The 116593-nt window shown below is 38.0% G+C and overlaps 2 protein-coding genes across 4 annotated transcripts; both read left to right on the top strand.

Annotated features, from left to right (window-relative positions):
• The first annotated feature begins 7926 nt into the window (after nucleotides 1-7926).
• Nucleotides 7927-68079, top strand: LOC146390158 (uncharacterized). 3 transcript variants are annotated; one of them, XM_084923196.1, is made up of 31 exons: nucleotides 7927-8034; nucleotides 9682-9841; nucleotides 10908-11030; nucleotides 11378-11719; nucleotides 11848-12141; nucleotides 12235-12372; nucleotides 12502-12626; nucleotides 15083-15178; nucleotides 15729-15782; nucleotides 16147-16242; nucleotides 19361-19453; nucleotides 20386-20460; nucleotides 21133-21228; nucleotides 25331-25414; nucleotides 29516-29599; nucleotides 33701-33784; nucleotides 39386-39478; nucleotides 40792-40866; nucleotides 42239-42337; nucleotides 47226-47300; nucleotides 47596-47652; nucleotides 51944-52018; nucleotides 53218-53310; nucleotides 54218-54310; nucleotides 58993-59067; nucleotides 59402-59491; nucleotides 60564-60638; nucleotides 61179-61259; nucleotides 61555-61653; nucleotides 65652-65702; nucleotides 65866-68079. In XM_084923196.1, exons 2-31 carry the CDS (start codon nucleotides 9751-9753, stop codon nucleotides 66025-66027), a joined length of 3168 nt encoding a protein of 1055 aa, XP_084779322.1. In that variant the 5' UTR covers nucleotides 7927-8034; nucleotides 9682-9750; the 3' UTR covers nucleotides 66028-68079. The 3 variants fall into 3 exon arrangements, with proteins under 3 accessions (XP_084779322.1, XP_084779324.1, XP_084779323.1); XM_084923197.1 differs by lacking the exon at nucleotides 7927-8034 and having other exon boundaries at nucleotides 9693-9841; nucleotides 10937-11030; XM_084923198.1 differs by lacking the exons at nucleotides 25331-25414; nucleotides 29516-29599.
• A 20567-nt stretch (nucleotides 68080-88646) lies between these two features.
• Nucleotides 88647-95460, top strand: LOC146390159 (uncharacterized). Its single transcript, XM_084920821.1, has 14 exons — nucleotides 88647-88719; nucleotides 89118-89459; nucleotides 89645-89938; nucleotides 90036-90161; nucleotides 90390-90487; nucleotides 90777-90857; nucleotides 91380-91475; nucleotides 91975-92355; nucleotides 92972-93070; nucleotides 93718-93810; nucleotides 94369-94467; nucleotides 94803-94904; nucleotides 95124-95228; nucleotides 95323-95460. The coding sequence occupies exons 1-14, from the start codon at nucleotides 88653-88655 to the stop codon at nucleotides 95458-95460; spliced, it is 2121 nt and encodes a 706-aa protein (XP_084776947.1). The 5' UTR covers nucleotides 88647-88652.
• The last annotated feature ends 21133 nt before the right edge of the window (nucleotides 95461-116593 follow it).

Genomic DNA, 116593 nt, shown 5'->3' on the forward strand with positions numbered 1-116593 from the left:
GTCACATTGTGTCCTGCGTCCTGATCGCTGCAGACGATCTCCTCCGTGACGTCTCTCCTGTACAGTACAGAATCGCTGCATCGATCGCTAGCAGTGTGACTCTGAAGTGCAGTACTGTATGTCCACGATGTCCACGAAACATTTTGCACCGTCAAAAAATACAATTGGCTACTTGATTTCACCTATCGCTGGTTATTTTTAGAACAACACCCGCGATAAACGAGGGACAGCTGAGAAATATAACATTTGAATCCATTTTCTCTTTTGCTCTGAGGCGCAGGGAAAAAATATCGACAAGTCAATGAACATCATTTACAGATATATTGGGTAAATGCCCGAGACATCTATAGAAATGTAAATCGCCGCTTGATTCATTCATTTGCTTAACTTGTTTTGGACCGTAAACAAGGAGCAAATAGGACACCGGAAACAAAGCTCCCCACAGGAGTTTCCGCACCGCAAGTAGCATATGCTAACGTGCACATAGTCAATTAAATAAAACCTGATGAAGGTCAAAGGTCATCACTTGTATGTTGAACTACAAACTTGTCATCTGGAATTCTTTCACAGTTTTTTGCAGATAGTGTGTTATTTACCATAAAGTGATTCAGAGTTATTCATACCAGAGTAACCAGAGAGGATCATATATTTTTAAATATATAACTTTCTACAGGACTGAATATCATATATTTATATAGCCTTTGGGGAGTATCCGAGTATTTATAACATTACACAAAGCAAAGGTCTCCATCACAGTGTTCATGAAATGCTGGGTTTATCCATCTCCTGGAGTGGGCCTACGGAGGAGTGCTGAAGATTTCCCTGTGATGGAGCTGCTGGTCAAGATCATGAGTCCTGCTTGATCAATGCGATGAGCTTCAGTGTTCCTGGTGTTTCTTAAATGATGCCTTTTTGAGTGGGTCAACAGAACTTCTGGCACAGGACAGCTGTGATGAAAGAAAGGCAAGAAGTTTCTCCAAACCTCTGGACCCAGGAAACCCAGCTTGGTCCTGATGGTCTCCCTCACTAGTTTCTCTCCAGGGTGAATGTAGCTGTTGATATAATATGGACTCTATTATTAAATGAAAAGAACAAATTAGACTACACTACTGAGACGTTCTGCTGATGTTTTTAAAGTCTCCATGTTACCAGGATGTAGAGGGCTCTGAAGATTTAAACAGTTTTAGATCCATTACACTCTCAGTCTTATGTTAAAATCTCAAAGGACAGCATTATATTTTTGATATTAACAGTAACTCTGGGCTTCTGTAGAGTGTACAGATGATCTCATCGCTGTCTAAAAATGTATAACAAAACCTAAGAAGTGCTGAATGCTTCAATAACACAGACTATTAGAGTAACAGGTGTGTAGCATCACTAACTAGCTAGCAACAAGCCTCCAACACAGAGCGTATGCTAGCGGCTAATCTAGCAAACGAATTAACAACACAGCGATTTTAGAACTATAAGATGATAAACTGTGTGTCTTTTTTTATAACAGTGACATGGTTGTATTTACCTTAATTAAACGAGTCGTCAGTCGTGGTAAACCAGCAAAAAAACTCGAGCAGGCCGGCTACGTAAAAAGTGTAGGGGGGCGTGTTTGCGGTCACGTCCAGCGGGTGTGTGGGCGGGAGCGTTACACAGTCGCTCCACCTCAAGTCACTACTCCAAATTTGCAAGATGGCAGCCTCCATCTGAGACTGAGACCTGACATTTTTTCATGTGATTCTGAGACCTGACATTTTTTCGTGTGAGACTGAGACCTGACATTTTTTCATGTGAGTCTGAGACCTGACAACTTTTTTCCTGAGACCTGACGATGTCCTAAAATGTACACCGTACTCCACATTGCAATGTGTTTATTAAGCCCACTTCAAATCAAGCTCACTGGGGGTGTTGCAGGTTATTGTTAACATTTCCATAACACAGCGTTCCATTTTCAGCCATATAACTCTCATAATATGTCGTCCCTATGCTTACTTGTATTTATCTATTTAAAAGGAAATCCTTCAGCCATTTGAAAATCCGACCTGTACTGGCCATTTTTTTCAACTTAACTAATAAGCCATGTCTCCACATCAAGTCATGCTTTTTCAATATCAAAAAATACTACTACTACACCTTCTTTATTTACCTGTGCTTTTCTAATTTAGTTTTCTAAACATAAAGATCCTCTGCTAAACCCACTTTGATACTGTGATATAGAGCCTTTACTTTCTATGTAATACATCAATCTATCATTGATCATTCTTTCCATTATTTTGCATTTGTTAGAAGTCAATGCTATTGGTCTATCGTCCCCTGGTTTTGTTTCATCTTTCCCTGGTTTGCATATCAGGATTATCACTGCTTCCTCGGATGCCTCACTATGGTGATTTATCATTATATAGCAGATCTGGTCTTTTCCTGAAGTTGATATCTTGGATTTCTTAAGTGCTCTGTTCAATTACTTTTTTGTAAATGATATACTGTATTTAGTAAATCATTAGTGTCTTCCTCTTAATAATTCTTAATTCTCAGCCAGTGTCCGTTCTTTTCCTCTTTTCCTTTCTTCATCAATATTGTCTGAACTGTGAATTTTAGCAAATAATTTTGTCATCACATCAGCCTTATCTTCATTTCTAATTGCTGTTATTTCTCCATCACCCAGGATTGCATCCCCATATTCTCTTTTAATCCCATTCATTTTCCTTATCACTGACCATACCTGATTTCTTTTAGTCTGTCCTCCCAATGAATTACAAATATTCCTCCACAAATGTGTCTTTGCATTTTTTATCATTCTTCTCAAATTACCCTGTGACCTTTTATACTCAATAGGATTCTGAGTGCTATGATTTCGTTTCAACATTTTGAAAGCTTCATTTCAAGACTTAATGTCTTCATCACATTTCTTTCTCCACCACAATAAGATCTTCTTCTTGGTCTTACCTCCTTTCTTCTTTATTAATTGATTAGTTGCTTCCAAAATGGCACAACACAGATAAATGTAAATCATCAGCATCAACACGTAAATCAGCTCTTTGTAACTGCTGTTCACTTATGGGCCTAAATGATTCCCAGTCAGTGCTACTGAAATTCCACCTCTCTACTGCTCCTATTTCATACTCTTCCACATCAAATTTATTTCTGTCATTATAGGATAGTGATCACTGCCTATTGTGTTACTTTCTGTCAAGAGATGTATTCTAAAGACACTTCTTCAGCTGAGAGTCAGAGAGTGGAGACACACACGCTGCAGTTTTTACTTGCAAGGGCGGTCACAGAGCGCTCACACCCGAGAGTGGGGGCTCAGGGACTCGCGCTCTGCCACTGCTCTGGTCTTTATTTATATACAAAGGTAATACAATAGTGAATACACTTGTAGGAATGTTGTGCGTATGTGTGTGTGTGTGTGTATGTGTGTGTGTGTGTGTGTGTGTGTGAGTGTGTGTGAGCAGGAAAGCGACTCCTCTTCCTGGTACGAGTGAAACCGCTCTTATTATCGCTGTGGGAAGAAACTGATAAAAGACAACAGAACAAGTCTTGTAGTGAACAACAGTCTAAGTCATCATGCAGTATTCTATCATATGTAAACTTATATCATTAAAAGTTTATACTGACTACTAAGTACAATTCTCCATTGACACTTTCCATCTACTAATGTCTGCTAGTGACTCTGAAACCAAAGTGAGATCAGTTACTGATTCTGTACCCGCTCTTACATTCACTCTATTTCCACTTCTATCATTGAAACATACGTAATTTTTGTTTTCCACAAGTTCCTCAGTTACATTTCCATTCTAATTACCCCATACTGTGCTGTGAGCATTAAAGTCTCCACAACATACCACTGTATCCAACTTTAACGGTGTGTTCACACCGAACGCGATAGAGGCGGCCAGAGCGTCAGGTTTACATGTAAAGTTAATGGAAAGGCGCGATGACCCGCGATTGCGGCTCCCGCGAAAATTCGGAAGCAGATTTGCGTCGCGAAAACGCCAAAACGCGTTTGACTCGCGAAAAAAACCACGCGTGTGAGTTTTTGTGTTGCATTTTGTGCATACGCGCGTTACGCGTCTACCGCTCGAGTTGGAAAAATCTGAACTCCAGCGTCAAATCGCGCCGCGACAACCAATCAGGAGCCTGGTGACGTGGCTGTGACCTAGGTCAAAGGGGCAGATCCAGCCAAAGCCCTTCATACTTCAATGGAAGGAAGGCTAATCAGCGCTGTAGCAAACAACCCGGAGCCGTAAGACACCAGCTGCTTTCTGTACCGAGACAGGAATATAAAGGACCGAGCTTGGAGGAAGATATGTGAAGAGATCGGGCAACCTGGTAAGTTCATTCATTTCTCTTTTGAAAGTTTTCGCTGACCCGGGGAAGCCGCACAAAAGCTAGCAAGCCACCGCTATTTTCCCACTGAGTACAAATACCGTTCTGCTTTTATGCATGTTGTCATATAGGAATATATTTTGTTTATTAATAAACAGCACACAGTGGTCCCGCTCATCCGTCACTGCTTCGCTTTTTCGTTGATTTTCTTTTTCTTTTCTTTTTGTTTGCACCGTACAGCATTGCATTCTGCAGCCTGATTGACAAATCTGCTCCGTGTCGTGTCTCCTGCGCTTGCCAAATTTATCATGTTTGGTTTTGATAACCATCACGTCCAATAGAAAAAACAGCACAAAAACACCCATAACTATGACCCTCATTCGGAAACAGACACCTGCACCGCGAGGGAAAAAGGCGCACGAAAGTGGCAGGCAGATGAAGACAAACCGCGGCATAATAATACTTTTACGTTTTGCAAGAGAATCAATTTTGAGAATCAATTGTGAGAACTGTGACTAATGTTCATGTGTGTGGGGAAAACGGTGTATAAAGTGCGTGACCAGGGGCTAGTTATTCTGAGAACCCCTGCTGCAATAAATGAGGGACCACTGTATATACTTTCTCTGATTATATTCAACATGTTAACATTTAATACTGTCTTGATAGAACCAACTGATTCTGCAGCAGAGCATCCCCTGTTGCTTCTCCTGGCTCCCTGAGCTCCTGCTGCTGCACCCACAGGTATGTACAGCAAGCACTGATACCTTTTTAGTCGGTGGGATTGCCTTGTGATCACCTTTACTAAATATCTACAACCAATCTGATTATATCCTGTTTTTGGTTTTTTTTCAATGTTGAGATTAAAATCTAGCAGCAGCCTTCTCATTTCTTTGTGTTTTGTGCTGTTTTACAGGCCCACAGAGGAGGACGGCTCCGAGGCAGATGAGGGACGGGTCCCAGGACGGTCCATCAGCGGTGGAGCTGGCCATCCTGGTGTCCCTGAAGAGGCCACACCAGTCTCCAATGGAGCATTTCCTCCTCAGCCTTGTTCCTGCTCTAGAGAGCAGCTGGGTCCTTTTTATTCCTGTCTGTCTGTAAATACTTATATTTTATATATTTATGTTTAATGTTTTTCTGTTTGAGAATTTTAATATTATTTCAAATAAATTTTTATAATGACTAATGTCTCAGTTCTACTACACAGCAAATGTTGGCACACGACTTGACACATGTAGAATTTATTTCATATTATACTAATGACAAAATATACTAATACAGTGGGATGCAAAAGCTTGGGCAACCTTGTTAATATACATTATTTTCCTGTATAAATTGTTGGTTGTTACAATAAAAAATGTCAGTTAAATACATCATACAGGAGACACACACAGTGATATTTGAGAAGTGAAAAGAAGTTTACTGGATTTACAAAAAGTGTGCAATAATTGTTTAAACAAAATCAAGCAGGTGCATAAATTTGGGCACCACAAAAAAAGAAATGAAATAAATATTTAGTGTACATCAATGTGTGTGTCTCCTATATGATATATGGGGTGCCTTTGTCTGGACGTGCTTCCCATCCAGAGCTCCACAGCAGAGAGGAAAGTTCCAGCGCTCCTGGAATCCCTCTGTGATGGACCGCCAGTCTCCAGGTGAAGGCACAGCCATGAAGTCGTCCACTAGACAGTCCCAGATGGCCGTCGCTACCTGGGGGGTGATCTGGCTCACCGTGGACACACCGACTCTGTAACTGAACGCTTGGTCGTGAAGGAGTCCCCGGTGACAAGGGACCTGGACAAAATTGTTCAAAATTAGTATTATGTGTACTGCAGTTACAAAATACATTATTCAAATTCCAAAATACTTTTGTGATGTCAGATTTAAATCACAAAATCTTAAATCTTACAAATCTGATATGATATTTTACATCTTTATGCTTTGAAAATATTGACGTTACACAGCACACTTTTAAGAGTCATAGTTTCTAAGTTTTAAGACTTTTTGTCAGTTTTCCACCAACAACTCATAAAGTTGACCTTGAAGACCTTGAAGTGAATTTAAGCCAGATTTAAATGGATTGTTATACCATGATCTACATGGTATAACACATAGCTCTACAGCAGGGGTGTCCAAACTCCGGCCCGCGGTCCATTTTTTATTGGCCCGCAAGTAATTTTATAAATAGAATAGAATATGGCCGAACTTCAACTTTTGCTTGAGTGTATTGCACTTCTTAGTTTTAACACCAGGGGGAGCTGCTGTTGATCAAGGCAGTTGCTCCACCAAAAAGGACAGTCACAGAAGAAATTTACCCCAAGTTACTAAACATGGCAGAACCAAAGAAGCGAAAGGTAGAAAGTGAATGCAGAAAATTTAAGACATGGTGGGAGAGTGAATATTTCTTCAAAGAATTCAAGGGGACGTGTGTCTGTTTGATCTGCACTGAAACTGTGGCAGTTATGAAAGAGTATAATGTACGACGTCATTATGAAACCAAACATCAGACCTATGCATCCTACACTGGTGCTGAGCGAGAGCAGAAATTAAAGCAAAGGGTAGCTCTCCTGCAGGGTCAGCAACAGTATTTTTTTCGTGCTCAAATTGTCCAGGAAAAGGCTCCAATAGCCAGCTATGAGGTCGCCCAACTCATCGCAAGACATGGCAAGCCTTTTTCAGATGGAGACCTCATAAAACACTGCCTCATTAAAGTCACCGAAATAATGTGCCCGGAAAAAGTGCAGGACTTCAACAACGTCAGCGTGTCCAGAAAGCAGGTTTGCTCCTTGATCAAGTGACATTTGTCCGGATTTTTGCCACGAGTGGCGATCAGCACCGCAGCTGGATGGCCCGATTTACATACCCAGCGCAGCTGATACTCACCAGAATAATTTACTAAAATTATGCACTCCTGTTATTAAGTGCAGTTCAGTCTGTTAATGTTGATAATCGTTTCAAACGAACGTTAATAGGTGTGTTGCTAAGCCTAATAACTTAAATAACAAACTTGAAATGTACCCGTCCCATTTTCCCCTTTATTGTTTTTTCTCTGTGCTGTAAATCTTCTGTCTAAGAAGAAATCTGAGGCTGCAGTTCTGAGAATGAGCTACCAAAGCTTTTTCTGAATAAATCAATAAAGATCCATTTATGGAAAGCTGTGATGAAGGCAGTTTTGTCTTTAATTATATTCAACAATATAACATATTTGACCACTTTTAAGTGATTTTTCTAACTTTAATACACTAAAGTTAAGGTTATATACCTAATTTCTAGTAAGTGGCCCAGCCCCTCCTATATTTTTATGTATGTGGCCCTCAGTGAAAAAAGTTTGGACACTCCTGCTCTACAGCCTACAGAGTTTTATCAGAATACAAAACCTTTTAGAGCTGTTTACAGACAAAATGAAATGCAAATGCTACCAAAAACATGAGCTCCTTGTTGACAGTAATAAGAAACTGCTGAGCCATTTTGCACATGATCTGAACTGATCTGAAGCAGTATGCAATCAAGGTCAACCGTCTCTGTGTTCATCATGCTCAGTGTTTATCTGATAGACCAAGGAATGTGCAGCAATGAACGTTAGAAACTGATCCAACCGGAATGTCTGGTTTGCAGTGACTTATTAATCATTGTCTCAGTCTTCGTTTCCTGCTCGGCTCCAGCGACTTGTTTCACTTTGACAGTTTGGATCACTGTGTCGAAGTCTGGGGTCTATCTGTGGTAAGTCTTCTTTTGTTTGTTTGTTTTGTTTTGGGGTTGTTTTTGAGTCAGAGAACAAACAAAAAAGAAGCTTATAACAAAACACTACTATTTGTGGTAAAAAAAAAGAAAGGAATATGTTCTACATGTTACTGAATAAACTCTGAATAAAGTCAGACTGCTGTTTCTATGTCAAACTGTAAGAAACATACTAGATCAGCGGTCCCCAACCTTTTTTGTACCACGGACCGGTTTATGCCGGACAATATTTTCACGGACCGGCCTTTAAGGTGTCGCGGATAAATACAACAAAATAAAACTAGTACCGGTACCGAAAAAAAGAAGATTTATTCATAACACACGTGAAAAGACCCAGGAAAACCGAGTTAACGATAAACAAAATAATGCTAAAAACCGATAAAAACCCTGAAAACCATACATTTCACACCCGAGCCTCAACTCTTGCGGCCCGGTACCAAACGACTCACGGTCCGTGGCCCAGAGGTTGGGGACCGCTGTACTAGATGACAAATGTCTGTCAGTTGTTAAAAGCTCCCACAAAGCTCCAAATGTAGTAGCAAAGTGTGAGAAAAGCTGTGTTTATGTTTATAAAGAACTGTTCTTGGAGTCAGAGACCTGCACTTAAAGCAGGACTTTGTCTCATCGAGGTGACTTAAAAGAAACTCTGAGCTTTCAGTTTTAGTTATGTGCTTAAGTTACACTGGTATGGAGCAGGTTCATTTGAAAATAAAAGGTCATAGTCTAAGCCAGGGGTAGACAACCTTTCTGATGAACAAATATAATTGTATAAAGTTGTTCTATATAGTGTGTAACTGTTAATACAGAGTGTTATTAAATTGATTGCTAATGCAATCGGCACATTGACTTCTTTTTTTTATCATCAACAATTTTTATTTATTTAATTTTAAACTTCAATAACAGAACTTAAAGATAAATACATAAATAAATAATTTAAAAAACAAACAAACAAAAACAAAACAACAACAATGAAAAAACACCCCCCTCCCCCCCCAAAAAAAAACAAACAAGAAAAAAACCAAAAACAAAAACAAAGGGAAGTTATCCTATTCTTTCTTCACACACCAATCCCCACACCACCACTCTGTCATTACTCCTCTGGTCTTCAAGTTACATAAAGCCAGCTTGTAAAGGGGGACCAAATACAATCATATTGATGCAATTTGTCTAATAAACCATAAGTCACTTTTTCGTAAGACGCCAACTTAGCCATTGTCATTAGCCACTCTTCATAGGGAGGGGGTTTCTTTTTCCGTCAATGTCTTAGCAGGACCCGTTTGGCCGTAGTAAGATGGCACATTGACTTCTGAGGAAATTTTAGATGGCACTCATCATCAGAAAGGTTGCCGACCCCTGTTGTAGATGCAAGCTGCTATTCATATTTTAGGTCACCATATGTAACTAAAGAGGACTGTTTAGAAAAGCTTTGAGTAATGAACTGTTTTTCAATAAAAGCTTCAGAAAGTTTCATTTGGTCATTGCTAACCCTGAGTCTCTTATCAGTGTGCATTCAGTCCTCTACTGCCACCTTCAGTAAGATAGCTGAGACAACACCTACCATGTGAATGCATCCCTCTTTTTGAACACTGCAAAGACAGATATGGTTTCATCTTGATTATTTTATAACAGGCTCAAAGTTCAGCATTTGACACAGCGTATACCTGATCTAACCAGAATCAACAATGGATGTGAGCACATATGAGGAATTTGGAGTTAATAAGCCAAAGTAAGGCCAGCAGGTTAATGATTTTCAAACTTCACCCTTGTAGTCTCGTACAACTTTCCACAGGTAAGTCTCTTTCAAATTGTCTATTTATAAGTTCTACATGCTTTTCTGGTGTCTCGTTATGAAGTCTGATTATAGTATAATTTATTTCACTGACATAAATAAATCTGTGTAAATGTAATTAAACATTTTACAAATGAATGACAAAGGTTTAAAATATTTGATGTGAAAGCAGAAAAGAAAGTTTTGAAAGTGAAAGTATACTGTAGAGGTCTGTGCAGAGTCATTCTTCCAAGTATTTTTTCTTCTGTTTTTACAATGTTCTACTTTGTATAAAGAAAACTAAAGGCATTAAAACACTGTAAATATTATATATTTGAGTGATTTACAACAGCTGTTTACAGTCAGGCAGCTAGAAAGTCACTTTTCAGTCTGATCTCACACCAAACTGTACTTTATTAGTTGTGATTCCAACTTTTCATAAACAGACAATTTATGGATTTTATGGTGAGACCAGCTGTTGTTCCTGTGCAGACAATTATGAGATGGAAAACAATAAACGATACATTTTAAAATACTTTAATTATGGGATGTCTTTGGAAATAAAGGAGAACATGTGCAAACATCAGATATGGTTATCCAATTCTGAACTTGTAATCTATAAACACAGATTTTGATCAGATCACTTTGTATTTATTTGTTGTTTATGGCATATTGCACTATTTTTATTCTTTTTCCTGCTGATGTAACAAACCAATTTCCCTTGTGGATCAATGCAGTACCTATCTATGAAACCTTATTATCTGATAGCTAAGCTTTCTTTGAGGCCCATTACACAATCAAAACAATCAGCAGCAGAGTTCACCTCAAAGATAACTGACCAAAAGTTCTCTAGGCTGCAATTTAGCAATAATGTAAAGTAATGTGTTCACTTTTATCAATAACAAAATGTCTGGTGCTTTAAATCTGGAGTTAATGGACAGCAATAGTGCTAAGTGCATGATGATGACCTAATGACAGTACTTAACATATTAAAACATGTAACATGTAAAATTTGTGTTCAATCGTGAATAAGTTGATTTTAGATATGAAATTGACAAATTCTTATTATTACAATAACCTCTTGCAGCCACACATGTATCACTGATGTATTTTCAGAGGAGGATGCTTCCACAAATAGATGGACTTTCCTTTTCTCCAGTCAAAGTCTTCAGTATTTTGATTTTCCATCTTCTAATACACTTAAATAGAGGTAAGTTTGATGTTGCTTGCATAATATTTTTTTATTACAGTGCATATAAACAAAATAGTAAATATGTTACATTTGGTACAAACTGTAGTTTATAATTTGATTTTTGTAATTTGTTGCCTGCCAGCAAGTGTTTATTTAATTCTTTAGTGAAACATCTTTTTTTTAAACATTTTTATCTTCATCAAAATTTTTAAAAACTGAAAGAAAAATAATGCTCTATGCTGAGTGTCATCTTTAACTATATATATGCATTCAAACTGGCTGCAGAAATTAATAGACACGTCTTTCTTTCTTTCTTTCTTTCTTTCTTTCTTTCTTTCTGTCTTTGTTCTTTCTCCTGTCTACAGCGGAGTCTCAGGTGGTTGGTCCACATCAGCCAGTAGTTGCATTAGTTGATGATGATGTTATTTTACCATGTCACGTGGAGCCTGCAGAGGATGTGACAGCTGAGATATTGGAGTGGACAAGATCTGACTTGAACCCAAGATTTGTCCATGTGTGGCGATCCGGTCAGGATCTGGTGAATGCAAGAAATCCTTCATACAGGGGAAGATCATCACTGTTCATCAATGAACTGAAGCATGGAAACATTTCACTGAAACTCTCCAGAGTAAAACTCTCTGATGGAGGAACATATGAATGCAGCATTCCTTTAATGGAGAAAAAATCTTTTGTTAAGCTTGTGGTTGGTAAGTAGACTTTAGAAAAGAGAACACGCCAAATGCGTCAGAATTATAACATTTAAATAATTTAATAACTGTGAATTACTGTCCATAATGAGATTTTTTTCACCCACTAACATCTTTTTTTTGCTCAGCATCCGATGCTGCCACCTCTCCTGTCATCAGTTTATCAGGGATTGACAAAACCAGAGGAGGAGTGGTGTTACAGTGTGAGTGTGCAGGCTGGTATCCAGAGCCTGAGCTGCTGTGGTTGGACGGTGAGGGAAACCTCCTCTCTGCTGGACCTACAGAGACCCTCAGAGGTCCTGATGACCTCTATACTGTCAGCAGCAGAGTGACTGTGGAGAAGAGACACAGCAACAACATCACCTGCAGAGTCCAACAGAGGAACACCAACCAGAGCAGAGAGACACACATACATGTTCCAGGTTCAAATTATATTTTTACATTTATGATAGAATAACTTTTTGAAGATCTGAAGTCCAAATTTATTCAAACTTCGTTCTTTTGTACGATTTCAGAGGATTTCTTTGAGATTTTGAGAACTGAGCCCAGTTCTTCCTCTGTCATCATCGGTTTGGCTGTTAGTTTGGCTCTTTGCATCCTCCTATTAATTTTTTCAGTTGTTGTTCTTGTACGTAGAAAGAGGAAACACATGAGTAAGTCACTGATTAATTATTCTTTACCGCTACTATGAATCAATGTTTTCATTGAGACTCTGATGAGAGGTTTAATATTTTAATCCAAGTTTGGGCATTTCCTTCTTATTTAATTTTAATTTCAAAAAGAGAACAACAGAAGGCCAAAGGATCAGACTGACACAGTAGATGCTGAAGTTCCTCTGAGGAAGAGAGAGGGAGCGCATCTCAATACCAGCAGCTCTTCTATCAACACTAAGAAGCAGACTTCATGCGTGAGTAGATAAACATGAATAAGTTAAATATCAAGATATTCATTGTTTTCAGAAATGAAATGAAATACTAATACTAATCAGGATTTCACAATTAAAGTACCTGAAATAATAATCAACAGAAAAAAGAAGAAAAAAAAAAACCTGCACAGAGTTACCACACAGACAATAACTGCATTTTGGACATTTACTAAGGTTGAGTAGAAATAATCCTCTTTTGATTTTAAAGAGATTATGAAATACAGTTCTTTTGAATTCTTTTGGCAGCAGAAAAAGACTGGACACAGAGTGGTCAAAGCTCAAAAAATAATCTTTATTTTACATTTCCAGAAATGGATGCCTGAACACACTAAGACAAAAGCTCAGGTCTGAAACCTTTAGAAGCCAGCATGGTTATATGTATATTTCCGCTGCACGTCACATACACTAAGTTTCGATGAAAACACTGCTTAGTTTCACTTTCTGTCTGCACCTCATGTGCTCTGCAAAAGCATGCAGTTTCCTGTCAGTACTCTTGGCTCAGACTCTACTCAGAGATGACCCTTTTAGACTATATTTAAAACAAGTAACAATAAGCACTAAATAAGCACTAACAGTATATTTATTTTATGACAAGATGAAGCAGAAATAATGTGTTTCACATTATCATTATTAGATTACTATTTCAGTAATGTCACCACAGTCTCTGTTTTGGTAAAAATGTTGCTATACTGTTTAAATGATTTTATATAATCAAACCTTTCCTGATGAAAACACACATCACCAACAAAGACAATAGGTGTGCTCATAAATAAAAGAAACATATTGATTTAAAAATACAAACCCAGCATGAAAAAAGGGGTTTTACCGCATATTTGTGTTTTTATGTCATATAAGCAGATTTATTGATTGTGGCTTTAACCAGTGTTCTCTCATGCTGTAGAAGTTACATTATTTATTACCTGGAGTGAGTAATCAATTACACTATGTGTTACATTACTTTTGTGTTACTAGATAACAAAACCAGAAATCCACCTTTACATAATTACCATTTAACAATATAATCCTTAAGAGTACAATCCCACAGACTGACACAAATCTCCATCCTAATGACGAGCAGACAAAAAAAAGAACATTTAAAAAACCTCCATTTTCTGTTGGCTCCATTGTAGAGGGTTTAGACTTACAGCAGCTGGACCTTTAAGAGGACATGAAAGCTGCGCACATTAAGGCTAATTTACACAATGAGCCCTCAAACACTGACACAGATGTGTGTGAATGTGTGTGCGAAAGCGCTTTGGGGTCCTTAGGGACTAGTAAAGCGCTATATAAATACAGGCCATTACCATTACCAGGCCATTATAGATGTAACTGTGAAGCTGGATTTAAGAATAAAATGCTTAAAGTTTTAAAAACATGTTTAGCGGCATCTTCTGTCAGTACTTGACGTCATGTGGTTGGTTACGGTTGATAGACTTACATTAGTTTATGTTAGTTAACTAGTGAGAGAATTGAGATCTGAGAGGAAAATAACGACAGTAAAACTAAAAAGAAAGAAAAAAGCGGAGACTCCAGGAAGAGATGCCACACTCGTTGGGAGACCTTTTGTTTTTTCCTCACATCATCTCACTGACTGGATTCCTTCATATTAGAAGTGAGGAAACGTGAATGTAATGGAAGTGAAGGAGACTGTAACGTGGAGATTAATTTTCCTGAGGACATGGATGTTAGGATTTCCAATCGTCTTTGGTAAGAAATGGTTCTGTTTGTGGTTTGATACTCATGTAGTAACTGTTTATAAGGTTGGAAACCTGCAGTCAGCTGAGACTGAAGAAGTCACTTGTATGATGACGTCCAGATAAACAGAATTCTTTTGTTGCACACAAATATGTTTTGTTTGCTGAGCTGACAGAAATGTTTCATTTGAAATGACCGGATGCTTAAAACACAAATTACTTCCTTTATTTTCAGCCCTCTCTTCTAGGTCTAGTTAGATGCTGAAGTACCGCAACGGCAATTTAATTTGCCTCTTTTATTTCTTTTTATGCAAAATCTCCAGGTGATAAATAAGTGAACTGCATTGCATTTTATGTGTTGTGTTTAGGCTCAAATCAATTTGATGTTTGAAAGTTGGCAGTGAAATATCAAGAACATGTCCACTGTAACCCCTGACCTTGGCACATGTCATCTCTTTTCATGCAAATCGGTTTGATGTTCGGAGGCTCACAGTGATGTGAAATAACTCACCTCTAATGCATCAAAACAAAAGTAACGAGCCTGTTCTGAAATGTATATATATGTATGTATGTATATAATATATATATGTATATTCAAAAGTACAGATATTTGTTTAAAAATGCAGCAAGTAAAAATAAAAAGTTCTCAGAAAAATTAATACTCAAGTAAAGTACAGATACCAGAAATTTTCAACTGAAGTACAATAACAAGTATTTGTACTTTCTTTGTCTGCCATCTCTCAGTTGCCAGTAACTTCGAGGCGGAAGCTCCACGAGGAACAACAGAGGAGGGAGGAAGCTGAAAAGAAACTTGGCGAGCTGCAGAACGATAAAGAAAAGGTTCATATTTGGTATTTCTTATATATTTGTCGTGTGTGTGTGTAAACCAGCACAGACAGACTTCACAGAGATCACCACACTGATTCTGTTGTAGAAACATGTACAGGTACAAGTGAAGGCTGCAGTACTACAAAGCTCAGAAGCCTCATCATTGCTTTTAGCGCCTGTTGAAGATCAGGAACTAAAACAAGGAACATATGTAACATATTTAATGAAATGACTGTAATTATAATGTAAATAGTAATGTATTAAACTAATGTGTGATGTTACTATGCTCCAGCAAAATGTCATGTGTTAGACCCAACCCTGGTTTTATATGGTATTTGTTATTCACTTTATTCTCACTTTATCTCTTTCACTCATTTTTTTTCCATCATATTATCACTCCTGGTAATTTCCAAGCTGTACTGTAAAGTACTGCTGTTATATTGTCTTCAAACAGAAGTTGGCAACCTGCAGAATGTTAAAGAGTCATATTTCTCATTTGTGATATATTTGTCATATTTGTGTGTCTCTGAAAAGCTGTGATGGCTCTCCCTTCTGTCTGCAGCTGGAAAATGAGCTCCAGGATGAGAAGAAGAGGAATGAAGAAGAACTCAAAGAGGTTTACCTTTTAATAATCATTATTTACATTTAATCAAACAAACATTCAAACAAACACAAGACACTAAAAACCTGTTAATGACACTGAAATCCAGCTCCGCTCAATTAATAGTAAATAAACCTTGAATGCTTAATATTTTCTTTATTGTGTAAAATCAGATTTGATAAATTTAAGATTTTGTGCATTTATTTTTAAAGTAAAATAAACATTTATTTTGGGAGATGCTACATTCAAGAGATATTTCCCTAGGGTCTTCATTTATTTACAAATACTTTATTATTTATTTTTATCAACCAAATGTTCATGCCTTAAATATGAAGACTTCTTCCTTCTGCTCTTTTTTCATGTAACATTTCACCTGCAGTCGGAGAAGAAGAATACTGAAATCACCAATCAGCTGCAGCAGGAGAAAAAAGCAGCAGAGGACCTGAAGAACCAGTTGGAGAACAAAAATCGTGAGGTTTGTCTTTCAGTTATAAACATTCAGTATTCACTGACCCAACTCTCTTTATCTCTGTATTGTAAAAAGTTATGAAGGAATCTTTTGATATTATTTTGTTTATTTTACAATAGATGTCTGTGAAAGTAACTGTTTCTATATATTTAACAAAATTATAATTCATGTTGACATCAAAAGAAAGTACTGACATGCAGAAACCTTTTTTCATTCATATCAACACTGTTAATTTAAAATGCTCAATTAATTATTAACTAATAATGGGATCTTTCTTTTCTAGTTTCTATCATACTAGGTTTACAATATAAGAAAAGAGTCTAGGATCTATATATGCATGTAAAAATATAAGAAATTGAATGTTATTAGTATTATTTAATATTTTTAGAAAGAAAAAGCTGTGCAGGATCTTAAATATATTGAACAATAATAATAACAGCAGAAAGTGTACAATCACCATTTCAGCCATGAAATGACACAGCTGTAAATATACAGTCATGGGGGACAGAGGGGAGGGGGAGGCAGTCAGGGTGGGTGGTTGGTGTGCTGATGGTTGGAGAATGAAACTGTGGTAAAATCAGTGCAGACATTGCTGAGACTGTTTAACCAGTGCTGTTAAGTGACCAGTCCAGACTGTCAGTTATCTAAACACTGAAATCCACCTCAACTCAATTGAAGGATAAAGAAACTGAATAGTTTAATCTTCTCTTTGTTGTGTCAAGCTAGAGTAAATATTACGATGTGTTCACACCAAATGCGATAGACGCCCCTATCTTGACGTGTGCACATTCGGACCTCGACGCGTGTCTAATGTGAATTATTCGGGAATGTGGGAGGAAGATGTGCCAGATAGTGATGGGATGGCACCAACCTCACTAAAATAAAGAGAAAAAAGGACTCCCACCTGTAAGCTATCAGGCGTGCATTGTAAAGGTATTTACAAAATGTACTAAGTTCTTCTGTGCATCAAAACATGGCAGTACGCACACGGTCTGTTTGACAGGTGGAAAGAAGGTGGACCAAAACACAGAGTCGACTCCTAAAACAGTGGAGACATAATCAGTCTTTATCCAATTTAAGAAAGAAAACACAAGATAGCATTAACACCATCGTCCTCGTGGAAGGAGGAACACAAATGATATTCCCACAATGCAAATTATGACCAAGGTCATACCACCGTTTTAATAAAGTACAAGCAAGTCTTCTGCCTCGAGAAATATTTGACCAAAGAGCCTACACAGGATAAACAATCTGGCAGTCGCTTCTGAAATATTGAATCCAACAAAAAAAAACATCAGTCCCACAAAATAAGAAAGAACTTCCTGTACACAGTTTGTCACTGTTTCACATGTAGCTGCTGTTTGGTCACAGCAATAATACCAAAAACAGATATTTCCATAGGGAACAACAAACATTTCAGAAAGTTTAGACCTGATTTGAGACACAGAAAGAAATCACAAAGTGATTAATGATGGGATTTCTGGCTCTTTTTAGAGATCCGGCTCTTTCGGTTCGGCTCACTAAAAAGAGCCGGATCTTTCGGCTCCGAACCGGCTCTTCACGTTGTTTTGTTGCTTTAATCAATTTATTATTAACAATAATATAAAATTATGCACAAAAGGAATTACTAGTGTAAAAAAAATGGTTTTATTTATATATGTTTATATATAAATATATGTGGTGCCTAGAGACAAAGCACGTACAAACTCCAAAACACATTCCTAGAGTTAACTGAACTTCCAAAACAGAGCTACCTCACTTAAATTACACAACTGAAAGCATATGTGTATTGTTTGTGTATTTATACACAAGCACTCATATATATTCAAATAATTAAAAAAATGTTCATTTACCTGTTACTACCACACACCAAATCTGGTCATTGGTACTTGCTGGCTTGTGTAGCCACTATGAACAAAAGCTCAACACTGCGTCCAGCATCCTGGAGCACTTCTGTTGTCTTTTGTATGTGCTTTGTCTGTAGGGCCCACCGTAAATATACTTTTATTTATTCACTTCACATAAAATGTAATAAATAAATCGTATATTACAAAAACCAACTAGTCACAGTTCAACTTTTAACTATTTAAATTTTCAGCTTTTTCCTTTTAAACAAATTTAAAGTGAAACAACACAAAACACTGCAAACCACAACACAATTAAATATAAATTAAAATATGAAAACAAAAAGAAGATGCACATTTTCTGTCATATGGACCTGCATGAATAAACTTTCTCAATCCTTTATCATCCGCAACTGAAAATAGTTGTGGATGATTACTATACCTTTCCAATGTGACATTGTTGTCCCTGGCTCTCTTTCTCTTTCTCTCCCTCCCGCTCTGTTCCTGTGCTACTGCGAATGTAACCAGGTCACCAGGCTCCTGATTGGTTGTCGAATTGCACGACTTGACGCTGCAGTTCAGATTTTTCCAACTCGAGCGGTAGACGCGATACGTGCAAATGCACAAAATGCAACACAAAAACTGACATGCGTATTTTTATTCGCGTGTCAAACGCACCTTGACAAGCTGCTTTGACATGTTTTTGCAAAATTCTGAGTTTTCGCGGGACCCCAGGGATAGCACAGAGGCAGGGATAGCTCAGTAGGTAGAGTGGTGGCCCCATGATTGGAAGGTTGGGGGTTCGACTCCACTGAATGGCTACCCTGAGGTACCCTTGAGCAAGGTACCGTCCCTACACACTGCTCTTCAGGCGCTGCATTGGTGGCTGCCCACTGCTTCACTGGGTGAATGGGTTAAATGCAGAGGAGCAATTTCCCTACGGGGGAAAACAATTAGAAAATGATATGATGATCTATGATGCTGGCTTCTTGTGTTGTCATGGCAACCCACACAAGCATTTCAACTACAAGGTTAATAGATGATTATAAAATACCCATAGCTGTGAATGGTTGTTTGTCTCTGTGTTAGCCCTGCGATAGACTACTGAGCTGTCCAGGGTCTCCATTTATTTACAAATAATTCTTCATGTATTAGTTTTTATATATTCTATTACATTTACATAATGCAGCTTTTATTTACAGCCTTAACTTGACTCAGGTTGTGATTTCATTATTGTGTCTTAAACATGAACATTTCTTCATGTAAAATTTCACCTGCAGTTAGAGAAGAATACTGAATTCATCAAACAGCTCCAGGAGGTGAAAGTAGCAGCAGAGGACCTGAAGAAGCAGTTGGAGAACAAAAATCCAGAGGTTTGTCTTTCTGTTAACATTGAGAAATTGCTGATTCAACTTATGAATAGTATAATTGTGAACATAAGTATTTATTCACCATCAGACTGTACTATATAAATATATTAATTTAAATCTAAAGGTCTAAAATGAGAACTCAGTAAATGAACACAGTAACCTTCACTTTAAGGAGATTTTGAGGATGTGGGAAAAATAGGATGACACATTGTAAAAAATGCTCCACAGCAAAGAAAAAAAGTCTGTCATAAAATAAGTTAATATGTTGGAAACTACCACAGCAGAATATTTATTTGGTCTAATGTTCATTTATTTTTTTAAACTGGCAGCATTTTGTGTTGTTGAAATTTGAACTTATTTCATATTAAATATTGACTTTATCACACACCTGATCAAACAGCACTGAGTGAAGTGAGATTTAAATCTTCTGTTTATTGTTACGTTTGATGTGATTAACTGTGTGTGAAGAGACAAAGACAAGAGTGAGAATATTGCTCAGGTTCATTTCATTAAAGACACATTACTGTATCCTTGTAAAAGCTGTGGTTATGTTTAAGTTCATTATTATTCTACAAACCTTAAACTGACAACAAAAATAAATGTGCTATTAGGCTGTAGAGTATATGAGACTTGTGTGGTTGAAGGTCATAAGCTGGAGCAGAGTAGCACAGAGTAGCACTAATCCTCAGTAGTTGTGTTTAAATAAAATGTCTAAGAAATAAAGTGATTTTAGTTTTTGTGTGTTTATGACTGTAATTAAAATCATTTAGATTCTTTACATATTACTCTCTACAGTCTGTATCACTGAAAAATAAACACCAATCAGGACACAATGGTTGGAAACATGTTGCTCACAGTGTGAAGCTTCAATAATTTTGTCACTTTTATCAACAAAGCGCTGCAGAAACATCAACATCTGTCTGTCTTTCTGACAGATCATTGTATCTGAGAACGAGAAGGATGAAATCATTCAGAAGCTGATGAAAACATTTCCTACACTGGAATCAAAGGTCAGTGAAAGCACCGCTCAGAAGACAGAGGTGGGGGTGGGGTGTGTGGGGGTGTTATAATGCTGAATTTGTATGTGACTGTGTCCTCCAGATGTGTAAAGCTCAGGTGAAGAGCAGAGGACATAGTTACTTATTACTGATTACTTCTCCAAAAAAGTAAACCTGTTATATTACTCGTTACTTGAAAATGTAATTGGATTACGCGTTATTGCCCATCTGTGCTCAGCACACTCTCTGAGTACTCGTCCATGAATGTTGTCCTGCTGCCTTTCATACACTCACTCTCCTCAGAGTTTTACAGACATCAGTCACTCTGAGATTCAGTGTTTTCTCATCAGGGTGAAGACTGTCTGTTATTGCAGGGTGTTGTTGTTGGTTGAAAATGTACAGAGAAATTTGTTGAGTTCATTGAGACGGTGTGTGTTGTTGTCACACATACTTGCTTCTTATATGAAAACTCTTAATTTAAGACAAAGCTTAATTAATTTACTTATAATGAAATTCAAATACAGTTTTTTCTGTAGGTTCTCCATTCTTCAGTTTATATCATATCAAACTTGTGATTCCATATAGTACTTAATTTGTTGACTCTGTGTAACCACTCACATGTTATAACAAAAAACATAAAAACGTACTTTTGTCTTCTCTGTCTTTGTTTCTCTTTAATTGCAGCTTTATGGAAACATCAGTCAAGCCCAGCAAGAGAAACAGAAGATGGAGAGAGAAATGGAGAGACTGAACAATGAGCTCTACTCCAGAAACCAAGAGGTTCATTTTTTATACACTAACTTCCTGCATTTACATGACTACCATGTTTAATCAGATCTCTTTCTCTGGTGATCGAAACACTCTGAAGAAAAATTCAGAAATTCTGATTTTATATAATTCATTGAAAATAAGCAGAGCTGTACTGATTATAATTTTTTAGGCTGATTTATCTGCTGTTCGCAGTGATGCTGTGATTAACTGTCATTTATTGACAACAATCTTTATTCTGTTGTATTCTCCGTGCTTGAAGGTGTTTATTTTCATTTTTTTTTCCAGGCGTTGCCTCATAGATTTGAAACATAAATTCAGGAACTCGTCTACAAATGTTGTCGTAGTTGCTGTAGGACATAACTGAACAGCAAAATGACCGAAGAACGTGGCAACCTCGTTCTTTGTGTATTTTTTATTTAGGAATATCTTGATCTCCAACTATTTGTCACTGAGCAGACGTGTTCCTTAAACATGATGATGTTCATCAAGGAACTGACCTCACAGCCCATTGTTCCTTCAGTGGTGCTACTATTAGTCATTATGCAAATGTACTGTTTATAAGATTTGGGGAAACCTGCAGTCACCTGAGACTGAAGAAGTCACTTGGATGACTGACAAAAGGTTTCTCCCACTGAAAACTTACTTGGATGATTGAGCATGCGTAGGGACGATGAAACAAAGGCAAAAGACAAAAAATGCTTTTATGTTTTTACATTTAATTCTGACACTGATGCTTTACTGACCAACACAAGACACCAAAATTTTGTTATTTTCTTTAATTGACACCAAATGTCTCTAAAAGTAACTGTTTCTATATATTGAACAAGATTATAATTCATGTTTACATCCAAAGAAAGTGCTGACATGCAGAAACTCATCATCTTCCTTTTTTCATTTCTATCAACACTGTTAATTTAAAATACTCAATTAACTATGAACTAATAATGAAATGCAAATGAATGTGTTTCTTTGGGATCGTAGTTTTGTAATTTATACCATAGCAGGCTCTTAATTCTATATAGAACTTAATTTATTATTTTTATGTATGAATGTGTGGTTGTATTGTGTAATCACACACATGTGTGTTTCCTTCCATTGTTGCAGTTTCTGTATCATTGACCACAAAAGCACTTATAAATCCACCTTATACACATTTTTCAGATCGTCCCACAACACTTCATGTTGTTAAAATCAGGCTACATCAGCTCACTTATATTTACATAAAATAGCTTTGATTTAATCTCTTTGTATAAAGCTATCAGAATAGAACAGAATCACCACTTTATTGTCATTCAGAACAGTTGGTGCACATCAGAATGAAATTGTGGTGCATTTACTCGTCATCAGACTGTAGAATATAAATAAATCAATAAAAATAAGTCTAAAGGTTTCAAATATAAAAAAGAGTCTTGGATAAACGTGTAACAATATATTAAAAGAAATGTTATTAGGATTATGAAATATTTTTAGTGGCAAAGAAAAGCTGTGCAGGACCTTTAATATATTGAACAGCAATAACAGCAACAGAAAAGTGTACAACCATCATTTCAGCCATGAAATGACACAGCTGTAAATATAGAGTCATGGGGGACAGAGGGGAGGGGGAGGCAGTCAGGGTTAGTGGTTGGTGTGCTGATGGTTGGAGAATGAAACTATTGTAACATCTGGCTGTCCTGGTCCTGATGCTGCTAAACCTCTATCCAGAGGGCAGCAGGTAGCACAGTGCATGGTGGGGGTGGGCGGAGTCTCTGATGATGTTATGGACTCTGCTGAGACAGCATCTGTGCTCAACTTCCTGGATGGATGGAAGAGAAGTCCTGGGAGGAAGCAGGAAGCTCAGACACTGCTGAGACTGTTTAACCAGTGCTGATGTGTTTGGTGACCAGTCTAACTTCTTAGTTCTCTGCACCCCCAGAAAGTTGACACTGCTGACTACCTCCACAGCTCTGTTGTCAGTGATTAGTGGTGAATGACTGGACTGTTTGGTCCTGAAGTTGATGATCAAGTTCTTGGTCTTCTTGACATTCAGGATTGTTGACACTGCACCGGTCCTCTATAGGACAGATCTGTGTTGTCCATAATGAGACCCACCACTGTTGTGTCATTTTAGTTCTTAATCATGCGATTAGAGGAAGTTGCAGCTAGGGCTGCCACAAACGATTATTTTGATAGTCGACTAGTCACCAATTATTTTTGCGATTAGTCGACTAATCAGATCATGCATCCATTGGACATAAAAGTACAGCTTATTGCACCAGCAGCATCTGCTCTTATATAACTATCATTAGCTTACAGCTTTAAGTGTTTAAGGTATGTGCTAACTAAAAAATAAAGACAAGATGATAGTTTATTACATTTTAATGACATTTGCAGATTGTTTTGGTGGAGTTTAAAAAACTCAGCCGTCTGCTCCTTGCTATCTAAAATATAACAGGACATCGGAGTATATTCAAGAGCATCTCACACTTTTGATAATCAGTTGTCTGCTTGATGTTTATTCAGCTGTGTAAAAACTATAACTTTAATAAAACCGATTTACTCAGGAACAAATAAAACACTAAAAAAAAGCCAGACAATATAATTTTTAAGTTATCTAAGTGACTTATATATCATGTTTAACCTGAGTAGCGAAAGACGGCGGTGGGTTTGAAAACGATTAGCCGGGAGTCCGGTGTTCTCACGGGCTCTAGTGAGCCTTGCCCCCAGCTAGCTATCGAGCTAGTGGGTAACAGACGTCTCCGAAAACGTCGGAGCGCTTTTGAAAATATGTGGTGTCTTGATAAACTGAGCAGATATTTGAGGTTTACACAGCTACATTCTCGCCTGAAAATATGTTAAACGTTTATTTTGTGACCCAGAAAGAATAATAAGAGTAATATTAAAACTAACTAGCTGCCGCCATTGTTGGAAACTGAGCTGAGCTGCGCTATGAATTCTGGGACAGAGCTGCTTCTTCTTCTTCGGGGTTTAACGGCAGCTGGCATCCTTGTACATGCAGTGCTGCCATCTTCTGTTTCAGTCCGTTATTACACTCTTAAATCCTACTACTTATTCCTGCGTCTTTTGTGATCTTACAAAGCTTCAAACGACGCGTCGACTATTAAATCAGTCGTCGACGATTTTGACAGTCGACGTAATCGTGACTAGTCGACTAATCGTGGCAGCCCTAGTTGCAGCGCTGCAGTCATGTGTCAGCAGCGTGAAAAGCAGCGGGCTCAGTTAACAGCTGTGATGGCAGCCAATGGAGAGACAGGTGGAGTTGAAGATGCAGTTTCCCACTCTCACAGAGTGAGTTCTGTCATTGAGGAAGACCAGCAGCCAGATACACATGGGGGTGTTGATACCTGTGGGAGGGGTCAGTTTTTTCACCACCTCCTGGGGGATGATCAACCAACAAACAGCATTCATACGTGACTGTTCTCGTAAAGCTCAGGTAACGAGCAGAGGACATCGCTCTGTGGAGCGGTTTGGCCAGTACAAAGACTGATGTGGAAGGGACTCTACAAGGACTTCATTATTAAGGGAGTTAATGCAGAGGGCAAAATGCATGATGGTGGATTTTTTGGGCACTGGAGTTATGGTGACAGATTTGAAACATGATGGAACAACAGTCTGCCACAGCGAGGTGTTAAAGATGTCTGTAAGGATGTGTGCTAGCTGCTCAGCACACTCTCTGAGTACTCGTCCTTGAATGTTGTCCTGCTGCCTTTCATACACTCACTCTCCTCAGAGTTTTACAGACATCAGTCACTCTGAGATTCAGTGTTTTCTCATCAGGGTGAAGACTGTCTTTTATTACAGGGTGTTGTTGTTGGTTGAAAATGTACAGAGAAATTTGTTGACATCATTGAGACGGTGTGTGTTGTTGTCACACATACTTGCTTCTTATATGAAAACTCTTAATTTAAGACAAAGCTTAATTAATTTACTTATAATGAAATTCAAATACAGTTTTTTCTTTAGGTTCTCCATTCTTCAGTTTATATCATATCAAACTTGTGATTCCATATAGTAATTAATTTGTTGACTCTGTGTAATCACCCACATGTTATAACAAAAAACATAAAAACGTACTTTTGTCTTCTCTGTTTTTGTTTCTCTTTAATTGCAGCTTTGTGGAAACATCAGTCAAGCCAAGGAAGAGAAACAGAAGATGGAGAGACTGAGAAATGAGCTCGATTCCACAAAACAACAGGTTCATTTTTTATACACTAACTTCCTGCATTTACATGACTGCCATGTTTAATCAGATCTCTTTCTCTGGTGATCGAAACACTCTGAAGAAAAATTCAGAAATTCTGATTTTATATAATTCATTGAAAATAAGCAGAGCTGTACTGATTATAATTTTTTAGGCTGATTTATCTGCTGTTCGCAGTGATGCTGTGATTAACTGTCATTTATTGACAACAATCTTTATTCTGTTGTATTCTCCGTGCTTGAAGGTGTTTATTTTCATTTATTTTCCAGCCGGTGCCTCATAGATTTGAAACATAAATTCAGGAACTCGTCTAGAAATTTTGTCGTAGTTGCTGTAGGACATAACTGAACAGCAAAATGACCGAAGAACGTGGCAACCTCGTTCTTTGCTTATTTTTTATTTAGGAATATGTTGATCTCCAACTATTTGTCACTGAACAGACGTGTTCCTTAAACATGATGATGTTCATCAAGGAACTGACCTCACAGCCCATTGTTCCTTCAGTGGTGCTACTATTAGTCATTATGCAAATGTACTGTTTATAAGATTTGGGGAAACCTGCAGTCACCTGAGACTGAAGAAGTCACTTGGATGAGTGACGAAAGGTTTCTCCCACTGAAAACTTACTTGGATGATTGAGCATGCGTAGGGACGATGAAACAAAGGCAAAAGACAAAAAATGCTTTTATGTTTTTACATTTAATTCTGACACTGATGCTTTACTGACCAACACAAGACACCAAAATTTTGTTATTTTGTTTATTTGACACCAAATGTCTCTAAAAGTAACTGTTTCTATATATTGAACAAGATTATAATTCATGTTTACATCCAAAGAAAGTGCTGACATGCAGAAACTCATCATCTTCCTTTTTTCATTTCTATCAACACTGTTAATTTAAAATACTCAATTAACTATGAACTAATAATGAAATGCAAATGAATGTGTTTCTTTGGGATCGTAGTTTTGTAATTTATATCATAGCAGGCTCTTAATTCTATATAGAACTTAATTTATTATTTTTATGTATGAATGTGTGGTTGTATTGTGTAATCACACACATGTGTGTTTCCTTCCATTGTTGCAGTTTCTGTATCATTGACCACAAAAGCACTTATAAATCCACCTTATACACATTTTTCAGATCGTCCCACAACACTTCATGTTGTTAAAATCAGGCTACATCAGCTCACTTATATTTACATAAAATAGCTTTGATTTAATCTCTTTGTATAAAGCTATCAGAATAGAACAGAATCACCACTTTATTGTCATTCAGAACAGTTGGTGCACATCAGAATGAAATTGTGGTGCATTTACTCGTCATCAGACTGTAGAATATAAATAAATCAATAAAAATAAGTCTAAAGGTTTCAAATATAAAAAAGAGTCTTGGATAAACGTGTAACAATATATTAAAAGAAATGTTATTAGGATTATGAAATATTTTTAGTGGCAAAGAAAAGCTGTGCAGGACCTTTAATATATTGAACAGCAATAACAGCAACAGAAAAGTGTACAACCATCATTTCAGCCATGAAATGACACAGCTGTAAATATAGAGTCATGGGGGACAGAGGGGAGGGGGAGGCAGTCAGGGTTAGTGGTTGGTGTGCTGATGGTTGGAGAATGAAACTATTGTAACATCTGGCTGTCCTGGTCCTGATGCTGCTAAACCTCTATCCAGAGGGCAGCAGGTAGCACAGTGCATGGTGGGGGTGGGCGGAGTCTCTGATGATGTTATGGACTCTGCTGAGACAGCATCTGTGCTCAACTTCCTGGATGGATGGAAGAGAAGTCCTGGGAGGAAGCAGGAAGCTCAGACACTGCTGAGACTGTTTAACCAGTGCTGATGTGTTTGGTGACCAGTCTAACTTCTTAGTTCTCTGCACCCCCAGAAAGTTGACACTGCTGACTACCTCCACAGCTCTGTTGTCAGTGATTAGTGGTGAATGACTGGACTGTTTGGTCCTGAAGTTGATGATCAAGTTCTTGGTCTTCTTGACATTCAGGATTGTTGACACTGCACCGGTCCTCTATAGGACAGATCTGTGTTGTCCATAATGAGACCCACCACTGTTGTGTCATTTTAGTTCTTAATCATGCGATTAGAGGAAGTTGCAGCTAGGGCTGCCACAAACGATTATTTTGATAGTCGACTAGTCACCAATTATTTTTGCGATTAGTCGACTAATCAGATCATGCATCCATTGGACATAAAAGTACAGCTTATTGCACCAGCAGCATCTGCTCTTATATAACTATCATTAGCTTACAGCTTTAAGTGTTTAAGGTATGTGCTAACTAAAAAATAAAGACAAGATGATAGTTTATTACATTTTAATGACATTTGCAGATTGTTTTGGTGGAGTTTAAAAAACTCAGCCGTCTGCTCCTTGCTATCTAAAATATAACAGGACATCGGAGTATATTCAAGAGCATCTCACACTTTTGATAATCAGTTGTCTGCTTGATGTTTATTCAGCTGTGTAAAAACTATAACTTTAATAAAACCGATTTACTCAGGAACAAATAAAACACTAAAAAAAAGCCAGACAATATAATTTTTAAGTTATCTAAGTGACTTATATATCATGTTTAACCTGAGTAGCGAAAGACGGCGGTGGGTTTGAAAACGATTAGCCGGGAGTCCGGTGTTCTCACGGGCTCTAGTGAGCCTTGCCCCCAGCTAGCTATCGAGCTAGTGGGTAACAGACGTCTCCGAAAACGTCGGAGCGCTTTTGAAAATATGTGGTGTCTTGATAAACTGAGCAGATATTTGAGGTTTACACAGCTACATTCTCGCCTGAAAATATGTTAAACGTTTATTTTGTGACCCAGAAAGAATAATAAGAGTAATATTAAAACTAACTAGCTGCCGCCATTGTTGGAAACTGAGCTGAGCTGCGCTATGAATTCTGGGACAGAGCTGCTTCTTCTTCTTTGGGGTTTAACGGCAGCTGGCATCCTTGTACATGCAGTGCTGCCATCTTCTGTTTCAGTCCGTTATTACACTCTTAAATCCTACTACTTATTCCTGCGTCTTTTGTGATCTTACAAAGCTTCAAACGACGCGTCGACTATTAAATCAGTCGTCGACGATTTTGACAGTCGACGTAATCGTGACTAGTCGACTAATCGTGGCAGCCCTAGTTGCAGCGCTGCAGTCATGTGTCAGCAGCGTGAAAAGCAGCGGGCTCAGTTAACAGCTGTGATGGCAGCCAATGGAGAGACAGGTGGAGTTGAAGATGCAGTTTCCCACTCTCACAGAGTGAGTTCTGTCATTGAGGAAGACCAGCAGCCAGATACACATGGGGGTGTTGATACCTGTGGGAGGGGTCAGTTTTTTCACCACCTCCTGGGGGATGATCAACCAACAAACAGCATTCATACGTGACTGTTCTCGTAAAGCTCAGGTAACGAGCAGAGGACATCGCTCTGTGGAGCGGTTTGGCCAGTACAAAGACTGATGTGGAAGGGACTCTACAAGGACTTCATTATTAAGGGAGTTAATGCAGAGGGCAAAATGCATGATGGTGGATTTTTTGGGCACTGGAGTTATGGTGACAGATTTGAAACATGATGGAACAACAGTCTGCCACAGCGAGGTGTTAAAGATGTCTGTAAGGATGTGTGCTAGCTGCTCAGCACACTCTCTGAGTACTCGTCCATGAATGTTGTCCTGCTGCCTTTCATACACTCACTCTCCTCAGAGTTTTACAGACATCAGTCACTCTGAGATTCAGTGTTTTCTCATCAGGGTGAAGACTGTCTTTTATTACAGGGTGTTGTTGTTGGTTGAAAATGTACAGAGAAATTTGTTGACATCATTGAGACGGTGTGTGTTGTTGTCACACATACTTGCTTCTTATATGAAAACTCTTAATTTAAGACAAAGCTTAATTAATTTACTTATAATGAAATTCAAATACAGTTTTTTCTTTAGGTTCTCCATTCTTCAGTTTATATCATATCAAACTTGTGATTCCATATAGTAATTAATTTGTTGACTCTGTGTAATCACCCACATGTTATAACAAAAAACATAAAAACGTACTTTTGTCTTCTCTGTTTTTGTTTCTCTTTAATTGCAGCTTTGTGGAAACATCAGTCAAGCCAAGGAAGAGAAACAGAAGATGGAGAGACTGAGAAATGAGCTCGATTCCACAAAACAACAGGTTCATTTTTTATACACTAACTTCCTGCATTTACATGACTGCCATGTTTAATCAGATCTCTTTCTCTGGTGATCGAAACACTCTGAAGAAAAATTCAGAAATTCTGATTTTATATAATTCATTGAAAATAAGCAGAGCTGTACTGATTATAATTTTTTAGGCTGATTTATCTGCTGTTCGCAGTGATGCTGTGATTAACTGTCATTTATTGACAACAATCTTTATTCTGTTGTATTCTCCGTGCTTGAAGGTGTTTATTTTCATTTATTTTCCAGCCGGTGCCTCATAGATTTGAAACATAAATTCAGGAACTCGTCTAGAAATTTTGTCGTAGTTGCTGTAGGACATAACTGAACAGCAAAATGACCGAAGAACGTGGCAACCTCGTTCTTTGCTTATTTTTTATTTAGGAATATGTTGATCTCCAACTATTTGTCACTGAACAGACGTGTTCCTTAAACATGATGATGTTCATCAAGGAACTGACCTCACAGCCCATTGTTCCTTCAGTGGTGCTACTATTAGTCATTATGCAAATGTACTGTTTATAAGATTTGGGGAAACCTGCAGTCACCTGAGACTGAAGAAGTCACTTGGATGAGTGACGAAAGGTTTCTCCCACTGAAAACTTACTTGGATGATTGAGCATGCGTAGGGACGATGAAACAAAGGCAAAAGACAAAAAATGCTTTTATGTTTTTACATTTAATTCTGACACTGATGCTTTACTGACCAACACAAGACACCAAAATTTTGTTATTTTGTTTATTTGACACCAAATGTCTCTAAAAGTAACTGTTTCTATATATTGAACAAGATTATAATTCATGTTTACATCCAAAGAAAGTGCTGACATGCAGAAACTCATCATCTTCCTTTTTTCATTTCTATCAACACTGTTAATTTAAAATACTCAATTAACTATGAACTAATAATGAAATGCAAATGAATGTGTTTCTTTGGGATCGTAGTTTTGTAATTTATATCATAGCAGGCTCTTAATTCTATATAGAACTTAATTTATTATTTTTATGTATGAATGTGTGGTTGTATTGTGTAATCACACACATGTGTGTTTCCTTCCATTGTTGCAGTTTCTGTATCATTGACCACAAAAGCACTTATAAATCCACCTTATACACATTTTTCAGATCGTCCCACAACACTTCATGTTGTTAAAATCAGGCTACATCAGCTCACTTATATTTACATAAAATAGCTTTGATTTAATCTCTTTGTATAAAGCTATCAGAATAGAACAGAATCACCACTTTATTGTCATTCAGAACAGTTGGTGCACATCAGAATGAAATTGTGGTGCATTTACTCGTCATCAGACTGTAGAATATAAATAAATCAATAAAAATAAGTCTAAAGGTTTCAAATATAAAAAAGAGTCTTGGATAAACGTGTAACAATATATTAAAAGAAATGTTATTAGGATTATGAAATATTTTTAGTGGCAAAGAAAAGCTGTGCAGGACCTTTAATATATTGAACAGCAATAACAGCAACAGAAAAGTGTACAACCATCATTTCAGCCATGAAATGACACAGCTGTAAATATAGAGTCATGGGGGACAGAGGGGAGGGGGAGGCAGTCAGGGTTAGTGGTTGGTGTGCTGATGGTTGGAGAATGAAACTATTGTAACATCTGGCTGTCCTGGTCCTGATGCTGCTAAACCTCTATCCAGAGGGCAGCAGGTAGCACAGTGCATGGTGGGGGTGGGCGGAGTCTCTGATGATGTTATGGACTCTGCTGAGACAGCATCTGTGCTCAACTTCCTGGATGGATGGAAGAGAAGTCCTGGGAGGAAGCAGGAAGCTCAGACACTGCTGAGACTGTTTAACCAGTGCTGATGTGTTTGGTGACCAGTCTAACTTCTTAGTTCTCTGCACCCCCAGAAAGTTGACACTGCTGACTACCTCCACAGCTCTGTTGTCAGTGATTAGTGGTGAATGACTGGACTGTTTGGTCCTGAAGTTGATGATCAAGTTCTTGGTCTTCTTGACATTCAGGATTGTTGACACTGCACCGGTCCTCTATAGGACAGATCTGTGTTGTCCATAATGAGACCCACCACTGTTGTGTCATTTTAGTTCTTAATCATGCGATTAGAGGAAGTTGCAGCTAGGGCTGCCACAAACGATTATTTTGATAGTCGACTAGTCACCAATTATTTTTGCGATTAGTCGACTAATCAGATCATGCATCCATTGGACATAAAAGTACAGCTTATTGCACCAGCAGCATCTGCTCTTATATAACTATCATTAGCTTACAGCTTTAAGTGTTTAAGGTATGTGCTAACTAAAAAATAAAGACAAGATGATAGTTTATTAAATTTTAATGACATTTGTAGATTGTTTCGGTGGAGTTTAATAAACTCAGCCGTCTGCTCCTTGCTATCTAAAATATAACAGGACATCGGAGTATATTCAAGAGCATCTCACACTTTTGATAATCAGTTGTCTGCTTGATGTTTATTCAGCTGTGTAAAAACTATAACTTTAATAAAACCGATTTACTCAGGAACAAATAAAACACTAAAAAAAAGCCAGACAATATAATTTTTAAGTTATCTAAGTGACTTATATATCATGTTTAACCTGAGTAGCGAAAGACGGCGGTGGGTTTGAAAACGATTAGCCGGGAGTCCGGTGTTCTCACGGGCTCTAGTGAGCCTTGCCCCCAGCTAGCTATCGAGCTAGTGGGTAACAGACGTCTCCGAAAACGTCGGAGCGCTTTTGAAAATATGTGGTGTCTTGATAAACTGAGCAGATATTTGAGGTTTACACAGCTACATTCTCGCCTGAAAATATGTTAAACGTTTATTTTGTGACCCAGAAAGAATAATAAGAGTAATATTAAAACTAACTAGCTGCCGCCATTGTTGGAAACTGAGCTGGGCTGCGCTATGAATTCTGGGACAGAGCTGCTTCTTCTTCTTCGGGATTTAACGACAGCTGGCATCCTTGTACATGCAGTGCTGCCATCTTCTGTTTCAGTCCGTTATTACACTCTTAAATCCTACTACTTATTCCTGCGTCTTTTGTGATCTTACAAAGCTTCAAACGACGCGTCGACTATTAAATCAGTCGTCGACGATTTTGACAGTCGACGTAATCGTGACTAGTCGACTAATCGTGGCAGCCCTAGTTGCAGCGCTGCAGTCATGTGTCAGCAGCGTGAAAAGCAGCGGGCTCAGTTAACAGCTGTGATGGCAGCCAATGGAGAGACAGGTGGAGTTGAAGATGCTGTTTCCCACTCTCACAGAGTGAGTTCTGTCATTGAGGAAGACCAGCAGCCAGATACACATGGGGGTGTTGATACCTGTGGGAGGGGTCAGTTTTTTCACCACCTCCTGGGGGATGATCAACCAACAAACAGCATTCATACGTGACTGTTCTCGTAAAGCTCAGGTAACGAGCAGAGGACATCGCTCTGTGGAGCGGTTTGGCCAGTACAAAGACTGATGTGGAAGGGACTCTACAAGGACTTCATTATTAAGGGAGTTAATGCAGAGGGCAAAACGCATGATGGTGGATTTTTTGGGCACTGGAGTTATGGTGACAGATTTGAAACATGATGGAACAACAGTCTGCCACAGCGAGGTGTTAAAGATGTCTGTAAGGGCGTGTGCTAGCTGCTCAGCACACTCTCTGAGTACTCGTCCTTGAATGTTGTCCTGCTGCCTTTCATACACTCACTCTCCTCAGAGTTTTACAGACATCAGTCACTCTGAGATTCAGTGTTTTCTCATCAGGGTGAAGACTGTCTTTTATTGCAGGGTGTTGTTGTTGGTTGAAAATGTACAGAGAAATTTGTTGACATCATTGAGACGGTGTGTGTTGTTGTCACACATACTTGCTTCTTATATGAAAACTCTTAATTTAAGACAAAGCTTAATTAATTTACTTATAATGAAATTCAAATACAGTTTTTTCTTTAGGTTCTCCATTCTTCAGTTTATATCATATCAAACTTGTGATTCCATATAGTAATTAATTTGTTGACTCTGTGTTATCACTCACATGTTATAACAAAAAACATAAAAACGTACTTTTGTCTTCTCTGTTTTTGTTTCTCTTTAATTGCAGCTTTATGGAAACATCAGTCAAGCCAAGGAAGAGAAACAGAAGATGGAGAGACTGAGAAATGAGCTCGATTCCACAAAACAACAGGTTCATTTTTTATACACTAACTTCCTGCATTTACATGACTGCCATTTTTAATCAGATCTCTTTCTCTGGTGATGGAAACACTCTGAAGAAAAATTCAGAAATCCTGATTTTATATAATTCATTGAAAATAAGCAGAGCTGTACTGATTATAATTTTTTAGGCTGATTTATCTGCTGTTTGCAGTGATGCTGTGATTAACTGTCATTTATTGACAACAATCTTTATTCTGTTGTATTCTCCGTGCTTGAAGGTGTTTATTTTCATTTATTTTCCAGGCGGTGCCTCATAGATTTGAAACATAAATTCAGGAACTCATCTAGAAATTTTGTCGTAGTTGCTGTAGGACATAACTGAACAGCAAAATGACCGAAGAACGTGGCAACCTCGTTCTTTGCTTATTTTTTATTTAGGAATATGTTGATCTCCAACTATTTGTCACTGAACAGACGTGTTCCTTAAACATGATGATGTTCATCAAGGAACTGACCTCACAGCCCATTGTTCCTTCAGTGGTGCTCGTATTAGTCATTATGCAAATGTACTGTTTATAAGATTTGGGGAAACCTGCAGTCACCTGAGACTGAAGAAGTCACTTGGATGAGTGACGAAAGGTTTCTCCCACTGAAAACTTACTTGGATGATTGAGCATGCGTAGGGACGATGAAACAAAGGCAAAAGACAAAAAATGCTTTTATGTTTTTACATTTAATTCTGACACTGATGCTTTACTGACCAACACAAGACACCAAAATTTTGTTATTTTGTTTATTTGACACCAAATGTCTCTAAAAGTAACTGTTTCTATATATTGAACAAGATTATAATTCATGTTTACATCCAAAGAAAGTGCTGACATGCAGAAACTCATCATCTTCCTTTTTTCATTTCTATCAACACTGTTAATTTAAAATACTCAATTAACTATGAACTAATAATGAAATGCAAATGAATGTGTTTCTTTGGGATCGTAGTTTTGTAATTTATATCATAGCAGGCTCTTAATTCTATATAGAACTTAATTTATTATTTTTATGTATGAATGTGTGGTTGTATTGTGTAATCACACACATGTGTGTTTCCTTCCATTGTTGCAGTTTCTGTATCATTGACCACAAAAGCACTTATAAATCCACCTTATACACATTTTTCAGATCGTCCCACAACACTTCATGTTGTTAAAATCAGGCTACATCAGCTCACTTATATTTACATAAAATAGCTTTGATTTAATCTCTTTGTATAAAGCTATCAGAATAGAACAGAATCACCACTTTATTGTCATTCAGAACAGTTGGTGCACATCAGAATGAAATTGTGGTGCATTTACTCGTCATCAGACTGTAGAATATAAATAAATCAATAAAAATAAGTCTAAAGGTTTCAAATATAAAAAAGAGTCTTGGATAAACGTGTAACAATATATTAAAAGAAATGTTTTTAGGATTATGAAATATTTTTAGTGGCAAAGAAAAGCTGTGCAGGACCTTTAATATATTGAACAGCAATAACAGCAACAGAAAAGTGTACAACCATCATTTCAGCCATGAAATGACACAGCTGTAAATATAGAGTCATGGGGGACAGAGGGGAGGGGGAGGCAGTCAGGGTTAGTGGTTGGTGTGCTGATGGTTGGAGAATGAAACTATTGTAACATCTGGCTGTCCTGGTCCTGATGCTGCTAAACCTCTATCCAGAGGGCAGCAGGTAGCACAGTGCATGGTGGGGGTGGGCGGAGTCTCTGATGATGTTATGGACTCTGCTGAGACAGCATCTGTGCTCAACTTCCTGGATGGATGGAAGAGAAGTCCTGGGAGGAAGCAGGAAGCTCAGACACTGCTGAGACTGTTTAACCAGTGCTGATGTGTTTGGTGACCAGTCTAACTTCTTAGTTCTCTGCACCCCCAGAAAGTTGACACTGCTGACTACCTCCACAGCTCTGTTGTCAGTGATTAGTGGTGAATGACTGGACTGTTTTGTCCTGAAGTTGATGATCAAGTTCTTGGTCTTCTTGACATTCAGGATTGTTGACACTGCACCGGTCCTCTATAGGACAGATCTGTGTTGTCCTTAATGAGACCCACCACTGTTGTGTCATTTGCGTTCCTAATCATGCGATTAGAGAAAGATGCAGCGCTGCAGTCATGTGTCAGCAGCGTGAAAAGCAGCGGGCTCAGTAAACAGCCCTGATGGGAGCCAATCCGATTGTTAAGTGATGACGTGACGAATCCTACTTCCGGGCCTAAAGTAGTCTGCGTTTAATGTGGCTTTTGTGTTGTTAACATGTTTAATGTTTTGTATTTTCTTCTATTTAATCTCAAAAAGCTCCTAAAACAGTCAGTGATCACTGTTGACCTCCCTCGGCTTTTATTACCGCTAATCATTTATTTAAGCTCAGTTTTTAAAACCTTAGGATGTAACTACAGCAGCAGTATATGAATGACTAACCTCGTATTGTGGATGGATTATCTCAGTTGTTCTCCTGGCTGAAGTTTGGTCCTTTTACAGCATCCTGCCATGCGATTACATTTGTTCCTGACCACCGAGAACACTCACGTTAACTTTTATCGAGTGGAAAAAAAGTTAGCTTGTTTATATTATGCTAACATAGCTGTGTCGCTAGCGGTCACGTAGCACATCATTATATACCAGCTAGCCCAACTTCAGTAACCCTACAAACGTCACTGCTGTTTAGTTTTCTGTCTTCATTTATGCTGGAAGTGATAACAGAGCTGTACGCTTTAATTTGTTTCCAAAACCCCGCAGTCAGGACATGCTATATTGTATTTAGATAGAAGCTAGCGAGTTAACTTCCTGCTAACTTCTAACTCCGTTAAATGTCATAAATTCCGTTTTCATGGATGCCTGGATGTTAAACTCAATTGTTACACCTGGTAGAGCAGAACGCTGATCATTTTATTAAAGATGAAAGACTTTAGACAGTTTTTCAACTCTCAGTAATGCCATAGTGATCGTTTGATATATGGACCTGCATCGGAGTTTAGGCCCAGACACGGCTAGTGACGTCAGACTTAACGACCGGATGGAGATACAGGTGGAGTTGAAGATGCGTTTCCCACTCTCACAGAGTGAGTTCTGTCATTGAGGAAGACCAGCAGCCAGATACACATGGGGGTGTTGATACCTGTGGGAGGGGTCAGTTTTTTCACCACCTCCTGGGGGATGATCAACCAACAAACAGCATTCATACGTGACTGTTCTCGTAAAGCTCAGGTAACGAGCAGAGGACATCGCTCTGTGGAGCGGTTTGGCCAGTACAAAGACTGATGTGGAAGGGACTCTACAAGGACTTCATTATTAAGGGAGTTAATGCAGAGGGCAAAACGCATGATGGTGGATTTTTTGGGCACTGGAGTTATGGTGACAGATTTGAAACATGATGGAACAACAGTCTGCCACAGCGAGGTGTTAAAGATGTCTGTAAGGACGTGTGCTAGCTGCTCAGCACACTCTCTGAGTACTCGTCCTTTAATGTTGTCCTGCTGCCTTTCATACATTAACTCTCCTCAGAGTTTTACAGACATCAGTCACTCTGAGATTCAGTGTTTTCTCATCAGGGTGAAGACTGTCTTTTATTGCAGGGTGTTGTTGTTGGTTGAAAATGTACAGAGAAATTTGTTGAGTTCATTGAGACGGTGTGTGTTGACATGGCAGCAGAAATTTGAGTTACCATTTCAAGATCTGCATCCGAAGTGTGATGTGAAGAAACAGGCAGAAGCAGACGAGATAGACAGTCAGCTGTATGACTCAGAGAATCTGGGTGGTAAATAACAGCAGACCAGCGGGTGATACTCATTCTCGCCCTATGAATGCCTTTGGTGCTCAGCAGCGTTGCCAGAGCTCGGAGGTCTGTCTGCAGAGTGAAACGTCGGCCTCACAAATATGTTCTCCTTTTCTCTGCAGTCCACACACCAGCAAGAGCTTTTTTTTTCAACAGTAGAAAACGTTTGTTCTGTTGCAGACAGTTTGGGGGAAGCAAACGCCGCAGGTTTCTCTGTGCCATGTGGTGGAAATTTCTTTATTCTATGTATTGGTCACATATTTTAACCATATCGCTTTAGCAATAGTAATATCACTTTGTCACTTAGGTTAGCTGCACAAACATGTCTTATGCTCTATCACATGTGTTCTACACAGACACACACACAGTGGCCATTGCAGTAAGTCAGAGACATTCAGGCGTGTGTGTGTGTGTGTGTGTGTGTAAGATGAGGACCCTGGTGTTTGTCTACAGCAGTGGCTCCTAAACTTTTTTTGCTGGGCCCCCCTTTGTTTTACAAGAAAATCTTGCCTCGTTTGGAGGCATGAGAGTTGTTTTTCAGAGTTGTTTCACTTTATGCACACAGTCAATATCTGGGCAGCAGGGATGCAGGAAGCAGGTGATGTGTTTGTAGAGATCACAGAAGCAGTAGGAGCAGCACATGGGGGTAGAACAGTGTTGCCTAAAAGGGTGATGTTCAGCCTAACACAGGAATTATTTTCTTTGTGTATGTAACCAGTTGAAGATCAGGTGGTTTTAGTGGTGTATTGCTGAAGTGCTCTTTGTAGATGTGGTTAAGCAAAATACAAACTGCTGAGCCTGTGTCCAAAATCAGATGGATGTCCTTAGCTGAGGAAGTAGGTGTGCTCACATTTATGCTGCATTTTAATCTTTTTGATGCATACAAAGCATCTATTAAGTAAAGTGCAGTCAGTTTTGGTAGGTGGACTCGCCAAACATCTCTTGTCTTGGATGAGCAGCAGACACGGACAAACTTTATCACACAGTTTACAAGTAGCTCTGGCAGCAGGACACTGATGAAAGTTAGCTAGATGACTGTTTGAACCACAGCCGAAACAGGTCTTAGAGCATTTTGCAGCACGAGACTTAGACAGACTATGGATTTAGCTTATTGAACTGCAGCTTCTGTTTGTGTTGCCAGTGTAGCAGCTTTATCCAGAGTCCAATCAGGTCTTTCTCCTGTGCTGGAGCTAAACATGTGTTCAGCTAGCTGATCATTTCTTCTGTTCTGTCATCAAACTCACATTTAAAAGCAAGGTCACACAAGCTGGCCACATACTGAATAACTGTCTAATGTAAAGCTTGTGTTCACTTTGTGAAAGCAAGTGTTTCCACAACAACATTTACTTTAAGTAAAAAGTGTTGTTTTAGGGCAGCAACAACAGAGGCAACAGTGTCACCTGTATTTGGAAGTGAGTAGAAAATTATTTGTCCCTCTGTTTTTAGGAGTGATGTAAAACTTTACCAATAAACACAAAACAGTGTAGTTGTTTTTTTTTTTATAAATCAGATTTTATAAATGTTATATTTTGTTTGTGTGTGTGTTTAAGTAAAATCTACTTTTATTTTTGGAGACACTACATTCAAAATCAAATATTCATTTATTTAAATTATTTAGATAATTCAAATAAAACATTTAAATAAATTTTTCATTGTTACTTATTTGTATGAACCAACTTATATTTTCACAATTCAGCTGTTATTTAAAGCTTTAATGTGACTCTGGTTGTGTTTCATTATTGTGTCTTAAACATGAACATTTGTTCCTTCTGCTCTTTCTTCATGTAACATTTCACCTGCAGTTGGAGAAGAAAACTGAAACCATCAATCAGCTCAAGCAGGAGAAACAAGCAGCAGAGAACCTGAAGAATCAGTTCAAGTCCAAATGTCACGAGGTTTGTTCTTCCATTGTAAATATTTTAATATGCTGACAAAATTCTCTTTATCTTTGTATTGTAAAGAGTTATGAAGGAAACTTTAGATATAATTTTGTTTATTTGACAACAAATGTCTAATTAATTCTCATTCTCTTATTTCTATATAGAACTTAATTTATTAACTTTTTATGAATGAATGTGTGATTGCATTGTGTAATCACACACATGTGTTTTGCCTTCCATTGTTGCAGTTGCAGAGTAAGGAAGGGAAATTATTTTGTTTATTTGTTGTCTGTTAACCCTTTAAAGACGGTCGGAGCGGACACGCTCTGTTTTGCGTAACTATTTTTAAATCCTGGTAGCACTGCAACCACGTAAGCTAGCGGAATAATTTTTTTTGGATATGAAACCGGAGGAGTTGTACTTACATCTTATGCCATCAGCTTGTCCTAGGTCACAGTTTCCTTCCACATATAGCTTTGCAAAAACTACATAAAAAGCATTTGCAGCAACAAAAACATAATATTCCAGAAACACGCTTTGCCGATCCGATCAGCTGTTTGTAACACTTCCTACGTTGGAATAGACGTCAGCGCGAACTATCGCATGTCCACCATGTCCTGCCCGAAACCGGAAGTGACGTCATTTTTCGCAAATGTAGTTTTTTACCATCAGGGCCTCATGAGCCTATACTGGTGTTTTTAAAAGTTATGTTTGACTTTATGACTTTCTATGTCGTTTCTGGGATGCTTAGGACTCAAATTGCACTGCTGGAAATAGTTTATTTTGATGAATATGCTGCTTTTTTTGCAAATTTGCACTATAATATTTATTTTCGATTTTCCTGCAGTATATAAAAATTGGTGTATTTCAAAAATAAAACTATGAAGACACTTAAAATAAATTTCCTGTGGTGGGAAACTATTTTGTGCAACTTTTTTGTATTTACAGGTTTGAGGGATAAGCCTCTTAAATTTCTCTTACTAGAAACATATGTTAAAAAAACAAAAACGATTTTACATTTTTTGTAGTTTATTGCACTTTTTTTGCAATTTATGTAATTACTATGCACTTAATGCAGACATATTATTAAAATTTGGGCTATAATTGTTGTATTGATGTATATCAACTTGAAATGCTCCCAAAAATGGCACTACAGCATGTAGAAATATAATATAAGCTCTGGCGGACTTGGTTCTATGGTAGGTCTTAAAGGGTTAAAGTATTTCTATACATAAACATGTTGGTCACAGTGTGAAACTTCAATAATTTTGTCACTTTTATCAACAAAGCGCTGCAGAAACATCAACATCTGCCTTTGTTTCTGACAGATGATCAAATCTGAGAGGGAGAAGGATGAAATCATTCAGAAGCTGATGGAAATATTTCCTGCACTGGACTCAAAGGTCAGTGAAAGCATCTCTCAGCACTAGGGATGGGTATTGATAAGATTTTCACGATTCCGATTCCATTTTTGATTCTGTTTAACGATTCGATTCTTTATCGATTCTCTTATCGATTCTTTTTAAAAAGGAGAACACTAAGGTCAATTAGCTTAGAACTTTGTTTTATATCTTCTCTTTGAACAAGATAGAAATTTAGGAGTAACATGGCCTTACAAACCCAGCAGTGAGATCTTAAGAGATCCAGCCTACGGCTCTTCAATGGGGTGTCACAGAGTCCCCAGGAAAAAAATTGTAAATGTAAAATAATAAAATAAATATTCTTCTGTAGCAATAACAAAGTATAACATAAATTATTCTGTAGCAATTACACAAGAATATCCAGTAATGTCTCTGCCTGCAATTAAACACATTCACTTACCGAAAATCATCTGCTGTGGCAAATGGGTGCAAGCCTTTTACCACAAACTTAGTCACTGCTCGGTGACATTCGTCTATCCTGGCCTGAAAGGAGACGCTACCGGTAGACTGCAGCGAGAACTGCCAGCATCTGAGCCAGACTCTGTCTGTCTCTCTCATCATGGTCACCTAAATGCACAGTAATGGCAGGTTTTGTAATAAGGCAGATCGCGCTAACATAATATGCACTGTTAGTTGATTATTTACCTGCCACATTAACGGGAGAGGACTTGCAAACGTTACCGCTGCTGCTGGGTTGAGATTCACGAGTCCGGAGCGAATTAAAAACACGACATTCATTTAAGGTCATCGCGTGTTTTGTGAGCAAATGCTTTTGCATATTCGTAGTGTTTCCTCCCTTAAATGAAATATCTACTTTGCAAGTATTGAAAGGTGCCCTGTTGTCATCCGTTCTCGTAAAGTATAACCAAACTTTTGAGTGTTTGAGCCGCTTAGGCGCCGTGTTTCCTGCCAGGTAAATGACGCTCCACAACGTGGTAACGTCATTCAGGGCGACTGGAATCGATAAGGGAATCGTTTGCAAAAATGTCAAACAATTCCAAGGAATTGAAACAGTGGGAACGAGAACCGGTTTTCGATACCCATCCCTACTCAGCACACAGAGGTAAACATGGACATATGTGATGCTGTCATCCTCCCAATGATCACAGACCTGTGCACTTATATTCCTGCAGTTTTGTCCAGCAGCAGTTTCTGTGTCATTAACCAAACACAAATCCTGCCACTGCAAGATTGTTGACATCATCCCACAACACTTAATGTTGTTAGCATCATGCTACATCGGCTCCCTTATATTTACATCATACAGCTTTAATGTGACTCTGGTTTTGTTTCATTATTGTGTCTTAAACATGAACATTTCTTCCTTCTGCTCTTTCTTCATGTAACATTTCAGCTGCAGTCAGAGAAGAAAACTGAAATCAACAATCAGCTCAAGCAGTTGAAAAAAACAACAGCGACACTGAAGGATCAAATGGAGAAGAATTCTCACGAGGTTTGTCTTTCAGTTGTAAACATTCAAAATGTGCTGACTCAACTCTCTTTATGAATAAAATGCACATCAATATTTACTCACCAAATCTGAAGGTCTGAAATATAAAAAAAGAATCCAGGATGTGTACATGTAAGAATATGTGCTGGATCTCAGGGTCTCATTGTCCCAACCCTCCCCACTCAGTTTAAGATCTGCATGTTGAGGCAGTCTACAGCCAAACATTATGGGCTCAAAATGTGGTCATAAATATTTTGTACTTGTAAATCAGGATTTGTATGTGTAAAAAAGATTTGTATGTGTAAAAAAAAATTGTGTGTGCGTAAAAAAGATTTGTATGTGTAAAAAAGATTTGTGCGTGAGTAAAAAAGATTTGTGTGTGGCAGTTCAAAAAAAGCGCCCCTCCGACAGCCAAACCCATCTGTTCTCTGATTGGATTGTTACATTTGTGATTGACATGACATTGACCAATCAGATGAAAGGAAGAAAAATAGGGTCAAAATTCGTACTTGTAACTTGCAGGGTTTTTTTGGCTAAGTCCACACACAAATCTTTTTTACTCACGCACAAATCTTTTTTACACATACAAATCTTTTTTACGCACACACAATTTTTTTTTACACATACAAGTACAAAATATTTATGACCACACTTTGAGCCCATAAAACATCAGTCACCTCAGAAATTTCTCTGTACAGAGATTTTTTGGATGTTGTGGAAAAAATAAATCAAAGTGATTTTCTGAGATTTTTTAAAATAAAGTTAAAACCTTTGCAAAGGGATCAATACAGCATGAACAGGGTTCTTACAAGCAGTGACAAAGAAGCAAAATAATAACATCTCCTTTGAGACCGCTCTCTTTCCCAACGTGTAACATGCCAGCGTTTCGTCACATCCTGAGGCGCATCATCGTAACGCGAAAGGTTCTACAACAAACCTTCAGTGTCCCTATGATGCGCTCCTGGTGGTAAGACATGATCCAGCTGTTTATTCCAGCCCTAACCCTAACCACAGCCTTAATCGTGTCAGACAGTGTTTTTCAAAGCGATGATAAAGTAAAATAAATGTACATGTGTAGATTTATTCCTAACGGTTCTCATGTTTTCAAACATCTAACATACAGGCATGTTGGGTGGGCGAAAGCGTAACGTACCCACGATTTGTCACAGTGTCGATATGTTACGCTTTGGGATAAGAACATGTTGCTCCTTTATGGCCATCGTGTGGATACAGTCTTTATCTGTTCAGTTGTAGGAAGCAGGATGTAGAACCTTCACTCATTTTTTGTTTAACAAACTTTAGCCACATACCAAAAGCACAATGAGGGTAAAAGAGGATGAAACATTGTAAAACCTGCTTCACAGTAAAGTAGAAAGTTTGATTTTTTTTACTTTTTTTTAAAACTGACAGCATTTTGTGCTGTTGAAATTTGAACTTATTCCTTATTAAATATTGACCTTATCACACACCTGATCAAATAGCACTGAGTGAAAGTGAGATTTAAATCTTCTGTTTATTGTAATGTTTGATGTGATTAACAATGTGTGAAGAGACAAAGACAAGAGTGAGAATCTTGCACATGTTCATTTTATTAAAGATGCAGCTGAAACCACATATTTACAGACACTTCAGAAAAAAAACAAAAACATTTTTCTTTTCTGTCAAACATCAAATCAGAGTAAACTTTTTTGTTAACATATTTTTTGTACAGGGAGTGCAGAATTATTAGGCAAGTTGTATTTTTGAGGAATAATTTTATTATTGAACAACAACCATGTTTTCAATGAACCCAAAAAACTCATTAATATCAAAGCTGAATGTTTTTGGAAGTAGTTTGTAGTTTGTTTTTAGTTTTAGCTATTTTAGGGGGATATCTGTGTGTGCAGGTGACTATTACTGTGCATAATTATTAGGCAACTTAACAAAAAACAAATATATACCCATTTCAATTATTTATTTTTACCAGTGAAACCAATATAACATCTCCACATTCACAAATATACATTTCTGACATTCAAAAACAAAACAAAAACAAATCAGCGACCAATATAGCCACCTTTCTTTGCAAGGACACTCAAAAGCCTGCCATCCATGGATTCTGTCAGTGTTTTGATCTGTTCACCATCAACATTGCGTGCAGCAGCAACCACAGCCTCCCAGACACTGTTCAGAGAGGTGTACTGTTTTCCCTCCTTGTAAATCTCACATTTGATGATGGACCACAGGTTCTCAATGGGGTTCAGATCAGGTGAACAAGGAGGCCATGTCATTAGTTTTTCTTCTTTTATACCCTTTCTTGCCAGCCACGCTGTGGAGTACTTGGACGCGTGTGATGGAGCATTGTCCTGCATGAAAATCATGTTTTTCTTGAAGGATGCAGACTTCTTCCTGTACCACTGCTTGAAGAAGGTGTCTTCCAGAAACTGGCAGTAGGACTGGGAGTTGAGCTTGACTCCATCCTCAACCCGAAAAGGCCCCACAAGCTCATCTTTGATGATACCAGCCCAAACCAGTACTCCACCTCCACCTTGCTGGCATCTGAGTCGGACTGGAGCTCTCTGCCCTTTACCAATCCAGCCACGGGCCCATCCATCTGGCCCATCAAGACTCACTCTCATTTCATCAGTCCATAAAACCTTAGAAAAATCAGTCTTGAGATATTTCTTGGCCCAGTCTTGACGTTTCAGCTTGTGTGTCTTGTTCAGTGGTGGTCGTCTTTCAGCCTTTCTTACCTTGGCCATGTCTCTGAGTATTGCACACCTTGTGCTTTTGGGCACTCCAGTGATGTTGCAGCTCTGAAATATGGCCAAACTGGTGGCAAGTGGCATCTTGGCAGCTGCACGCTTGACTTTTCTCAGTTCATGGGCAGTTATTTTGCGCCTTGGTTTTTCCACACGCTTCTTGCGACCCTGTTGACTATTTTGAATGAAACGCTTGATTGTTCGATGATCACGCTTCAGAAGCTTTGCAATTTTGAGACTGCTGCATCCCTCTGCAAGATATCTCACTATTTTTGACTTTTCTGAGCCAGTCAAGTCCTTCTTTTGACCCATTTTGCCAAAGGAAAGGACGTTGCCTAATAATTATGCACACCTGATATAGGGTGTTGATGTCATTTGACCACACCCCTTCTCATTACAGCGATGCACATCACCTAATATGCTTAATTGGTAGTAGGCTTTCGAGCCTATACAGCTTGGAGTAAGACAACATGCATGAAGAGGATGATGTGGACAAAATACTCATTTGCCTAATAATTCTGCACTCCCTGTAGTTGTGAAATGTCAGAATAGAGAAAGATATTTGTTGTGGGTTTTTTATTACTTTCATCAGAGTCAGAAGTATACATGCACTTCTTAGTATTTAGTAGAATTACTCTCAAACTGTTTCACTTCAGCCAAATGTTTCAGATTTCCTTCCACAAACTTTCTCAATAGTTTTCTGGAATCTGGGCTCACTGAGAGACAGAACTGCTGTAACTGGGTCGGGTTTGTAGGCCTTCTTGCTGTCACTCACATTTTAAGTGCTGCCCACAAATTTTCTGTGGGACTGAGATCAGGGCTTTGTGATGGCCACTCCGACACCCAGACTTTGCTGTCTTTAAAACACTTTGTAACTAATTTGGAGGTATGTTTGGGGTTATTGTCCATTCGGAAGACCAATTTGCACCCAAGCTTCAATGTTGTGGCTGATGTCTTCAGATGTTGCTTAAACATGTACGTGCCATCTATTTTGTGAATTGCATCAGTCCCTTCTGCAGCAAAACAGCTCCACAACATGATGCTGTCGCCCCCCACACTTCAGAGTTGGGATGATGTTCTGAGGCTTCAAAGCTTCCTCCTCTTTCCTCAAATATACAGTTTATCATTACAGTTCAGTTTTTGTTTGGTCAGACCTCAGGACATGTCCCCAAAGATTAAGATTTTTGTCCCCATGTTGCAAACTGTAGTCTGACTTTTTTATGATGGTTTTCAAGTAATGGCTTTCTCCTCCCAGAGTAACCTTTCAGCTCGTGGTACAGGACTCATTTTACTGTGGATGGTGACGCTGTTTTTCTAGTGTCAGTCAGCATCTTCACAAGGTCTTTACCTGATGTCCTGGGTTTGTGTTGCACATTTCACACCAAAAATGTTCCTACACTCAGAATCCGTCTCCTTCCCGAGCAGTATGACGGTTGTACGTTCCCATGTTTTCATACTTGTGTATTATTGTCTGAACTGATGAACGTGGGACCTTCAGTTATCTGGAAATTGCACCAATAGATGAGCCACACATGTGGAAGTCCACAGTTGTTTTCCTGAAGTCTTGTTAGATAAAGACACAATAAACTTAGTGCATGAAAGTAATGAAAAAACATGTGTTCTTTGTCTTTATACTGACATTACACAAATACAAAAAATATGTTAATATTTATTGATCTAAAACAAAACAAAGTTTGATCTTTGACGGTAAAGAAAAAAGTTTTTTTATGAAGTGTTTGTAAATATCTGGTTTCACCTGTGTACTAAAGTATCCTTGTAAAAGCTGTGGTTCTGTTTGAATCCTTAATTATTCTATAAAGTTCACATTGACAGAAATAATAAGTTTTTTCTGGCATCAGGGTCTGCAATTATTTTTCAAGGTCATGACATGGAGCAGAGTAGCACCAACCCTCATTTGTTGTATTTAAAGAAAGTGCTGAAGAAATAAATTAATAAATAAATTGACTTTAGTTTAGTGAGTTTGTGACTGTAATTAAATTAATCATTAAAATAACTGCACCAATCAGATTGAGTAAGAGGACCCAATGGTTGGAAACATGTTGCTCACAGTGAAGCTTCAATAATTTTGTCACTTTTATCAACAAAGCGCTGCAGAAACATCAACATCTGTCTGTCTTTGTTTCTGACAGATGATCAAATCTGAGATGGAGCTGGATAAATTCATTCAGAAGGTGCTGCAGACATTTCCTACACTGGAATCAAAGGTCAGTGAAAGCATCTCTCAGCACACAGAGGTAAACATGGACATATGTGATGCTGTCATCCTCCCAATGATCACAGACCTGTGCACTTATATTCCTGCAGTTTTGTCCAGCAGCAGTTTCTGTGTCATTAACCAAACACAACTTTGAAATCCTACCACTGCAAGATTGTTGACGTCATCCCACAACACCTAATGTTGTTAGCATCATGCTACATCAGCTCCCTCATATTTACATCATACAGCATTAATGTGACTGGTTTTGTTTCATTATTGTGTCTAAATGTAAAAAACTCCAGGGGGTGAAACAAGCAGCAGAGCAGCTGAAGGCTGAGCTGGAGTTCAGAAGTCGAGAGGTTTGTGTTTCCATAAACATTATGAATTTGTTGACTGAATTTGTAGAATAAAAGTGCACACCAGTATTTTTCTACAATATGTGTAGAAAAAAAATCCTAGGCTTTATTTATATAAGAACATAAAAAAGTCTCTATGCATATTATTAGTGAGTTATTATTAGCATATCACAAAGATTCTGCGTTGAGACAGTTTACAGCCAATCATCAGTCACAGCAGAAACGTCTCTGGACAAAGATATTTTTTGATGTGGGTGTTGTGAAAAAATAAATCAAACAGATTTTTTTTAATCTGATCATTAGTTCAAGTAAGTTGCAGCTACAGACCAACGGCAAACTGAGGTTAAATCAGGTGAAACACAAATTTCCCGTTACATTTCTACCCTTTTGAGTAATTTTAATCATTTTAATAACAGTAAAAATTAAAATAGAAAGTTCACAGATTACAGAGTTTACATGAACACATCATAAACTGGAAATATAAATTACCATTAGCGGTTTAACTGTAAAGAAAGATTTAAAACTTGATTTAAATGAAGCTGTTCACTCATGAGAGATTGTTGTTCAATTAAGGAAAACATTTGGTGTGAGACATCTTTATCAAAGTTCATCTTTAAATCCATCAGCTAATGTTTCTAATGTGGTAAACAATCATCAGCAACACACACTGGACAGTGAGATGATAATGAGCCTAATGCGAAGATGTTCTGTGACCGCTGTATATCCAGGACTTTGACAAGTGTCTCGGTGATGCTGAACCATCCAGATAAAAATAAAAACACCAGTTAGCCAGCAGTGTGTCCTGTAGGTCAGTTTGGTTGAACAGATTTAAGAAAAACCTGCTATAAAGTCACATGGTTCACAATCTGCTTCCAACAGGGAGAAGTGAAGCTGAATTCTGTGTCAAAGGTTTAAGTTGCAGTTATTTATATTTCATATCACCTTAAATCTTCACTCAAAGACAAGCATCTTTGACAGTGTATATATAGATGGATCATATATAAGAGACAAATACTGTTCTTTCAGTATGTTGGCATTACTAAATTTGGCACAATGTTTACATACATGTGTAAAAAGAAAATGTACGAGCTGTGATAACTGTTTCTGATAGAATGAAGAGTAGACTGATATATTAAATATTCCTTTATTGGGTGAGAAACCATGTCATAACTGCTTTAAGTCATACAGAATAGATATCAGAGCTTTAAACAGGCTGACTTCTGCTAAATGGGTCAAACTGGGCAGAAAGTAAACAAACACATAACATCCTTATAGAATATGATGTAACACTATAGATCTAAATATAGATATATAGATATAAATGAATGTAACTTGAATCTTTACTGAAGCTCAGTATTTGACACAGAGTTCACTGTTAACAAACTCATTGCTGTAATAACTAATAATGATTAGTATAATAACTATAATATTGGCCATATCATATTTACACTGACTTTAGTCTCATGAACAACATTAACTATTTGTTATTTACTAGCTAATCTTAAAATGACTGTTCAGTTACAGAAATGAAGCCCAACAATCATGTTTTACAGTCCTGTGGTCTCAGCCTCAGATACTTATTAAATCACACAAAGCTCGTGTAGGAACAAACAAACAAATGAATAAAATATGTTCTCCTTCATTTCTGTTAAACAAAGCTGTGGGAAACATTTCCAGCTGTTAGTATCATGGTTGCTAGGCAACCTGGGCAGCGCGACGGAGGCTAGACTGTCCCATTTCACAGCCTCGCACTTCCGGCCTTCTCGGTCTTCGAAGGACCCGGCCCATGTAGACCGCGAAGACTGAGTCCTCCGAAGGATGCAGCCGACGTTTTGGGACACAGCTTTGGAGTACACTTCAGATTGGGACAGCCGTCGTCGCGTCGCTGTGGCGTAATAGGTGTCAAAATGCGTACTCCGGAGCGTGTGGTCGCTGGATTGGGACACAGCCGTTGAGGAGGTAATCTAACCATTTAAATCAGCTGAGATGGGTCAAGGACACATCCAGAGGCGGAGGCAGACATTTGATACACCCGGGGCCTAGCCCTAAAGGGTAGTATGCATGTGGGATTGGGGGGGCCGGATCAGTTCTGGGTCAACCAGACCCAGAACTGATCCGGAATTAAAACAGGACTACAACAGTTCAAAATCAGGACTACTTAGGACTTAACCAAGACAGAACCAGAATCAGAACTAGATGATAGTAGCACTAAAAATCATCATAGACCTGCACTACACTTATTTTTTAATTCTACCAAAGTCCACTATTTAGATTGAGAAAAGTTTATATAATTATTTAGCCTTGTTGTGCAAACAAGCCTGCATAACTTAATAAATATAGAATTTGAAAAATAACAAACAAAAGAAACACTAGGTATGAGATACATGAGGACCTATGATACGGTGATACTTTTGGTAAACAACCATTTGACTAACATGTGTGTCTCACCTGCTCTTGTTTCATCTCCCTCTCTGTTCCTCTCTCTCTCTCTCTTTCTCTGTTTCTCTCTCTCCCTCTTTGTGCTGACAATCAAGCCAAACACCAACATCATCAAATATACAGTTGAAACCAGATATTTACAAACTCTTCAGATAAAAACACTTTTTTAACTGTAACATCAAATCAGACTAAATGTTTATTTTTTTAGATTGATAAATATAAAGCAGTTATGACATGGTCTGATTTTCTCACCCAATAAAGGAATATTTAATATATCAGTCTACTCTTCATTTTATCAGAAACAGTTATCACAGCTTGTACATTTGCTTTTTACACATATATGTAAGCAATGAGCCAAATTTAGTAATGCCAACATATTAAAAGAACAATATTTGTCTCTTATATATAATACACCTATATATACACTGTCAAAGATACTTGTCTTTGAGTGAAGATTTAAGGTGATATGAAATATAAACAACTGCAACTTGAATCTTTACTGAAGCTCAGTGTTTGAAACAGAGTTCAAACTCAGATATGAAGCCCAACAATCATATTTTACAGTCCTGTGGTCTCAGCCTCAGATACTTATTAAATCACACAAAGCTCGTGTAGGAACAAACAAACAAATGAACAAAATATGTTCTCCTTCATTTCTGTCAACCACACATTTCCAGCTATCATGGTTGCTAGGCAACCTGGGCAGCCCGACGGAGGCTAGACCGTCCCATTTCACAAGCCTCGCACTTCCGGCCTTAGCGGTCTTTGAGTACGTGGCCCTTGAGGACCGTTGAGGCTGCGTACTTTAAGGCTGCAGACCCTGAATTGGGATACAGCCTCTGTGTTTTGCCTTATATGCATCCACAGCTGTGCCGCCAATTTACTCACATGGACTCTACTAACCTATCAGAAGCTTCTTCAGCTCAGAATGGAATCGTCTGGAGTTTTCTTATTAATTAACAATAAACTTAGTGTATATGTGCTCCTAAATTTGATCAAAGTGATAAAAATAGACAGCTCTGTCTCTCTTTATTCTGACATTTAACTAATTCAAAAGATATTTCAATATTTATTTATCCAAAACAAAACAAGTTTACTCTAAATTGATGTTGTACAGTAAAAAAATGTTCTTGTGTTTTCCATAAAGTGTATGTAAATATCTGGTTTAAACTGTGAATATACTGCTGTGTATTGAAGTTCCTCTTGTTTTGCATAGAAATATACTGAACAACATACAAAGCATTATATATAAAATAACATCTACCTGACTTTTTTCTTTGAAAGAAGCCCCTTATGTCCATTCTTGTATATCAGTGCATTACTGAAACCGATTTATTTAGCCGTGGAGGGTAACAACTGAAAATATGAAATAAACACACATGTAAGCTAAGACTCTCTTGTTGTTGTTCGGCTTTTCATTTTGCCATTTGTTGATTCACTCAAAGAGCAAGTAACGTAATATGGGTCAAGTGATCAGTTTGATATCAATCTTTTGTGATACACCGTCATATTTACATTATTTGTACAGTACAAATTATTTGCTTTGGTACCTGGTCAAACTTCAGTTCTCCTCTGTCTGCGCTTCTCCAACAGCGCGCTCGCAGGCAGCAGCTGCCCCCGCCCCCTCGCTCAGTCGCTTAGTGCCTGAGCTCGGATCATACAAATATTAGGGGGGACTTACGCACAGTCGTAAATTCCCACAGTGTGCACTATGTGCTTCGAGTATTGTGTGTAGGTTTTCTTTCATACAGATCACCACAAAACATGTTGCTCACAGTGTGAAGCTTCAATAATTTTGTCACTTTTATGAACAAAGCACTGCAGAAACATCAACATCTGTCTTTCTTTCTGACAGATGATCAACTCTGAGAAGGAGAAGGATGAACTCATTCAGAAGCTGATGAAAACATTTCCTACACTGGACTCAAAGGTCAGTGAAAGCATCTCTCAGCACACAGAGGTAAACATGGACATATGTGATGCTGTCATCCTCCCAATGATCACAGAGCTGTGCACTTATATTCCTGCAGTTTTGGCCAGCAGGAGCTTTTTTTGTAGTAACTATACTTAATTACTTTTTCAGAGTAACTTGCCCAACACTGGTCACCAGCTGCTCTGTGTTGGATGAAAAGTGGTTTGTCTGAAAGAAGCCAAAAGGTTTATTATAATGGTTATTTCTCAGATAGCTGCGATATGAACTGTGGTCCATCCCAAGGCAGCTGTCTCGGTCCTCTTCTCTATTCAGTTGTCATGAACGATCTGCCACGTCTTGGGAAAATCTCATCTTTTAAATACTTCGATGATTCCACCATGTTTTATTCAGCTAGTGATAATTCAGAATTGACCAGCATATTACAAGAAGATTTGATGAACGTGTTTTACTGGATAAGTAAAAATAACATGATTCTAGTTCATCTAAACCTAAATCTATGTTAACTGGAAGTAGACTATGTTTAGTCAACAGTCCATAACTGATTCTCTTCACAGCTGGATCAGTATAAGAACAGGTCACCCAGATTAATCTAATTGGTGTTACTATAAATCACCACCTCATGGTCTCAGCATAGAGACTCTGTCATTAAGAAAATGAGACAGGCCATAGCTGTGGTTAGGAAATGCTCCTTCTAAATAAGATGTTATTAATGCACGATCGAATAGATAATAAACGTTTTTGGCTTCCAGTACAAACTAAATTACACTTTGGCTTCTTTTTATTTATAAAGAAAGCAACACTGTTAAACACAACACATCTTTTCTCTGCTCAGCTGCAGTATCGTATGAAACACACAATCATGCTACACAGTGTGTAACAAACTGCAATTTAGTAATTACTTGATCCAAAAGCAATTTTTTAAAAAGATCGTTATATTGAGAGCATATTTTAAGTGGAATAAACTGCCTTATAACTGCCTTAGAGAACTAGCTACTATTCCTAATTCAAAAAAAATTAAAAATCTATTTACACAGTTTTTAATTATTGTAAATACTGTAAGAGGGTTTTTGATTTTTATGCATTGTGCACGAAGACCAGCAATCACTATTGTGGAAGCTAATGGGGTTCCTTATATATAAGTAAAAATAAATAAAAACACTTAATGTTGTTAACATCATGCTACATTTCACCTGCAGTGGAAGAAGAACACTGATATCATCAAACAGCTCGTGCAGGTGAAACAAAAAGCAGAAGGCCTGAAGAAGCAGCTGCAGCCCCAAACTCATGAGGTTTGTCTTTCCATTTTTCTATAATTTAATAGAATAAAAGTGCACATCAGTACTTACTCACCAGCAGACTTTACAGTATAAACGAAAAATAAACAAATCTAAATCTAAGGGTTTAAATATATCATCCATACATGATCTTGAGGCAGTCTACAACCAAACATCAGTCAATGTCATGGTAAATTTTCTGTGGGAGGCAGAGTTGTGGACTCTCAGGCAAAACTGTGCTGGAAATAGTTTTATTGCTAAATTCCCAGAAAACAGGTGACGTGAACACAGCTGGACATGATGCACACAGGACAGGAGACTGTCAGAATAAAACGGGAAACATGAGAAACACACACTGAGACACACTGAGTGCAAATGAGATGGAGAGACAGAAAGGCAAATAAGTATGGAGACAAGACTGAGACACAAATAACAAACAGAACTAGACACAAGAGGACGGGGAACACAGAAGGAGGGATTATTCTAACCTAAACACCTTATAGCATAATATAAATGAAACCAACATAGAATATTCAAACATTATAGAGTCCAGAGACCTGGAACCACTGTGTCACTGACTCAGGACCATGACAGTCAAAGCAGAAACTTCACTTTTGGTGTTTGTGATCATGTAGAGGATCAGCTGTGTTTCAGCTTCTCATTAAACTAAAGCGCTGCTGCTTCACTTTACATACATGATTTGTTGGCTTTGGATTTGGATTTGCTGCTGTCATAGGCTGATGGAGAGGAGTAAACTCACTCCTGTGTAAAAGGATCGTTCCTGATCTGATTGTCATTCACATGTTAGAAGCAACAAGTTTCAGTTTTCCAGTTTAGATTTCAATCTGGAAAGTCTCCTGTTGATCTCAGTAGAGAGCATTTCTTCCTTCTGCTCTTTCTTCATGTAACATTTCACCTGCAGTCTGAGGAGAAAACTGAAACCATCCATCAGCTCCAGCAGTTGGAACAAGCAGCAAAGATCCTGAAGATTCAGCTGGAGTCCAAAAATCAGCAGGTTTGTCTTTTCATTATAAATATTATGAAATTGCTGACTCAGCTCTCTTTATGAATAAAATAATAGTAAAAATCAGTATTTACACACTAACAGACTATTTAGATGAATAAATAAATAAATGAATAAATAAATAAAACTAAATGTAAAGGTGTAAAATATATTTTAAATACGAATTTAGAAGCTATACATGCTGCTGTTGATCTCAGTAAATAAACAGTCACCTTCCTCCCTGTACAGGGATTTTTAGATGTTGATGAAGGAGGATGAAACACTGTACAATCAACTCCTCAGTAAAGTAGAAAATGTTTTCTAACTTTGATATGTAGAATCTATCAGAGCTTAATATTAATCTAATGGTCTAATGTAGATTTTTCTTAAACTGACAGCTTTTTGTGTTGTTGAAATTTGAGTTTATTTCACATTAAATATTGATGTTATCACACACCTGATCAAATAGCAGGTGAGATTTAAAGCTTCTGTTTATTGTTACATTTGATGTGATTAACAGTGTGTAAAGAAACTAAGAAAAGAGTGAGAATATTATACATTCATTTCAGTAAAGATACAGTATCCTGTAAGAGCTGTGTTATGTTTAAATTCATCATTATTCTATTAACCTTTTATTGGCAGCAATAATAAAATTTCTTTCCACTATGTTTTTATTTATTGTTCTGATTACAGTTCATAAGCTGAAGCAGAGTAGCACCAACCCTCAGCAGTTTTGGTTGAGTTTAGTTTTTATGAGTTTGTGACTTTACATAATTTAGATTCTTTACATTTTATCATTTATCTATTTCTATAGCACATTTCATTACAACAGCAATGTTGATCAAAGTGCTTTACAAAACTACAAAATAACTAGTAAAATAACTTATAATATTAGTACCAAACATCAAATACCAAATAACTCTCATACTCTATTAAAAGCCAGTGAATATAAATGTGTTTTAAGATAAGATTTAAAACGATTGACAGTAGGAGCCTGTCTGATGTGTAGGCGTAGATTATTCCACAGTTTAGGAGCTACGACCCCAAACGCTCAATCATCTCTGTGAACCAGCTTTGACCTTTGTATGGCTAAAAGCAAAAGATCATTTGATCTAAGAGACCTAGAAGGTGGTCAGACAAATACCTGAGAGCCTGTCCCTTCAGGGCTTTGTAAGTTAACAATCAAATTTTAAAATGAATTCTGAAGTGAACACGGAGCAAGTGAAGAGAGGCAAGCGCCGGGGAAATCTGTTCAAGTCTTTTAGTTCGTGTCAGAAGACGAGCTGCAGCATCTGGACCAACTGCAGCTGGTCTCCAGCTGGGATGTAATAAAAGCATGGATCATCCTTTCAAAGTTTTTAAAAGATAAAAATGATTTCACCTTAGGTAAAAGCCTCAGTTTAAAAAAAGGCCGCTGTAAGTTAACAATAAAATGTTAAAATAAATTCTGAAGTGAACAGTGTGCCAGTGAAGAGAGGCAAGCACCGGGTAGTTCGTGTCGGAAGATGAACTGCGGCATTTTGGACCAACTGCAGTCTTACAAGGCAGGTCTGGTCAACTCCAACATATAAGGAGTTACAATAGTCCAGCTGGGATGTAATAAAAGCATGGATCGCCTGTTCAAACTTTGTAAAAGATAAAAATTATTTCAGAGATAGATATAAGGTTGAAAAAAGACCGCTGGGCTAATCTGTTTTTTCAAATGCGAACTTTCTGTCAATTATAATCCCCACATTTTTGGCATGCAATTTAATAAAAGGCTCAATACTGTGCAGGTTAACAAGAGACGTGCTGGGATTGCAACTTGGTCCAAAAATTATCACTTTGGTTTTGTTCTCATTAAAGTTAAGGAAGTTAGAAGACATCCAGGCTTTAACTTCATCAAGACACTGAAGTAAGGGTTCAGGTAGGGCAGAACAGTTTCTGTTCAGTTGAAGATAGATCTGAGTGTCATTGGCATATGAATGGAAACATGTTATATTTTCCAAAAAATAGACCTGGGAGCAGCATATAAATAGATAATAAAATTGGCCACCACACGTAAGGGGAGCTGAGGAAGAGATAAAATCTCCAAAGCTCACAGAGAAAGTCCTGTCAGACAGGTAAGACCTGAACCACTCTGATGGAAGGACCTTGATATTGCAATGCTCCAACTGTGAGATCAAGATTCTGTGGTCAACAGTATCAAAGGCAGCGGTCAGATCCAAAAGCAAAAACAGAGCTGAGTCACCTGAGTCAGTGGCTAATAAAAGATCACTAAGAACTTTTAAAAAACCAGACTGAAACCTCTCAAGAACATAGTGTCCATTTACAAAAGATTGAAGCTGAACAAATACAATACAATACAATCTTTCCCAAAATTTTTGATAGAAAAGGAACCTTTGAAATAGGCCTAAAATTTGGGAGAAAAAAGGAATCGAGATTAGGTTTCTTAAATGCAGGCTGTACAACAGTATGTTTAAAACAGGCTGGCACAACAACTGTTAAAAATCCTTAAAAAAAAGAAAAAAAGAAAAGATATTTAAATTAAGATATTCACAGTCTGAAGGTAAAGGTTCCGTAAAACAGCTGGACTCACCTGCCAGGCTTCTGTCACAAAGATTAGATGCAGTTCCTGATTAGTGAAGAAGTCCTTAAGAATGAAAGTTTTATTTGTTAGCGATCGAGCACTAACAAGACTTATCCTTCAATTCAATTCAATTCAATTCAATTTTATTTATATAGCGCCAAATCACAGCAAAAGTCACCTCAAGGCACTTTATATTGTACAGTAGATACAGAGAAAAACCCAACAATCATATGACCCCCTATGAGCAAGCACTTTGGCGACAGTGGGAAGGAAAAACTCCCTTTTAACAGGAAGAAACCTCCGGCAGAACCAGGCTCAGGGAGGGGCGGGGCCATCTGCTGCGACCGGTTGGGGTGAGAGAAGGAAGACAGGATAAAAGACATGCTGTGGAAGAGAGACAGAGATTAATAACAGATATGATTCAGTGCAAAGAGGTCTATTAATACATAGTGAGTGAGAAAGGTGACTGGAAAGGAAAAACTCAATGTATCATGGGAATCCCCGGCAGCCTACGTCTATTGCAGCATAACTAAGGGAGGATTCAGGGTCACCTGGTCCAGCCCTAACTATATGCTTTAGCAAAAAGGAAAGTTTTAAGCCTAATCTTGAAAGCAGAGATAGTGTCTGTCTCCCGAATCCAAACTGGAAGCTGGTTCCACAGAAGAGGGGCCTGAAAACTGAAGGCTCTCCCTCCCATTCTACTTTTAAATACTCCAGGAACAACAAGTAGGCCTGCAGTGCAAGAGCAAAGTGGCACTACAAGGTCATTAAGATAAGATGGGGCCTGATTATTTAAGACCTTGTATGTGAGGAGCAGGATTTTGAATTCAATTCTGGATTTAACAGGAAGCCAATGAAGGGAAGCCAAAACAGGAGAAATATGCTCTCTCCTTCTAGTCCCTGTCAGGACTCTTGCTGCAGCATTTTGGATTAGCTGAAGGCTTTTCAGCGAGTTTTTTGGACATCCTGATAATAATGAATTACAGTAGTCCAACCTGGAAGTAATAAATGCATGAACTAGTTTTTCAGCGTCACTAAGAGACAGGATATTTCTAATTTTAGAGATGTTGCGCAAATAGAAGAAGGCAGTCTTACATATTTGTTTAATATGTGCGCTGAAGGACATGTCCTGGTCAAAAATGACTCCAAGGTTCCTCACAGCGTTACTGGAGGCCAAGGTAATGCCATCCAGAGTATGAATCTGGTTAGATACCATATTTCTAAGCTTTTCAGGGCCGAGTACAATAACCTCAGTTTTATCTGAATTAAGAAGCAGAAAGTTAGCGGCCATCCAGGTCTTTATGTCTTTAAGACATTCCTGCAGTTTAACAATTGGTGTTTGTTATCTGGCTTCATGGATAGATAGAGCTGGGTGTCATCTGCATAGCAGTGAAAATGTATGCTATGTCTTCTAATGATGCTGCCTAAGGGAAGCATGGATAATGTAAACAGAATCCTTAGTAATACCAACGGCCGATGTGGGTGCTCGACCTATCGGCTGTAGGTTCTGAGGGTTTACTTCACCTGAGCGCTGATGGGGAGAGCACTTGACGTGAGGTTATTGTAATAAACCCAACATCAGGTGTAAGCCATATACTAGAGTACCAGTAGTTGACGCGGTCAAATCCAGTCAGGATAGCGTGAGGCGTTTTTGCAAATCATGCCAAGGTAGCCTTCATTCTCACTAATAAGCCAATGCATTTCCCACGGCGTCTACGACGCCCTCTCAGTTGAAGTACAACAGAGACCAGCTGGAACTCCTGACAGGAATTGTGGGGAGAAGGTTCCCTGATATCTACAACTGCAATAAACAGGTTTTAAATAAGAAGATCTTTTAGCCAGGGGTGTTTGGTGATTATATACAAGCAGGAAGTTAACATTTTTAAGACAAATAAAAAAAAATAAAACACTAGTACAAACAGAGTCAGATGGCAGGCCGTACACACTGACGCAATCTTAGAGTAGAGACATTTTATTCTATACAGTGTGTATCATTAAAAAAAAGAAAACCACCAATCAGATACGGTTGGAAACATGTTGCTCACAGTGTGAAGCTTCAATAATTTTGTCACTTTTATAAACAAAGCACTGCAGAAACATCAACATCTGTCTTTCTTTCTGACAGATGATCAAATCTGAGAAGGAGAAGGATGAATTCATTCAGAAGTTGATGGAAATATTTCCTGCACTGGACTCAAAGGTCAGTGAAAGCATCTCTCAGCAGACAGAGGTAAACATGGACATATGTGATGCTGTCATCCTCCCAATGATCACAGACCTGTGCACTTATATTCCTGCAGTTTTGTCCAGCAGCAGTTTCTGTGTCATTAACCAAACACAACTTTGAAATCCTACCACTGCAAGATTGTTGACTTCATCCTACAACACTTAATGTTGTTAACATCATGCTACATCAGCTCCCTCATATTTACATCATACAGCTTTAATGTGACTCTGGTTTTGTTTCATTATTGTGTTTTAAACATGAACATTTCTTCCTTCTGCTCTTTCTTCATGTAACATTTCTCCTGTAGTGGAAGGAGAATACTAAAATCATCAATCAGCTTCAGGAGGTGAAAGAAACAGCAGAGAAACTGAAGCAGCTGGAGAAGAAAAATCAGCAGGTTTGTGTTTCCATTATAAACACTTTGAATTTACTGACCTCTTTATGAATAGAATAACTGCACACATCAATATTTACTCACCATCAGACTGTACAGTATAAATGAATCAATAAATCTAAATCTTAGCATTTCAATTATATATGTATATATATAAAAAATCCCAGATATATACATGTAAGAATATAAGAAAAAACAGTGTGCATGCATAATCCCAAAAGGTTGATTCTGTTCATCTGGATGTAGCGTTTTCAGTGGGAGAAACGTTTTGTCACTCATCCAAGTAACTTCTTCAGTTTCAGCTGACTGCAGGTTTCCCAACCTTATAAACAGTAGATTTATATAATTAATTAAAAAAAAAATCAGCAGAACTGATGAACAATGGGCTGTGTGTTTTGGGAATTATGTAATTTTTATATCATGTTTATTCTTCTATATCCTTTTTATTTATGCATTTATTCAATTTATTAAACACACGTGTGGGAAAATACACAGCACTACATTGTCAACACAGATCTCCGCTCAAAGCATACTTTTAAAATAGTTTTATTATGTCAGGGTTCACGCCCCTTCTCGCGTCAATAAAGAATATAACAGGCATAAGTTATAATTAATGACATTTAAACAACTTTCCGTGTTAAACAACATTTTGCCCTATATGGCTGTCTCACCCTCCAGATGTTTCCAGTCGACTTATTCATGGCATGCTTATCTTTAACACCTTCTGCATCACTAGTTGCTAAGCAAGCATAAAGCAAAATATGTTTCACCTTTACCCTAGAAATAAATCTATGTGATGTCTGTGTGTAAACATGATATAAAAATGATATAATTCCCACAGTGTGCATATTATTAGTAAGGGAAAAGTAAAAGCTGGTTTTAGTTTTAGAAACTCCACATTGAAACTAAGATATTTCCTTAGTGTTATTTACAAATATTAATTTATATTATCCAGCTTATATTTACATAATACAGATTTTATTTCTAGCTTTATTTAAATCCTATTGTGTTATTAATATTGTGTCTTAAACGTGAACATTTCTTCCGTCTGCTCTTTCTTCATGTAACATTTCAGGGTAAGATAGATAGTAAAATCATCGATCAGCTCCAGCAGGACAAAGAAACAGCAAAGTGGCTGGAGCAGCTTCAGGTTTGTCTTTCTGTTATAAACATTCTGAATTTATTGACCCAACTCTATTTATGAATAGAGTAATTGCACACATCAATATTTACTCACCGTCAGACTCTTTAATATAAATGAATAAATTTATATTCAACTGAAATCTACGTGTCTCAGTTAAATAAAAAAAAAAAATCCAGGACATATATATGAGAGTATATAGGAAAAAATTGTCCACGCATATTCCCAGAAAGTTGATTCTGTTCATCTGGACGCAGCTTTTTACATAATTCATTAAATCAGCAGCACTAATGAACATTGGGCTGTGCGTGCATAGTATTAGTAAGTAAAAAGTAAAACCTGGTTTTAGTTTTAGAGACACTACATTGAAACTAAGATATTTCCTTACCATCTTCAGTTATTTACAAATATTTATTTATATTTTCCAACTTATATTTTCATAATACAGCTTTTATTTACAGATTTAATTTAACTCTGGTTGTGTTATCATGATTGTGTCTTAAACATGAACATTTCTTCCTTCTGCTCTTTCCTCATGTAACATTTCAGCTCCAGGGTAAGACAGATAGTGAAATCTTCAAACAGCTCCAGCAGGGCAAAAAAACAGCAGAGTGGCTGGAGCAGCTTCAGGTTTGTCTTTCTGTTATAAACATTCTGAATTTACTGACTTTACTGAACTCTATTTATGAATAGAATAATTACATACATCAATATTTACTCACCATCAGACTCTTCAATATAAATGAATAAATTTATATAAAATTTAAATCATCTGGATGCAGCGTTTTACATAATTCATTAAATCAGCAGCACCGATGAACAATATTTACATAATGCAGCTTTTATTTCACTCTGGTTGTGTTATCATTATTATCTTAAACATGATTGTTTCTTTCTTCTGCTCTTTCCTCATGTAACATTTCAGCTCCAGGGTGAGACAGATAGTAAAATCATCGATCAGCTCCAGGAGGCGAAAGACAAAGCAGAGAACCTGAAGAAGCAGATGGAGTCCCAAAATTGGGAGGTTTGTGTTTCCTTTATACTCAATGAGAATTTGCTGACTTGGCTCTCTTTGGTAATACAGAATAGAACAGAATAGCCATATTATTGTCATTCAGAACATATACAGTTAGTGTCAGTATTTACATCAAACTGTACAATATAAATAAACATTACCCCACCACACACTGACTTATTATTATTATTGAGTCCAGTTAGAGAAAACGTCTTGATGCAAAGATCCAGATGATCATAATGTCTCATTATTTAGTGTAAACACACAGTCATAGATAAAGTTCAGTTTTTGGATTTTGGTTTATCGTTGGCTGATCTGTCATTATGGAAACTGTATCATTTCAACAGTGACAGTTTATTATATTTACAGATAATATGTGTCATAAAAAAAATCCCAACAATTACAACAACAAAATTTCAACAATTATAACAAAGTTAGATGGTGCATACATTTATGCTGATTCATTCTGACAGTGCGCTGCATATGAAGCTCCTGTAATTTTCTTGGCCTGACCTGAGTTCAGCCACAGCTGTGCCTGTGCTCTTCTATTTCCTGATTACTGTCCTTATAGATGAAACTGAGTTCAAACCTCTGAGAGATGTTTTTGCAGCCTTCCCCTGAACCGCAGTACTGACAATCTTTGTTTTCAGATTTTTTGAGAATTACTTTGAGAATCCAGTTCTGTCACTGTTCAGTGTCAAAGAGAAGCACAACTTGAAAGTTTCCACCTTAAATACATTTTCTTATGATTGGACCTGCTTGCCTATGAAGTTCAAGGCTTAACAAGCTAATCCAACTGATTTAGTGTTGTAAGTAATCAGTATTGAACAGTTCCATGCATTCAAATCAGTAAAATTACAACGATACCCAAATTGTTGCACAGCCAGCTTTTACAACTAACTCCATTCTGTACGTCTAAATACTGCCTCACTAAAAATAGATGTTTGTGAAACCCTCCAGTACTCAGATGTAGGAAATGAGGAGGAAATGAAATACATGCCACTGTTATCTTTTTGTTGAATGAAGAGTGAATTTTTATGCAGGGAGAGATGTTCCCAGATGTTTTCATATGATTGTGCATTTCAAAACCTTTTAACACATAATTCAAAAAACAGTTTTTGGTGACACAACATAAAACTGAACAGATATGTATGTGTGCCTGCTGAAATTCGCACCATTCAAATATGAAAACTGCCCACATTTAGATTAAGTGCTTAACTTCAGAAAAATTAATTAAAGAGATAAAACGCTTGAATTGTCCCTTTTCGGTTTAAATCCTGACTGAACAGTCTCAACTGTACAGAGAAATCTCAACACTGGGTCCAGATCTGGTCCCCGTTCTGCCTGATGTCTGATGTAGAGGATCAGACATGAGTGCTTTTTGTCTTTTCATTCAGACAAAAAGCACTGTTGTTTCACTTTACATGCATGATTTCTTTGCTTTGTGTGATGGTGCTGCTGTCATAGGTTGACAGAAACGAGTAGACACCAGAGGAAGTTTATTTTTATTCTTTTATTGTTACGTTTGATTGGATTAACTGTGTGTGAAAGGGTTCAAATATTGAGGAGGGATATAGGAGGAATTCCAAAATAACAACACTGATCCGGCCGGGTGGAGTCAAACGATGATTTTAATGAACACGCGTGGGAGATGAACACTGTACGCAGACAGCATCGATCTCGCTCAAACAATACACAATCAGTTGTTTTTATACCATCAGGGAAATTTATAACGCCCCCTCATGCGTTAAACAGATACAATATATGCATATGTCAAATCAAAACCACAATGACTTTTAACACAGTTTGAAAAGAACATTGTCTCCGTCTCCACGGCAGGTGCTTCCTGTAGCTCATCTCGCTCTCGCTTCTCCCAAACCTCGGGCCATGCTCTGCAACAAACTAGCAATTCTGCACGCACAAAAATGCAGTTGCAAGAAAATATATCTGAACTCTCACCTAGAACATAAGCCTACCTGCAGGTGTGTGTGTGTGTGTGTGTGTGTGTGTGTGTGTGTGTGTGTGTGTGTGTGTGTGGCTCGACCTCACACGAACTTTGTCTTATGAGAAGAGAGGCCAATTCTCATGTGCATAACAACCTAACTGAAACTATATCTGTAATATGTTGAATAAATGTTTTAATCAAGAACCACTACTAAAAGCTTAATCAAAAGACATAAATGAATAAAAGACAATAATGAATAACCTGGTTATTCAAATAACCTCATCCAGACAGCTTCCTCAAAATAACCACCAAAAAATGCACACTTTACAGAGGAAACAAAGACATTTCAGAAGTACACTTCCTGACTTATTCTGAGTCATCTGTTACCAAGCAAACTCAAACGCAGCAGGTTGCTGAATACACTCAGGTCTTTATTCAGGCCTGTTTCCAGATTATATGTGATATATGTATTATAATCGTGTATGCAATTCTTCCATAGCTCTAGGCCACTTTGCTCAAAAGATCGGCCGGACATCGCGCCAGACGAAGCTTCTGACCATCAATTAACTGACCGAGCTTCAACTCTTTAATAAGCAACAAAATGCAATGTGTGTAAAATGATTACAGTTGCTCCTGCAATGAAAGATTATTATATGATTATGATACCACCTGTAATACAGACTTTAATGTAATATCAACAGCTTCAATAAATGCTTTAATGCAATGCTTGTTACGTGGTTCTAATGCAATAATAATACTGATAATAAAATAGCAGTAAAATAACTTGTTTAATCCTACAATAAACACAAGAGTAAGACTATTGCAGATGTTCATTTCATGTAAGAGATGCTACAGTATCCTTATAAAAGTTGTGGTTATATTGAAATTCATAATTATTCTTTAAATGTTGACAGTAATAAGAAATGTGCTTTCAGATGTCAAAGTAAATGGGACCATTATTTGTTGTGGTTCAAGTTCATAAACTGAATTCAAAGTACACAGAGCTGAGTTGTGCCAACCTCTATAGTGAAGACTCAGTCTGAAAGTGTTGCTCAGAAGACAGATAAACATGGACGTATGTGATGGCTGCTATACCAGTGATCATAGACCTGCACGCTCATTATGTCCCTCTGTGACTTTCTGCTTAATGTGAAGTCGTTAGTGGAAATTATGATGCTGATATGATTTGTTTGATGTGACCAACCTGCTAATTTTTGACTTTTTATTGAGAAACAAGAAACACAAGTTAAAAAATACTCCATAGCACCGTAGTGTTAGCCCCAGTACTCATATTTAAATAAAGTCATTGATTAATGAATTGATTAATGTAAATTGGATCAGTGTAAGAAAATTGATCAATGGGAAGTTTTTAATTAAATAACTTTTATTAAAATTCAAATACACGAGTTATTTTAGTCATATTTTTCTATAAGCAGGCCTGAAAAATGACAGAAAGCACTCACAAAAGAGACTTTTTTCCATGTCTTTTAATGTGCAGTCAGAGAAAAATGATTCCATAATTAGCATCAGCTTCATCAGGACAAAGAGAAGACGAGATGCTGAGAGGAAAATGTAGGATTTGAGGGACCAGTTAAAGTTGATGAGGTTCATCTTTCCTTTATCAGCTTCCTGAATGTGTTTATTCAACTTTGTTTATTACTGTAATGTAAAGAAAATTTTAGATTTGAATCTTTTTTGGATTATTATTTTTGTAAATAAGGAATTTGTATTTACCGAAGCAGATGATTTTACATTCCAGCATAAACCAACCAACAAACCCATAAATATCCATCCATCCAAAGCTAACTAACTAACTAAATAAGACAGACAAAAAGAGCATGTGTTAATAATAATCAAGGAGCTCATTAAATGTCAGTTAAACACTTAAAAATAACATGTGTTCTAAAACCTTTGACTGGAGATCTATATAAGAATGACAGCTGTTTTACTACATTAAAAAATAAACTAATCTAAATAAATTAGGATATTGCAAAAGTAATTAGAAGAATATTTCCATTAAAAATATACTGATGTTTTCATTTCTCTCTGCTATTTGGAAAAGATGCTCCAGGCTGAGAAGAGGAATGATGAAACTGACAGAAAACTCAAAGAGGTAAATCTTTTCACCCAAAGCAGTTCGCTGCTGTCATCTCTCTTTTATCTCTTTGTATACAATCCAAATTTGGAATTTCTTCACAAACATTAATTTTCCAGCACAAAAACGTATTTCAGTTCATAGCTGTGATCTTTTTCTTCATCTCTCTTCTGTCCTTTAGTTGGTAAAGCAGCTCGAGGAGAAGAAGAAGAAAACTGAGAAAAATCTCAATGAGGTAAAATCTTTGTCACCCAAATCAATCTCCTGCTATTATCTCTGTTTTCTACGTGTTCAGGTTACAATCACACATGAGAACAAACCTCAGACACCAAATAACTGTTAGTGAAGCTCAAATTTGTTCTCACTGCTTTCAAACTTGAAATTTAAAAACATCATCAAACACTTTATATTCACATAACACATGTTTTAATTTACATTTAAACTGATTTTTTTTTCTTTAGTGAAGTTTGTGAATGTATTGTTATATCATGTCTTATAAAAGAGCACGTCTCCAGTCATGTGTCCTCTCACCTGCTGTTGGAGAAAAACTATTCATACTTAAACAATCAGCTCTAGCAGGAGAAACCCGAAAAAACTAAAGTCCAGAAATCAGGGATTTCATCTCTGTTATAATCCTGCTGAATTTTCTTCTAAACATAAAAAAATGCAAAAATGTTTCAAAAAAAGACAAATGCTGAAAGTCATTAACTAGGATATTTAGCATACAGAAAATAAACATTTTAATTCCAGTTCATCGTTTTATCTCTGAGCGCACTCTGTGTTTTTGTCTAAGGTGTCGACTGCACATTGGGTTTATGAATCTTTAAACTGGATCCATTTAAATAATAAAGGTCACTGCCCCACAGTCTGATAGAGGAGAAGTTGCTCACACATCAAAGTGAATTTAATTTGACTGAACAGATATTCTTGCTGTATGACTTCTAATTGCTGCAGTGTAAAAGAGACTCAACAGTATTTATACGTTTTTTTGCATCACACAATTATTGGATGCACACTGATCATTCAGTAGTTTTAGTAAGGTACAGTTTAACAGCTCACACATTTAAAATGTATTTGGCAAGAAGAGATTGTAAGGAAACTTACAAGATACTGTAAATTAAACAATCAGAGGCTTTCAGCTGATTTCAAACCAAATCTCAGATCATAACCTGCTGCTGTTTATGTGATCAGCACAGGTTACCACAGTGATTAACCAGGTAAAAAGAGAGAAACTTCGGTGACACAGAAAACTCTGACTTTAATGTAGACATGAAATATTAAACTATGGAGCCATCCTCTCAAAAACTGCAGACAGTGTTTAAGCAGATTTAACTCCGTTTGCGATGCTGGAGTTAAGAAATAGGTGTTCTCACTTATAGTTTGTTAGACCTTGTGTAGATCCATCTTGTACGAGTACAATATTACAATATTACCGGTTTGTTTGGTTGGTTGGTGCTAATAGACATTAGTTTGTGTTAGCTAACTAGTGAAAGAACCTAACTAATAATCACACTAAGGGGGCACTTTTGTACTGCCCATAGCTGCAGCAATGAGATTTATGTTAAAAAAAACAAGGATCTACTGCCCACTTTCACTGTTTGTCTCTGAAGCAGTCAGTGGTTCTTCAGTTATAAAACAGGAAAATCCACCTGTTAGCTTTAAGGTTTGCAGAGCACTTTAAGCTGTTAGTCAGGTGCACAGGTGGTTCAACTGACTAACAGCTAAAGTTTGACACTGTCACCTGTTTCATTTTTCTTCGTGTGGTCAGGTGTACAGACTGAGAGCTGCTATGAGGTGGCAGAGCAGATGTTCACAAGCTGTGAGCAGCACTATTTTATGCTATATTCAGGTGTAATATAACCCCCAGTTACTCTCTGGGTTAAATATCTTTTTCCAAGCTCAACCAAAAGGTTTCCAACGTAACAAGTTACTGTGATGTTTCCCCGTCATCTCTTTTTATATGGTACAGGTGCAGATACTGATACTGAAATTACAACTTGAAGCATGTATGAAAACAATCGTGAGAAACTAAACCATCAACTTTGCTGTAATAAAACAGAAATTATAAACAGACAAGAGTTTAAACTGTTGTTGGGAGGAGTTAAATTTAAATGTTTCTCTGGAGTTTTTGTTTTTTACATCAGGCCAGTTATATTTAAGTATAAGTGAAGCTGTGACTGGAGCTTTAGTGAATTGTGGTGAATATAGTGCAAATCTGGAATTTCTTTACAAAAATGATTTTTTTTCCTCCAAAAAACATCTTTCACTTCCTTTTCATAGCTGTGAGCTTTGTTTTTATCTCTCTTCTGTCTTTCAGTTGGTAAAGCAGCTCGAGGAGACAAAAACTGAGGTAAATCTTTGTCAAATCAATCACCCGCTATTATCTCTCTTTTCTATTGTATGTTGTATATAACATGTTACTACATGTGTATCACTATGGGTACATTTCTTACTGAAGCATGATTGGGAATCCTTACACTCATCACCTTACACTCACCTTAGATGTTCTTTGTGTTTTTTTTTACTAAAGATTAATTTTCTTTCCTACATCCTTTAATTTATTTTCTTTAGCCATAGCAACTTAGCCATCTACTTAGATTTTTAAATCATTGTTTACCCTGCGGCCCCAGATAATCAGAAGAAGGATGGATGGACATTATTTTAAGAATTCTGCTCTGTTTGGTTTGTTTCTTATCTCCATACTTACTGTTGTTACTTCCTCATACTCTGTGGGATTTAGCAATTTTCTGTTTTAAAAAGTGCCTTGAGGTTCACACAGGCTTGGTTCTTTTTTTTTTGTCAGAATAAACTTCTGAGCAGCCAGTCTGTGTTACTTTATTTATTTTATTTTCTCATCACTCTAACAGCATGAATATGATGAAGTCCTAAAATAAATCACTGAACTTTATACTTTGCTCTATAGAAACCAAACTAATATTACAGGGCAGCTGAGGGTGTCGGGACAAACACTTTAAAACTGTCTTCCAAGTTTACTGACTGTAGTTTTTACAGATGTGATGAATTGTATTTACACAAATGAAGAACACTAATTGATCTCTGCCATCAGGTTTCCTGCAGCAGCCGATTTAACTTTAGCTTTGGGAGATGATCCAATCAAAACTAATCCAGAAGTTGCTCAACATGTAACTGAGGAGTGCTTGAGGTCAAAAAGCTTCATCATGGAGAAACTTGGTGTTTGTCACTGATTCATGTTTAAATAATCAGTTGTTCAACTTGTAACACTTTAAGTGAAGTAAGCAAAAGCTCTTATCATCCATCTAAAATTCCCAAATACTAAAGTTGTTCAGTCTTTGTACAGTTGTACAGAAAAACTAATAAACTTTTACTAGGTATGTGTGTTTTTAAAGGGATGCCAAATGCTGTCATTTTTTCTGTAAAGCAAATTTACCTTGCCTATGGGTATAAATAAAGTTACCTTGACCTTATCAACTAAAAATATGTTAAAAATGCACTGCAAATCTTTTAACTTAATTTAATTTTTTGAAAGATTTTAAACTTATTTTAAGTTAGTAAAACAACTGATAAATAAATAATTGATCAGGTAACAACTCATGAGCTAAAGCACTATTCTAGGAACATTTGTGTGTCTGTGTGTTTAATATTGTGTTCATTTTTCTGTGTCCGACAAATAGAACTGTAATGTTGGTGTATCTGTGTTATTGTGATGCAAAAACATTTTTATATAAGTCTGAGTTTTAATGTTAATTGAAGTAAGAAACGGAAAAAAAACAATCTTGATCTTTTAACACTAAATTTCTTATTAATAAACTTATTACTAAAATAAATAAAGTTCCAAAACTTTTTTTCTCATTTTTCCTGTGCTGTATAAACATATTTTTTGCTTCTTTCTTTTCTCATACATTATATTTTCACTGGGTGTCGGGCCGCTCTTCAGCACGGAACAATAGCCAGGCCCAAATCTCCAACACCCGAGTGCATGACACTGGGATTGTCTTTATATTTTTTTGTCAATTTTTTAAAAACAGTTAACAAATCTAAAGATGAACGAATAAAATGCAAGTAGTAGCTGACATCCACGCCCCTTCATTTTAAAATATGTTAATATATATATAAGTTATTATTCTTGCCATGCTCACTATTTAGCTGCAGAGGATAAGCTGACATGTTTACAGCAACAAGGTTTATATAGAATTCTGAAGCCACAAGCTGAGACTGAAATGATCACACTGAAGTATTTTAACTCTGCTCTGAACAAAGACACAAACATTTTCTCGAGTGGTTTGTATCTAAGAAGCTAAAATTACTCGAGTGTCTGCAGCATCTAAAATCACCACATGCTGAGTAAACTGAGATACTGAGAGGTCTTTAAAAATGCTCAGCAGGCCTGTGGTTTTAAACTCTTCTGTGCATGACAAGTTTAACAGCAATCAGCTGAATACTGCAGGAGAAAAAGGTTGCAGTAAAGAAAAATAAAGTCAAAGTATTTTTACAATATTTGCACTCACCTGTCATAGTGTAGCTCTTATGATTGTCCAGTTTTCTGCACTGTTTCATTCTCTAAATGTTAAAACTTCCAGAACATTCTCCATCAGTCATGAATTAGTCTTTATCTGCAAATACCATTTATTTCTGTGTAACACTGAGTTTTCCAAAGTGAAGTAATCCCACTAACAACAGCAGCAGAACCACCATCACAATGTTGAAAATAGTCCTCAACATTAGGAACACGTGGACGACAGAACAAGAAGATGAGCAGGTCTCTCTGTGAAGTGCTGCAACGATAAAAATACATCTGCTGTAAAACAAACAAGGTTTAACTTTAAATGACAGAATGGGAAACTGATTAGCTTCACTTAGTTATACTAAGGCAGCGGTCCCCAACCTTTTTTGCGCCACGGACCGGTTTATGCTCGACAATATTTTCACGGACCGGCCTTTAAGGTGTCGCGGATAAATACAACAAAATAAAACTAGTACCGGTACCAAAAAAAAAGATTTATTCATAACACACGTGAAAAGACCCAGGAAAACCGAGTTAACGATAAAAACGAAACCGAAATAACGCTGAAAACCGATAAAAACCCTCAAAACCATACATTTCACACCTTAGCCTCAACTCTCGCAGCCCGGTACCAAACGACTCACGGACCGGTACCGGTCCGAGGCCCGGGGGTTGGGGACCGCTGTACTAAGGTATTATTCGATACTCAATTATGATTAATTATGATTAATTCTAGCTATTAATGTCTTAATTAAAATGACTGAATTTGTACCTGTGACAGTAAATCAATCAATCAAGCCTTTTATTTGTCACATGCAAAGTTTACACCTGCAGTGAAATTGGACCCCCCCTGATACATAGCAAAGACATGACGTTGGAGGACAGGTAGTAATTTGGAAAAACAGTGAAATGTACAATACAATGGGCAAGTGGAGGAGGAAAAAAAGGAGATCTCTACTTATACTGGGCTCCTTATGGGAGGTCAGCATGAGAACAGAAAATAAAAAAGACTTCTCTGCACAGAGAGCACGAACATATCCACATCACAACACCATAAACCACATGACAAGCAACTGGGGTGGGTAAGGGGGTGAGAGGGGAGCCGATGTAGACACAGCCATCCTGCCAAGCGCTATTAATCCAGATCTGCTGTCTGACCTCGGCCTTGGAGATAAGCAATCGAAGGCGTTTGGAATCCAGGATGGGGGTTTGTTGGGAAGGAACAATCCAAACAGAGTCTGTTATCAGGGAGATAATTTGTTTGTGTTCAGCTCCAGCCTTGAAACCTCAGCTGGCGCCGATATGGTAGCCGCATGAAATAATGGTGGTTTTCCTTTAGTGCGAACAACTGCATGTCAATTCTACAGTTGATCTAACAGTCCATCTCTGGTCTCCCAATCTCCCGTTGGAGACCATGAGCTTCTCCAAGATCTTATCCGTGCTCCGTTCAATGAGCCCATTTTGAGAAGTCACGACTCGTTCCATCGTTTCATTCACAGCGGGCAGCCTTGTGGGGTTTTGAACAGCTGATTCCACTTTCTTTAATCTTCGATAAGCCAGGGCCAAGTCAGCTCCAATCATCAAGAACTAAGGTAGAAGGTAGATGTCTTCAACGTCCTCGATCGACAGTCCCACCAGGCATATGACCCTCCAGTTCCTCCACCCGTCCATTGTGTATACGGCGGGGAACGTCCTTCCAGGACACTCGGGTTCACACGAGCCCAAGCTTCTCGTTTAGAAGAGGGTGTCAATTGCATTCAGGGACCAGTTGATCAAATCCATAATTCCTCTTTTAGGTTTTAGAGAACAGAACTTGAGACTCTTCCAGGGCAAAAGTAGAAAAGCAGACGAGACTAGACAAGGACACGAGAAGCCAAGCAAGAAATATAAGGGAGAGGAGAAAAGTGCAACCCCCTTTGTCAAGAGCCAAACGAGAAAAAAACAAAAAGCTCTCTGGCGATTCTCCAGTATCAAAGATCTTACACTTGTAGAGTCCTTCATCAGACCTGGAAACTTTGTGGATGGTCATCTCTCCTGTGTTGTCCTTTGAAATCCAGTTTGATAAAGGTTAGATTTTTTGAATTTATGTTTGAATTCTTTCCCCAATAAAGATGAAAACCTCCCTGTACCTTAATAACGCGTTTAGTTTTCAGTTTTCAGTTTTCAGTTTCAGTTTTCTGTTTCAGTTTACTGACTAACTTCTGATCAAATCTTTTATTTTATAAGCAGAACTGAAATATGATTTAAAGGGAGTCTCCTTATAGGTTTTGGGGAGGAAACATAACACAGTATTTAAGATCAAAGCAATAATAAACAAACAAAAAGGCAAAGACCTTGACAACAAGTGTATAATCTGCTCTCATGAGTCTTTTCACTTTTTATTCAACTCCAGGAGAAGAAACAGAACAAAGAGGAAACTGAGAAAAAAATTCAGACCTTGCAGATCAAAACGGAGAAGGTCTGTCTTTTTAATTTGTTGACCAGTGAGGAGCACACACTTATTATTTTATTAGGTTTGAGAAAAGGAACTCTAATTACATGGTAATCAATGAAAATCAATGCCAACAAAGAAAACAACCATTTATTATTAATTAATGAACTGATTAAATGTCAAATAATTGTGGATAAAATGTCTGTTTACTTTAAGGAATAAACAAATCTAAAAAAATAATATATGTTATTAATATATCTCACCGACCTTTAAAATTTAAATTAGTGGCATGTGTGACTGTGTTGTGTAATTACTCGTGTGCCTTAAAAACAGCATGTCTCACATTCCTTAATGCTTCTGACTTGCAGATTTCTCACATCAAGAGTCCGTCCAAGCAGAAGAAAAAGAGACTGAAGGAGCCTCAGAAAGAAGTCAAGGAACAGCCCAAAAATCAGTGCTGTGCTTTCTGATTTGATTTTTATTTTTAAAGATTTATTTTACATTTATGTTTACATCAACAGCTGGTGTGACAAAGCAAATTGCAAGGCACCCATATGTGCATCTGTGTGTGTAAGTCGGAAAGCAATTTTAAAATGTGTAACTTGAATGTTGTTAAACCCCCAACTGGTCACAGCAGATGTCCACCCCTCCCTGAGCCTGGTTCTGCTGGAGGTTTCTTCCTCTTAAATGGGAGTTTTTCCTCCCCACTGTCACCAAGGAACTGGACTCACATGGGTTTTTTTGATTGTTGGGGTTTTCTCTGTATTATTGTACGATCTTTACTTGACAACATAATGAACTTTGTCTTTATGACTGTTGTTGTGATTTGGTGCTATATAAATAAAATTTAATTGAAATGAATTATATCTAAATTTTGTCATTGTGATTGAAATGTATTTTATTTTACCTGTTGATGTTTTAGTAATATCACTTTTGTGTCACTTAATTGCATGTGGGATAGCATTCAGTTTACTTTATAGCACAATCTGTTAGGCCAGACCTTCCCAAAGTGTGGGGCCCGCCCCCTAGGGGGTCGCAGAGCCATTGCAAGGGGGACGCGGAATGAAAAGGGGGGAAAAAAAACAAATCGCTTGGACACTGCTAGCACAGGGCGCCCACAGAAACGTAAAGCAGGAGATGAAGCATAGTTGAATATGTTTCCAAAACAACTTCATTCTAAGCCAAAGAAAATATGGTGAAGCATATCTTCCCTTTGGTTTCACCTGCACAAGTGCCGAGGTAGGTCTCCCCTGCAAAATTGATTTTCCCTTCGTCGGGAGCAGCGCTGGGCTGTTTAAATCACGGACTAACAGTATCCCACAGTTGTTTATGTTTTTAAACCCATTTTGCACAGAGAGGCATTTTTTGAAAAATGTATTGATAGCAATGTTGAATATTATTACACAGGAAAAAAACAACTACACGTAAAATAATCACAACGTGACGCCTCTGCCTTACTAAATGGAGGGACAGTAACTGTGTGTTTATATGTAAGCTTTAAAACCTGAAGATAGTCAGATTAACAGTATTTTGTCTCTATCTGCCATTCTGCAATTCATCTCATGTAAACAATAACATGCGCACAGCGTGACGTGAAAAAAGGCACATACCTTTGACGTTGCATGACGAACTCTGTATTCCTCGTGCACACATAAACGGAAAAAAGGAGTTTAAAAAATCTCCGTTTTCGGTGATTCGAAACGCCGTTTACATGTGGACGAAACAGCAGCATTTTCAAAAATACCCATGTAGGTGTGGACGTAGGGTAAAAGAGTTAGTAGTTTATTTTATTACTACCTGTAATTTATTGCAGATTACTTGTATTTGCTTAATTGTTTACTAAATGTTTGAGGTGTGAAATAAACTGCAATGGAGCAAAACATGGGTGTGTGTGGTTGGAGGATGTGTTTGTGCGTGTGCATGCGCGCGTGCACGTGCGAGAAGGGGGGCGCGAACATTTTTCTTGTAAAACAAAGGGGGGCCTAGCAAAAAAAGTTTGGGAACCACTGTGTTAGCCGTTGTTAGAAAAATGGAGACACCCAGGTGCCATATAGAACAACAGTAGAACAATCAAAATTTGTCCTCTCGTCCACATCAGGTCGGGGCTGCAGGTCTCAAAAAAAAAAAAAAAAACTGTAAAAATTATAGTTACAGTTTTATATACAAACATTTGTCTTGTTCTTTTTCAGATTTTCAGCACAGGTTTAAATTGAGAATGCCTTTTGGAGTCAGGTGTCACTGCTCTCTGTGGCCTGTAAGAAAGAATAAAATATCATGAAATAAAGATGTACAATAAAGACAAGTACTTCACTCACACTTATACACTCACACCCTTATACCAGCACTAGTTAATTCCACTACACACTAATATGACATCTGTTTTAGTCCTAGCACACTTGCAAGTACTACACATGACAACCACTGAAAAAGGAATGCATTTCTCAGATTGGAAGAGACTAACTTGCAATATAAAGAATATACATTAATGTTCAAAAGGCTTAAGCCACTACTCATTCCTTTATATTTTTCTAGGGAAATTTGAAATAAGCACAGCAATTTATTGAAATATGTGGTGTAGAACCACCAGATTGTCAAACCTCTGAAAACCACCAGGGAGAGCCCTGTTGATCCCACCCTGCAACATCAGCAGTACCTGACTTCTCTGACTTTCTAATGCCAGCTAATTCTAACAAGCTTGCTTAGAAAGTGGAATTTGTGAATTAGGGCAATATAACATGCTAACATTGAACTATAATACCGGTGCAGAGACTTTCTGATTGGGCTGATATAATTAACTATGCTGCATTTTTAACCAAAAATCATTATTGCAGATAATTAATTGATTTTTGAAATTCTGGGAGTCTATGAGGTTTATCCTACTTTTGGAGCCAGCCTTAATCAACTGCAGTTTGCTTACCCACACATGGAGAAATATGTAAAATTCACACAGAAAGGAACCAAGCGGTGGAATCAAACTTGGGACCTTCTTGCTGTGAGACAACAGTTCTAATCACTGACGCAGCACTGTGACACTGTGATTAGCACTGTTAGCTCTCCAGGTTTCTTGAAGGACATCCAAACGTCTTGTGATTATAGTAAGTTGATAGCTCTGTGGCTGGGAATCACATGTTTAATGCCAGTGATTACATATTAGCATGTGTATGCTAACTTGTTTTGATAAATAATACAAGTTCACTGAATGTTACATTTCATGTGAGGTGCTTTGAGTCTCAGCTAACATGTTTAAGTTCATGTTCTTTGTTACTTTAGTTAATTTAATTTTTTTATTTATTTATTTATTTTTTTTGCCTGTCCCATTTGGTTCTTTAGCCGTCAGAATTGTTGTCTGAAGACCAACAAGGATACCCAATGGATTTATTTTGCCAAATGGATCCTCGTGGCATTGCCGTATTGGTCCATTTGATCGACCTTTGTTTTTATTATTTATTTTATTTTATTTTCAATTGTTACAGACGGGACAGACATGAGTGAGGGATAGGAAAGGGAGAAAGAAAGAGGAAGGAAAAGAAAAACAGAAGGGGAGAGGGACAGTGAGAAAGGGAAAAAAAAATCTCCTGGATCACCTGTTGAGAGAGAAAGAATAGAAAACAAGCAAAAAAAAAAACAAAGCAACATACTAAACACAACACCATCGCATTAATCTAGCTAAGTGTAAACAGCAGTAAATACTAAATATTCAATGTTGTTGTGCAGCACGCAGGACAGACAGCGCACAATGTGCTTTGAAGTAGCAGCCAAGAAAGGTGTAATTTAAGTCTACGAACAGTGAACACCCGTGTGCACACCTGTGTGGATCAGTGCGCTTGTATTCAAATGGTTTCCACATGTAATGGTCTGCAAGAGGATGTAGAGAGCCATAGCCCTGTCCCCCAGGGCATGAAGCAGGCATGGAGGAGATCCAGGCCCCAGACATCCAGAGGCCCCAGAGTGCGAGAGCCCAAGGAGGACCACCGGAGGGGCATCCGTGCCACCCTCATGGGAAGGGCTGAGGATCCCCAGACGAGGCATCACCCAGTAGCCACCGAGCAGAAGCTAGAGGGGGCTGCACCGGCGTGCCCGCCGGCTCTGCCAGCAGCCAGCTGTGCCAGAGTGAACTGAGCCGCAGGCCCAGAGGCCGGAGGCCTGAGGGCTCCCCGCACCCCTGAGGAGACCAGACCGAGCAACAGGCGCCAGGCCCCGCCAAGTAGCCACCGGGAGTGAGCTGGTACATACCTGAGCGCCCAGCCCCGGACACCAAGAACCACCAATGCACCGACCCCTGAGGGCATCAGTCACCGGCAGGGAGTGTGGTGAGGGGAGATAGGCCTCCACACTTTGGAGGGCCTGGGAGTTCCCAGAGAGGTGGAGTCTAAGACCCGACCTGACATATAGACACAGACAAACAGGCACACACAGACACAAACATGCATTCCCACCCTCATGCACACATATACAAACACTTAGCACTCACCCAACGTAAGGATTGACATAAATGGACATGTACACACAATCACACTCCCCAAACATACTCTATACACAATATGAACACAACCCCCGGGTTAAGCCCTCCAGGGATAACGTCTCTAGGGGTCCTCCAGGCGCCCTAAGCCCGTCCCAACTCCACATCAACCACAATAGCTAAGGCGGGACCAAACCACGACCCCCTACCCCCGCTAGGTGATGGAGCCGATCAAAAGAGCCCAGAGGGATTGATCTAATGTGGTGGCAGAGGCTATATCGAGACTAATGTGATCTATTAGATGGTTTCTATATTGGCTAGAATTAAGATTATTTTTATTTTTCCAGTTCATGAGGACCGTTTTCTTGGCGATGCATAGGGTAGTAAAAACCACGTGGACTGTATTAGTTTCTGTAGTGACATCATCCAATTTTCCCAACAAGCATACTAAAGGGGAGGTTGGAATTTTACATTTCAGACACTTTGATAAGTCTGTAGTATTTTGTATTGTATTAATTGCAGACTGGGATTTTTAATCAATTTAAAGGTTTTTAAGCATACCTGAGACCAGAAGTTTTGGTCTAAGCTGACTGATAAATCTGCTTCCCACTTTGCAATAGGAAGGGATATTGATTCATCTAATTTAGAAAGTGTTCTGTATATTTTAGATAATAATTTGGGGGATTTAAGAGTAAGAAAATGTACCGCACTTGGTGGTGTTCGTACTTCAACTTGACTGAGGTTAAATTTCTTTTTTACTATGGATTTAATTTGTTGATATTCTAAAAATCTTTTCTTGTTGATCCCATATTGTGTAACTAGTCTGTCAAATGGAATAAATTCTGTTCCCTCTAATATATGTTCTAAGTATTTAATTCCTTCCCATTCTGGGAAATTAATCATATTATTGTTTTGTAATATGTCAGGGTTATTCCAGATAGGTGTACGTTTGCATGGGATTAATGAAGACTCCGTTATTTTTAGAAACTCCCACCATGCTGTCAGAGAAGAGCTGATGTTGATGCTTTTAACCCTTTAAAGCCGGTCGGAGCGGACAAGCTCCATTTTGCGTAACTATTTTTAAATCCCGGTAGCACTGCAACCATGTAAGCTAGCGCAATAATTCTTTTTGCATATGAGGAGTTGTACTTACATCTTATGCCATCAGCTTGTCCTAGGTCACAGTTTCCTTCCACATATGGCTTTGCAAAAATTGCATAAAAAACACTTGCAGCAACAAAAACATAATATTCCAGAAACACGCTTTGCCGATCCGATCAGCTGTTCATAACACTTCCTATGTCCATCAGCGTGAACTATCGCATGTCCGCCATGACCTGCCCGAAACCGGAAGTGACATCATTTTGCGGAAATGTAGTTTTTTACCACCGTGGCCTTATGAGCCTATACTTGTGTTTTTAAAAGTTATGTTTCACTTTATGACTTTCTGTGTCGTTTCTGGGATGCTGAGGACTCATATTGCACTGCTGGAAATATTTTATTTTGATGCATATGCTGTTATTTTGCAAATTTGCACTATAATATATTTTTTCGTTTTTCCTGCAGTATATGAAAATTGGTGTATCTCAAAAATAAAACTATGAAGACACTTAAAATAAATTTCCTTTGGTGGGAAACTAGTTTGTGCAACTTTTTTGTATTTACAGTTTTGAGGGATAAGCCTCTTAAATTTCTCTAACTAGAAATATATGTTTAAAAAGCAAAAATGATTTTAAATTTTTTTGTAGTTTATTGCACTTTTTTGCAATTTATGTAATTACTATGCACTTAATGCAGACATATTATTAAAATTTGGGCTATAATGGTTGTATTGATGTATAGCAACTTGAAATGCTCCAAAAAATGGCACTACAGCATGTAAAAATATACTATAAGCTCTGGCGGACTTGGTTCTATGGTAGGTCTTAAAGGGTTAAAGCATTCATGTCTTTTGATGTTTGAGCTAATAAATGGTAGGTCTGAAATCTCTAGATCCTTGCATAGTGCCTGTTCAACATCTAGCCAGGGCTCATCTAAGAAGGTATGTTTTAACCATTCTGAGATGAACTGAAGCCTGTTGGCTAAGAAGTACTGGTGAAAATTAGGCAGATCTAATCCTCCTCTATCCTTGGTTCTTTGTAGCGTTTTTAAGCTGATACGCGGGGGTTTATCTTTCCAAAGGAATTTAGAAGTACAGTGGGGCAAAAAAGTATTTAGTCAGCCACCGATTGTGCAAGTTCCCCCACCTAAAATGATGACAGAGGTCAGTAATTTGCACCAGAGGTACACTTCAACTGTGAGAGACAGAATGTGAAAAAAAAAATCCATGAATCCACATGGTAGGATTTGTAAAGAATTTATTCGTAAATCAGGGTGGAAAATAAGTATTTGGTCAATAACAAAAATACAACTCAATACTTTGTAACATAACCTTTGTTGGCAATAACAGAGGTCAAACGTTTACTATAGGTCTTTACCAGGTTTGCACACACAGTAGCTGTTATTTTGGCCCATTCCTCCATGCAGATCTTCTCGAGAGCAGTGATGTTGTGGGGCTGTCGCCGAGCAACACGGACTTTCAACTCCCGCCACAGATTTTCTATGGGGTTGAGGTCTGGAGACTGGCTAGGCCACTCCAGGACTTTCAAATGCTTCTTACGGAGCCACTCCTTTGTTGCCCGGGCGGTGTGTTTTGGATCATTGTCATGTTGGAAGACCCAGCCTCGTTTCATCTTCAAAGTTCTCACTGATGGAAGGAGGTTTTGGCTCAAAATCTCACGATACATGGCCCCATTCATTCTGTCCTTAACACGGATCAGTCGTCCTGTCCCCTTGGCAGAAAAACAGCCCCATAGCATGATGTTTCCACCCCCATGCTTCACAGTAGGTATGGTGTTCTTGGGATGCAACTCAGTATTCTTCTTCCTCCAAACACGACGAGTTGAGTTTATACCAAAAAGTTCTACTTTGGTTTCATCTGACCACATGACATTCTCCCAATCCTCTGCTGTATCATCCATGTGCTCTCTGGCAAACTTCAGACGGGCCTGGACATGCACTGGCTTCAGCAGCGGAACACGTCTGGCACTGCGGGATTTGATTCCCTGCTGTTGTAGTGTGTTACTGATGGTGGCCTTTGTTACTGTGGTCCCAGCTCTCTGCAGGTCATTCACCAGGTCCCCCCGTGTGGTTCTGGGATCTTTGCTCACCGTTCTCATGATCATTTTGACCCCACGGGATGAGATCTTGCGTGGAGCCCCAGATCGAGGGAGATTATCAGTGGTCTTGTATGTCTTCCATTTTCTGATGATTGCTCCCACAGTTGATTTTTTCACACCAAGCTGCTTGCCTATTGTAGATTCACTCTTCCCAGTCTGGTGCAGGTCTACAATACTTTTCCTGGTGTCCTTCGAAAGCTCTTTGGTCTTGGCCATGGCGGAGTTTGGAGTCTGACTGTTTGAGGCTGTGGACAGGTGTCTTTTATACAGATGATGAGTTCAAACAGGTGCCATTCATACAGGTAACGAGTGGGGAACAGAAAAGCTTCTTACAGAAGACGTTACAGGTCTGTGAGAGCCAGAGATTTTCCTTGTTTGAGGTGACCAAATACTTATTTTCCACCCTGATTTACGAATAAATTCTTTACAAATCCTACCATGTGGATTCATGGATTTTTTTTTCACATTCTGTCTCTCACAGTTGGAGTGTACCTCTGGTGCAAATTACTGACCTCTGTCATCATTTTAAGTGGGGGAACTTGCACAATCGGTGGCTGACTAAATACTTTTTTGCCCCACTGTATATGAATCCAGAGATCTGAACCAATCTTGTGATGGTTTGTTAGGGATCATTAAAAATAAGTAATTTATTTTTGGCAAGATCATCATTTTTATAGTGGCGACCCTTCCCATGAGTGATATGGGTAAAGATTTCCATCTAGTCAGATCGCCTTCTACTTTCTTTAGAAGTGGGATGTGGTTTAATTTAGTTAAGTCTGAAAGCTTAGGAGAGACATTAATACCTAAATATTTAATATTTCCAGATTGTAGTGGGGCAGAAGAAGAATTATGGAAGGAGCAGTTAATGGGAAGAACTGTAGATTTTGGCCAGTTAATTGAATAATCTGAAACTCTTGAAAACCAGTTTATTAGAGTAATTACCTCAGAGAGGTTGGTTTGTGAGTTTTGCAGAAAAAGCAATACATCATCCGCATAGAGACTGATTTTATGTTCTACGTTCTTACATTTTATGCCCTTAATTGTTGTAGCCTGTCTAAATGCTGCTGCTAGAGGTTCGATAAAAATTGCAAAAAGTGAAGGGGAGAGTGGGCATCCCTGTCTGGTGCCCCTCAGGAGACAGAAGCTGGAGGATGTCTGGTCATTTGTTCTGATACGAGCTGTTGGGGAATTGTATAATATTCTTATCCAGTTTATGAAAGAGTTTGCAAAACCAAATTTGTGTAAAGTTGCAAATAAAAATTTCCAGTTAACTCTGTCAAATGCTTTTTCTGCATCTAGAGATAATATTATGGTTTCGATGTTTTTATTGTATGAGTAGTCTATTAAATTAAGTAATCTACGAGTGTTTGTTGAGGAGTGCCGACCTTTTATGAAACCAGTTTGGTCAGGATGAATTAAAAGGGGGGTTATTTTCTCTAATCTCTTTGAGAGAGCTTTGCAGATTATTTTAAGGTCTACATTTAAAAGAGAATTGGACGATAGCTTGAGGGAAATAAAGGGTCTTTGCCTGGTTTTAGCAGGAGACTAATGTTGGCAGAATTCATATTTGGTGGTAGTCTGCCATTTTCCTCGATTTCCTGCAATATTCCGTGGAATACTGGTGCCAAAATTGTCCAGAATTCTTTGTAGAATTCTGCAGGAAAGCCGTCTGGACCTGGAGCCTTATTATTGGGCATACTTATCAGGGCTTCCTGGAGTTCACGTGGCGTCAGTGGCGAATCCAGTGCCATTGCTTGACTGTCTAGTAATTTTGGAAGAGTTACGTTGTCAAGAAACAAATCAATTTCATTTTTAGATGGGTTTATTTGTGGTGAATATAAAGTTTCATAGAAATCCCTAAAAATGTTGTTTATTCTTCCAGGGTCATATATTGTGTTCCCCGATAAATCTTTAGCAGCACATATAGTTGTTTTTTCTTTATTTATTTTTAACTGGTTTGCTAGAAATCGACCTGATTTGTTACTGTGTTCAAAATTCTGCAAGCGAAGTCTTTGTACAAGGAATTGTGGTTTTTTTATTAATAATTTCATTTAATTCTAGTTTTGTTTTGCGTATTTTGTTCAATGTTTCCTGATCTTGGTGGGACGCGTAGGCTTCTTCTAGTGATTTGATGGTTTTTTTCTAATTCCTGAATATTTTTGTTTTCTTCTTTCTTTTTATGTGATGAGAAAGAAATTATTTTACCTCTCATCACAGCTTTCCCTGCTTCCCATAGAACAGAAGCAGATATTCCGGGAGTGTCATTAAAGTCTAAATATGAAGTCCATTCCTTTTTAAAATATTTAATAAAGTCTTCATCTTTAAGCAGTGATGTATTAATTCTCCAGTTTTTACTTGGCGTAGTATTATTCTTGTGCATTAGTGTTAAAGATACAGGAGCATGATCGCTGACAGCTATAGGGTGAATCTCAGTGTCTGAAATGTCACTCAGCAGTGAGCTGCTGACCAAAAAATAATCCAGACGAGAGTAGGAGTGATGGACATGTGAGAAGAAAGAATATTCCTTACTGTTGGGGTGAAGGGAGCGCCATGCATCGCAAAGACCATAGTCGCTCATATACTGTTTGATTATATTTGTGGATTGCCAATTGCGCTGAGTTCCTGTTGTGTTGAGCCTATCCATTTCTTCATTTAGTCCAAGGTTGAGGTCGCCTCCAAGAATGAGTGTGCAATCGAGGTGTTCAGAGAGTGCACTAAAAAATCCGTGGAAGAATGAGGGTTCATCAACATTTGGACCATATATACTTACAATACATAGTTTTTTGTTCAATATTGATAGTTTAATAATTAGAAATCTACCCTCTGAATCTATAACTGTATCGAGTACTGTAAAATTAACATTTTTATGTATTAAAATTGCTACTCCCCTTTGTCTAGAATTATAACAGGCTCCAAACACATTAGGAAACTCAGGTGTTTTAAGTTCGTTTAAACCTGTGACAGGCCTGTGAGTTTCTTGTAATAAAACAACATCTGCCTGTAGTTTTTTAAGCTGGTTAAATATCTTTAACCTCTTTCCTCTGGTGCCAGCTCCATTTACATTCCATGTGACAAACCTCAGCGTGCCCATAATTGTGTGTGTATGTCTAATGATGTACGCTGGGTGTTTCGTTTAGACGGGTGGAGAGAATGTGGAAACATCACTTGTTTGTAAATAGAAAGAGAAAAAAAAGTTCAATTCAATTCAATTCAATTTTATTTATATAGCGCCAAATCACAACAAAAGTCGCCTCAAGGCGCTTCATAGATACAGAGAAAAACCCAACAATCATATGACCCCCTATGAGCAAGCACTTTGGCGACAGTGGGAAGGAAAAACTCCCTTTTAACAGGAAGAAACCTCCGGCAGAACCAGGCTCAGGGAGGGGCGGGGCCATCTGCTGCGACCGGTTGGGGTGAGAGAAGGAAGACAGGATAAAAGACATGCTGTGGAAGAGAGACAGAGGTTAATAACAGATATGATTCAATGCAGAGAGGTCTATTAATACATAGTGAGTGAGAAAGGTGACTGGAAAGGAAAAACTCAATGCATCATGGGAATCCCCCGGCAGCCTACGTCTATTGCAGCATAACTAAGGGAGGATTCAGGGTCACCTGGTCCAGCCCTAACTATATGCTTTAGTGTAGTGAGAGGCTCCATAAGTCTGACTGTGTGTGTGAATATTCACTAATATGAACAAGCGTGGCTTGCGTGTGTCCTGCAAGTCTATGCGTGCTGTGAGGCTGTTGTAAATGTGCTGCCGTTGAGCGGATGTGTTTGCGTGATCGTGGTGTGAAAATATGGAGAAATAGAGGGTGTTGTTTGTAGGTGAGTGGGGAAGTAGGTGATTACAGCAGTGAAAGACAAGAGAAAGAAAGAAACCACATGAACTGTGAGCGACAACAAAAAAAAGAAAAGAAACGGAAACATTTCAATTAAAGTAATGACGGAGGGTGACGGTGTTATATCTGCTGTGACATCATACTGATATTACTAGGTTAAACACATGTTAAAGGAGAAAGTGTGAATGAATAAGAAAAGAGTGTAGCGGGTTCTTATCTGGAGTGCAGTCAATATAACCACGGTGTGGTGCCGGGGTCGCGGTAGAGCTGTCCGTCCACGTAGAGCCGGTCCACGGCGATGACAGCACGGGAGCCTTTCTGGATGAAGCTACGTCGAACTGGGAACAGGACCTTGCGTCGTTCCAGGATCTCTTTGGGGAACTGGTCGTTCACGCTGAAGTCCGTTCCTTTCAGCTCTCTGCCGCGACTCTTCACCTGTTCCTTCTGTTTGAATTGACCGAATTTGGCCACAATAGGACGTGGTCTCCCGGTCCGCGACCTCACGCCCCCCAAGCGATGCACTCTATCAAAGTCGATGTTCTTTACGGTGTCCTCCGGCAGCTTCAGGTGGATTTTAATGAAGCTTTTCACCGTTGCCTCCGCGTCCTCTCCGGCAGATTCTGGAATACCAGAAAACACAAGATTATCTCTCATGCTACGGGCTTGTAGATCGATAACGGACTCTTTTATTTTTTTATTTTCAATGTTTAGCTGGGTCACGTTATCGGTGAGAGATTTGACCGACTCCCGTAGCGTGGCATTTTCAGCGGCAAGCGTTTCCACCTGCTGCTGGCTGAATTCCAGGGATTCTCTCAGAGATTTAAATTCCCGGTGTAAAATCTCCACCAGGGACAGCCTCGCATCGAAACTGGACAATCGCTTGTTGATTGACTCCAGGATGTCTACGATGTCTTTGCCGGCAGGCGGATGTTGTGCCGGGGGAGTCTGCCGGGCGACATCTCTTCGATGACGGCGTCTCAATTTTGGGCGGGGAAGATGCACTCCGGGCCTTCTTCATTACTAAATCTTGGAAACAGCGGTCGATGTATTCTTGGAGAGCGTCTAAACTCTCCCCGTTGTCCTCCAGGGTGTTAGAGATGATAGGACAGATGTTGTTAGTTATATGACAATTGATTAGTATATTTGGTAATACTGAAGCTTAAAGAAACTTTGTTAAACTCTATGCTACCATTCGCTTTTTTTTCCGCCAAATCTCCGTCGTCTGACGTCACCTACAACATGGGTCGCTTACCTTACCCATCACTTCTTTCTTTCTTTCTTTCTTACAGTTATATTGGCGGTTGGCAAACAATTGAAAGGTGCATTACCGCCACCATCTGGTATGGAGTATGGTCTGGAACGACGCTCAAAAAAAAAAAAAAATACCCGTCACTTCCGTCACTTACCGTCCTTTAATTTAATTTTACAAAAAAACAAAACAAAACAAAACAAAATCTCAAGGTAACAGGACCTTCAAAAGGACCTAGACGCCGATATGTGAGAGTGGACCCAAATGCCAATTAAAACGGCACAGTGATAAGGTTTCTCCGAAGCTTTCATTTTTCTAAACACAAAGATAAGCAGTGATATGGTATGGGTGCTTGGTGGGGAGTCTTAATGTGGCGATACTGTAACAGAGGGAAATTAAGGTTAGGATCTGGGTGTGGAGAACAGTAACTGGTGAGAAAGTGATTATTGAATTTGTGGCTTACTTTGCAGCTGGGTTGCGCAAGGCCCAGGCGGGGGTAGTCAGGTGAGCATCCAATTGGTGTATGCATGAAAGAGGTTCCAACATTGTTTTTTTTTTTCCTGTGATCTAGCGATGGCAGAAGGCAGGACAGGCATGTGAGAGTAGCAAGATATTTGAGTTCATGAAGCGAGTAAAAGGGAGAAAACAGTTAATCTTGCACTAAAGACCAGCATTCTGTGGCTACGTTGCAGGTGGATGATGCCTTGATGAGGTTACTATAGGGACACAAAAGCCAAGGTAAGTTGAGAACATTGACGAGAAAACATGAACCCATGAGGCCTGTTACCAACATGAGGTAGGTGACAAACTGGAAGCAAATGGCTGGCAACGTCTCGTGAATGCTGCCAACTGTGAAAGTTTATTCAGTCTTTTGAATAAACTTAATAGTACAACCACCAATTCTTATCTTGGAACAAATATAAAGGGAAATTTCTAATGAGTGCTAATGTTAACTTCTTTGAACTGTAATGTTCCAAATTCACAAAAGTCTATCCAATTAACTGAATAAAAATACTGTTTGTGCCAGTTTATGCAACACATGAAGACATGTATTTATTGCACTCAATGCATATATACTGTATCTCCATGTCCATTTGTGGTAATACGCATTGCAGCTTTTATTTGTGTTGCTGTTTGATCTAGAAGATAATTTAGATCAGGGAACATTTTCTATTATGGTTGAATTTCTAGATTGCAGCTAGGATTAAAAGTTCTAAATAAAACTTGATGCCTCATTTCTTGGTCAAGAAAGCCATTCATTTTTATTTTTTTTTCCAATTCATATTTCTCCCCTTGCTGGCTGCTGGCAGGCTTGTATTGGAGCTCATATAATCAGTCACACTTGTCTTCAAACTGACCATCAGACTCTGATTAGACAGTGCTGCTACAGCTCATCTGGCTGAGCAGGTGCCCCATATACTGAAGGCTCGAGTCCTCACTGCGAGTTTGAGTCCAGACCATTTCCTGTGTGTCATTCCCCCTCACTCTCTCCTCCTGCCTATTGTCAGCACTGTCCTGTCCAAAAAAGGCAAAAATGCACATGTTCTGAAAACTCTTGATCATCTTCCTGTTTTCTAAAATTCTCGCTCGTCTTTGGTTTGCAATACAACAAACACAGATATTCTAAATTCTTGGTAATGTCAACATTGGATGAAACAAATTATTTAATAGAACTTCATCTGTTCATTTGTTTACTAGGTTTTGCTTGAGCAGTGCTTGTGTACTGGTAAATTTTAAACACAAAAATGGGACAGTAGCAGCAACACAAACAGTTTGCATCTATTCAAGTTGCCAAACTTTTTTCTTTCTCTTATTTTACAGTTTCTGCTGCTCTTCAATCTCTCAGGTTAATTCGCCTGCCTGATTAGAAAAGTTGTTTTATGCTCCTGCAAGAATCATAGCAGATCTGTTTCCAACCCTGTTTCCTTGCAACAGGCTCAAAGTTCGTGAGGAAGATTTTACACACACACACACACACACACACACACACACACGCACGCACACACACACACACACACACACACACACACCACACTGGATGTCTGGTTTCACTAATACTGAGTTTCTGTCACGACCTGCGGGATCGGCAAGGCGCTGATCAGCATCTCTCCACTCCTAGCCCCCCTTCTCTTCTCTTTTTCCTCTCTCTCTCCCTCTCCCCTGTTTTGCCGGGGCGGAACTCATGGCGGGTTCACGCCCTCGGTCCACGCCTTCCCGGATCGTGCACACCTGGGCCTCATCAGACCAGCTGGTATATTAGAAGGAGGAGATCAGCTGTTCAACGCTGGATTGTTGTGAAGACTCTAGTCAGTACACGTCGAGCCCAAGTTTCCCACGCTTCCGTCTCAGAAAGTTAACGTGTGTCTCTCTGTTCTAGATTCCCCGGACCCGTCCCCGTGTTTCCCCGTGTGGAGTGTGTAAGGAGTGACTGGTCACTAGCGGAGAGAGGTTGGCGTGAGCGCGTGTGTGATTCCCTTGTTTTCCCTGGAGCCCTGGAACCCTGCCTCTCACATCTTGTATATAGCACTGTCCTCGCACTGTCTGTAAATACACTTGGTGAAGATCTTGTAAATAAACCGTCTCTGTTAAAACACACTCCGGAGTCCTGCGAGTGAATCCTCAGAGCAACCCGTGACAGTTTCACTAACTCAGTAATGATTTACTAACTCAGACTGTAGGTTCTTTTCAATTGAGAGCCATTTCATGCAGGAGGTATGTTGTATTTTATATCTTATTTTTGATGTCTAAGTTATATCTTACCGACTTTCTCATCTTACTAAAATACCATCTTATACAAAATACACCGAATACATCTTACAGTACAGAATAGCAGGTCTACATTTAGAGCATTTACATTTAGGTACACATTATAACTTCGAAGTTATTTCTGGAGGAAAAGCTGAAACTTTCTGCATTTCAGGGGACTGGATAATTGTTGTCTGATCAATATTTATCAAATAAATAAGTGTTTAATTAATATCTGGTTTTGTATGTTTCATTTACAAATATTACAACTATGACCTAGTATAAGAAAATGGCAATGAAAAGTTGTACTAAACATAGTTTTAGTTTATCGTACTGTATTCTACATCTGACAATATTCAAACAATTTAAATTCACAATGGAACAATGAACTGAAGGTATTTGTGTGTCCATCAAAGAAACCTCAAGGACATTTGAATTGAATGTGAAAGTATGAACCTGACTCGGCCATGTTTTATTGTTTTATTAGTAACTTGTTTGTTGTATTATTTTTTTTCCCATTTTCAGAGCATAAATCATCAGATGGCTGGATTTTCCCTTTATTGTCTCAGAAACTGTTTTCTGGTTTTCCCTCTTCTTGTACATTTTTGTAAGTACCTTCACATATAAGGTCACAGTAATTATTTGTGTGTATGTGTTTATAAAATTTATGGCTCAAATTGCCAAATGTTTTGTTTTTTGTTTTAATTTGTCAATATTTTTGTGTTATCTTTCAGTGTTCTTATTGATTCTTAAAAGCTGTAACCTAGTAGTTATACCTTTGACTAATTTGACTAGATTATAAATTCTAACTGAATCTGTAATTTGATCATTACATTATAATTCACAATACAAAAATGTAGAGGTTGAATATTTTAGGGGAAGTAAGACATTTGTTATGAAATATTATTTAACAAAGAAAAAGAACATCTCTCGATTGAGGTTCAGCGGGATTTCTTAGAAATTCTCATTCATAAAGAAATTAATAAACTGATCTTTTTATCTCAGGTCAGTCTCGGTTAATTGGTCCAACTCAGCCAATTATTGCAACAGCTGGGAAAAACATCACTTTGCCATGTCACCTGGTACCTGGAGAAAATGTTGCTGCGATGACTTCGGAGTGGACAAGACCCGACCTGGACCCCAGATTTGTGTTTCTGTGGCGTGCAGGTCAGGACCTCATAAATATGAAAAATCCGTCCTACATAGGTCGATCATCATTGTTCACTGATGAACTGAAACATGGAAACATTTCACTGCAACTATCCAAAGTAAAACCTGCAGACAAGGGCAGATACAGATGTTACATCCCAGAGAAGGATGAAGAAGTTTTTATTGATCTTGTGGTCGGTAAGTAAACGAATTAAATATTTGAGCACAGTGCAGTTTGGACTAGTATTTGCAATAATGCCTTGATTCAGCCAGTGAGTTACACCAGCTTGGAAACTGCAGTCTGTATCAGATTCAAATATTACCATTGCATTTTTAATGATTTGCATTACTGATCAGCATTTTAAATTGTACATTTCATCCAGCATCAGGTGCTGTCTCCTCACCTGTCATCAGCTTAGGAGGGATTGGCAGAGACAAGACAGGAGTGGTGTTACAGTGTGAGTCTGCAGGCTGGTATCCAGAGCCTGAGCTGCTGTGGTTGGACGGTGAGGGAAACCTCCTCTCTGCTGGACCTACAGAGACCCTCAGAGGTCCTGATGACCTCTATACTGTCAGCAGCAGAGTGACTGTGGAGAAGAGACACAGCAACAACATCACCTGCAGAGTCCAGCAGAGGAACACCAACCAGAGCAGAGAGACACACAAACATGTTCCAGGTAAATCTAGTTTATAAAATGTATGATATGCTCGATTTTGGTTTGAATGAACCAGAATCTTTTAAAATAACATGTAATTCTGTTTTTATTGTTTCAGATGAATACTTCCAGCTCAACTCCAGTTCTGCTGCTCCCATTATCATTGGTGTAGTTGTTAGTTTGGCTCTAAGCATCATCATGATTTTAATTGGAGTTTTTTTCATCTGGAGACGAAACAAAACAAGTAAGGCACAAATTAATTTACCATGTTGTCAAAATTATTATCTAAAGTTTTGCCTACAGGGGTTAAAGCAACACACATGCAAAGTTATAAACCTCTTTGTGTTGCATTAAAAAGAAAACATACAGCATATTTAATTAATTCATATTAAAATGAGATGATAAATGATGTGTTACCATTCGAAAGCTCAGGAGGACATCATGTTGACTTTCTTGTCTAAACGTTTAACAGATGTCAGGAAACCTCACTGCTTACGAAAAAAACAAGAAACAACAAAAACTGAACCAGACCAAGAGCAGGAGATGCTCATGACACAGGACATCGAGCCAGTGAGTGATATGACAGAAAGAGACAAGACAACAAAACCTGTAGGAAAAACAGTATGAGAGATTTCATGTATGTGGGGAAAAATGTTTATAAATAAAATATACAACATTTTAAAGAAAAGAAAGAGACAACTTTACTGACAATAAAATGAAAATGAAATGGTTAAAAATCATCAGAGGAATAATGTGACGGGAAATATATAGTTGCCATCTTCATATTTTTTCTGTCATGTTTTCATTTTACAGAACATTATGTAACAACCAAAATTATTCTGTTCATATCTTCTCTCAGTCTGGAGGCTCACCAGCTCTCAAAAAACATCAGCAACCGATGGAGAAAAACATGAAAGAGGAGGAATCCAGTAAAACAGAGGTTAGCAGAAGTTTATTAAACACATTTATGCTTCTTGTTTGTGTAAAATATTTTTATACTTTTTATAATCCCGAGGGAGCAGTTTACAGGTCATTGATGAGGTTAAGATTATGAAATAGAAAGAACAAAAAAGTTTAGATTATTTGGAACATTTGAATTTCAATTTGTAATCTGAAAACTGAACTGAAACTTTGATAAAGTTACAAAAACACAGACACCAGATTATCAATTATTTTGTTTTTATATTTATATAAACTGTACATGAACACATGCGTGTTTCTTTTACCATAAAGATATTTATAGAAACACAAATCTTCAGCTTGCTCTCATATTCAGTGACATTATTGGAGTTCAGGGTCAGTCAGAGGTCAGATTTCCTGTTTGAGCTCTTTAAGGAAGAGAGATTTGAAAGCAAACTGAAAATGTGTGAACAGTTTTGGAGACGTGTTCAGACTGTTATGTTTGACAGTCCAGATAGTTTTGTTCAGGCTGAACCTTTGTGTTGATCTGTTTGTCTGTTAGTTGGAGAAAAACCAACATGCAGCTGAGGAGAAGCTGAAGGAGGAACATCATCACCTGCAGAAGAAACATGCAGAGATCATCAACATGAAGAAAGAAGTAAATACACACAGAGTCTTGTTTTGAACACTTCAGCACAAACACACATTCATTTACTGGGACCTCGCTCTGTCCTCAACCATAAACAAACAAACATGCAGCACATTTACATTTATTATTTATTCTATTGGCTTTTTAATGGCAGGAAAGGAAACAAGGACCCAAACTGAGTGTGTAAAACAGATTTCTATCACAGTCAAAGACTCACATCCACACAATAAGAGACAGTGGAGAAGGAAATTCAAGGTTTCCTGCAAAAACCTCTGAAATCATTCAGCAATCACAGAACAGAAGTTAAAGCCAAACAACCCGAACATTTCAGAGACTTTCAGGACTCTTATTTCTACGTCTTACAGTTCACACTGAAAAAGAAATATATATACTTTTTAAATCAAAGTGCAAATTCCTGAAAGGAAACAAAAATACTTTGATGATTTTGTACAAAGTGTTTTGGTCAGACTAGTTACCTCTGACTTCAGTCTCTGCTGTCTGTGATCAGGAGGAAAACCAGGAAGCTGACAAGATGTTGAAAGATGATAAAAAACAGGATTTCCAGCAGGAGGCAAAACAACCAGATATCACAGAAGTGGAGAGGCCCCAGAAAACCCCAGAGCATGAGACCCCTAAAAGGACAAACACAAACACATTTGTGGCCACGAATCAGACAAGAGCAAAAGAGAGCGCTGGAAGGAGACACCCAGCAGGCACAGAGCAGAAGCCCCAGGAGTCTGCAGTTACGAGCTCACAGACTCAGCCAGCAGCCGACTGCACCACAGCAGACCGACCTCTGAGCCCAGAGACCCAGGATCAAACGGCCCCCCACACCCCAACAGGGGCCCATCAGAGCCAGGGGGGCCAAACCCGACCAAGCAGCTGCCAAGTACTTTTGAGATCGGCTCAAATTTTGATAAAGTTTACAAAAACATTGACACCAGATTTTAAATGATATAATTTTTATATTCTATATACACTGTACATGAACACATGCATATTTCTTTTACCATAAAGATATTCACAGAAATAGAAGTGTTCAGCATGCTCTCATATTCACTGCATTAGGAAGATGGATCTACATCTTAAACTGGCTGTGAATGTGGAGACCTAAAAGCAGAGACTTTTTCAACAAAGTAATTCAAAAAGTTCTCACAAAGTGCAGACGAGGCCTCCACAGGAACAGAGTCACAGAGTTTATCACAGAATGCAAAATAAAAAGAAGTTAAAGCCAAAAACCTGAAAATGCCAGTAACCTTTAGAACTCTTATTTCCACGTCTTACAGTTCAAAGCAAAAAAAAAAAAAAAAAAAAAATGGAGTAAAAAATAAAGTTTGATTTTTCTAATCTTAACTATTTAACTCTTAATAAACAAGATATCATAAATGTATGTTTTTATTATAGCACAAAGTTATGAAAGGTAACAGAAATACTTTGATGATTTTGAACAAACGGTTTTGGTCAGACTAGTTACTCTGACATCAGTTTGTACTGTCTGTGATCAGGAGGAAAAACATGAAGCTGACAAAAAGTTGAAGGAGGATAAAAAACAGGATTTCCAGCAGCAGGAGAAAAAAACACCCACCAAAGAATTTTGGAAACAGGTAAATACAGACAGACAAACACACGTTTTCAACACTTCACTGACTTATAGTCATTCATGGGTCTAGAATTAAAAACGGGAGATTATGAACATTTCATTAAGAAGGAATCTGAAACTATCTATCAGTTATTTCTATGATTCATATTATAACATTGAGTCTATCGGCATTGTGTCATGTCTGTAACTTAATTTGTTCATTTTTGTTGTTTAACCATTTTTTTTCCATTTTTAAAATATTTTAACTCCATTTAGGAGTTTATTTCTCGTATTTGGAACATTTGCATTTTAACCTGTAATCTGAAAACTGAACTGAAACTTTGATAAAGTTACAAAAACACAGACACCAGATTATCAATTATTTTGTTTTTATATTTATATTAACTGTACATGAACACATGCGTGTTTCTTTTACCATAAAGATATTTATAGAAACACAAATCTTCAGCTTGCTCTCATATTCAGTGACATTATTGGAGTTCAGGGTCAGTCAGAGGTCAGATTTCCTGTTTGAGCTCTTTAAGAAAGAGAGATTTGAAAGCAAACAGAAAATGTGTGAACAGTTTTGGAGACGTGTTCAGACTGTTATGTTTGACAGTCCAGATAGTTTTGTTCAGGCTGAACCTTTGTGTTGATCTGTTTGTCTGTTAGTTGGAGAAAAAACAGGAAGCTGACAAGAAGATGAAGGGGAAACATCATCACCTGCAGAAGAAACATGCAGAGATCAGCAACATGAAGAAAGAAGTAAACACACACAGACTCTTGTTTTGAACACTTCAGCACAAACACACATTCATTTACTGGGACCTCGCTCTGTCCTCAACCATAAACAAACAAACATGCAGCACATTTACATTTATTATTTATTCTATTGGCTTTTTAATGGCAGGAAAGGAAACAAGGACCCAAACTGAGTGTGTAAAACAGATTTCTATTACAAACACAGACAAAGACTCACATCCACACAATAAGAGACAGCGGAGACAGAAATTCAAGGTTTCCTGCAAAAACCTCTGAAATCATTCAGCAATCACAGAACAGAAGTTACAGCCAAACAACCTGAACATTACAGAGACTTTCAGGACTCTTATTTCCTCGTCTCACAGTTCACACAGAAAAAATATGAAGACACAAGTATTTAATTCTTTGTAAATCTCCCCTTTTTAATAAACACAACATCATGAAATATATATATGTATTAAAGCACAAAGTTTTGAAAGGAAACAAAGTCCGATCATTTTTAAAAAACTGTTTTGGTCAGACTATTTTTCTCTGACGTCAGTTTCTACTGTCTGTGATCAGGAGAAAGAAAAGGAAGCTGACACAAAGTTGAAGAAGGATGAAAAACAGAATTTCCATCAGGAGATAAAACAACTAAACGTCAAAGAACATGTGAAAGAGGCAAATACAGACAGACAAACACTTGTTTTCAACACTTCACTGACTTACAGTCATTCATGGGACTAGAGCTAAAATCTGGATCATGAACATCTCACTGAGAAAGAATGAAAATGTTTACTTACTTCTGTGATTCATATTAAGACCAACAATATATATTTGTGTTTCTTAGCACTTCACTGAATTCTTTCTTATAAACATAGTTTCTTAGCTATTTATTTAACGTTTATTAAATATTTTAGCAACTTTTAGCAAACACATTTTCTAACAAGCTCCAACTATTTTACATCACTCATCTGTCACACACTAATCTGGATTTTTTTGTCTCTCTCTCTCAGCAACAGTCAAACAAACCTAACACACCACAGAGAGGTGACATTATTTTAGACGAGGTCGACAGACATGGTCACTATATCTGTCTGAAAAACACTTCCAGTGAGGTACTGCTGCTTGCATGCTGGTGAACAATGAGTACTACCTAAACACAAACATCATGTTTTGTGTTTGTATTCAGAAATATTTCTGAAACAAGGTCGTTTTCACTTGTAGATACAACGCAAAGATGGAAATGACACACTTTTATTTATAAACACAACATTTATGAAGTCAACTTAATCATTGCCCCCCCCCCCCCTTTTTTTTATCACTCTATTTTACAGGATATATTGATGGCAGGTTGGCAGTTAAAACTACAGAGCGGCGACCAAACCACCACATACACATTTAAAGAAAACTTTACACTGAAAGCTAAAGAGGAACTCACTGTGAGTCTCTGTGTTACTAGATTCTTCTTTTAGTCTCTCTTATTATTACTTTTCACTTGGACATCTGTGACCTTTTTATCGGCTACATTTACAGGTACGGGGAGAAGGTGGCAGGAACCCATATCCTGACAATGCTGATGTGATGTGGGAAGGCATGATGATATGGGATTCTCCAGACAAGCTAAAGATCGACCTCATCAGCAGCACTGGAGAGCGCCACAGGCTAAAGTGATACTAAAAAAACGATTACATCATGTAAACTCATCAGGACAGTTTTGATGAATAAAAGAAAAAAAAAGAGCAATATTACATTTTATATATTTCATATAATTTTAAAGCAGTGTTTTTTATTAAATTAACAATATGTAAATAAACAAGGTGATCTTCAATATCAGAATCAATAGATCTTCATTATTCGTTGAGGTGCAACACAAAAACAGTTTTGTTGCAAGGGTGTGGATGAAGACGAAGCTTCACTGTGTCTTTGTAAGCTGAAGATACACGAGTCAAAGCATCACAAAGATAAACTCACAAGATCTTGAGAGAAAAAAAGCATGAATATGTCATTGACCAGTAATTATGTTGTTTTGTGTTTTACAACCTTTAGCACAGACACATGTTTTGGTATTGTATATCAGGAGGTGTTTTTGTAAGTCAGTGCTAAAAGTGAACCATGTTATCGATGTTTTAAATAACTAACATAGTTTAACTAACTAACATAGTTAATGTCATCAAGACAAAAGCACTGAATCAAAAGAAGAACAAACAGGTTGTTTTACTTTTACTTCATGAATGGCCGAGCACTTCAAGTCCTGATATGTGTTGTATTCTTATTCTTTTCTTGAACAAAAATATGTTCCACCAATAAGAAGACAGTCTCATGTTTGTTCTCTTTGGATCAGATGAATCCGGATTCTCTCTGAGAGATGATTTTTCAATAAACTCATGAAAAAAAACTTTTGAGTAACTTCACTAAACAAATTCCCTCTGTGACTGTTGATCAGTTTCTTTTATGTGTGAATGTGTTATTTGTTATGTTGCTCTGTTTTCTAAAAAGTCCCAGCATAAGATGCAGCAACAAAGCTTCTTCTATAGCAGTGTAAATGTGACACACCGTAATGTGTGGTCACATTATGTGATGTTATTTTGTATATTGCACAAGTCTTCAGGTGTAGTTTTGTTAAACAAGGGCCTTAATTTTGTGTTTTTTGTTGGAGCTTCAACATGTGGTGTGATCCCTAGTTACACTACAAGGGGGCACCTCCACCCTAGTGAGATGATTTAGTGTGACGCTACCGCTGGTCTTCGGATCTGGCAGAAGCGAGAGAGGAAAACATACTACCTGTCGTACATCTCATCATTTACCTGTTTTCTCAGTACCAGGTATAATTTCTGGCTTATTTCCTAATTTCCTAATTAATATTTGCTAATTTACTAGGGGTGTGTTACATAAACAGTCCTCAGGATGACGCAAATTTGTGTAAAGCAGTTTGTGAAGTCAGCACTTTTTGCCAGCTATGAGAGAATATATCTGCTCAAATACTTTGCCAATATTAATATTGGGAAATATCACTAAGCCTGTCTGATGACTCACCAACATCAGAGATGCTTCAATTCATCTTCACTACTGTCCTTCAGATTTGAGATGCACAAACACTTCCTGTTAGACGTGTTTCATGCTTCCTGTTGGACGTGAATTTGTGAATATACACTACAGCTAAAAATTGGATTTATTTATTTTTTATATACAGGTCAGTCTCAGTTATTTGGTCCTTCTCAGCCATTTGTGGCAAGAGTTGGTGATGGCATCACATTACCATGTCACTTGAATCCAGCCATTGACATTAACGCTAAAACATGTGAGTGGTCGAGGTCTAACCTCGACCCAAACTTTTCTGTGTGTGTGGCGTGCTCCTAGATGTGTTTCTATTGCAGATCTATTTTTAGTGGCAAATGTGGGTGAAACACTCACATTTACATGTTTACAACTGAGCTACAGTTGTACAGAAAGAGATGTTGAAAATGTTTGAAAACTTGAACTTTGAAAGGTTGAGTAAGTGGAAAGAACTTAAAAAAATCTTGGCTTCCAGTTTTCACTTCTTCCCCTTCTTATACGACGTGATATTATCCGAGTGGTGACACCTATCATTTAGAAGAATACTGCAGTGGATTCTTGCACCTTAACGGCGGGTATAACTGTTGTAAGTTTGGCTGTAAGCATCATCTTGAATTAAATTCAAGTTTTTTTTTTCATCTGGAGACAAAACAAAACAAGTAACATACAAATTCATTTACCATGATGTCTCAATTATGATCTAAAGTTACATGAGAACAGACATGAAAGGCTGTGTAAATGTTTTTTTTCTAAACTTCTTTCAGTTTTGTTTTATAAGAAAATTCGTACAGCATTTGAGATGAATTCATTTTAAAAATGAGATAAATGAGAAAAATTAGATGATAAAGGATGTGTTACCATTTTAAAGCCCAGGAGGACATCATACTGACTTTCATGTCTAAAGTTTTAAGAGGTGACAGGAGACCTTACAAAAAAAATCCCAGGAAACAACAAAAACTGAAACAGACAGGAGCAGGAGACGCTCATGACACACAACATTGTGACAGTGAGTCACGAGATTTCCTATATGTAGAGAAAAATAACGTATGAAAGGAAAATTGTCATGGTCCCCGTGCCTGACCGGCTGGCCCAGTATGGCTACATATGTGTTGTTTGTGGGGGGGTTTTCGCCTCCCTTTGTGAACCCTGGTGACCTCGGACCCCTCTTCCCACACTTGTATGTATCGCACGTAGAAAGTAAAATAAAGGAACTAATCTTTATTATTTCCGTCTGCATCTAAGTCCTTCCTACGGCTTGTGACAAAATAGATACATTTTTAAAGAAAAGAGAGAAAACTTTATCTACAGTAAAATAAAAATATAGCAGTTAAAAATCATCAGAGCAACAATGTGACAAGACGGGAAATAAACGTTTGCCACCCAGGGGTGGATCTAGAAGGGTGGCATGGGATGGCAAGTGCCACCCTGAAATAATCTCTTGCCACCCCAAGTGCCACCCTAGTTTTGCATATGACAGTGTTCTTTATTAAAAAAGGATAGCATTAACACTTTGACCGTAGTTAGCGAATATAAATGCTAAAACTGAATATATTGCATAGTGTTACCCCCCCCTCCACCATTAACAAATGGTTGAGCCCATAGCCCTTTTTTCTTGTTTTCAGTAGCAAGCGATGCTTATGATTGTGCCAGAGCACATTTTGAACAACACCATGGGAATTTCAGATTTCACACAGGTGGTTGGTTGTTACACTCTGGAAATGGAATGAAGGTGAGTGTTATTAACCCTCTGGACATGCTGCACCTCTAAATCACATGACTGACATTTAAGCTGACACAACAACAAGCTGCAGCCACCCTGAGTCTCTATTTCAGCCCGTGTTGAAAGTTCGTATTTCAAAGTTTTTAAATTGTAATTACAGGCCAGTAAATCCAGAGTTATGATAAAAATTATATAAGCAATGCTTTATTTTAAAATACTGTCATCGTCGTAACATTTTTTTGTGTGTGGGTTTTTTTTTCTTTTTTTTAACTGTTTTCTAAGGACAGCGCAAAAACAGTAAAGAAAGAAGTCTAAGGAGCTTGAAAAGAAAAGCGTCTGGACCTGTTTAAGTTGGTTGAAGACGTTTCACCTCTCATCCGAGAAGCTTCTTCAGTTCTAGGGTCAAATGGTGGAGAGTCCCAGATTTAAACCTAGTGGGAGTTTCCCCCCAAAGAGGGACAAAGGACCCCCTGATGATCCTCTACCTAATCACATGCACCGAGGTGTGAAAGCGGGTGTGGGTCCCAATCAGCCAGGGTTTCGGGTGAGCTCATAGTGAAACTTAGCCCCACCCTATCATGTGATTTCCTGAGGTCAGATGGCCCAGGATGTGAGTGGGCGTTAAGGCGTCTGGGAAGGGATCTCAAAACTGGATTATAGATGGCAGACAGTTGGTGTCGTAAACCACCGCCTCCGTTCAAAGATGGTTGCTCACAGTGGACATAGATGGCTTCTTTCACTCTTCTTTCAAACCATCTGTCCTCTCTGTCCAAAATGTGAACATTGGCATCCTCGAAAGAGTGTCCTTTATCCTTAAGATGCAGATGGACAGCTGAGTCTTGTCCTGTGGAGGTGGCTCTTCTATGTTGTGCCATGCGCTTGTGAAGTGGCTGTTTGGTCTCTCCGATGTAGAGGTCTGGGCATTCCTCGCTCCACTGTACAGCATACACCACATTGTTAAGTTTGTGTTTTGGGGTTTTGTCTTTCGGGTGAACCAGTTTTTGTCTGAGCGTGTTGCTGGGTCTGAAATGCACTGAGATGTCATGCTTGGAGAAAACTCTCCTGAGTTTTTCTGATACACCGGCTACATAGGGGATGACAATGTTGTTGCGTCTGTCCTTCTTATCCTCCCTCGCTGGTGTCTGATCTTCTTTTTTGTGCATCTTTGCTGACTTTATAAACGCCCATTTAGGATAGCCACATGTTTTAAGTGCTTCCTTTACATGTGTGTTCCTTCTTTTTCGCTTCAGGCTTAGAGGGAACATGTGCTGCCTGGTGGTGTAAGGTCCTAATTACTCCAAGTTTGTGTTCTAGAAGGTGATGGTGTATGTGATTAGGTAGAGGATCATCAGGGGGTCCTTTGTCCCTCTTTGGGGGGAAACTCCCACTGGGTTTAAATCTGGGACTCTCCACCATTTGACCCTTAGAACTGGAGAAGCTTCTCGGATGAGAGGTGAAACGTCTTCAAGCAACTTAAACAAGTCCAGACGCTTTTCTTTCCAAGCTCCTTAGACTACGATGACCTGGATGACTGAAAACCTTCACAGACAGTAAAGAAAGAAAAAAAGCCACATTTTTTTCTATTGGTGGAAAAATGTACCATGTCGGACATTTTTTTTAAAAAGTCAACACGTGGGATTTGATTTTTAGGAAGAGGGGAAAGTTTTGGGAGTGACGGTAATGGCAGCGACACAGAGGAGGTGAGTGAGAGCAGGGCTGGACTGGGACAAAAAATCAGCCTGGGCATTTTGACTAGAGACTGGCCCACCAGGTATTATAGGAAAAACCATAAACCCTTTGAATGAAAACAAACGTCGTTGTGACAGTGATGTACACTGTCTTGTTGGTACATATGTATCAGTCTAATAAACTTAAACCTACACCATCCTCCCTATTCTGGTATTCTAAACAGTACTTAGCCGAAACCCAAAGACTGCTTGGTTGAGTTAACCTCCTGAACTATCTACAACATATGGTGGAAACCTGAAATTAAGACAGAGAAGACTAGAGGTGAGACATGACCATTACTGAATATTAAAAATAATAAATGACAGATTTAGTGATATTTTCATAAACTATTGATTTACCACATCAATAAACAGCATGGCAGGGCAAAATATTTTTTCTAACATGGCAACCTTTAAAAAGTGAAAAGAGACAGAAAGACAGGTGAGAAAGAATAAAACTTAACTGACTTTTTGATGGCATTTTACACAAAGTACTAATACAGTATCTAGAAAATGTGGGAAAATACTGGCATCATGTACAGTACTTTCTTCTGAAGAAATTATGTTGGGACCCTGAAAAAAACTTACTATGTACAATAATGGATTTCTATAAATTTGACATCAGATGAAAACTTTGGTTGTAAGATTCAGATAATTATTTGTTAAAAGCTAGAAATTTTAAATGAGAATAAGAAAGAAAAGTATTTCTTTGTGCCCCCCTTTCCCTGTTAATGCTCTACCTGGCCCCCCTGGCAAAACTTTGCTAGACCCGCCCCTGCACAGTTACCAGCTGTCAGCTACATAGAAAAGGATCCTGGTGTTATTTGTCTCTCAGAAACAGTTCATAACTTCCCTTCAACCCATTCATGTCACCTAAAAGGTAAACCTGTTTCTCCATCACCTGTTCAGCTCTGATGATTCAGTAAGGACATCTCCTGGTTTCATCTTCGTGTTTCCCTCTCACCAGATAACCAAACCGATAACATGACCAGCAGCTTTTACTGCCGTGGCTCCAACAAACATCAGCTGATACTAGAAAGTAATATTAAATAAATTCTAACAACAGCTGATCAAGTTTAAAGGCGCTTCTGCTGTTTAACGCCACCTCTGCTACTTTCCTCTTTCTGGCGCAAAGCGGGAGATAAACAAGCAAGAGAGACGGGACTTGTGGCAGAAACGCCGATCAGCTGATCATTGATCAGTTTCATGATTGAAGTAGCAGCAGGAGAGGGAGGGGGGAGAATGAGAGAAGAAGAGGCAGCTGACAGCGTAAAGACACAGAATAACTCCAGCTTTGTGTCTTTTTTTTATTGTAGCTGAAGTACGGGACAAATCCCGTTTATTTTCAGCTCAATACGAAACGCATAATATTAACTCTGAATACCAGAGGATTCCGTTTTTTACTGGACGGTAGGCAACTCTACTAACTAACCATATGAATAAAGTAAAGTTCACCAGTAACATCATAGCACCCACCCAAATGTATAGAAACTCCATCATGCTAGAGTACACAGTACGAGTTATTGTAACTGACTGTAAAAAGTTAGCACAATGAAAATAAACTCAAATTCAAATTCAAATTTTATTCAAATTTTATTTGTCACGTACACAGTCATACACAGTACGATATGCAGTGAAATGCTTAGACAACTGCTCGTGACCTAAAGGGAAAAAAAGGAAAAGGCTATGAATAAGATAGGAAATAAATATGAAAAATTAAAAAGGGTAAATTTAACTAGGAAGGAATAAAATATAAATTAAGGTTAAAAATGAAATAACTGTACAACACAAATTAGAATGAAGGGTAAATTTAACTGGGAAAGGATAAGATAAAATATATAAATTAAAGTTGAAAATAAAATAACTGTACAACAAAATACACAATATAGAACTATATAAGAATGTATGAAGAAATATATATATATATATATATATATATATATAAACTCCACCTAAACTTGGTTTATATCTGACCCAGATAGACTGCAGGTCATAACTTCTTACCTGAAGCTCATTTCACCTGACAGTCGGACCTGCGGCCGGCTTGGGTCTCTCCACCTCCGCCTCCCCTTTCCCCCATCCACCTGCTGGCCTCCACCACTTGCTAATTTTACTGAATCTGTGAAAACTCCACCATAGCCACTACCAAACAATTGAGTTATTTTTACACATCTGCCAGCATCTGTCCAATCCGCCACCTTTCACTGTTTACACAGTTACGAAAAAAAGACAACAACAACAAAACATCGGCCCATTTAAAACGAAAAATTACCATCGGGCGTACCGGGCAAATGCCCCGTATTCAGAGGCCGAGCTGCTTTACTGTGTGTGATGAGATGCTGCATATACTGATCACACTGTGGTGCTCAGTGCTCTCTGTTATGCTGCTGTGTGTTGGTGGAGCAGCCTGATGCGCACAAACAGCAAACAGCTGGACAAGCTGCTAAAAAGTGAGCTGGCTGTTTGTCAGAAGGCTGGACTCACTGATGCCTGTGGTGGAGAGAGACACATGAAACAAATTGAAAGCTCTAATGGACGACAGCAGACACCCTCCCCACATAACCACAACTCTCCAATAATCCACCAATCATTTCATGAACAGTGTGATGGACCTTTGTGTAATATTAGAAGCACTCAGATAAACCTCATATAACGCACAGAGACTCACATTTACATAAAAATGTCATATTCAGTCCTACATTCAGTGTTTAAAATAAAAGCTTCTGAAACACCAAACTGAGTTACTGACAGACCCCAGTTAGTAATGGTGGGCTCTCATCTATCCTCCTCCCTGTCTCTGAACACCGGCCCCCCTCATAAGTCCTCTTCTGTATACTTTGCACACACATGATTATATTCCAGTCCACCCATTGAATTAAGTTTACAGACCACACCACCCTGGTGGTTCTTACCAGAGGAGGTGCAGCTGCTGACAGAGTGGTTTGCATCCACCAACCTGCTTCTAAAAACAACAAAAAGACTACAGGGGAATTATACCCCACTCTACATGCATGGAGCTCTGGTATAAACAGTTTACCACACATCGATACATCTGTGTATATGTAGCACATCTGTGTATTTGTTCATAGTACATTTGTATATCTGCCCATCTTGATATCAATATGGAACATCTGTATGCTATACAGCTCATCTTTATATCTGTACATTTGTCTGTAGTTCATCTGTATATTTGCTCTCTGTATAGCAATATAGAACATCTTTATACTTAACTTATTTGTACCTAATCTGTTCATAATAATAATAGATTGCATTTATATAGCGCTTTACAATTCCATTATTCATTCATTCTCACATTCACACACTGATGGAGGCAAGCTACAGTTGCAGCCACAGCTGCCCTGGGGCAGACTGACAGAAGCGAGGCTGCCATATCAGCCCCTCTGGCCAACACCAGTAAGTGGTAGGTGAAGTGTCTTGCCCAAGGACACAATGACCAGGACAGACAGAGCTGGGGATTGAACCGCTAACTATTGTACTACCCTTATCTGTATGTAATCTGCTCTTATTGCACTTACTGCTCTTGCACTTCTGATTAGATGTAAACTGTATTTCGTTACCCTGTATTTATTCATGTATAATGACAATAAAGTTGAATCCTAATCCTCCTTCCGATTCCTGGGAGTTATGATCTCAAATGCTCTATCATGGCCGGAGAATACACAGGCGAAGTCAGCGAAGGCAATGCAGCATCTCTACTTTCTGCGAATCCTCAGTAAAAACAGGCTGAACCAGACGCTTGTGTCCTTCCACCGTGCCATGATCGTCATCAGATGCTCTCTGTCCCCCCGGAGGAGATCGCAAATTCCAGGTTCATCAGAAGAGCCAAAAACATACCGAAAGACACGTCCCATCCAGCTCATCATCTGTTCAGTTTAATGCATTGAGGCGCCACCAGGGTTAAAGTATTTTTATCCATGGCCCATCAGAACTGTGCAATTTGCCATGTAAATCATGCTGCTTGCTTTAGTATGCACAAGAGCATTTTAATCTTGAACAATTTTTTATCTCCTGTGATCTGTCTTGTGCAATATTTTTTTTCTATATAGTATTTTTAATTGTTGATTTTAAATGATATATTTTGTATTGAGGTTTAAAAGGAGATGCAACTGTGATTTCATTATGTCATATAATGACAATAAAGCTATTCTGTTCTATTGTTTATGCTGATGTATAGTGACATAGTTACACACATGATTAATCCCTTTTTGTCTTTAATTAACTTTATCAGTAAAACAGCTGCAGCTTTCAATGACAGCACGTGTGGTACTTTTGCCTTTATACTTTCATTAAGTTCAACACATTCATATTGAGCATTGCTTTTTTAAATCCAGTTTCTTTTATTTTTTTGTCTGTGAGAAACTGAGATATCAGATAGAAACTGGAACTCATATAACAGGCAGTGAATGAGTAAAAATACTGTGAGAACTTGATTGGCTTACAAACACATTTAACTGAAAAAGTGTGTCAGGGCCTTGGGTCCTTCTTTGGGAAGTAAACTAGAAGTAAGCTGGTGAAAAAAACTAATAACTGAAAAAAGGTTTCTAACAAGTGGCGTGCTGCCATGTTCTCCTTGAAGTCTTGCATCACTGATGCATCATGTCTCCCCAAAATACTGTTGATCTCTGCTTCAAGTCACATGCTTAGAGAAATCCCTCAGTATTCCTTATCTTCCCAAATAAGGGGAGCCATTGAGATTAGGGGTGGGTTTTGATTATCGATTTATCGATTAAAATCGATTCTAGCTTGGATTCATTAAAATCCTGAATCGATTTTTAAATATAAATTTATTTTGCACGAAACGCCAGAATCTCAGGTTAAACCTCACAAAATTTCAAAAATCACAAAATAGCCAAGACAGTAAATGAGAGCAGGAACACGGATTCTGCACAAAGATGTAAACACAAAGCGCGGACCCGCCGACGGATCAGAATCAGTGAGATGTCGCCTTTCTCACCCGACGGCACGGACACGGTCGGGGCTGAAAGCCGACAGCTCGCTGATTCTGATGTTTCGGCGGGTCCGCACTTTGTGTTTACGCCCTTTTTGCTCTGATTCTGAAGCTGCAGGTTTTATCTCTCTCTAAACGACATTGACTGAAGCAGCAGCAAATGAAGATCCAAACTAGGCTTCACATAAACATCGTCATGAATTCCCTCTGACTTTTGCTGTTTTGCTTCCACCACGATAAAATCACACTTCACGCAGAGCTCTCTCTCTCTCTCTCTCTCTCTCTCTCTCTCAGTATACTTCAAGTCTACTGTTGTTTACAGCGCTGTTTTTTTCCTTTTACTTACTTCCGAAAAGAAAGCCTCATTTCTGCTGTTCAATACTGAACAAATTTAAACTTTTTAAAATTATGTAAAATTACAAAAAGCTTAGCTGTGTCTCTAATAAAACCTCTGTAACTTTGCTCTGCTTCACTTCAGCAGCATCAGGTAATGTTCATATGTTGATTAATGGTTTTCTTCAGTTTTTGATCTACTGCAGAATATTTTTATAAGATCCCAGGCCAGGAAAATCACCTTCACGTTTTTCTGTGTTTTATCCTCAGTTACTTCGACACAAAGGCATCTGCTGTGATGCTCACACCTTTGATAAAGTCTTGCAAGTGTCAGCTTTCTTTTTATAGACAAAAAAATATGGAAATGTACTGATGCATGATCTGAATTATAGTATTTCTGACTGTCTGAGGCAAAATTTCCCAAATTCAAATTGAATCGAATCGGAATCAAATCGATTCTAGAAATCAGTGACGATACCCAGCCCTAATTGAGATCGCCACAGTGAAAAGAACAAAAACAGTGACAGGTAGTGAAACAGCTCTAGTCTGTCTGGAATGATATAAAAACCTGCATCTGAGATGGAAACAAAGTTAAAAATATGAAGCAATGAAAATACAAAACAAAATGATGATATTTAGAGTAGACCTCAAAAATCCTTACAATTTGACAGTCATTCTTTTGGATTTAAGACATTTTCTTATACTTGTCTGTAATTTTGTATTTCCTAGAGCGCCTGATTTTAATATTTCTAGTTTCTGGTTTTTCGCTGTTTTCATGTCTGTGCCAGTCTGTGTTCTGTCTTCAGCATCTCCTGTTGTTTGTATGATCTTTATTTTGTCTCCCCAGTGTGTGTCTCATGTCTGTTTTCCCTCAGTCCCAGTGACAAGCCCACATATCTTAATTGAGTTTCAGTGTGTGTTACCTCCTGTTTTATTTAAGTCTCTCATCCTGTGTGCATTGTGTTCAGTTTTGCATCCTCTGTCTCTTTATTTGTAATTAGACTTATGATGAAAATTTCTTGTTATGCTTTTTCCTGTATACGAACTGCACATTTAGTGGAGGAAGAAACTAGAAAAATTGAATATTCTAAGAAAACGGCTCACATTATGAAAGCACTTGCTAGCAATAAAAGCTAAAACATGACGTGTCAACACAGTGAGGCAAATGCTAAATGTCCTTTTGTTGGCCAGATGGACAACAGAAGGAGTGATACACCCTGAAGGTGTCAGGTTTGTCTTGTGACCTCTTTCTTGTGGTAGACAGGAACAATTTTTTGGAGTAGAACAAATAATTTGTGTAAGATCTTAATGTAAAGTCTGATCATTTTGTAAATAATAGTTGTTTAGTTGTTTAAAAAATGCCGAGGGACTGTCTGTACTTTAATTTAAATAGTTGTGTAAATTTTTGCATAATTTAAAGTATGCATTTGCATTTCAAGTCATGAAAAAGTTTTCCTACTCTGATGTGTGTGTGTTTTCATGTCCACTGTGTTAATACTGATGGAGAGTGTGTGATGAGGACCCAAATGCGGCCATGGAGGCGAACAGAAGTTTAAACAGAAAGCGAGCCTTTATTAAGGCGATGGAGCAGATACAAGGGAAGATGAAAATCCAAAACATAAACAAAAACTTACACTGGAAATAATACTAGTGAAAGTGGTGCACAGAACATGGGAACATGAAGGACACCGGGCACAGGAACAGGTGCATAACGGGAACATAACAGACACTCTGATGGTGGACAAAGTGAAACTGACACCATGTACACATGAGGGTGATGAGGGGAAGTGGAGACACGTGGGAACACAGCTGGACTTAATACACTTAATGACAAGGAGGAGTGAAACAGAACCTGATGCATACGGGACAAGACTCTCACAATAAGAAAAGAAACAGACTAAGGTCACGTTCACACTGCAGGTCTTAATGCTGAATTCTGATTTTTTGATTAAATCTGATTTTTTTGTCTGCTTATTCACACAACAAATAAAATGCGACAGCAAACGCGCTCTAGTGTGAACCCTCATAATGTCCCACATGCGCAAAAGCAAACGTCACACACAACGCGCTCTGTTTAGACCCAGACCAAACAATATTGTTTGACTGATGGCCCTTAGTATAAAGACTTGTTTCGGATTTTACGTTTCCCAATTTTGCTTTAAGTTATAAAGTTATTTTGTTATTTACATATGGCCTAATAATGATCCTTATTGCTGTTTAAGAGAGGAGCAGTGCTTCAAAGGATAGTTGCAGATTTCTGTCAGAATCTGCAGATTATACAGTACAAATAAAATGTTCACGTTTCTCCAACGTTGTCTTCCCAACAGCTTCACTAACATCTACACTGGATGGACAGGAAGCGTTCGCGATGTCTTCTCCGGAGCTGATAATTGGCGTCTGTCTTGTGTCAGTGACATAAAAGACGGATTTAATGCGACATGACCATTTAACCAGTCGCTTTCTAAAACATCAGATATGTATCGGATTCAGTACCACGCACGAAAGTGACCCAGATCGGATTTGAAAATATCGGATTTGTAATAATAATAATAATAATGGATTGCATTTATATAGCGCTTTTCGGGACCCCTCAAAGCGCTTTACAATACCACTATTCATTCACTAGGACACAACGACCGAGACTGTCCGAGCCGGGGATCGAACCTGCAACCTTCCGATTACAAGACGAACACCCAACTCTTGAGCCACGATCGCCCTGTCTTGTGTCAGTGACGATCGTGCCACACTGTCATACCATGATCGGATATGGGTCACATAGGGTCAATCCTTTTAGGATGACCACTCCACTTACTCTGCATCAAGACAGCTCATATCCTTTTAACACTTTCTTACTTATGGTCTCACATTATCTATTCTAATCAATAAACATACAATATACTCACAATTTAGATTACAACTCAAAAGTCTTAAGTGAATTAAGAATGTCTTACTTTCTTAAGAGACTCAACTTTGCAATCAGATTCAATCACATCAATAAATTAAAACGGATAATCATACAACCTTAACCAAAGCTCAAAAGTACATTAATTCATAACTACTAGACAGGAAAAGAAACTCAAACTTCTATAAAATTACTTCTCCACTATGTAAATTATCAGCACTTTCAGAGTATAAAACCTTCTCACTAACATCACGCCTTTATTTCTTATTTAAACCTTCAAATCCACCTTAAATCCTCTGGCCAAAACGCTGGCCTTAGACACAAACAATTCCTACATTGTACTTCGAAACGCCGTCACCATTCATATATTCACAACCATCATTCAAAACTCTATTTACAGTCTTGTTATGTACAAAACCAGCATTTTAATCACAGACATTTAACCACGTATGCAAACAATACTTATAGAGCTGGATAACACACGAAACCGAAAGCACAATCCTCTCATGCGCTCTGCAGCAGTTGCCTCATTTGCATGTACACAGACCGTCTAAAAATAACCGTGGGACGCTGCAGCACGTTGTCAGCATGACATAATAGACTGGTTACACACCAACATTTTCTTACATTATATTACACAGACGTCCGATAATTACAACCACCAGTATCAAGCCTGACTTTTTTTTTTTTTTTTTACACCTGCACAATTTTGACAAATTTAAAATAACCGCCCAGCGGATAAACTCTATCAGTTTTTTGCGATCAATTCACCAGTATCAGACTCTAACTGTTTCTGGTCTAATCTCTAACATCCCTAAATTAATTTAAAAGTCTCCAAGACCCGAGGACGCACCTCTACTACCCAAAAAAGCGCATACCACCGTTGCAAACGGTCAGGAGACTCAAACCCCTAGCTATTTTGGAGGTTCCTAAGTTCTCCCCGGTTGCCAACCGTACTATCCCTGTTCTCCCCACAGGAAAATGCCCTACGTCTAAGGCAAGTAGGGAGCGTTACCTCCGAGAAATGCGCTTCCTAGCAGCCGCACTGCCGTTCTTAAAATTTATAATACTTTGAGACAACAGTCAACACCCCAAAACAAGTGTATGACTGACGCAGATCTAACCTGACGACCAATGGGGACTTTAACCTACAAAATGACCATTTCCCTAACTTTCCTGCTTGGGACTTTAACCCTTTCACTGTTTTCCTTTACAAACTTCCATTATCATTACTTCAACTTTCAAACCTCATGAGATTTTCACCAAAATCAAAGCAGACATTTACCAGTAATTTCAGTGAGTAGACTTTTAATTTTCGCAGCCCAATTTGACACACTTTGGAAATAATTCAACAGGTAGTGTCTTACCTTTTTAGATATGATGCGCCGGCGTACGTCCACTCACTTTTGACCACTGGTCAAGTCTGCCCGTCTGACCACCTCGGACCCCGGATTTCTCCGTCCAAACCTCCAACTCACTCTCCCTCCATAATGTTAGTGCTTCAAAGGATAGTTGCAGATTTCTGTCAGAATCTGCAGATTATACAGTACAAATAAAATGTTCACGTTTCTCCAACGTTGTCTTCCCAGCAGTTTCACTAACATCTACACTGGATGGACAGGAAGCGTTCACAATGTCTTCTCCGGAGCTGATAATTGGCATCTGTCTTGTGTCAGTGACATAAAAGACGGATTTAATGCGACATGACCATTTAAACAGCAGTCGCTTTCTAAAACGTCAGATATGTATCGGATTCAGTAACACATACGAAAGTGACCCAGATCGGATTTGAAAATATCGGATTTGTGCCGTTCACACTGTCATACCATGATCGGATATGGGTCACATAGGGTCAAAAAAGTCGGATTTGATGCGCTTTCGCCTGCAGTGTGAACGTAGCCAAAGACTTAAGGCACACAAACTTTATGCTGGAATCACACAACAGAGAGACCTGGGGAGAACAACGACAGACCAAGACAACCAGGGCGCAAAAGAGAACTGACTAAATAAACAAGTGATTAAGAACTAGAAAACAAATGATTGAACTAAGAAGCAAAAGGAAAAGCTAGATTCAAATGACATTATAAACTCAAAGACCATACAATAAAGTATCACCATTCAAAAGTCCCAAAAATATAAGCTGGGAAACAGGCCAAGAGATCCTAACAAATACGATGTGTCAAAATGAAAAACAAAAAACAAATCAGATATGTGAGGTTGTGCTGAAAACAATGACACCAAACAAGGCAAGGTAAACAGATTTTTCAAAGGTTAAATATAAAGGTAAAATCAAAATTAGTCAAAAAATTGCCAAATATACCTTTGACCCTAGAGGATTAAATCAATACACCCATAACGAATTATGTAAAATACTTAACAGATATTAAAAAATAATTATAACAAGACATGCTTGGATTATTTCTTTTTTATCTTTGAAGTTTCTGATGACTACTGAAGTTTTACTACTTTCAACTGAATTTGAAATTTACGAAATTCATGTAAGTCTCTTCATTTCAGCTCCTCTGTGTAAAGAGCCTATTTGTACCAGTCTATAGTTTTGTTGATAATAGATCTAGATCAGAGAATATTTCCTGTTATGGACAAATTTCTTGATTGCATCTAAGATAAAATAAACTTGATGTTCTGCACGTCAGTGACTGCCATTTGTACTGGCCCTGGTTGCATCATGCTTGCAGTGATCTGGGAAGCCTCATTTATTTGGCAAGAATTTCATTCAGTTTCACTATTTTTTCACATTCATATTTGTCCCATGGCTGGCTGCTCAGCCAGGTCATGTAATCGGTCTTCAAACAGACCATTAGACATTACTGCTATAACTTCAAGGCTGAGCAGGTGACCCATATAATGAAGGACACAGCAGAACTGGGTTTGAGTCTAGACTATTTCTTGTGTGCTTTTCCCCTCACCCTCTCCACCTCTGTACTGTCAGCACTGTCCTGTCCAATAACAGCAAAAGGCCTCATGTTATAAAAACTCTTGATCAAATTCCAATCTTCCTCTTTTCTAAATTTACCCCTTGTCTTTGGTCTGCAATTAAAAAAAAACAAAAAAACTATAAAAAAAAAATTAAGAAATAATAATAATAATTCCCCAAAAATCGTCTTTTCATTTACATGCTACATTTTCAAATAACATTACATGAATGCTATCTCTTTTGACTGAAACATTTAAGTCTTGATGTACAAACAGATTCAATGGACAGAAAACATTTAAATTGAAAATTCGGCACTGCAGCTGTAGCTTCCACCACTACAGTAAAGGCAAAAAATGAACAGCATCTGCACAACAGAGTATGCAGAAAAACTACATAGAAAACATGATGCACTTTAGTGTAGTGGACAGAGTTGACTTTTTAAGTCCTCAAAACTGTTTCTCTCTTTTACTTTACAGTTTCTCCTACAGTTCAGTCTCTCAAGTTTATTCACCTGCCTAACATATTAGAAAAAGTCATGTTATGCCCCCTGCAGCACCATAGCAGACCTAACAACAACTCCATGAGTGCTTACTCTTAAGGTGGAAAGACAGTGAAGAAACACTGTTGTTGTTCATTTGAAGTTTTATTGCAGTTCTATTTGTTTTATAACAGTGACCAGTTTCCTGGCAACATGCTCAAAGTTCATAAGGAAGATTTTCACACACACACACGATATCTGTAAGTTTCACTAACTCGGTAATGATTTATTAACTCAGACTGCATGTTCTTTTCAAATGAATGCCACATCATGCAGCAGGTATGTTGTATTTTAAATTCGTTTTTATAGTTTTAAATTAGTTTCTAACTAATCTTCTTTTAATGTCTAAGAGCATACTGCCACATACAAAATATGTGTAATACATCTTCTAGTACGGAATAGCAGGTCTACACTTAGAGCTAAGATACACAGTTAACCATGACGTTATTTATGTTTGTATCTATGTCGAAAAGCTTAAAGTTGGCTGACTAGCAAATTGTTTTCTAATCAATATTTTTCAAATAAATAAGTGTTTAATGTCTGACTTTATATATTTCATTTAAAGATATTAAAACTATGACCTGATATTGGAGAATATCAAAGAAAAAACTGAAAGATGTAAATGACACACATCCACTTATAAACACTTTGTCATGATCCGGAGTCTGTGACTCCATGTTTATGTTTTAGTTTATTATTATTCTGTGGTTTTGGTTACCTGGGGTGTTTGTACTCTTCTGTTTCATGGTTCATGTTCCTATGTTCTGTGTCCCCCAGTCTGTGTTAAGGTTGTGGGTTATGTCATTACGTGTATGTGTTTCCTGTTTTACTTTGAAGATCCGTGTCTGATCTCAGTGTGTTCAGTTTACTTTTCCCCTGTCTCGTCAGGTCGGATTACTCCCAGCTGTGCCCTCCGTTTGTGTCTCATTCCCTCGTTATCCTTCTGTGTATTTAAACCTCGTGTCTGCCTCTGTTAGTTGCTGGTTTGTCTGTGTTGCTCGCCGTACCTCCATTCTGGTTTGTTTTATTAGTTTTGCCCAGTTTAGGTTTTCCAGTTTCATGTTCACCCGCCACCTCTGTTTGTATCTACTCTGTTCAATAAATACTCACCTGCACCAGAGCTGCTGCATTTTGGGTCCTTTCTACAAACTCCAAACATCTGCCACACCGGACGTGACACACTTTGGATTTACACACAATGAACTTTATTATTGCTTATTCCCCCTTTTCCCCTTTTTCATTCTCTTGATCTCTCTTTTACAGGATAAATTGATGACAGGTTGGAAGTTAAAATTACAGATCACATCACATACACATTTAAAGAAAACTTTAAACTGAAAGCTGAGAAAACACTCACCTTGAGTCTCTGTGTTACTAGATTCTTGTTTCAGTCTCTCTTATTATTACTTTTACGTGGACATCTGTAACATTTTTATTGGCTACATTTACAGTTACACTGAACAGGTGTCAGGAACCCAAATCCTGACAATGCTGATGTTACGTGGTTGGCATGATTGAATGGGCCTCTGGAGAGCGTGTGAAGATCAGTCTCATCAGCAACACGGGAAAATGACCTAGTTTAACATTCATGCACCTGTAACACTTAATCGCATGGCCAAGAGTAAAAACAAGCCAAGTAGTGTTGGAGCACAATCATGTCCAAGTAATAACTGTATTTTAGAAACCTCCTCCTCTTCCTATGCTTATGTCTATAGTGAAAGGTTCTTCTGCTGACTGGGCAGTTGTGTATATTCAATGTAATGCAATTAAATGGGGCAACAAATTATCCAAGATCTTTGCACAAATTAATGAAATTGTGATAGAAATTTTACCACATGCATAATAAAAATAAAATTAAAGAGTAAAGCCACAGTCTGCAGGGTATTTGACAAATGACAAACAAGTATAGAATTTTATGCAGGAACAAGTTATCCACGTACCGTCGTTACAGAATACAATAAAACTATTCTATGCAAAGACTATATCAGTTTTTACTCTATACAATATAAATTCAGAATAACATTTCTGTAGAGAAAGTCAACTTGTTTTTTTTTTGCTTGACTTTCATATTAGTTACAGTGTTGATAGAATTACTGATGATATGAAACAGAAAAGACCTTAATAATGAGGAAAGCATGTGGCTACCAACAATGTGATGCTCATGCCCGACTGGAGTAAGCAATGCATCTTATATTGACATCACACACTGTGGACACACTGACCACAAGCAACATGTTCTCTACATTTTATTTGTTTTCATCTATTTTATTACTTATACAAGGTACTGAGGTACTTTTAATTAACTAAAACTACACATATGAGAGAGTGCAGGAATTTATATATTTATAAGATACATAAAAAACTAAGAAAAGTACAAATTAAGTTGGTTAAAAACAGCAAACGAAAGACTGACATTGTGTTTGAGAGAAGTGCAAATTGCATTAATAAATAATATGCACACTAAACATGAAATAACCTTATAAGCATTTTGTTTATATTTTACCAGTTTATATACAATTTTACCCTACACTAAACACATACAATTTAATATATTATATGAACATACCTGTCCACTGGTATAAGCATGTGAAGGCAGGGACCTCACAGCACAGGCGTACGACCAACCTATCACAGAACTGTGTTGTACATGTGTATATGATGAATTTTTAATCTATTATGTTTATAAATGTAAAGAAGACAAAGAGAAACCAAACATTAGCTCACGTTTAAACAAGGAAGGATTATTCATTAAATTATTTATGCGCATATTTAAGGATAATTTGGATATCTAGAGGACTTTCAGTGAACTGCTTCAATTTTTCTTTTTATTGTAATACAAGTACTGAGTTTCTGAAATCTTACCTGTGGTATATTATTATTAAAACTAAACATTTTAAAATTGACTCAAAATAAACTGAATTTATACAGAAACAATAAAATATTCAATTATGACATATTCAAATGGTTTATCAGATGTGGATGTGCTGCTTGGGGTGATAGCGTGCCTCTCCTAGATTTGTGTGTTGCACAGAAAAGGCACAGCTGGCAAACCTTTTGTGCAAGTAGTGAAGCCTTTAGTGAAACAGTCCTGCTAAATTGGGTCAACCCCTCACGTAGCCGAGACATGGTCAAAAACGATAGGTCAATTTAGCAAAATAGGAAAAAAAATGTTTCAGCAAACACAACAGGCTTTTCTTTTACAGTTTATCAGCATCAGTGTGGAAAACTGTTGCATAGCTGTGAGGGAAGCTGGTATATTAATGTCAATAAGAAGCTCTTGCCACCCAGCTCCTACATTCCCCATTTAGCATAGCCACACAATTGTTCTCTACCACTTCATCAGCAACAGGCAGCAGAGTCCATCGTGGCTTTTTCAGCTGCAGCAGCAGCTTGGACACAGAGAGGACTCTGAGCTGAAAATCTGTTCGTGAGTAAAGTGGACTAAAATATTTTTTTTTGTTTTTTTGCAAACTACCAGTTTGCTTGTAAATAAAATTGTGAATGTTACACTGTATATATTGAGCTCAGCAGTAGTAATAGTAGGAGTGTGACAGTAGAAGCTGTTACAGTTTTTGGTATGTTATGAATTGCTTCAACAAACTTGGAGGAGAGTGAACTGTCCTCAGCTGTGATTGCATGACCTTAATATGTAATATATTACATTAGCAAATTAAACCCTCTGGGTTTGTTCAAAATCACTACCCTTTCAGCTTGTTTGTGGCCAAAAGTGGCCACCAACAGATTAGGTCTGTAATTTTTATTATTTTTATGTTTTTTTTGCCATTTTTTCTGCATAAAGCTTTTAAGTAACTTCAGTTCTTTTCATAAATATAAAATAATTATTACTTTTTAAATTTTTAACCCTTTAAACACCAATTTGTTTGTCCACTGCACTAGCTGGAAGACAACCTCAAATCTTGCAATTTTATATAATTGCATTGCTACTGAAATTTGTATGTAATTGATTCACATCAACATTGATTATAATGCATTGTTATTTTTGTGCAGGGAGAGCAAAAACATAAAAACTCCCTCTCAGCTTGTCCCTTGTTTACGTTTACAAAATGCTATAAAATTCATATATATTAAGAAAAATTTCCACTTTTTTTGACTTGATTTTTTTAGATTAGCATCAGTGCTGTTCATGAAAATCAAAATTTCATTCAAATTCAGAATTTTAACCCTTTAAATACCAGTTATATTACATAATCCTAGGAACTCATAAATGGAAAAAAATCATAAAACCCCATTTTTTTTTCAAATAAAACATGCCATCTGATTTATTTTCTAACCATGATGGAGGTTAGATGTATGGCAATAATTAACAGTATCAATGACTTTTATACATCTTTGTTTTTTTGTGCAGTGACAGAAAAACAAAAAAAACTCCCTCTCAGCTTGGGCATGTGACCACTCAAGTGAGTCACATGCCTTTTAATATCTACATATTCTGTTGCAAAAATTCAACAAACCCCCAAGCATAATTTCAGCATGCACACACACACACGCACACACACGCACACACGCTGTTAAGAAATATATTCTAAAACACTTCTTCGGTAAAGACTCAGAGAAGAGAAACACACAGAACTTCTTGCTAGCAAGGGCAGTCTCCAGAACTGAGAC

The sequence above is a fragment of the Perissodus microlepis genome, chromosome 3, assembly GCF_051167445.1.
Source record: "Perissodus microlepis isolate ML-2025 ecotype Zambia chromosome 3, ASM5116744v1, whole genome shotgun sequence".
Lineage (NCBI taxonomy): Eukaryota > Metazoa > Chordata > Actinopteri > Cichliformes > Cichlidae > Perissodus > Perissodus microlepis.

What these genes read in the sequence shown, in the direction of transcription:
- LOC146390158 (XM_084923196.1), top strand. Translation starts at nt 9,751, where the DNA reads ATGAGGAATTTGGAGTTAATAAGCCAAAGTAAGGCCAGCAGGTTAATG. An exon ending in TGGAGTTCAGAAGTCGAGAG is followed by an intron (nt 47,653 to 51,943) that starts GTTTGTGTTTCC and finishes TCTTTCTGACAG; the next exon opens with ATGATCAACTCTGAGAAGGA. An exon ending in TTCCTGCACTGGACTCAAAG is followed by an intron (nt 59,068 to 59,401) that starts GTCAGTGAAAGC and finishes TTTCTCCTGTAG; the next exon opens with TGGAAGGAGAATACTAAAAT.
- LOC146390159 (XM_084920821.1), top strand. Translation starts at nt 88,653, where the DNA reads ATGGCTGGATTTTCCCTTTATTGTCTCAGAAACTGTTTTCTGGTTTTC. An exon ending in AGGAATCCAGTAAAACAGAG is followed by an intron (nt 90,858 to 91,379) that starts GTTAGCAGAAGT and finishes TTTGTCTGTTAG; the next exon opens with TTGGAGAAAAACCAACATGC. An exon ending in CCCGACCAAGCAGCTGCCAA is followed by an intron (nt 92,356 to 92,971) that starts GTACTTTTGAGA and finishes GTCTGTGATCAG; the next exon opens with GAGGAAAAACATGAAGCTGA.